The following is a 120,645-nucleotide window of genomic DNA, read 5'->3' as shown; positions in this document are numbered from 1 at the left end:
CAGAATAAGAATACGTTAACCTCAGTGATGCAATAGTAGGTGATGGCATGATATTGTAGGGTAAACACTGGAGTGACCATATTATGGAGAATGATGACATCATATAAAAGCTAAAAGTTCCAACTAGCTACGAAGGACCATTATTGACAATATTATGTGAAGAGTATGTTGTGAAGAGTATCTATCTATCTATCTATCTATCTATCTATCTATCTATCTATCTATCTATCTATCTATCTATCTATCTATCTATCTATCTATCTATCTATCTATCTATCTATCTATCTATCTATCTATCTATCTATCTATCTATCTATCTATCCTTCATATTAACAGTATTGGGCCCAATTTTCCAGACTTTTCCAGAGTGTACTAGAAAGCCATCATCAGGTCACTACAAGCATTAACTAACTGTGCTGAGAAATCCACTGAAACAGTTTATAAATAAACCATGCCAGGCTGCCCAAATGGAAACACAGACTGGAATCGCATTAATCTTTTAGTCTACTCTCTAGAAAGAAGCATAATGAAATTACAGTACAAGGGCCATCAAAGTGCACACACAAATGAAAAACACACACTATACCTCAGAACGACTTTGCTAGTCGCTGTACAAGCTTTGTGGACCCTTCACCTTGAAGCTCAGCTACCTGTGTTGAACAAGCCGCTCTCAGCCAAACATAATTTCCCACTGCAAATGTCTCTACATGCGTTTTGCAGAGTAAACAGCATGAACTAGGAGACTTCAGAAAGGACAACATCAGGCTGTTGTTTGTTCCGGAAAACAAAAGGGCCTTTTGCCGCTATCAAACTGCCATTAGATACGGGGAATTGAGCGCATGGCTCTCTCAGTGCTCCAAACGCTGGGGTGATAACACTCAGCAAAGGCAGGCCAGCCTGCTAATTGCACACCGAATATTTATAGACCAGACAATTAGCTACTGCCTTTTATATGCAAACAAACAGCAGCGGCATGGCAACAAGGATGGACGAGAGGAAGTAATTAAGATGCTGAAAACAGGACACGGACATGCTGTCTGTTGTACAGTGATTTGTGGCAAACAAACACAATAATTAGCCTGTCATTGTGGGATAATGAAATTGCTGGTGTCTTTCGCTCTCTGCCAAGTGCCATTCGGCACAAGGACGTTTTACTCGGAGTCCTCAGCCATATGGCGAGGAGAGGGAGCGTGAGGTTTTGTCTCTGAGAGTTCAAAGGTGACCATGTGTGGCGTGGCTCTCAGGAGCGGTGAGAGAGTCTGCTCAAATGAGGTGATTTTTCATGCCACCGTAGGAACGGAAATAGTTTTGAGCAGCTGCGTGTTGGCGTGTGAGTTGACTGTATTGTCCTCTGATAAAAACAGTCACGTGTCTCCACTCCTACCGCACTAGGAAACAAACAGTTGGTATCAAATACTGTATGACACATTCACAGAATGATAGATTTTTTTAATATATTTTTTTTTTTTTTGCTTAAGGAAAAAAAAGGAAATTCATCAAGAACGTTTATTCAATTTAGAATACTGCAGGCAAAGATTCCAAGCCAGTGCTCTGAAAACAGATTGGCTAAGGCAATCTTTGGCTAAGTTAAAAAGTAATGAGCATTTTTGTAAATGTATTTTTCTTTAATATATATATATTAAAGTATTTGCTAAACATTTAAGTGAATTGCAAGTAATGTTTTATATTTTTATTGTTATTTTATTTTATTATGTTGTTTTTTTATATAATCTATACATGGTTGTATAGATTTTTTTAAAGTCTCTTGTGCTCATCAAAGCTGCATTTATTTTATCAAAAATACATTAAAAGCAGAAATATTATGAAATATTATTAGTTTAAAATAACTGCTTTCTATTTTAAAAGCTGAATTTTCAGTATCATTACTCCAGTCTTCAGTGTCACATGATTCTTTAGAAATCAGTCTAATATACTAATTTGGTGCTCAAGTAACATTTATTATGACTATCATTGTTAAAAACCAATCTTTTTCAGGAAACCATCTTTTCTTTAGGATTCTTTGATAAATACAAAGTTCAAAGTAAGAATTTATAAAAAAAAAATATTTGTAACAATTTAAGTTTTAACTGTTTTTGATTAATTTAATGCATCTTTGATGAGTAAAATTATGAATTTCTTTTAAAAAATCATATCACTGTAACAAAATTTAGTGATTTAATCCTTTTATAAAAGGGTGGCAGTAGCATTATGACAAAATACATGAATGTTCATGTTGTGGGTAAAAGTAAATTCAGTTAAATGTTTAGCAAAAAAAAAAAAAGTAAATAAAATACAATAAAATAATAAAAGATACATTAAAGAAGGACATTTTAAAAATGTTCATTACTTTATAATTTAGCCAAAGATTGCCTTAATGTACAATCAGTTGTAGAGCACTGGCTTGCGTTCCTTGGCTGCAATATTCTGGTAAAACTGAAAAAACGTACTTAATAAATTTCGTTTTTTTCCCTTTGGCAAAAAAAATAAATAGATAAAATAAAATCATGTTCATGTTCAACATTTCTAAATGATAATAGTTATTATAAACCACTTTTCCACAAGATACTTCAATATCCTAGTGACAGTAGATGAAATTTAGATTTTAATGTATAATTTAGTTGATGTGCCTCACTGGTGTATGTACTGGCTATTTAATCAATTTTTTAAGTTTTATAATTTCAAATGTGGCCCATCCAATCATAGCCTGTTTCATAATGCCATTTCTATGCATAATTACGCAGCGTCTCCATAACATAAATATAGGAAATATTTCAAGTCTTCAGACCCCATCACCCGCTTATTCAGACAGGACTGTTCGCTCTCATTGAGTTTTTCTGACATCTCATTTTCTAGCATTCCATATCAGCTTTGCAGAATTCCTTTCATATTCACTGCATTGTGCTAAAAGACAGAGACACACTGCACTGCAATATGAAGAGGAATGAAACGAGAGACGTATCGCTGTTTGGGGAGAAAGAAACGTTCCCTTATCAGCATGTATTTGGATGTGTGTGTGTAAGTGCTTCCTTATCAGCCTGTATGTACTGCATGGAGGTGAGTGAGACTGGGGCCACAGGTTCAGCGAACCTCAGCTTCTGCTGGGCAGGATCATTCTGGGAGAGCTGATTTGATATTTGGCTCTGATAGGGCCCATAAGAGTGCCTTTGTTCCGCACTATTGTTGCAGGGCTTAAGCTCAAACCCTCTTCATCTTCCTGACTGGCTGGGTTAATAACACTGATAAAGCATCACTTTGATAGAATCATCTCTCTTTTCCTGCACATTCACTCGCCTGTCTGTCATATCTCTGTCTCTCTGTCATGAATACCGTCATCTCTTACCATATTCATCCTCTCGCCTCTTCCTCTGTTTTACTGGCATTCTTTCTCCAAAGCTAATACCTGTCAGTCAAGAGAGAAGAACCTAATGAGGGTGTTTATGTGGTGGTTTTTTTAGAAGATGCTTTTTCCAAAGGCAGCTGGATTGGGGTGCTTCATGTGTGCTTGTAGTACTTGTTTGTGAAACACATGCTAGGAAAATAAGTGTTTATAAAGCTCTTGGGAGAAGACAGTGTCATTTGCAAAGGGGACAGTTGAGAATCATGGAATACTTAGATTTAATGATTTTAAAATAATAAAAGTTGGCATAAAATGGAAATGCATTCAATCTATTTTCTAAATGCATGTTGTAGAACAAATGAGCTGTGCATATGTTTCTTATCTTCTTCTTTTTAAATTAAAATGTCATAACTGAAACATCTGGTGACATATGCAGGACATCTCTAATTTAGTCCACTTACATCGAACACCTGCAAGCTTGCATTCATCTTCCTCTATTTTTGAGCGCAATGCCTACATCTCAATATCCACTCAACAACCAATGCACTGAACCAAGTCTCTGCACTACATTTTTTACGAAAAGATCTTTCGCTGTCTTGAAAATATATGTTTTGTAACAGATCAGGTGCTTAGCTGGGGCAACTGGTGAATCTCTTCTACATAACCTGTGGACAAACAAACATCATTTGAGTAATATGGTTTTTAAATAATTTAATCTGAATCCTTATTTGATCATGGGCTGCTTTTGGTCCAATGGTCAAATGAAATCAACCCAGGCTTATTGGAAAAACACACTTGTGGCGATATTTGTGCAAAAAGATATTACGTTGCTTCTTGCACACTTTGCGACACTTCCAAAGTGAAATGTCCAGTGAGTTATGTCAAAATTATGCACTATGGTAAAAGTGTTTTTAGGCCATAACAATGTAGATGGGTCTTGTAAATTTACCTTTTACCTTTTTATGACAAGGCAACATCAGTTGAAGTTGTAAAAGGACATGTGGTGCAACTCCCTAAAAACCTTATTTTTTTAACCTTTTATTTTAAAAATACTACTACCACGACTACTAATAATAATTTTATTTCAGGTGATATTATATCAAATATAGGAATAGTATATCTGCCATCTGGATTATGATTTGTTTTAGTATTATATCATTTGAATTTGCTTCAAATTTTGTGTTGTAATTGTCATTTTTATAACGTACTTGGTGAGAAAAGGATAATATTCCATAACAGTGCTAGTCGATCAGGATGTACATTTTTCCTCATCTTGGGAAGAGACATTAGGAACGGTTCCAGACTGGTCTCAGGCACCATCAGTGACACCCTCTTAATGGGAAAGTGTGTGTGTTGGCTGTGCACTGGCTGTAGAGAAATGATGGTTGAATGAAGTTCACTCAGACAAGCTTACGTACAATCCTCAAATTCTCACCGTATACTTCATTCAGAAACCTTTTGCGTGATATAACAGTATGTTTGTTTGTGATCTTTGATCACAGGGACACTAATTTAAACACACGCACACATGTGCACACGGTTAACCTCCCAGCTATGGTCGGCCATTCATTTGATTTCATATCCTCTCTCTGTGTTGCCTTCTCTCACCCTCTCCCTTTCCCCCTTTACTAATCTCTGCAGGTATTTCTCTCCTCTGCATTATTAGAATGCAGCCAATGCTCTCTATTGATGCATGTCAGAGCTCATTCTTTCATCTCCAACATTTAATTTACCATCCTGTTGTGTGGCTAATCCCGTGTCGTGCCATTTCCTCCACTCCTCAGATTGCTCTCTCAAAGCCCCTTCTTTTGGCCAGATAAAGGGGAAGGTAATCGCCATTGTCAGCCAGAGATACACCGCCGTGGCCCTTCCCTCGCCGGTCCCCCCCACTCGGGCCCAAATGAAAGGGGCTGCGCTGGCCTTCCGCCCCACTAATAACTGGCCTGCCTCTCTGTAAGAGTGGAACCAGCGGCTAGTGCACTTTCATCGTAAGAGCGAGAGAGTGAGTAAGGAAGAAAGGAATTGAAACAGAGGGAGAGAGAGAGCAGTCTTTACAAAAAAAAAAAAAATCTACTGTGTACCAGGGTCCATAATTAACTTTTGGCCACACATTCAAGTAGCAGGTGAATCGGAAAAAATTCTTACAGACATATGTGTGTGTGTGTGTGTGTGTGTGTGTGTGTGTGTGTGTGTGTGTTGATTTATACATAAATACATACATTCTATATCTATACTGACATTCAAAAGTTCAGTAAGATTTTTAATGTTTTTAAAGACATTTCTTACACTCATCAAGGCTGCATTTAATTGATTAAAAATACAGAAGAAACAGTAATGTTGTGAAATTATTACAATTTAAAATAACAGTTTTCTATCTTAATATACCTTAAATATAATTTATTCCTGTGATGCAAGCTGAATTTTCATCACTCATTACTCTAGTCTTCAGTTCTTCAGAAATCCTTCTGATTTATTAACAATATGCTGACTTATTATCAATGTTGGAAACAGTCGTGCTGCTTAATATTGTTTTTAGGAACCTCTGATACTTTTTCAGTATTTGATGAATAGAAAGTTAAAAAGAACAGCATTTATTAATAATAGACAACATCAGCATATTATTAATAAGTCAGAATGATTTTGGAAGGATTGTGTGACACTGAAGACTGGAGTAATGATGCTGACAATTCAGCATTGCATCACAGGAATGAACTGAATTTAAAGTATATTAAAATAGTAAACCATTATTTTAAATTACAACAATATTTCACAATATTACTGTGTTTTTCTGTGTGAAGTGATTTCTTATGGATAGAAAGTTAAAAAGTGATGCATTTATTTTTAATGTAATTGATCAGAATATTTTTAATTTTAGCATTATTTGCAAAAGCTACTTTTTTTCTATTTTGTTATCTAAAGCATTTTAGAAGACATTCATACATTTTAAACGTCCATCGGTGTCCAAATAATTCTTATTCTGTGTTGAATAATTACAAAATTCATACATTTACATACTCCAAGCTACTTCAAAGAATACAACTGTACATGTTCAATTGATAATATTTTTGTAAAAAATGTTTTCCTAAATATTATTTTCAGCATCTCATTATTACATATTAAATATTGTTGGTTAAAAAGTCACTTGCATGAATTAACTAGCAGCTAATTTCTGCTCATTTACACTGAACATCATTATTCAGTGATTTTAAAAGTCTGCTTTATTACACAATTTTATCTTAAGAGTTTCTGCGCTGATAACTCGGCCCTCTATAAATTCAATTGGCTCTCAACTTCAAATGCACCCATAAACATCTGTTAACCCGAGGACACGAGTGGAAGTGGAAGGCCATGCTGAACGCAGGGCTATTCGCTTGTGTCGGACACTAAAACCAATCACCTCTCTCTGACATGTCTCATTACAGCGTCTGCCTGAGAGTGGGAAATCCTCTTTGACTCAAGTTAAGGGGCTGCTTAATATACAAGGCAAATTAATGGACAACATAGGCTGATGCTGCACTGGTACTTGGGGACGTTGGAGGGGGGTGATGGTGGTGGGGGAGATGATTGCCTGTGATGTGGCCCTAGCTTAAAGTTGTAATCCCTGGCCAACAGATTCTCTCTGTCTCTCTTCACCCGCATGGAGACCCTCGGCCAAGGATCGCTCCGAGCTTAATTAGAGAGAGAGAGAGAGAGCGAGAGACAGAGAAAGAGAGGGAGGGAGGAACGCAAGGAGTCTATGCAAGAGAGAAATCGGATGGAGGTGTAGCTAATTAAGATCATAGCTAGGGCTGAAATGCTCTAAATTGCAGCGCTGCAGGAGATGAGTCCCTGGGGAAAGAGATGGGAGGGAGGATCAAGGAGACTGGGAATATTCTTTTCCCATATAGTCCGAGATACGGGCCTGGGTCAGGGATTAGGTTCTGACTGGGAGTCAGCGGGTCGAGAGGATGAATTACTCCATCGTTTTGTTATCTTGCAGTCATACACTCAATAAAGAGGCATTGGTTGGATTACGCCAGGTTTCTTCATCTGTTTTTCATTGATACAGTTATTACTTGATATCAAGGCTGGGTAGTGGACAAGGTTAATGCCTTGCAGGCAGCGTGTGTAGATAGGAAAACCACAAAACCACACCAAATCGGAGGGAAAGGTGAGAGTCAACATCTCTTTGATGCACAGAAATGGACTTATGAAATGACAGTTCCATTTTTCTGCAAGAATAATTATATAAAATTCTCCCCTATAGTAATTAAAGGAACAAAAAAATCCTCACAGCTGCCATATTGGATGACTTATCAACTCTGACAAGGAGTTACACCAATTAAACACAGACAGTAATGTTTGAATATATGTAACGTTTTCTGGCGTTACTGTGGCTGTAATGAGTTACCTTCAAATGTCTGTAAACGTTTACAGTTTAACTAAATTTTACTTGCTCTGCAAGATTTTCTATAAACTGTCGCTTCCATAACAATACTTGTTGACCTGACAAAAGAAAAAGACCACCGAAGAAGAACTTTAAAGGGATAGTTCATCCAAAAATGAAAATTCTGCCATTAATTTCTCACCCTTTCCTTTCTAAACCCATATGACCTGCGTTCATCTTCAGAACACAAATTAAGATACTTTTGATGAAATCCGAGAGCTCTTTGACCCTCCCATAGACAGCAATGTAATTACCACGTTCGGGGTCCAGAAACATAGCAAGGAGATCGGTAAACCACACAGATATGTTGTTTTCATTCAAATCAAACCGTTAACAACATAGAAAACATATCCACGTGATGCAGCTGACAAAGAATAGCATACACTGTTTGCGTTCATTGGATACCCTCCAAAATGGTTGAGGAGATGAATTATTGAATAAAGTTGTTATTTTTACTTTCTTTGCGTATAAAAAGTATTCTCATAGCTTCGTAATGTTATGGTTGAACCGCTAATGTAACATGAAAAAACATTATTTTAATGATCTCCTTGCTATGTTTCTGGACCTCGATCGTGGTATTTACATTGCTGTCTGTGGAGGGTCAGAGAGCTCTCAGAATTAATCAAAAATATCTTAATTTGTGTTTCGAAGATGAACGGAGGTCTTACAGGTTTAGAACGACATGAGGGTGAGTAATTAATGACAGAATTGTAATTCTGATTTAAAATTTTAAAACTTAATCTTAAATTCAAGTTAAAATCCAGACTTCAAAATGTCCTAATTATTCTACAATAATTCCCCGTTTTGCCTCTGCTGTCTCCCTAAAATCCGTTCTTATAATGCACAAATGTCCAACACATATACTCCCTTTTAAAAGTTTGGGCTTGGTTTTTCAAATTTATTTAATAAAAAACACAGTAAAAACAGCAATATTGTGACGTATAATTAAAAACAGTTTTCTATTTGGATATATTTTTACAATGCAATTTATTCCTTTGATGCAAAGCTGTATTTTCAGCATCATTTCTCCAGTCTTCAGTGTCACATGATCCTTCAGAAATCATTGTAATATGCTGATTTGCTGCTCAAGAAACATTTATTATTATAACTATTATTAATAATGTTAAAAACAATTGTGCTGCTGAACATTTTTTTTGTGCAGACAGAATTTTTTTTTTCAGGATTATTTGATGAATAAAAAAGTTCACACCAACATTTTTTTTCTTTCTTTTATATATATAAATATTTTGTAACATTACGTCTTTACTGTCACTTTTGATCAGTTTAATGCATCCTTGATGAGAAAAAAAGTATTATTATTCTTATTTATTTATAATCTTACTATATGGTAGTATGTAAGACCAATGTGTGGTTCTATATAATTCAAGGCAAAAAAAATAAAAATAAAAAACTTTTTTTTTTTTGCCCATTTACACTTTATTATAACATTTTGTGGCATCCAGAAGCCCATTACACATTTCCAATGACACATTCAACCAGGTAAAAAATTATAATGCTATTAATAATATTCCCTATAATGCCACACAGAATACAGTTTATCCAACTAAGCTGCTATTGACACACTGAGTGTGTGAGAGGTGAAAGAGCCCACGGCTATGACAGCCCTGTGTAAGTGTGTGTGTTTCTCAGACGGGTTTTCCTCAGGCAATGTTGATCCTGACTCCCCCGCTATGTCATTACTTAATTGGCTCCTTTAACTAGACATGTACAGTTTTGATTGTTATATCCCCTCTGGCATTTTAGACAGGCTTCTAAACCCATAGTTGTATGCCTTGGATGTTACATTAATGTACCATGTTTTAGGGAACACCTTTGACAGATGTAAGGAATTGCTGGTTTAAAAATAAAAAAGGAAAAGAAAACTGGAAAAGAAAAAAAGTAAGCAGAATAACTATTAATAAGTGATTTTCTAACACAAATGGAGAAGCTGAAACTAGCACGCACTGACACATTGGGCTATAGTGCTCAGTCTGGAGAAATGAGTTTGAATCTGACTTGTGTCAGTCCTTGATCTTGTTATCCAATTTTCTCCCTATTGTTTACTGCCATCTTATTATTCTTAACAGAGAGAATATCAGAAGGTTGGAAATAAAACAACTACACAAAAACACCCATCCATTCTCCAGACTGCTTATCCTCTGTAGAATTGCGGGAAAAATTAACATACAAAATCAAAAACAAAACAACGACTAAAATAAAATAAAACAATTCAACCAAAAAGACCAAATAATGCCATAAAATAGCTATCCAAAAACAATTATGCAAAATTATAGTAATTCTTATAAATTATAATGATAATGAGTCAATAAAATAATACAACACCTTAAAAATCTCTTTCTGAAGTCAGAATATTTGACCATTATGTGTTTAGAAATAGCAATGCATACAGTGCTCTTGCATAGTGACTGGAATATTAAAAACTCTCTCAGTTAATAAAGAAGATATCTATTACTTTGAGGGTCAGCGCCGTGTCATCTTTTGGGTAAAAATCATTTAGCCAGTTAAACACATTCAGAATTTTTCTTCCCCGCTCAATTCCTCTCTCCTCAGAATCTTGACCTTTGCTTGAGGAGGGTTTTTTTATATTGGTGAACCCCTCCTCTTCCAGTTCAGTATCTGAATGTAGCAGGAGAGCTATTATAGTACATCCCCCCCCACCCCAGCACCTCTCACCTTTAAATCTGTCTTTTCATATTCCTCTCAAAGCCCCTTGTCTGGGAGAAAAAGACACACTAAACAGGATCTCTGGGCAAACAAGTGACAAGGGACAGAGAGGGCGAGAGTGGAGGGTGGGAGCTATAGTAGACATTGTGAAAGGATTCTTAGACGAAGAAGTAAAAAAGTGAAGAAATAACTGCTCTTTTTTTGTGTCGTATATACGTTCAGTGTTATTTTCTGATGTTTGAGAAGAAACCTAGAAGTAAAAGCCACTATACCGATTTGATGAGCAATGACTTACCAGTGGAAAAAAATGAAGCCAGTATCTCAAAACCATTCTGACACTCGTCACACTCATAAGGTGGTGTGTGCACATCCCCTAAAAAACCTGATTTGAGTTTTGAAGATGAAACATGCCAAAGGAAAAGAACAGTGGTGTTACAAAATGTCAAAGTTAAATGAGTATGTGGGTGAATAACGCACTGCCATATAGGACTGCAGTTGATGTATTTCAATTTGGAGATTAACAGCAACTCGCGACCAACAGGCAACATGGCGAGACAAATGAAATTGTTAATGAGGCTATATGAGGCAATCCAGCAGACTGGCCCGGCAGCCATAGCTGTGACTATGCCGTTTAAAGAAACAGTCAAACGGTAATCACGCAGCCGTGAATCATAAGCCTTAGGTAAGCTATGTAATGCTGGTAAGACGGTGAGCTGTGTTTTATTGGTGCAGAAAGAAATCCCTCACACCATTCAGAGAAAGAATCACAACAGTAATACCATTAACTTGCACCAGGGATCTCCAAATGCCATTTAATTGCCAATAACAGGCCTATTGTTTGGTGCGGGTAAATACAGACTTGGCGAGAGGGGGGTTCAAGTTGAAGGAGTGTCAGACTCTGGGCGTCTGGCGACCAGTGGCCCCTTCTCCCAGTCCCTGAAACACGAAGAGGGATTTATACACACACACACACACACTAGCGTAGCCCCCTCATCTCCACCTAAGCTCCAGAGTAACTAGCTTAACTAAAGTCTTCAGAGACGGTAAATTGGGGCAAAGTCTTCTCTTCCTCTTCTTAATACCAGATTTGTTCGACAATGTGATTTGAGGCTTGTCTATTCAAGGCCTTTTTGGGTTCTGAGCAAAGGGCTTGAGGCTCAAGGCCATTTTACCCCACTCATATTATAGGCCCATTTTCATTTGTGTGTACACATGGATTTGTGTGTCTGTGTGCTTGTTTTATGGAGGTGTTATGTTTATATTTGTGATTACTGCAGTTTTGATTTTGCTGTGCATTGCGGATGCGAGGCAGCACTGTAAGCAGGTGGCCATAATGTTGTTATTTAGCGAAGTTGTATCGGTTTCTCTTTTATAAATTTCTCTTTTATGTCGAACAATGGTTTTAGCGAAAGTGGTGAATGTTTATGCCTTTCTGTTTATGCGGTAAATACGTGTCTTTGGGGTTTTGTTCACTGTTCTCTGACAGGCTTGTTCTAAGAGAGCCGTGATTGGCTGCAAGCGCAATGCAGTATGTGTGTGCGCTGCGGCTCACAGCAAACTCTTTTGTCCACAACTAGAGTCTGGCCAATGAACAGCCATCAGCAGTCCTCACCGCTGATTGAGTTTGACAGCGCTTCAGGAGGAGGCAAGCAAAACGTTTTTTTTTTTGCCCTTTCATTTGAAAATAAAATGATTTTTTTTCAGAGGCCTTCTTTCTTTCTTACTTCACTCACCCCTCCTTTCCCAGCACCCTCTGTTCTTCTGTTCTTCTGTCTGACCGGGAGGTTAAATGATGGAGAGTGGGACTTAGAAAGAACACACTGTCCTACCTATGAAGAAATTCAAAATAGCCCAAGTCATTAACGGTTGTTGGAGTTCAAGATCTGTTTTAATCTTGTTTGTGTCCTTGTCAAGTGATGCCAGCCAGCTACAGCTGATTTACGTCTATTTATGATGTGTTTTTTTTCTAAGAACTCCAACCCTGTTGAAAAGACCCGCATAGCTGGTCACCAGCATATGTTGTGTTTTGTATGCTGGTCCATAGCATGCGATGCTGGTGTACCACTGGGCTTCCTAGTTAACTTAACCAGCATGTCTATTTTGTGTTAAAGAATGAACATTATGTCTATGCTGGCCCATCATTTAGACCAGCATCAAAACTAACAAGTACAAACCATCCTGGATCGGCATAGACATCTATGCTGGATAAATCTTTCAGTACGAAATTTAGTTAAGAAAGAAAGAGCAGTTAATATCCATTTTCATTGTGGTAAATAAAAGATTTTAGTACGTTTAGTAAGAAAATACTATTTCAGTCCTTCTACTTCAGCATTTAATGCTTATTTTGAATATTACTTGCAGTTTCTTTGTGATTTTTGTGAAATTTACCAACAATTCCTGAATTAAAGTAAATCCTAAACAATTATTTTTCAGTGTAAATGCAAAACTTGCCACATTTATTGCCATCAAAGATATGTTTGATGTTATGAAGGAAGAAAAATTTACATTTTTGAAAAATATTTAACAATTCAAACATTAAACAATATCTTAATTTCTATAGACAACTTTTAATGCACACAAAACTGAAATAATTGGTTAAAATAAATATATAAAATATATATTTCAAAAAAGCATTTTTATATGAACTAAGTCAATGAAACATAGCTAACTAGTTCTCTAGGGTCAAGTGAATACAATTGTTAGCTAAAGAGAAAGAAAAAAGGAATCTTCCTATTTTACGTGATACAGAACAGTTGATGAAACATGTTTGAATCACACGTGTGTTGACTATAACACACAGCAAATGAAACCCATAGTGCTGTGTGATTTCCGGCAGGCAGGCAAGGTCCCCAGTGCCCCATGCTCCTTATTTAATGCAAATGACTGTCATTTAGAATCCAGTGCATTTCTCATGGCAGCACATTGCCTAATCAATGTGAAGAGCCGTGTAAAAAAAAACATTGGATCTCTGTAATAGTTGTTTTTGACCGAGTCAAGTGTGGCTGCTAGAAGTAATCTTAACCTGAGATTCAATTATGAGTGCCTGACTAAGCAAAAGCAGAAGGAAGGCAGGATCGAAACGGAGAGATATGTATGTGTGGAAGTCATAGGTGCTGAAATACAAAAGGCAAATCTTTTTTATTTGGTCTTTGGAAATGTTGCAAGCCAAATTCAAACGCAAATCATCCATTTGAGCATCACAGCTCAGTGCGGCAGAACATGTGCACCATGGCCCAGATGCTTAAAATGTTTCTAATTACAGATCATCAACTCACCCATTTAGCATAAATCCTTTTAGAGCTTTGGGATTAAAAACAGTGTTTTAAGGAACTGCAACTAAATCAATGTATTTCTATTCAGTCAGTAGTTGAATATTAATTTGCTATGTTTCCTTTTCTGCAGTGGCAGCACAGGATGAGTCTGCTGGCATCAGGCCTCTGGTGGCAATTCACAGTCAGCTGGTGTCAGATGGCCTTGATCGTGCATGGGTTACAAAAGAGGCATGTGGCAAATTTTAGCTCAAAATCTCATTGTCACCTTTTTAATAACAAGCTCCCTGTCTTTTTTCCAAATGCAGTGTTTGGGGAAAATAAAATAGACCGGAAAGGGAGGGTGATTGCAGAACATCCATGACACCATTCTCACATGCTCCGGAAATTCATATTTATTGTGTTTGTCTGCTGATAGGGATGGTTAAGCAGAGACGGTACAGACCCATTAGGGAATCACTATATCCATGTCCTTTGTTATAAGTACAGATTTGTCGATCTAAAAAAATCTGCATAATGCATAGTGTCAATTAGGATCATCAACAATGCAACAAATGAGTATAGTTCTAATTTCATCACATCAGAAGAGGTTCAAACCCTTGAGACTAAATGACTTTGAGCCAATCTTTTCTAAAAAAGAGAGAGAGGAAAGGAGATGGGTTGCAGTAGAGGAGAGATTGGTCAAAGGACAGCATGAACTGAATAAACATGCTATGAAGTGGATCTTCTTGTTTTTCCCAAGGACATTCGGAGTGAGTTTCTCTCTCTCTCTACTTCCTCTTTTTCTCCTTTCTCATTCTTCCTAAAATACAACAGTGAGCTAATGACAGCAACATAAACACAAAAAAGGCAATTTAGCTTCTTCTTGTAAAACTTCTTTGAAAATAAAGGAATTTTAATTATGGTGCACAATGAAAAAGAAAAAAAGATGAGGGGGGAGGAGAGAAGAGAGAGAGAAAACACTCACGCACAGTAAACAAAGCTGAAACAATTATCTTCTGGTGACCAGTGTGTGTTTTTAGAATACTCATTTAATCTTTTATTTACTGCGGAGAGAGGAAGAGTGAGGGAGGGAGAAAACATGCATGTTTGAAAGTGGGAGTGAGAGAGAGGAACTGAGAGATAGGAGGGGAGGGGTGAGAGAGAGGCTACGGTGAAAAGAACAAGATAACATGCAAACATTTTGCATATTCTCGCCCTAATAAGTAAAAGATGCATTTTTATTAGGCAAATCATTCAGCTTGTATTGTGTGTGAAAGGTTGTCATTTGTTGTTGAAGGCCAATGTTCACCACCCCCAGCAAAACAACTCTAGGTTACCACTCATCAGTGCATGTTAATGGATTGACATTGAACAACTGGGATGGACTTGGAAACAACATGGTGCAAAGGGATACCCAAATCAATCGGTTTGCACCCCCAGTTGGCCCTCTGAGACTGAACTGTTAAAATGGCTTTAAATTGTGACAGATTAAAAATTTAAATTCTGTCATTAATTACTCACCCTAATGTCATTCCAAACCCGTAAGCCCTTTGTGTATCCTTGGAACACAAATTAACATATTTTTCAATGAAATCCAAGAGCTTTCTGGCCCTGCATAGACAGCAATGCAACTACCACGTTCAATGCCCAAAAGGTAGTAAGGACATCATTAAAATAGTCCATGTGACATCAGTGGTTCAACTGTAATTTTATGAAGCTACGAGAATACATTCTGTGTGTAATTTTTTTAGTAATTTTTTTATGAAACAAGTTCTTCTCTTCAGTGCCAGTTGAGGAACATTCATGAGAGTACCATGATGCATGCGTGTGGTGCTGCTGACACAGGAGCCGGCGTTCTGACGTAGAACCCAGATGGCTGAGCCTTGTTTGCAAGCAGAGTAATGCACACGCATGCGTCATGGTGTCATAAACGAGCGCAAAATGAAACGGATGATGAGAAAGAAGAGATTAGATGTTATATTATAGTAAGTTTTGTATTTTTAATGTAGTTTAAAAAGTGGGTAGCGGAGCAAATAATCACATATCTTAAAGGGTGGCTCACTGTTTTTTTTCTAGGCTTGATTGTGTTTATGGGGTGCAGTGTAACGTGTTAATGCTTCGTTTTTTAAAAAAACGCATTATTTTTCCACATAATTGAACTTTATTCCACACCGCTCTGTCCCTTCTCTGAGAAACACACTGGTCATTTCCTTATTTTAGCTAGCCCAGTGTTGTGATTGGCTAAACTGCCAGTGCGCGTCTAAACGTCCCGCCCCTCACCTCAGCGGCATGTATTGTAAACAATGGCATCATTAATATCGCTTATCAGTTTGAGCCTGATTGAGAAGCAGAGGATATTATTGAAGAGGATCGTGCAGAACCTGTGCAAGCATGGCTTTTAATGGTAGACCTATGTTTTTTTGTTTGTTGTCGTCTCATACTTTTAGATACGCTGTTATTTGTGAATGCTACTGCTTATGTTAGCTTTTAATATACGGTTTTATCCTGATGAAAGCTTCAATACAGTATGGCAACTGCACGTGCGTCCATGTTTAATGCTTCTCATAGCTATGTGAAAATAAGTGTTTAATTGGAATAGTTCATGGTTGGAGCGGAGCTGAATGAGAGAGAGAAAGAGAGAGAGATGCAGAGCATGTGCAGAGCAATGAACCACCTCTTTAATAATAGTGCCTTTTCCTTTCACCCTATGCAATATATAAAAAAAATATTCTACAGAAATGGCAAATTGTTTTATGTTGGAAAATATTAAAACTTTGATGGATAAAGGAGGTGTACTTGGTGCTGTATTCCTGGATTTTAAGAAAGCTTTTGAAACTGTAAATCATGGGATTTTACTTTCTCGGTTATTAAATGTAAATTTTTCAACAGAGGCTGTTATGTGAATTAAATCTTATTTAGAAAATAGAAAACAATGCGTAAGGGTTATAAATGTGACATCAGATTACTTGGATTACAATGGAGTTCCGCAAGGTTCTATTTTAGGCCCATTATTGTTTAGTATGTATGTAAATGATTTTGAAATTGACTGACACTATGAATCAGGTTGCACAATGGCTTATCAACTAATTTTTACATCTTAAATGTCAGAAAAACTGTTTGTACGTTTTTTACTAAAAGGCCAGATTATGATGTGAAAGCAGATGTATTTGTCCAGAACAAAACTTGAGGTAGTACATGAATTTAAATATTTAGGATTATTATTAAATTCTCAGCTTTCTTTTTAAAATATTTGAAGAATAGTACTAATACTAGTACTTAACTTTTCTTTTTCTTGTCTATCATATTCATTTAAAAAAAAAAAAAACCTGGCTTCGTGTTCTGTACTAGACTAACTGGGACTTGTCATAGCACTTGTATACCGTTGTTGTTCTCTTGTTGATCTGATTGTTTCTACTGTTCTCATTTGTAAGTCGCTTTGGATAAAAGCGTCTGCTAAATGATTAAATGTAATGTAAATGTAAAGCGGTTAATATAGTGAAATTTAATTTAGCGAATTTCAGATTTATCCAAAATAGTTTGACCAACGAAGCAGCAGTTCTATTCATGAATTCAATGATTATTCCTCATATCACATATTGTTATGACTACCTGTACTCAAACATGTAGGTCTTTTCTTAAACCAGTTGAAATTATTTTCAAACAAACTCTTTAGGTCTAGGATAAAAAATCAAACAGTTTTTACCATTGTAGCATATTAACTAAGTTTTCTAGTTTAAGTTGGGAACATTTGATTCAGTTTGCTGATTTGGTACTTATTTTTAAGATCTTAAATGGTTTTGCTCCACCTGTTTTTAAGGATTACATTGTTTAGATAACAGGACAGTATACACGTGCCAGTATTAAGATGCGTTTGTAATGTGCCATTAAGATTAACTACCTTTGGTCAATTATCTTTTGCTGTTAGAGGAACACATGAGTGGAATAGACTCCCAGTAGAACTGAAAGAATTAAAACATTTAACAGGACACTGTGGTTTCTCAAAAAAGCTGAAAATATGGTTATTGACCCATCAGAATTGTGATCATTTATAGTGATTTATGAATATGGTACGGTAGTCTGTAATTCTGTAATTTCTATTTATTTTTTCCTTCTGTTTTCATATTTTCTCCTTGTTCTTAATTTGGTGTATTAATATTCTTTGTTTATATTTTCTTCCTGTCCTTAACATCAATCTGCCAAAAGGGACTATGGATGAAAATTAGCCAGTGTTGGTTAATTCTGGCGCATATTGTAAGTACTGTTAATGTGCATTGTTCCTGATTAAATTAAGTAATATTAATGTGATTTGTTGATGTTTTTGAGTGATGTAATGATATTTTGTTTATTTGTAAAACAAGTTTTGTATTATCGTAGCTTCATAAAATTAAGGTTGAACCACTGATGTTACATTGACTACTTTAACAATGTTCTAACTACCTTTCTGGGTCTTGAACGTGGTAGTTCCTTTGCTATATATGCATGGTCAGAAAGCTCTCAGATTTCATCAAAAATATGTTAATTTATGTTCCAAGGATAAACGAAGGACTTACGGGTTTGGAACAACTTTGTAACTTTGACACAATTTTCATTTTTGGGTGAACTATACCTTTAAGTAACTAAAAGTTGTTTTGGATGCCTTCACAGTGCATCAGTCACGTTTGTCAGGAAACTGAGTGAGAACAAACACATACACACAATTCGACCAAATCATACACCACAAATAGCAGGTTCACTTATATGATTTAGGCTGATTGATTTCACGTTTGCGGTAAACCATACACATGAACCATACTTTAGACCACATTTTTAAGTGGACTCAAATATGGTTTGCAGGTACACACCAGAGTTTGAAAAACAGGATAAATTCAAATTAACCTGGGTGCACACTAATTGCTAGTGTGAAAGTACCCTTAGCATCAACAGGTCAGATTACCCAGCAGAAAATACAGCAGTAACAACATAGGATTATGGTATATAGGTGCCCTCACCACGTATCAAAACTAGCAAGACTTCCTTCGTCAAATAAGAAAGATTACTCTAGACACCAGCTCAATTTGCTGATGAAAAGCATAGCTACGACTAGCATGACCAGCAACTATTTCACCAGGCTTCATAACTTGCGAAACTCTGTCAACAAGTTGCACCAAAAAGAGCATGCTGGTTGACAAGAATTAGGTAGGAAACAGTAAAACTATGTTGGTCCACCAGCTGTGGTCGACAGTAGCAGGTTCCAGTGAAGTCTGATGCTCATTTTGAATGATGCACTAACGTCAAACCATTATTATCGTCAAAGCTGCTTTGTTTTTTTAGCCCCCCCTTTTCTGGATGTTGGTTTAAATTACCCTCATAGACTTGGAAAAAATAAATAATGTATTGTACCTGCAATACATGCTGCACTTCCTGTCCAGCACAAATACAGTGGGAACAAGCTGCAATGGTGTGGAAGTGATGTGAGAGGCACTCTAAAGGCTATTACGCGTGTAGGCCGCCTCTGAATGGCATATGGTGATTAAACTAAGTGGATGTCCAGCGGGAGACCGGTGTATAAGAAACTTAATTAAAGCTATCACTGTCAACTGCCAAACGAGCTTATTGACACCTCGGCCTGTGCTGCCACACCAGCTCACATAGATCTTTATTGGTCTTTACTCAAAGTGTTCCCGGCTGGCGTTTGCTGGTTTGTCTTTTAAGGTGTTAAACACAGAGCAAGGCGTCAGTGTTATCCTTCCTGTGGCCCTTTCACCAACTTATATGTGTGTATGTGTGTGTTCATTCATTGTGATTGGTGGGGAAAGATAGCAGAGAGGGGCCACAAAGCTCCATTTGCAATGAGCAGGAGAAGGAGAGGTGAGGGAGAAAATACCATAGGATTAATTTTCTCCAAGGCGCCCTCTCGCAGTCCCTAGCCACCCCCGACCATAACTTCAGCTGTGTTAAAAGGCCCAGAGGAATACCGTCTTTGTCATTCCGTCGATTTGGGGGGAAGAATAAGAGAAGTTTAATCCCCATTGTCCACGGGTCTGGTCGGGAGGGGGGTTGGCGGCTGTAAGATGATCCAACCGGCCTCGCTAATCCCCCATACCCAATGGAACCCCCCCCACACACACCTCAACAATGGCACAGTCCTAACTGGGAGTCAGACCCTAATGTGCACATTCAAAAGAGGAAAATGAAGTGAAGTAAAAAGTTGCCACAACAGAGAGAATGGAGTGCGGGATGGAAGGACAGAGGGCGGAGAAGGGTAAAGGAGGTGTGGGTGGCAGAATACCTTGTGTCCCTCGGAAAGCTGTTGTTGCTCTTTTGTGGGGTCCTTGGCAACAGGGTATGCCGCGGGACTCCCTCAAAACCTTAGTATTCATCTTCCAAATAAGAAACAAGGGCAAAGAGGGGGCCTTCCTCAGAAATCAAGAAACTCCATACATGATCAAAAAAAGCATGTCATCTTAGAGGTATCTAGGTCTTTACCTTCGTTAAAATTATAGGGGACCCTACAAGAGTTACTGCCATGATAACTAGTATTAAGTTAACATGTTCAGAATTGGAAGATCTCCTTCTAGGCAAAATTCTTGTTAACAGTGAACAAGAGAAGGTTAATATTCTTAGCATTAAGGTTATAACTAAAGATCCAAGATTGGGCTAGAACGAATGTTGTAATTTAATAATTGGTCATCCAAGAACCTATACTGGCAACTACAATTTAGACTTTTGGAGAGATGTGTTCTCTTCAATGTCTGTAGTGGCTCCAGTGGTTAAGTTCACATCAATGGTCTAGTAAATGTGAATAAATTTGAAGTTGTCAGACACCAACCAGATCAAATTTTCATATCAAAATATATAAGCAATTCATGGACTCATGGTGTTTAGTAGGCAGTAACTGAAAAAGGTTGGAAGATGAGAGTAGGCCAGAGAATAAATTAGATGATGGCATGATGGATAGATTGTATAGGGATACTCATTATTTAACAGGCAAAGCACTGAACATGGGAGATTTGAAACCAGGAGACAGACAAAGAGACTAGGAGGAACTTGGATGACTCAGTAGACCTTCAGGGTAAATGTGATGTTATTGGATGGTAGTGACTCCATCACTTGGAACATAGGGCATCCAAACTCTGATGAGGTACAGATCTGTTGAGGTACAGTTGAGAGAGAAAGCGGCACTGTGGGGGTAGGGTTAGCACGGGAGAGAGCGAAAGAGACAGAGAAAGGGAAAGAGCCAGGAGACAGCCATTTAAAATTCAGTTTCCTGGGAGTGAAGAGGCTAATCCTTCCTCCGTAATTCCCTGCAGCAGAAGCAAACCCCCATCCATCCCTCCCTCCCTCCCCATCATCATCACTTCTCTCCTCTCTCGCTGACTCTACCCTATCTCTTTATTCCTCCGTCTCTAACATTCTCTCTCGCTGTCTTTCGCACTGTCTCACTATTTCTCCGCTTAATCTCTCGCCGTCTCTTTCCCCCATCTCTCACTTTCTCCCTCTCCCTCTCTCTTTCTCTTTCTGAGTGACAGTACAATGCCCAGACCCTCACATGCTTATCTAACTCTAGCAGATGGTCGACTTGGATCAATGCACACATGCCACGATCAATGGCTGCGATAAAAAGCGGCAGGGATGGTACTTGTTCCCCCTCTCTTTCTCTCTCCCCATTTCCCTCCCTTCATGCCCATCGTGCTGCCCGGCCCGATTGTCTCTCCGTTTTCCACATCTGCATCTGGACCAGCACCCAGTGAGGGGAGGCCTGGGAGAACAGGGTGCTTCCAGTCCTTAGGGGCTGCCTGCTGCTACTGCCTGCTGACTTTTGCCCTCTAGAATATCTTTCCTGTCGTCTTCTAGGTCCTGACTGAGCCCAATCTTCCATTCGCTATCAGAGTTGGACTCATCATGAGATTGCTGTTCTACATCTTCGCTCCCATCTCTTGCACACCTGCCCACCTGCCATTGCAGCTGTATTTGTTTATAACACAAGTTGCAGGCATCCATGACATGTTCTCAGAAGTGTGTCGTACATTCTAGGTGATCATCGAGCTCCCCTACAAAACCTATTAACCTAACTTTACATACACTGCATGGCCCCGCCTTCTTTATCTCGTAAATCTTACCTGCTTCTCCACACATCCAGAACTTTACAGCTTTGAATGTTGATTGTAACATCATTGGACTACTAAACAATGTTAAGGATTATATTTCAGTAGGTGTTTATAGAACAAGCTGTAAATCTTATATTAAAAGACACCAAGAACTATTGACTTGCTGTTCTGTTTAATGCCTGCATCATCAACTACACATCAATCCCTGCCGGCATTCGAGACGTTTGTAACTACCATACATGGACAGCATAAAATCACAAACTATTCCTTCTAGAGTCAAAAGTGACCTTGGTTGTACTTATTTATAGTCTCAAGGGGCTCTAATAACATCAATCGTTTGAGCACACTCCCAACTTCACAGTCATAAGATGCCTTTACTTGCAACTTTTAAAGCACACTGTTCAAAGTTTACCAGCATAAGCTGCCTCCTCTCCTCTTATGGAGATTTTTAATTGGGCATTGGTGATGTAATGTGCCTCATAATAAGCCCATTAAGCCGTCTTTTTTCTCTGCATAGATAGAGAGCGTTGTGGCAGTGTGGACACCTCTGCTATTTATACTGCTCAAATCCTCATGAATATTTACACCGTACAGCGATGGCAAAGAGAGTAGGCAGACACCCTGACAAATAGCTCTCATGGGGAGGATTTCACTCTTCCAGGAGACACACTTGCTCTGGAACTTATTTTCTATCAGGACTGCACCTCTCCACATGGTTCGGATACTTGCAGGAAAAGCAATTAATTCTTCCATTACACTTTACTAACTAGGATGGGAAAAGCAATGCATTAGTTAACTAATTTTCCCCTTGAGGGAATCTATCTGTATATGCATCTATCTCATATGTGGACCCGAGTGAGACTCAAATCACAATTTTGATGACTTGACTTGGTAAATATTAGAATACTTGAGACTTCACTTTGATTTTGTTGCAATTACTTATTACTTGGACTTGAGCTGATGACTCAAGACAAGTAATTTTTCACAGAAAACATAAATCTTCAACCTCGATGCTCTTTTGATGGGCACATGCAACATCCCCCCCCCCTTGGTAAAGCATCAAATGTTTGTGCAGGAAAAAAAAAAACTTTTGGCCTGTGTCATTGAAAACTGTCTAGTGAGAAGATCCAGACTTTCAACCTTCTATCAAGAATTATTCAAAAATTAATTCAACCCTCCTTAAAACTATAGTTTCCAGCCTATCTATCTCTCATCAAACTTACAAAAATATCAATATTACAGTGAGTGAGCGAGTGAATGAATGAGTGAATGAACTTTCTAGACAACCAAATAACTTTAAATGTGTGGGAATTACCTCAGCATCGATGTATAACATCTACTAGGAGAAGTGAGGGCCGTCATGCCATTCACCATAAGCCTTGTTAAGGCTGTGTAAACTTATTTAATATGGATTAGAAGTTGACGCAAACACAAATGCGGTCTGTGTGTGTGCTACGGCAGCAGGGCAGTCATGAGGCCTGGCCATGGTGTCTAATCCTTGTTTAGGGTGTAGTGAGGCACAGCAGATTAGGTAGCCTGCTACTCTTGCCACCCACAGTTCCAAGCATCACATTCTCTCAGTTTGTATATCTCTTGTCCTCTATCGCTCTTTTTTGTCTCTTTAACACACACCAGAAAATTTTCAATTTCTTAACGGGGCTTATAGATCATAGAAAACACTGAAACAGAAAATATTTTACAAAGGAACACAAATCAACAGAAACTGAATTGATTTCTAGTGTTCCGGAACTTGACTGTTAATTAAAGTGGGAATAATTGAGCACACTTCAGTTGAAACAAGGGATTTCAGTGGTGTGTTATCAAATTTTAGTTGAAAAAAGCATTCTTGCGATGTTAAAATTGGTGTGCAATCAAATCAGACAATAACGACTAAACTAAACACTATTACACTCTAAAGTACTGAATGTAGCACTTTGATTAGAAATGTTATCACTGACTAGTTTTTGTTTGGTTTGTTTTAAACATACATCTAAACAAATTATGGAAGACATGTTGAAAATGAAGGTTAAAAAATTCTTCTAGTACTTATAAACTAAATCATCAAAATATTTTAAACTGGTAATTAGCTGATTTATAAATATTTATAGTGCATATTATTGTAATACCTTCAACATCCTAAGCCATTTTTGAAAAATGAGTTAAAAATTTTTGCTTAATAAATAATTGCTTTAATCTAAGGCAGGGGTAGGCAATGTCAGTCCTGGAGTGCCGATGTCCTGCAGAGTTTAGCCCCGACCCTGAAAAAAAACGTACTTTTCTGTAGCCTTAGTAATCCTGAAGACCTTGATTAGCTTGTTCAGGTGTGTTTGATTAGGGTTAGAGCTAAACTCTGCAGGACAGCGGCACTCCAGGACCGACATTCCCTATCCCTGATCTAAGGCATCATTAATGCTACATATTTAAAATGAGTAAATGCATATGGTATACAAATTCCCTGCAGCTGGTCACAGGGCTCATTCAGTAATCGTCACATGACCCAAAGCCTGAGGGATCCACGCTGAACTTCCATAAAGCAGCAAACCTCCTAACCCATTTAATCCTACTTAATTTTAGTGCAAGATTGCACAAGTGCCAAGAATTGTGTTTCCTGAGTACCCTGTCTCTATTTTGCCCATCTATAATAAAACACAGTCTACAGACACTAAGCTTTATTGATCTTACAATTTGATAAAGTGATTAAGAGAGCTCATGGGGTCCTTTTAAAACACACCCCACTTATAGATTACATGCTATGCTTCGCTACACCTGACTGGCACTCAAAGTGTGTTGCTGACTAAGCTGTACTGGCCCAGTGAGTAGATACCTGTTGGCCAGTTCTGGAGGTATTAAATGGTATATGTATGCACTCATGGGCATCATCTTGTGTGCCTGTGCCTCAGTACACATGACTGTTTACACTGGAGTGAGTTGAAACTCTCAAACCAACATGATGCTTGTGAAAAAGATGATTTGTTGGCAAACCACCTCCACTACAGTGACATCACACAGATCTTATGGAGGTAGCATAATGGGTTTAGACTGCTGAGGGCTACACAGATTCACACACACTCTTTTCCCCATCCAAATTTTCCACTCATTTACCAACACCTACGTTCTGTGGGTGGGCAAACATGGCTGAGAGACATAGCTGTGACCACCCGGAAGCTGTTCGAGTCATGTGACAGCTAAACACTTTTTGAGATGTTTATTTCATATGTAGTAAAAACCTGTCTGTCATTTTGCTCTGGAAATACTTTTTAAAGATTTCCTCTGGCAGGAACATATGCCAGAAAAATAAACATTTCAATTTGTATCCGTTTCTGATATACACATTCTTTTAATGTAGAAATGAAATCAAAACATCATTTAAGATACATTTTAAAATATAAAATTGAAATAGTAGATATATAAATATAAGATGTTTTTCAATTAATATATTAAGATATATTAATTGCATACATTTATGAGTGTATATAACAAGTTTAAGATTAAAGTTCCTGGCATAATGCCACTAAATCAATATTAGAAAACTGATCAACTTGAAACAAACCAGTTACTTATTGCACAGTTATATTGTTCTTTATCATCATGATAAGAAATTTTCTAAAGTAGCATGCGAGGAATAAATACATTTCCTTTTATGCACAGTATGTAAGGTAGCAGCAAAGTCACTGGAGAATAATTGAGTTGATATTGGCGTCACCTCACTCCAACAGTTCTGAAAATGCACTAAATATGAAGTACGACACGTGTGTGGCCACAGCAGTGATGAATGAAAGATGTGGAGGGGAGTGGTATTCTTAAAAGCCCTGGAGTGAGTCCAGAATAAGGCATTAAAACAGGCCTTGTACATAGTGCTGACTCACCTCACAGCCATGCTAATGCCAAATACAAATTAACCAAGACCTGATGGAAAACTTTGAGAAAAGATTTTGCAAATATTCTCAATTCATTGTGAAGACAGATTTGTAAATGTGACTCCAAAATGGGCAATGCAGGATCAAAAGAGAAAGACAAATACAACATACAACATTAACCATAGTGCAAATGCAGTATGAACAGTATACATACATTATACAAAATATATACTCAGGAAATTCAGACCATCTTATCCGTGGATTTCCCAATTTTTTTTTAATTTAACCAAATGTAACAAGGGTTGAAACAATTTCCTCTTACACCTGCAGGAAGGATCTCCTTGCAAAAGCAACTTCTATGTTTATTGTGACTCAATAACACTATTTTGTAATCAAAAATCTAATCTTACTAAATGGTATACTGTATGTATGCACTGAAGGGTACCACTACAAATGAAATAGTACATACAATATACAATTTTACAACATTAAAACTCGAAAAATCCTACTTTAAAAAGCTGACCTCAAAATAAAAAGAATCTGTTCATAAATATATATATATGTGTGTGTGTGTGTGTGTGTTTGTTTTGTTGATGAAACTTTTGCACTGTAGTGTATGCATATTAAATCAAATCAGTCCTAAACCTGAATTAATCATTAAAAACAAGCATAATGAATCAACTGAACAGATTCATTGAAAAGACCTGAAGAGATTTGTCCGAGTATTAAAGGGGTCATATGACGTTGCAAAAAAATAACATTATTTTGTGTAATGAAATGTGTTTATGTGGTTTAAGGTTAAAAAACACATTATTTTCCACGTACTGTACATTATTGTTTCTCCTCTATGCCCCGCCTTCTAAAACGCGTAGATTTTTACAAAGCTCATCAATCTGAAAAGCCAGGTGTATGCTGATTGGCCAGCTATCCAGTGGGTTGTGATTGGCTGAATACCTCAAGTGTTTGACGGAAATGTTACGCCCCTTACTATACTGTGATGCCGAGTCCCAGCGCGACGAGACAAAACCAATAAAACCCATTACAAACTAGGCATTTGTTGCATCCAGTGGGGACATAATTACTGATTATAATGAATTATACTGCGTTGCATCGCTTCGCGCCTTGTTAACATAAAACCATGTGTGCATTTTGATTCAGAGAAACGACAAACAACTAGCACTGCTCAAAACTCGCATTTGAATCATCAGTGGCAAATCCTTTAAATATGAGAATGTACTTACAGGCTGTGAGTCAGCATTATTTGTCAGAACATCGGCATTGTAGTCTTCTCTCCCAGTATCAGGAAACAGCCCTCTGTAAAATGGACTCCACACATCTGAATATTTGGCTTGAGCTGTTCTGGAACAGTGTTGTAAATACAACTTAACCACTGATTTCTAGTCATGTATTCTTTTGGAAGACCAAACACACAGAGTCTCCAGACATGGCAGCGGCAGCAACAATACTACAGCAAGAATAAAAGTTACACCTTCTTTCTTTGCGTGAACATTTCGGTGGCGTTATGCAAATCTTCCCATACAGTGACGTAGACCTGGGGGCATGTTTAAACGAGGCGTTTTAGGAGGGCATGGAAGAATCTTACATTTTATAAAGAATATCTCTTTGGATTTGAGACTTTAGTCTTTGCAACTTTAGGGATCTTATCTATTCATGAACAGCTTGTAACACTCCAAAGAGAAAGGAAAACATAAAATTGCATCAGAGGACCCCTTTAAACATAAAAATCCATAAATGCACCAAGAAGTGTGAATGTCTAGACTGTCAATAAAATTAGTCAAGGGCATGTTAATTACACAAATTTAGAGGACATGAAATATAGTGCACAACTTGTTAGCTAGGATATGTATATGATGCTTTTGTGCTTTTTGAAGTTTGAAAGCATTAATTGTAATTTCATGGAAAAGAGTGACCAGTATAGCATAAAAACAATCTTATTTTGTGCTTCACGGAAGAATGAAAGTCATACTGGTTCAAAAATAAATGAGGGTGAGTAAATAATGACAGAACTATCCCTTTAAAACACTGCAGACTAAAAGATTAAACATGGACTTAACATCTTAATAAATGCACATGTAGTCACAGCGGTGTGGGGTGAATGAACGCAAGACGTCCAAGATGCCTGACAGTGATTGATGTTTATATGGACTGCATCAATAAGTTTCTGAAGGGCTGCAGGTAGCACTGGTCTGAGCTGCTAGGGGTCTGTTTAATTGAAACCTGTCGGAGCTCGGCTGCTTTTTTTATTTCCCTGCATGCCTTGCCTCATTCAGCAACGCTCACTCTCTGCTCTCGCTCCCAGCATCTCCCTGCCTTTTGTTCCCCAGACCTACCACCAGCCTGTTTATTTTCCTTCTCAAATTAATTTAACAGAAAGTAATTAAATCTTTGCTTCAACAACCAGCTGTACATAAGTAAATGCAGCGTGATGAAAAGGTGTGTGGAGGGAGGCAGCCGAAAATAAAGAGAAACTGGTGCCAAATGACTGCTGGAGGTTAAATATAATACTAAAGGTTGGAGTCATAGGGGTTAGGGCTCCTTAATAAAAGAACTGCACATGATTGCGAAAAAAAAGTAAAAAACAGGTCACATTGTTGTAGGCACAGGTTGTGGTTTGGGGTTTGTGTGTGTTTGTGTGTGTGTGTGTATACAGTCAGCATTGTTTCAACCCATGGAGTCAAAAAGCATTTGGCATCTAGCGTGCACAAGCAATTAGTTTTTATTAAATAACAGCTGGTTGTAATAACAAAAAACAAAAATGTTGATTACAATATTGTTTGAAACAAAATATCTTGCGTTAAAAGTTTCCCCATATAAAAGCTCCTTGAAGTGATACTGACGCTTTAAGTGCACTTACATGCACTGTAAAAATTAGATTCAGTCACACTAAAGTAATACATACTTGTGCATTTTATTTCAATCAGATTAAAATGACTAACTTCTGATTTTTTGTGAAAGCTGTGGTCACATTTCTAAAACTAGTCATCTACGTTTTAACCTAAGAGCAGGTGCAGTCATTTTTAACTTAAATGTCAAAGGCTCCCAGAGCCGCTTCCAACTATTTTAGTTATACAAAAGAGTCTGTAATGCTGCTTGATGTTACAAAATGGTATTTATCAGCATATTTTTACATTATCGGAATCATAAACACACTGATTTGTATCTTAAATAGTTCTTCAGTTTACTGCACACTGCTATTTTTCAATATTGTTATTCAATAGTTATTTATATAACCTATAATAACCTATGACGATATGTGTGCTCAAACATACATGTAAACGTACGTCCTGAGATGACTTAAATGACAGCTAATTCTCAAGACTTATTCGCCAACCTGACTTAAGTGTTTTTTTGTCCATACAATGGAAATAAATGGTCACCAAAACTGTATGGTTACCAACATTCCTTTTTGTGTTCCACTGAAGAAAGAAACAAGTAGAGGTTTGGAAAAACATGATGGTAAGTAGAAGTTATTTCGGGGTGAATTTTTGTGTACTGCAAAAATGACTACGGTACAGTCATTAGTAGACATCTTGGCAGACGTCTAGAGGTCAGTTGAGAAGTTGTCTGGGGTGGGTCTGAGGCATGAGTTTAGAGGTCTCGCTTGAGTTCAACGAGTGTCTTTGAACTATGCTGTGGCGTTGATTCGGACAGCCACGGCAGGTATTTGCACAGCAAATATTTTAATCCCCAACTAATCACTTGGTTAGACCCCGTGTGTTAAGGGGGAGGGAACTCGAGGAGGGTGTTAGCATGTTAGCTGGTGGCCTGGCACATTCCTCCTGTCAATGACGCCTTTGTTCTAAGGGGATTGTAGGAAGAGTCAAACATGGTGACCCCCGGAGAGGCACCCTACAAATGCACCACCCTTCCCTCCTCCCACAACCACCCCTAAACACATGTCAGCATCCCGATGGACCTGTGCGTGTTTCTGTGTAAAGGCACCACTGGTCATGTGACATGTTGCTTTGCAGTGTTGAAAGGACGTACAATGCCACAATTTGTTTTAATGAACAAATTACTTTATAATACACAGGCCGTTGACAGCACCATTTATTTTCTCACATTTTCTTTCACATTAGAATCTGGTCCTTAGCACTATATATATATATATATATATATATATATATATATATATATATACGATGCAACAGTCCACTGCAACCTGCCAAACTTCACTGGGACTCAAGGCACCTAAATCATCTGTACGTATACCTGGCTATGCTTTAATTCTCATTCTATACATTCTAGATAGAAAACAGTTAATTGTTATCTGTGGAAACATCAGAAAAACAGTCTAATCCAACTGTGTAAAGATGGATAATAGACTTTAGTAAGGAAAGATACCATATCTCCATTACTTAGGCCGATGCAATATGAAAAAAAAGAAAGAAAAAAAAATATGCTATGCAATTCACCACAATTTTATGCAATTTTACTGATGCAAATATTTTGGAAACAATGCATCGTGACACAAATGCCAACTTCTATCCGATGCAGAATTGAATAGTATGTACTGTATACAATTTTCCAAAACTTTACAAAAACTGTTTTATTAATTTTTGTCTACTGAAAGTCCCACCCCACTATGGTCTATTATCAGCTTGTACAAATTTGCCACCCAATCCGTAGAAACTTTTTTTTCTCTCAACATTCTGTATGTACTCACACCAGCACATGTAAGCTAACATGTAATAGAAACTTTAACAAGAGTTTCCAAGTTCTCCAACACCAGACTTTCCAATTTGAATGGAATGCAGCATACATTAAAAAAAAAAGAACTTAGGAGATTTAAAGTAGAATGAGGACAGAAAACCAATAAAGTGACCAATCCCTGAAAGACAGATGAAAATCAAAGTTATATCCTCCAAGAGAAAACAATAAACAAATAGAGGTTGTCAGTAGAAATTAAACTGAAAATGTGTGAATTGAGTAATGATACAATGAAAACAATAATAAGGAGAGATAATAAGGCAAAAGTGTCTCCATCTGCACCTCACTGAGACCAGGAGGAATATGCCAGAGCAGTGTGCCAGCTCACAGCCCACTAACTGATGGAGAGGCCTGTGAAGACAGAGCTGTGGTAGAAGATATGCTTCTGAGAGAGGTTTAAAGAGTGGAACTGATTGTGCATGTCTCATTCGAGCTCTTCACAGCCCTCGCCCAGGGCACTTGGCTTTCAAAGCTGGGTGACGTGAGTGCACACACACACACACACACACACACACACACACACACACACACACACACACACACACACACACACACACACACACACTCCATTGACAAAGCTCCTTGCTCTCTTTCTCTCAAATATATAAGCACACAATTTATTTTGTAGAGGTAGTCCAAAAATGTGCTCATGATTGCCGCTTCCTCCATTGGTGCTTCCTGTTTCCTGTTCTACGTAAATGCTATTGTATGCTATGGACCAGTTTTTCTCGGCTGGCTTTGGTTCAGGTCCCAAAGGGTACATATTACATCAGGTGATGATACAACACAGTACCAAAATTGAAAATGAAACAGATATTTACTTAAAGTTGCAATGTAATGGAATTAGTGACAGATCTTCTAAATAGAGAAAATAAAGTTTAAGGTCTCATATGTGTTGTTAGGAATTTTTGATTTTATGTATTTATGGATGAAGATTTTGGTGTGGTTTTGCAGTCAAGAAAAAAAAGTCAAGAAGAAAGAGTTTACAGACAAAATGATAGAATTCATATGTCACCAGATATGACATTTTGATTAAAAATTACTATATATATATATATTTCCCTCAGTAGGATGCAGTTTAGGGCTCACTGGAAGTGATGAGTTTTCATTTGTTTGAAATATATTTATACATTATTCTGGATTAAGAATCTTTTTTTTTTTAATACAATGTGGCATATTTGGATCTAGCTCAGGGAACTTGAAAAAAACATCCAAATAAATATATGTGTCAGATTTTAATGCACAACAGCATTATCAATTGTACAAGAGAAGAGAGAATCAGAGAATTGGAGAGTGAGAGCGAGGCTCTGGATTGAGATCTCTGGCCCGTCTCCTGCTGACACTCATGCAGGCAGATCACAGGCTCATCATGTCGCCCGTATTTGCCCAGAGCCTCCTTCATCAAATGACACGTTTGCCACACGTTTATCTTTATCAGATCTGCAGAGAACCAGAGATGAGAGACGGCGAGGGGGAGCGGAGGACGAGAGCTATTGCCTCGCTTGCACTCCCTCTTTGTACCCGCCATCGCCTGGGGGCCAATTACCTTCTCCTCTGACAGGAGCCCCCCTCCCCTCCTCTCTACCGCTCTCCTGCGCTACAACACCAGAAACATCTGCCTCTGAATATGCAATCAGCTTGTCAATGAATCAAGGAAACATATACATACAAATGTAGCGGCAGGCGTAAAGCTAATATTTACTGACATCATATCTGTCCGTACTTATTCGCCTCTCGTCTAAAACTGGAGGAAGAGACCCAGGCACTGCCAGCTGATCCTGAACTCCACCAGGACGGCTACTCTGAACCATATTGGACCTTCTCTTGTTATCTATCCATGTATGGCTGTACTGTATTATTAAAACCAAGAAGCTTCACTGCTACTATTTCTCATACGTTTTGGTTAAGCATAATAGCCCTAAGTATTATGTACCCTACAAGTGGAGTCAGAAATATAATAATTATGAGTTATGAGAACATAAATGATAAAGTCGTACATAAGTAGGAAACTCAGAATTCTAGGGCGGGTTGATTTTAAATTTGCCAGAAAAAAAAAAAAAAAAAAAAATTTGAATGTTTTAATTGAAATGTTTACATGCTGCACTGGCACGATATATAGAACAGCTTATAAACAGTAAGCAAACAGTTAATCTCTTACTTTTCACAGTGTTGATTTTAATTATAAACAGTAGTTTACATGCTCACTTACTGTATTAGAACAGCTTATAAACAGTAAGCAAACAGTTAATCTCTTACTTTTCACAGTTTGCTTTATGAAAAGTAATTTTAGATACCATTGTTTTTCATCATTTTGAATTCAGACTACTTCAGTGTTATTTTCCTGCAGTGGAAGGGAGAATTATATCTCAAACTCTGCCACCTAAAAAATGAAATGAAATGAGCCTTGTGTTGATCTAACTCCTATTGAGAGACCAAAATATAACAAAACTAGCGCTGGGCTCTGGCAAGCAAACAATCACTTAGTATCCACTAAAAAACACCAAAGCAACCACCTGCATAGCAACACCCTGAACACTGGTTAAAGCCAGTTTCAAAAAATTGTAATATACTGTATAGGGTTCTTGAGTCGACTGTATTGTTATTTGGAGATTGAAAAAAGTTATTTTTGCATTAAGGGCTTTATCAGATATATCTTATTTATATTAAAGATGTATCACTATTTAACAAAAACTATATGAAAACTGTCTTAGCTGTGAAAACCTGCGCTCCCGAAACAGCATCATAATATTCAAGTTTTAGTTAATTGTTAAAGAGCATATTCACAATATGACTTACATATTCTGACTAACACTAAATTCAGTTGTGCATTTGTCATTTACCAGTATCAATTCAGCTCAATGCTGCTTATTATTGACTCTTTGGATTATTTGAAATTATTTTCTAGATGTTTAAAAAAAAAAAAAAAAAAAAAAAAATTGTACATTGTTTATGTGTCTGCATTTTTATTTTTTTTTGCATCACATCACCATCAGCACTATGTTTTAATTAAACTTGTTTGTGCACATTTTTCGTCTCATCTTTGTAATTGTTAATTTTAATGAAATCAAAAAATATTAATTTCAGTAAGTTCTTTGACAAGCCTAAGGCATTAGAGGAACATGTTCTTCTATGACATTGCAGAGAATTAAAAACTTTCATCACAAAGAACTAAAAAGATTCTCCAGTAAATGACATCATGACTACAGCATCAAGCTGTCAAACTTTTGGTTTGATTTTAAGTGTGTAGCACTGTTAAACCTACTCTGTTGAATGGCAAACTCTGAAAACCGGTCATTCCAGTGTTGATTTGGAAAACAAAAAGTTTCGTTAATACAGTATGTTATGTGAGCAGTGAGGAGCAACACAATGTGTTCGAGCTGAGAGCTTTTTCCAGCTGTCAGAGTGAAACTGAAGAGAGAAAGAAAAAAAAAGAGCGAAAAGGAAACAGACACAGACATAGATGCAGATTATCCTCTCTCTCATTTCACATCCAGAGATTGCAGGAGCATCAGCATCTCAGAGAAAGAGAGAGAGACAGAGACAGAGGGAGGGCTGGGATGACAGGAACAGGCCGTGTTTCTCTTTTATGGGACCCGTCACAATCTCATCCTGCTCTGAGATTAGAGAAACAGAGAGAGAAGGAGAGATGGGAAGAAACAGAGAATTCTGTTCTCGTAAAGTGTACGAAGTTCAGGGACAAGTGAAGAAAAGAGACACACAAGGACGTGCAGAATGATACACTGTCCCGTTCTACTCCTATGGCTTTCGTTCAGAGAGCAGAATGAAAAAATGAGAGACACAGAAGAGAGGGAGAGAGAAGATATAGAGAAGAGGCATTTGCATAATGTCCTCCACCACAGTCGGACCCCGAGGCTAGCCGCCCAGGATAACAGAGGGCCAATACTCTTAATTCAATCTCGTTATTTTTTCTAATACTTGAGAAATTAATAATTCTAGCTCCCGCCTCTGCAAACCACCATGAGCGCTGAGCATCACAGAGCTGCCTAAGTTTGTAACTTTAACCCAAGCAATTGATGTGGGGAGGCCCTTCAGGCAGACCTACTAATGAATGGATTGCATGTGAGAGAGGGAAGTTAAAAGATGGTCTTTTATAAAGTAATTTAAGAAAATCCTGTTAGCTGGATCAAGTACAAGAGTTTAATTTCTCAAAATGGGGGAATAAGTGAAGGGTTTTTTTCCCCATGTCTCCTTCAGACTCAGAGATATGCTGTATAAAGTGCACACACAACACAAGCACACAATGCAAACGCACACAGACATGGTTTTAGTAAATAACAAATTGGGTAAGTGTTAATGCGTGTGGATATGTGGATAGTCTACGTAGAATTGAAACCGCTTAGTCTAGTAAACACTGGATAAGTTACGGGAAGTCGAAGCTTAGACAGATAATAATCAGATTAGATTCATCATACTTGCTACAGCATCTGCAAGACACTCACCTGCTCTCTCTCTCTGACACAAACACACTCTATTTGTGTCCTATCTGTTTTTCCTTTATCAGGGCACACACTGATTCAGTATGTTGCCGTTCATTTTTTTTTAATTTCATTGTTATTTGACCATATATAAATATAAAATATTAATTATAAAGCAATATTAAAATGAATTAATATAACGCCATATTTATTATAACAATTATGTGCATTGCTGTTATTTAATAATTAGCAGATTTGGTTTTAATTCCATTGTTGTTTCACCAAAGATAATTAATAAATGAATAAATAAATGAATAAGCAATATTATTTATAATAATTATATCATTGTGTATTATTTAAGAAATATAATTATTCATATCACATCATGGCTACTATTACATTACAATTGGTTTTAATTCCATTATTGTTTGACCAAAAATCATCTTCAATAAACAAATAAATAAAAATACAGTATTAAATATAACAATTAGTTTATTTCATAATATCATATAATTATTTACATTGCCCATTATTACTTAATGATTACTGTATCATATTGGCTTTAATTCCATTGTTGTTTTACCAAATATCATGATTCATAAATCAACAAAAATAATACAAATTCAAATATTTATGTATATTAAAAAATATTATAACAACTTATTATAGACTATATTAAATTAGTTATTTAATAGTTTTTAATATTTTTTGCTTCTTATCTTTTCTTGGCCACAAAGACATTTAACTGATATCTCTGAATAACTGATTACTTAATGTTTTAAAATCCAAAGCTACATTTTATTATTCAAACCGCAGTGAACCTAAATTGATAAATCTGTCACAACAAAACGTTCCGTTTGAATGATTGACCTTTTGTTTGAATGTTTGGACTGTAAATGTTTGACCTTCTGTTTGAATGTTTGGACTGTAAATGTTTGACCTTCCCTTTGCACATAAATGATATCATACAAAATTACAAAAGTTTTCAATGTATGAAAACAAGACTTGGCATATGACATTTTTGCAATGCATTGGGGAAGGCAGTTGAAAACATATACACAGAAAATCAAGGTCAGATACTATTAGTTCTGCCTTTTATGATTTCATTTTCTTATATTTTGTGTATTCATTGGTGTGTTCAGATTTACTGCTTTTTTAAAAATATTTTGCGTGCTTCCTCCTTCCTAGCTATAAGGTATCCAAGTACAGATGGGTTCCAAAGGTTACAATTTTGTTTTAAATCACAATTTTTATTTGCAGGTGTCATATGACATTCTATGTTGTTATCACAAATGCCTCATTAATTAAGTCAATGCTAATTTAGCCTTTCTCCTTCTCGCTCTCGTCTGTGCGATGTGCCTTGGGACGGATCTTTAGAGCTGAAGGGCAATTGAGAGATACTGAAGTGGCTAGATGGCAAAGACTGACTTTGGTACACACACACACAGTCTCTCTCACACACACAGTTATCCTCACTCCTGGCAGACATACACAAACATTCCCAATTTCTAATCTCTCTCTTTCTCTAATCTAATTTTCATCATTCTCTCCCTTGCTCTTTCTCTCTCTCCTCAATGCCAGCCAACTCTCTTTTCTAAATTCTCTCTCCTCTCAGCTCTCTTTCTATCTCCTATTTCCCTTTTTGTTCTCTCTCTCTCCCTCTCTTTTCCTCTCCTCTCTCTCTGCATCTCTTACAAAGGCAGCAGGCAGTATGCCTCCCCTGAAAATGAGGCCACGCACGGCAAGTATGCAAATGAAAGCAGTGCTGCTGGATTAGAATGGGACACCATATACCCTAAATCATGATTGTCAATCATGGCGAGGGATTAAGGGATACGGGCTTATAGACCTAAAAAAGCAACACTCCCCCCCCACACCCCCCTGGGCGCACTTCCATTGTGAAAGAGGGAGTGTGGGAGAGAGGGCTTGTTGGGGGGCTGCTTTAGTGCACTACTGCCCTCTGCCTTTCCATCAAGTTTACTGCAGGCTCACAGCAGAAAGAGCAGCTCCAGTTGTATGCATTTCCGAGCAGCATTAGGGTTCAGTTTTTCAGGCAGGGCTTGGCTCAGTGGTTTCCTGCTCAGCGCCAAGAACCTTAAAATATTCCATGTATTGTTTTATTTCAAGATCAAAGAAACACATTATACGGAAAATGAAAAATGAAGTGGGTTTGCTTTTGGCATTGGACGTGGATTGATCATTTTAAAGTCACCTCAGGCAATAGTCACACATCATTATTAAATGATGGGAAAAAACTTAATATTATTTAATATACAAATATATTTTATATGGTATATTATGTAAAGTATATAATATAAATACATATGTTTAATGTATGAAAATTCTTAAAATATATGAACACTGGTTAATTGCATTGATGTGCATTTGATGATTTTGCATAAAAAAAAACATGTAAATACACTTATGAAAAAAATATATATTTCTGAATAAAAATATACGTCTTGTTGAGCCTCTGAAATGTCAACATTGTTGAACTCTAACTCTCTGTTTAAAACATGAAGACATTGTAATGTTCATAGCATTTCTGTTTTATTTTAATTAATATTTTTATTTTATGACAATATCATATGCACTGTTATATGTTGACATTTCAGTGGCTCAACAAGACGTATATTTTTACTCAGAAGTATTTTTTTTCATAAGTGTATTTACATATGTTTTTTATGCAAAATCATCAAATGCACATCAATGCAATTAACCAGTGTCCATATATTTTAAGAATTTTCATGCATGAAGACAAAATCGTAAAACATGTCAAATAAAATAACATCAGGAATAAATCCAAATTACACACCAACCTTACCCAAGATTCATACCTGTATTCTGCTGGATTTTTACATATCCATTGTGTCCCTCACATTGCTTTTTGGGACTTGGCATGGGATAAAGGGTGCAGAGGTGGGTAAAAACAGAGGGCAACATCTGCTTCACAACAGGAGACAGGGCTGCCACTACATCTGCACACACACACACAAAATACTCATGAACAAAAAAAGACAAAGACTGCAGAAAAAGTGCAACAGAATTGATACTGCAATCCAATCTTAGCTATTTTTTTTTAAATTCATATTAAATATTACGTTTCCTTACTGCATGAATTTTGGCACTTTAATCTCTCTTCAATTTCCAAAGCAACAATATTTAATTTTAAAAAACAAGTTGTAAATGTACTGTACAGTGCACCTTGAACTCAATAGTAATGCGTAAGAGCTTCACCTCAATACACCAACAAACAAACACTAATTGATACGAGTCTATCGACAGGTATAAGAGCAAAGGGCTAATCGTTCAGCATCATTAGGTGAAGATTTAGCTTAAAAGCTTTGAGCTGGCATTAAGCAAAGCTGCTGTTGACATGGATTGAGTGCTGTAATGCTGTATTGTCACTGCTCCAGGAGGCAGAGAGAGGGCGATTTGAGAGAGTGATGCGCTCAAGCTGGGATTTGTGGGCTGCCATAACACTGGAGGCAGCGTGGACCAAACGAACGGTTGTGGGAGCTCTAATAACACTGCAAACATGCTGGATTTACTATTTAATAACTAATTAAGTGTGTGGGTAGGCTCGTATAACCACAAGCTACAGTAAGAACATGACCGAGGAACACTTAAGATGGGTCTGATCATTTAGTTTTCAAATGGGGCTCAGAAAACTGACGTGAAAAGTTAACTCTGAGAAACAACAACATGAGGATGTGAGGTGTATGTCTGGTTAATACAAAGCTCTTAACCCCAAAAGCTCTCTAAATTGTCAATATGAACAAAATTTACTACATGCCTTCTGTCGTCTGATTGATAGTTTATACTTTGTATCAAGTAAAAGCTATTTTAGTATCATTCTAAAAATGTCCACCTTTTTTCTTTCTTTTTTTGTCTCTTTTTTTTTCTGTGAAATCTTTAATGATTTTTCTAAAGTAAATGCAGGTCCGCTTACTGGACTGTAACTTAGGTTCACGTGATTATCCATAAATAAATATATTTTTAATCATGCTAAAATGTGAGTATCGAATGATATCAATAGGCTTTTGACGAATGTTTATTTGTCTACCTCTCAATCACCATTGCATTGTATTGCTTTATCAGTTTTGCCCCCACAATAAAAAACTATACAGAGCTTTGATAGAGCATTTACATATAACCTATTATTGGAAGATATAGAGTGACAATTGATATTTAAATATATTTTATGAAAGTAGTCTGCTACATTGTTAAGATCACATTACAAGCTATTAGAACTTTTGGGCCTCTGTCTGAATTAAACTGATGTGTCTTTTTCTTCCACAAGTATGAACTCCATATTATCACCATCTCATATAATGACCTGATCCATAAAATACAACACAAAACATAAAACACATATGCAAAACTTTAAGACTTTCTTTTTTTCTAAAGTTTTAATAAACTAATAAAGATTTTTATGACAGTTCTTTTTTTTGTCCCTGTATATGACTGTATTTGACTCTAATAAATTGAGTGGTATATATATTTTTGCTACTATAATTTGTATTTTATAATTACTTAGTGTCTGGTAAATTACCCTTTTGTGAGTGTTCATATTAGAGTACGATTTTACTTTGCAAGACTGTGATACAATGTCCTTTGCAGGCAACATCAGTACAGTGCATGTTTTTACCTGACACTATAAGCGAAAAGGGTGAAAAATAAAATTCAAGTGAAATAAATTGATATTCCTTTGATACCTTACCCTTTGAAAAAAAATTCATTTCATTATGATTATTTATTATTTTTTATAAATATTAATATCCTCATGGTATTCATAACTATTGTTTCTCACATTTATACACAGTTCTTAATAATCTAAATCATTGCAAAAAATTTTCATAAGAAAGATGGGTTCATGTGTGTTTAATGCAAGTTGATATTTCTCTGCCAAAGATCTCAGACAAACAGTAATTTACATAAAATACATATTAAATAGAAGCACAACTAACTTATATGCACCCTAAAGTGTGTACAAAAATACAATAAGATAGGAAAGAGCTATTTCTTCCACTGAGTATTCCTCAGAGTGGTTTTATTCCTTAAAGTCAATTTCTGTTAAAAAAAAAATAATAAATAAAAAAAAAATAATAATATAATATATATATATATATATATATATATATATAGATATATATATATATATATATATATATATATATATATATATATATATATATATAAATAAAAAGTAACATTCAACAATATCAACCCATTGTTTTTGGATATTAAAAATAAATAAATAAAAACGACATAAATAAATAAAATAAAAATTGTACAATTAACATTTAAACCATATGTGACAACGTGTCCCAAACTGACATTCACAGATAATACTCTTGTCCATTGAAATCATTACATAGGTGACATCTGTCATAATTCATTGCCACTGTTATCAAACACTATAAAACTGTAAAGTAACAAATGTAAGAGGAAACCCAAATGCCAAAAAACATGTTGCATGGGTCTCAGAGGACTAAAATACTAATATCAAAAAAATTATAATTTAATGCTAATGGAGAATTGTCCTGCAAATTTTGTTAATTTAACTACATTATTCCAAAACGTGAAAAAAAGTAGACTTGGGCTTTTAACAACTTTTGGATACTGATCCACAACTGGGGAAAGATCACTATCCCACATGAGGATACGTCTGTGAGCGTCCCCCTTCCCCTAAACGAACCTTACCTCTTCAGATACATGTGTGAGAGTGAAATGGTAAAATGATGAGCTCTAATGAGCAGACCGAGGGAAGGGTGAGCAGAGGCTTTATCCAGCGCTCAGTGTTGACAGCACCGCTAATCCTCGCCACCTGCTCAAACACACAGACCTCCATAAACAACAGCAGCGGTCCCCGTTCACTCACACTCGCCCCGAGTCAGCCGTTCCCGCGGGAGCCTACCGCTGCTCCGCCGCTCCCCGCGCGCGCGCGCTCGCTCCCAGCAAACGCTAATCGCCATGCAAAACAAATAGTTCTCAAATGTTTGGAAAAGGCCGCGCTGTTTGCACCAGGGCCTAACAAAATAATTTTTACAAGCTATCCAGTTGTGATTAGGGCTGAGAGAATTGAATTTCCCTGGCAGTGATCATATTCATATTAGCCTAATTAATAGTGCTGTTTAACTTTGCCTGTTTGCTGTTGTAGGAACGGCACACTGTGGTGAAAACAGAGGCTCAGTTCAGCTCTGAACCGTTGCTATCTCTCTCGGCCTTTCCTGGCCGTGACGACCGCACACATCTTAAACACTGCTGGTTGGTTTAGCTGAGCAGTTTTCTCCCATTTTGTCTTTTAAGTCGCGGGAATAATTTTCCTCCTTTGGGAAGACATTATCCTAAACCTTCATGGCTAAGAATACACGATGAGTCCTTGAGAAGAGTCTATTTTTTAAAGACTTATCAAGTCTGTTCCAATATTCTATATATTCTCCTTCATGTAGGCTACTTTATTAATAATACATTTTCACTTAACACTATAGATTAATACAGACTGGAAAATGAACAATAATTCATATGAAATCTCCGAATGTGATGTTAGTCATTTTTGAAATCATGCTTTTATTCAAAATAGACTTAAAAGATTTATATATATATATATATAAATAAGTGATTACCAATTAAAATAATATTCTCAGAACACATGGCTGGGGGGAAAAAAATGCAAAAATGGCAACACCTGCTCAAACCAAAGTAGTGGAATTATTTGAAATTCACCCATATGTTCACGTTAATGTTTAATTATATTTTGGATTATGTTTTATCTAATTTATTAAGATATGATTTAGAAATTAAAATGTACTGCATGATAGTAGGCTAAAAACCCTCTGGCTTTGGAACCACCCTCAATAAAACGTCAGATTGTTTCACACATTTTATTTTTGGAAATAATTGATTATAATGAGCAGCTTGTACACATGAATCAGCTCATATAGCATCATTTTGACATAAATTCATTTTTGAAATCAGTACAGTGTAACGGAATCAAGAATCAGACCATCCAATCTTTCTAGCAGTCTGACACACCTCGGTCATTCCTAGAAGTCAAAGATCTTGACCCCTGCCTCTTCATCAGTGGTTAAGGGTTAAACTAGTCATATGACATTACTGCATTCAACACATCCCTGTCAGATGAAAGTGTCTTGGATTGAGACTGGTGGTAACACCCACATTTCTAATCACTGAGCTTCAGAATATCCTTACAGATATCAGAATTAAAAAAAAAGTCCTAATTGAGAATCAGATCATTAATCTGTAAGAAAAATAAAAACAAGCCCTTAGAAACCTCATACAACTATTTATGCTGCTTGCCTCGTGTATTGTTTATTAAGTATGTTAATGCTATATCTATATATGCAAATTTTACTTCAATTTTAGTAAACAGCAGGTTGTTAGCACAGATGCAATATTTTTCATTTACATCTCCATAATAACTGTAGTTCATGTATGAAGTTGAATTTTAGCATTGGAAAGGTCAGCTTTGCAGGTTGCAGGGCAGCATGGAAATGAAACCATTGATTCTATTGTTATTTTTTGACAGAATTACACATCTCTAAATTAATCTTCAAATTAATGCATTAATGTTTAAAACCACTGAAGATGGTATTCTAAGAATATGAAATGATTTTAGAACAAAATTACCCTTCAAAGCATGGCAACATTTGTATAACACCTGCATTGTTCAGCCCAGAACAGTAATTGTCTTCTCTTTGAAGCCCTATGTGTGCACAAGAGCCTGAGTGAAATGAGCTGGACAAACTCACTGATCCAGAGCAGCGTGCAGAACCACCCGTTTCCTCCAAGTACAGCCACAGAGGATGGATTGGACACAATCAAAATAAAAGCAAATAAGCAAAAAAGTCCAGTGGCAGATTCATTCGAATGGCCCACCTCAGTTCATCTATCTGAGATGATCATCCTCTCTCCATTAGAAGCTAAAGACACAGGGAAAATGTACAAAACAGCCCTCTACCTTCATTATATATCCTTTGAAAATTATATCATAAACAAAATATGAGCAAAACACTAAGCTCGCATTAAAACCTGCATATAGAACAAAATGCGCAACTTAAAATTGATCGACCTGGGAAGTGTTGGGCTTGGAAACAGTTGCACTTTTGTTCATTTAACACAGAGTTTAATTTCCACACTGAATTATAGACAAAGACAGTTCAAAAGCCTCTAAAGATTGGCCATTTGTGTTTCTCGCAGCTCTGAACGGATGGCAGTTCTGTCGGCAGCCCTGCCGGTCATTAGCTGAAATGCCGTGCCAGTCGGGCTGAGCGATAGTCTACTCTCAGTTGGACGAAAGCGTGGAGGAGGTTCCTGTCAAGGTTGGTCAGCTGCTCTCCAGAGCACACCTGTTTGAGGTTGTCCGGAGCAACAACCAGGAGGTTACACAGAGCATGAAGCGTGTCGAAGAGCTGGAGCACAAGAGGAACCTGGGGAGGATTTTCATGCAGCTGTTAGTTAACACTTTTGTACTTATATTTGGAAAAGTAAAAATGGTTGAAATTGTCCATTTATCAATGAAAATAATTCACAATGCTGTTCATTAACACCACACACATAAATACTGACTTTCCTGCAGAGGTTGACTATTTCCTAAGCAAGAAGTTTCATTGCTGGTTAGTTGCAGAGGAGAAACGGATAAAATTTCTCTCATTATTGGTAATTTTAATTCTCTTTAATTAAAAAAAAACAACAAAAAAAGATTTTTCAGATTCTTTGATGAATAGAACTTTTAAAAGAATAGCAATTATTTGAAAAAGAAATATTTTCCAACATTATATAAAGTCTTTATTGTCACTTCTAATCAAAGTAATGAATCCCTGCTAAATAAAATTATTTGTTTCTTGAATTAATTATTTTTTTTAAATCTAAAAGTATTAAATGAATGTTTGCGTAACCAATTTACAAAAAATATTAAGAAGCAAATAGGAATGAATAGTAATTAATTGCATATATTTTTGGCCAATAACCATTAACCAATAAACATTATAACCTCATTATAACATTATTGGTGCTTGAAAGTTTGTGAACCCTTTAGAATTTTCAATATTTCTGGATTAATATGACCCAAAACATCATCAGATTTTCACACAAGTCCTGAAAGTAGACAAAGAGAACCCAATCAAACAAATGAGAGAAAAAAATATACTTTTTCATTTATTAATTAAGAGAAATGATCCAGTGTTACATATCTGTGAGTGGCAAAAGTATGTGAATCTTTGCTTTCAGTATTTGGTGTGACCTCCTTTTCCAGCAATAACTGCAGCTAATCGTTTCTTGTAACTGCTGATCAGTCATTAAAGTGAAAAATGTAACGTGACATACAGCCAAGTATGGTGACCAATACTCAGAATTTGTGCTCTGCATTTAACCCATCCAAAGTGCACACACACAGCAATGAACACACACAGTGAACACACACCCGGAGCAGTGACTGAGTGAAATGAGCTGGACAAACAATTAACAATGGTTTGTAGGAATTTTACCCCATTCCTCAGTACAAAATCACTTAAACTCTGTGGTGGTGGTGGGTTTTCTCCTATAAACTGCTTGCTTCAGGTCCTTCCACAACATTTCATTTGGATTAAGGTCCAGACTTTGACTAGGCCATTCCAAATCATTAACTTTATTCTTTTTAACCATTCTTTGGTGGAATGACTTGTGTGCTTGTGGTCGTTGACTTGCTGCATGACCCACTTTCTCTTGAGATTCAGTTCATGAACAGATGTCCTGACATTTTCCTTTAGAATTTAGTGGTAGAATTTAGAAATCATTGTTCCAACAATGACGGCTAGCCATCCTGGCCCAGGAGCAGCAAAACCATGATACGACCACCACCATGTTTCACAGATGGTTTAAGATTCTTATGCTTGAATGCAGTCTGTTCTTTTCTCCAAACATAACATTTCTCCTTTAAACCAAAAAGTTCCACAAAACATTTCTCCAATAACCCTATGGCTTGTCCACATGACAGACAGACAGACAGCAATTTTCTTTTTGGAGAGGAGTGGCTTTCTCCTTGCAACTGCTGTCATGCACACAATGGTTGTTCAGTGTTCTGCTGATGGTGAACTCATAAACATTAACATCAGCCACTGTGAGAAAGACCTTTAGTTGCTTAGAAGTTACCCTGGGTTCCTTTGTAACCTCGTGGACTATTACAAGTCTTGCTTTTAGAGTGATCACTGTTGGTCAACCACTCCTGGGGAGGGTAACAATGGTCTTGAGTTTCCTTTATTTTAACACAATCTGTCTGTATGTGGATTGGTGGAGTCCAAACACTTTAGCGATGGCTTTGTAACCTTTTCTAGCATCATGAGCAACAACAACTCTTTTTCTGAGGTCCTCAGAGATCTCCTTTGTTTGTGCCATGATACACTTCCAAAAACATGATCAGACACTGATAGATCCCTGTTCTTAAAAAACAAAACAAAACAGAGCACACACTGACACTCATGTCACTGATTGAAACCAACTCTGAAAAACAGATGGACTCTAATTTCACTTTAACTGCTAATCCTAGAGATTCACATACTTTTGCCACTCACAGATCTGAAATATTGGATAATTTTCTGAATAAATAAATGACAAAGAACATTTTTTTTGTCTCATTTGTTTGATTGGGTTCTTGTCTACTTTTAAGGAAAATATGATTGTTTTGGGTCATATTTATGCAGAAATATAGAAAATTCTAAAGAAATCACAAACCTTCAAGCAGCACTGTGTGTATATATATATATATATATATATATATATATATATATATATATATATATATATATATATATATATATATATATATATATATATATATATATATATATATATATATATATGTGTATATATATATATATATATATATATATATATATGTGTGTATATATATATAAAAATTCAGATTTTCTCTCATAATCTATGCAGAAGACATGAAAAACCTTCCCAGATGGATCTGGTTATAATACAAAATCAAAGTTGTTTGTTCTTTTGTGCCACGCAATCGTGTTTGAGCTTCCATTAGAACCAATAAGGTTGGTGCATGGAACAACATTAGGATGTGTAATGCCATGAGGTTGCAAAAATAAGACCTTAGACCTCTCCTTACTCTGAAATCTTTGGCGGAGCGGCGGTATTCTGCCACATCACAGATGGCTAGCATACCACCCATGGAGCTGTAGCTGAACTGCTGCAGGTGCTCGTGGATCAGCCTATGGAACCGCACTCCCAGCTCGGTCAAAACCGTGTCCACATTTTTACCATCCATGGACCGCCGCACACGCTCCACTTGCTTGCTCACATAGGCACACACCTTTGAGCACGCTTGAAGAAAGATCAGACAGAATATGGCTACTAATACTAAATATACTTCTAAAGTATGTTAACGTTATTCAGAGAATCTTTTCATTGCGCTAATGTAAGATTCACAAGACAATTATTATAGAGTACAAGTTCTTACTGTAGTGTACTGTATCATGACATTGTTCTCGTCTTCTGGCTTGAAGTCTGTTTTCTTCTGCTCAGTCACCAGGATGTGCTTCATCTGGCCTATCATGCAATTTAGTGTCCTAAAAACAGGGAAATAGAAGAAAAGGTCACAGAAACTGCATTTAATGGCAAAAAGTCATCAAAGATACACTTTGATAAAGACGAAGTTCCATTAAACAGAGTTTTCGGAAGTTTTGAACCAACCGATCAATCCCGGTGTCCAGCTTCACCTCCATCTGTTCGATCACCTCTTTCTTCTTGTGCAGGCACTCCGTCAGCTTAGGAGAGGAGCTACAGGGGTTAGAGTTCAAACAAATGTAATGGTAAAGACACCAGCCAGCGGTTGCAGAAACAAAGAGACAAAGTCGGTCAAACTTACCTAATAAGAGGCATAAGATGATCGTTAAACTGCTTGTCAAAGAGGTGAAAGATTGTGTTGGCCTGCTGAACCACATCCAAAAAGTAAAGGTTGGCATTTTTGGCATCCGCAGATGGGATGGCTGTGCAAGTCAAAAGACAAAAAAGAAAGAACTGGCATGTGAAGTCCATTTCAGATTCATTCATTTGATTCGATGTGTTCATTTCATATATGATGTGATCATGTTTAACTCTTGAACAAAATCACAATGTTGCAGTGAGAAATTCAAAGAGAACTCTCATTACCTCTTTTACGTTTGATTTTTGTGAACGCAAAGCACTACGGTTCACTTACACATAATAATAGTTTAGTACATAAACCTAATGGTGCACAGCTACACCTGAACACACTCGGGGATGAAGGAATCTTCTTCCTGTGGTCGCCATGTATAGAACAACCTCAACATAAACCATGTGACCCGTGACTAGCTGACAGACTAAACTAAACCGCAAAAACCAACCACTCTGCAAAAAATAGATTTTTGTAGAATTACAAGAATGATAAAACGTGTAAATGAATTACACATCTAATGAGTTTCATTTGGTTTTCATTATGTTGCACTAAAAAGAAAACATTTTTTTAGATCATTGTGTCAATTTCACTTCAAACTCATTTAAACCAAGGCTGTAATAGCTTTACATTTTTAATGTTTTTCAGTACATTATAGTTTTTAATTTAGTTTTTTTATTAAGGGATAAAAGGAAACTGGGGAAAATATGCTTTTTGTGTAATAGACAGTCTCTGGACTCCCTTAATTTGTAAATAACAAATTTCTATGATTTCTCACGGGTTCATGGAGATCATTTAGTAATGTTTTTTTAAAACTTATTTTGATTCCTTTTCAGACTAATGCAATAATAAATCATTCAGACAAACTTGTCTGTTTGGAACCACCCAACAAATCAATTTGCTTACAAATCAAAAATCATTGTGATATTCAAGCAAGTTTAGCTCTACATAAGAGCAATATCTATCTGATTAAATACATTAGAACAGAGCATAACTAGAATAACCTACAGTAGAGTCACAAATTAAATTTCCATTATATGAATATTTTATTAATTCTCATGACTTTTCCAGACCTGAAAATTACCTGATTTTTAGTTTTTTTTTTTTTTTTCTCTAGATGAATGTTTTTAACAATTTTAGAAAGCCATGTTAAGTTAAAAGAAGTTCAATCTTTTAAAAATGTCTCATGCCTTACCTTTTTTCATTTAATTGCCCTGTGCATTTGGCTTTGCATCTTGTGTTTGGCTTTTCTTGATAATAGTAGTACTTCTTAATTTTTGCAATAATTTTCCAGTCATTTAATTTAATTTCAGTTAATGCATTTTTTAATGAAAAGTTTTTTCAAATTTCATTTTCAACCTTTTCAGTTTAGTTTACAATAATAACCTTGATTTGAACAAACTTGTAATCACATTATTATGCAACATTTTATTATGAACTGTTCTGTGTTGTAGATGGTGTTTACCATACCTGACAGCCCAATCTCAAGGGCGTAGTCTATATGGTCCACACACAGATACTCCACCAAAAGCAAGAAAATGGAGAATGCATTTTTTGGTAGATCTGCTGGGTCTGACAACTGCAACAATAACAGAAAGAGGGTCTATCATGCTAATGTTTACAGCCCACAACTTCCAACAGAAACAAAAGCCTAGAGATGTTTTTTGTACTAATGCAGTGCTTAAAATTAGTATACCTTGTTGCATCTCTCAAAGGCATGTCGGGTTTCCTGCAGCAGGTTGACTACAACCTCTTGTGAGAGGAAAGTCTCTCCATGTGTGTCAATGCTGGGTCCCAAAGGCAGGTTAGTGCGTTGTCTGATCCTCTCTTTTAGCTCCTGGATGCTGTCCAAATGTGTAGAAGAGATAGCAGTAATGGTAAGAAATCTATCAAAGACATGTATCTGACAAAACACCTCTAAGTTTTCAGAGTAACTTTGGAAAAAGAATGGGAAAACCAAACAAAGCAACAGTTCCTCACCTTCCAGTGCCTACAGATCGTTTATGGTGGTTCTTAGAGTCGTAAAAGCGCTGAAGAATCATGCCACTGCGGCTCTGCAGATATTGGCGCTCCATGTCTATGTAGCTCTCCAGGTAACAGGAGAATATATTCTTTATCAGCTTAGATAGAAACGTGTGCTTGTCTGAGCCCAAGTTAAAGTCTGAGAGTTTAGCAGCCAGTGCCGTCGTCCTAAAAACAAATGGGTTATGACAGTTCAAAGCTGGTGTTCAGTAAAGCACATTGATTTGACATTTGAACCATTTCAGACAAGACAAAAGCAGTGTTTGATGAGAGCAAAGTCAACAATTGTATTAATTAATAATAACGAAAACTCATTGATACCGTGTATAGAGGTCATAGAGGTTCTTGAGGTATTGCTCCACATCAGAGTTGCGGGTCTCATCTAGTCTTTCTTTGACATGAGCCTAAAATCATAAAACAGATGATCTGAGCCATTCCCACATGTATTTTTGGTTGAGCTTTTTAAGCACCGCAATGTTTCTATTTACAAAATGTTTTTGCAGCATTGATCATTGTAGCACTGATATTTGATAGTGTTTGCTACTGTGTTCTGGTTAGTTGTTTAATGGCACGTTTGTACTATAACCTGATTCCTAGATATAGCTTATCTCCCCCCCACACCTTTTTTCTTTAAATCACCCACCAGGCAAAATTTAATTTGTTCATGTCCCTTACATAAAGCACGAACAACAGCCTAACCAAACACAGTTATACCATTTGTTAATGTGTACATGTGTTACGTACCTGTATCTTATTCTCAAAGATGCTCTGAATGAGTTTAGCCATGACAGTCTCTGGACTGCAGAAAACCTCTCCAACTTGTTTATTAACCCGCTGACACAGAACTGCAATGTCTTCAAATACATCATTCCGCATATACGCCCCCTACAAACACCAAAAGACATTGGTAGAATAACAGTGCAAACACTGGGCCTACGATAAAGTTCACTCTTGGTAGATAAATAAAACAGAAACACTGAATAGTCTCAGTCTCAGATTCAGTCTGGTACCTCTTGGCATTGCTTGATGTAGACATCCACACAGTGGGCATAACCCTGTAACAAATAAGATAAGAAATAATAATTTCACATTATACAACAATGTCCAAAATAAAACTATTATGATCCTAAGGGCTCTTCACTGTATCTCCCAACAAACCTTAAAATGTAGCAGGACTGCTGCCACCTCACGCATGCGCCCAATCTCTCCCCTTCGCTGAGCTGCTGTGAACTCCTGGATCAGCTGACGCTCAAGGTCATGATATTTACCTTTCAAATAAACACAGGGCTTATGTTAACACTGCATATTTAGCCGATATGTAAATAACATTGTTGCCTTGTTTAGTCTACTGCTGCTTACTTGCTATCTTGGCCTTGACATCAGAAAATCTGAATAGGGACATAACAAGGAAAACAAGCATGGGAAAGAGAGAAGAACAGAGGTAATTTAAAACTTTTTTTCCCAGTCCAAAACACTACAGATGATCAGTGAGAGAATATCACAACAAAAATGTTTGAACTTTTGCTTAGATCTCAGACACAGTCAAAACAAAACATGTAAATAAAAAAAGTTTTGGCCAATGCATTAACACATTTGCTTGCTATGCATTTTGCCTGCTGTATTTTAAAATATAACAAAAGTTAAAATATTACAAAAGGCAGATGGGAGAAGTGTTTGGAAACCTGTTTGATGCAGAACTTGCACATTTCAGATTTATGCCCAAAGTATACTTTGATTTTTAGATGTACACTAGGGTTTACATACAGTGCACATGCATAAATTTGCATGTAGCCTGATTTTTCCAGGTCTCTCAGGTTGCACATGCAAATGTATTTTTTTTGTGCCATAATAATTTGTTTAGCAAGATGGCAAAATCGGCCCGGGCTGTTGTTTCACAGTCGAAATGGAAGAGACGGAAAAACAACAGATAAATAAATTAAATAAAAATAAAATTATTTTATAATACACATAAAAAATACAATGCTAACATTTACATTTTCATCATTTTTTACTTTGTTTTTTTGGTATGAATGATCATTTTCAAACCTAAAATCAGCAAGCTTTTTTTGGCGGGTTGCCGAGATGTAATATATGCGCTGCTGGTTTTAGTGCTGCAGAGTGAAAAGCATTTTTTATTTTGGTCATACCTGTGCACTTGCTCACCACTTATGTGCACCCTTGGGAATAACAATAGAGGTCAGTGATGAGAAGTGCTTGTGTGAGAAGGTCAAGAGATTCCTGCAACTTTAATTTACTCTAAAGTACTGAGACATTATTATTGGTTATAACTAGGGATGTCAACGATTAATCTAATGTGCTAATTATGCTATTAATGTGATCCAAACTTATATTAAGGCTATATTAAAATAGAAACAATACCAAGTTCTTCAAGATATAAAGCAATAGAAATTTAGTGACTGTCATGTTTAATTATAATTTGCCCAGATAATTTCATATTGGGCACTGCGCTTTGACAGGGCTGCAGGACACGAGCAGGACATATAAAACTAATTCCTACAACTTCTTAATTCATTCCTACGACTTATTAATTTGTGGCCACGGTCCATGTTTCATTCACTTGTTCCCTAGATAACCAATGATTTAACTACAATGAGGGAATGAATTAATAAGTCGTAGGAACGAATTCTTAATTCATGGCCACAAAATCTTTATTTCCTCCCTGCGTGTTTACTACAGTAAGAGATGTGAAAACAGTGATTAAAAGTGAATGACAAGAAAATAAACCTGCAGAATTAGAGGGTGAGACGGTAAGGATTTGGCAAAAGAAACAATAAATATAAGGCTATTAAATTTGTGACTAACTGGTAAAACAGAACACAAAGCTTTGTGTCATAATGCTCCCATAAAAATGTTGCATATGAGCGAGTGTGTTTTGCTGTATCACTGCCGGTGGTTGGAAGCGGGACACTGAGCGTGTGGCACAGCCCCACTCGCCATAGTTACGTTTGGGATTATTTTATTTTAAATGCCGATAATGTCAATTGCAAACATTGTAAATGTGTTTTAAATACAGTACAACAACAAACACCATTCAATGGTCTCCGTGACAGGATATGAAACATCTAACAAAGTATAATGATCCCAAAGGTAACTACATTGCACTTTCTTCATTTTATAAAATGATCATAATCACATCTATTCATTTTACAGTCCTGCTACTAGCCTTTTATTTAGACTAAAACCCCCTTTCATTTGGGTGAGGAAGCTGGCATTTTGAGTGGTTTTTGCACATCTTGTCATGTCTGTGACTATATGCCACTGCAACAGACGCATTTTGCATTATTAAGGTTAACGATTAATCATTAAATTGATCATTAATTTAAATGCCGATTGATCGTGTGAATGATCGAAAATTGACATCCATAGTTATAACGTCTGGAGAGAAGCAGCACAGATACTGAATAAAGATGAAACTTTCTACAGTGCATGTCCTGAACACCAGCATACTCTAGTACACTCCAGTACACTTTGAAAGGTTATGTGTTACACTAAACATACACATTAAAAACCGAAGTATACTTTTCAACATGTGATCAGTGCTGTTTATATGATCTCCTGTACAGCACAACATTATTACACCATTCCCCAAGCCTCCAATATGGCCTAGAATCCATCTGCAGGTCACTTACCTATCAAACGGCAGCTCCTGAGCGATCAGGTGCAACTTCTGAATGATGTCTGCAGCTTCTTTTATCTGTTTGGGATGAGAACAGATCATGGTGAGAGTGAGAATACGGTCACTACAGGACAGGCACCTCAACACACAAACAGAGGCCAGAGGCAGCACCCTTAAATCTGGGGATCGGCTTACGGTAAATCTGTCCCTCTCGTGTACGTCTCTCACTCTGCTGGTCCACCATGAGGATGATAAGAGTTAGCTCAGACCCACACACCTGAACCTCATCATCATCATCATCAGACCTTAACCCCCATCCGTCAGCCTCTGCCCAGCCAAAACTCCTCACGCTCACTCATGACTATTAAGAATGGACTACAGCTAATCCCTCGGTAAATCACCTCCCATAATCTGTCCCCATAGGCAGGTAGGAGGTCTAGGCAAAAACAGGACCCTGACAAGAACCCCCCACCTCTCCCTTCAAGCCCGATGGACGAGGAGAAGAAAAAGGCGATCCGAAAGACCCTGCCGTCCACATATCCTCTGTTCCCACTCTCCTTTTCCTGCCTGCCTCAGCTAACATCATTATTGTGCTCCCGTGAGGTGGATCCATCCCTTTTCCACTCTCCTCACCGAGGTTTTCTAAGTATCTGTCCCCCAGCTAAGATTAGCTAAATCCCATGTAAGTGATGTAGCCGTCTCCCAGCAGTAGGGGGTTTTACCGGCGCTTGTCTCCTCGCTGCCTGGGCCCGGCCCTCCCTTTCACAGGGATTAACCCAGCCTTCGTTCCTTCCATTTCCCTTCTCTCCTCCCCCCTCAGCTATTCACCGGCAGCTCCTCTCACTTCCCCTCTTTTCTCTTCTGGAGGCGTGTACGTCTTGAGAAATATTGAAAAGTCTGGCGGGTATATTCCCACATGGCTCTCTGGAAGCATGTTGGTGGCCTTATGCTAATAGCATCAGAAGATGTAAGACTTGCCACCCAGGGTTGGTCACATCATTACTGAGTGACTTGAGAGATTAATTTACAAAGTGTCATTTCCAATTAAGCTGGCGTACATCAACATCTAAGCAGGCCACATATATTAGACTCAGGCATCCATTATGGCAGTTGCGTACAAACAAAATTTTATCGGCTTTTGTTGCAACAGTTGCTTCGGTTACAACTTCAACACGGACCACTGTCTAGAAAGTCCAGTTGTCCCCAAAAATCTGATATCTATAGGCAACATGGATATACAGCCACAGTTACTCAACTAAATCTGGCCTGTCATGAGTAGAGTTGCACCAGCTGTTCATAAGTTGTTACTTAAATTGGAACATAAAGCCCATGCTAAGGGTTAAGTAACTACTAGCTAGTTTGCGACTATGTCTGTACTTAATTCTGTTACACCATTTAGTTCTTAAAGGGATAGGTTCAACCAGAAATTACAATTTTGTCATCATTTACTCACCCTTGTGTTGTTCCAAACTTCTGTGTTTCTTTCTTAAAGGTGCTATATGTAGGATTGACACCGAGTGGTTGAACTAGGTATTGCAGTCCAAATTCAAAATATTGGAGAGGGTTTTTTCACCCAGCCCCTCCTCCTTAGACTTGAGACACACACAGGTTGCCAGATTGATGACACCAACAGGAAGGAGCGCACAACTGGCAACCCGGGGTGCCGAAATACAATTGGGCTATCGTCTTCAACATAAGAAAGAAACTTATACAGGTTTGAAACAACATGAGGGTGAGTAAATGATGAACAAACTTTAATTTTTGGGTGAACTATTCTTTAAGGAAGAACGTACAGTTGCAAAGTCGCATAATAACATCATTTACCTTCAATGATCCAATAGCAGCCTTCAAATTGTGCATGAATCTCAGTTTATCCTGTTAAAGTTTATTTTAACTTCAATTTTTTCTTCGCGTAACTAACAGCAAAAATATGTTTCCATTGAAATATGATACTTGAGTTTTATATGTAAATAAATTCAAAAACTGCATATGTAAGGAGCAATAAATAAATACTGATATAAAGCATAACTGACATTTATTTACTAAAATTGATTTTATGTGAAATGCACAATGCACACATAGGTGTGTTGTTTAGATGAAGTCCATGTTGAAGAGTAACTAAGTCACCTAATGTTCTCTTAGGAAAAAATATGCGCTGATGAGGCTTGAAGTTTGGGCTCTGACCAATGGTTTTTGTTGCGTGCTTCTGGGGGTGATTACTGATACGAGGAGGTTTTGTTAAGCGCAGCGGTTGGATTCACGAGACCACGTGATTTGCCTGTCCAAAATAGTTTTTCTTGATTTTTGTATGTTCTAACATGGCTGGCTAAATGTTAATGTTTTGTCTGGTTTAATTATGTTTTTTCCACTCCTACAATTCCTGCAATTAAACTCCATACCACGTCCTTTTTTTAATTGTACATGTAAAAAGGATCTGTGGTGTCATATAATAATGTGAGGTTTTCAACTTTGATGAGGAACCTCTCGTCATCTATTTCTGGCCTCCTAGCATGAATATAGTAATGTGAAATATGATTGGGAGTCTGCACAGGGTGTTTATTGTGAAATGTACATGATTTTTTTTTACTTCTATTTTGTATTTGCTGTGCGGTTTGGATGCAACGTGCGTCAAAAATAGACAAGGCACCTATCTTTAGCGAAGCGGCGCAGCGTTTTTGAAAAGTGCCACGTCGCGTCTGGTATAAACACAAGCATTGACCAGAGTGGCCGCGATCAGCTCCGGTAGCCGCGTCAGAGACGTAAAGCAGTTGTGTGCAGTGGAAATCAGGGGTTAAAATGTAAACTAGTGTAAATATTAACATAATTATTTATGTGTAAGTGACTGAAATCAGTCAGGTTACACATGAACTTATGATGCAATTCCATCCCTGCATTTTTTCCAACCCTGATGTTTTCATAAATATTTACTTCATAAGCATAATTATGCTAATATAATATTGCATGGTGTTGGGGGTAACGCATTACAAGTAACACAAGTTACGTAATCAGATTTCTTTTTTTAAGTAACTACTAAAGTAAAGCATTAATTTTTAATTTACAAGAAAATATCAGAGTTACTTTTTCAAAAAAGTAACGGCAGTTACTTTGTTTTCCCATTTATTGACTGATAAGTCTCCAGTCCCCATATTGGGAGAAATCATAAGTACAGAGGCGTTGTGTGCTCTGTGTGAAAATGATGTTAATGTAGTTTTAGACTAAATGTGAATGTGCATCAATTCATCCCACTCACAAAAAAACAGATTTAATATTCATCAAAATGAATCAATACAGTGAAATGCAAACTCAGAATATCACGCAAACCTGCAATAATTAAATATGTTAAATAACACAAATGTATCCAATTCCATTTTATTAACTAATGTCTTTGCTGCTGACCTCTAATGATCCAGTTCAACCATACTAATAAGCAAAAATGACTTTAGATAAACTAACAATTGTGCGTCATTGTTTTTTTTTTTAAATCGCTGAAGAGTGTTGAACCTTCTTCTCCTGTGTTTGTACAGACGTGTAATCATTACACTTTTTGGTGTGAAAGGTCTTTTACATTTGCAATAAATAGAACTTCTTATATTCAAAACAATTAAGCCCTGCTCATATTTAAAAAGTAACACGAAAGTAACGCAAAAGTAACTTTTACTTTCCATAAAAAGTAAATAAGTAACATAATTAGTTACTTTTTTGGGGAGTAACGTAATATTGTAATGCATTACTTTTAAAAGTAACTTTCCCCAACACTGATGTAGTGACCCTACATGTTGCAACAAACTTTCCCACAGCTGGTGCAATCCGCCCCTCATTTATTTATTTTTGGCCTCTGACATGCCTAGTTATGAATAAATAAACAGCTCATCAGCTAAAATGGCATGATCTCCCACAAATGAAGATGAAAAAGAGAAGCTATACCATACAAACACAATTAACTGTAATCCTCAAAAGATGGCGCATTCATGTACAACACTGTATGTCTGATGCCACAAGACAACTGAATTTACTCAGATCATGCCCATGATTCTGAACAATGTAGCTATATTTGAAATGAATCTGTCTTTTTCCCCCAGAGAAAATCAATGAAAACATAGCCAAATATGTAATTGTAGCCCTTTGCATCATTTGTGGTTTGAATGTGGTCCTCTTGGCTTCTGAAGTTGAGTACTTAAGATCTAGTATCACTAGGCAGTCTCTCTAAATCTGACCTTTTCAGGATTGTTGAAGACATCACTGCGCAGTTCTCCATCCAGGAACTCGTTGAAGTATGTCATGAGTCTCTGAGCCTCCACTGCCCTCTGTCTTGGAGTATTAACACCTTCTAGCTGATCTCCCAGATGACATACCTTGGTGGCCACATAACTGATATGTTCATCCAACTCCTGGAAGTGCTGGAAGGCTACCTTTGAAACAAGCATAACAAGTAAGTGAAGGTTAAATGGGGTACATTTATAGGCACGTGTAATATAATTCATGGTGAAGTAACACATGGCTCCCCAAATGGTTAAAATTAATGCAAAATGTAAAAGCCACTGACTTGGTTGCTCCTCTGCAGGTCTTGGACCTTGTGGGCAAACTCCTTGGCTTCACGGTGACATTGCTGCTCCAACTTCTCCACCTTCCTTTGAATCCTTTCATCCAGCAGTTTTAGTTCCTCAATGTGGTTCACAAACTCTTCCAGCAACCTGGAACCAAAGACATGACATTAAAGAGCTGCAGGCAGCAAAGCACAATTTCAGTCTTGACAAGCCTTTTAAATACTTTAAACTCATTAAAGGGAATACAACACTACATGTTTGTAGCCTTTAATTTTTTTCACCCTGAAGTCCACTCAATGTCATTCTTGGTGTCTTTCAGCTAAAACCTAATTAGTTTCACAACACCTCTGTATTCTAAAACTAGTAAGTGTACAGTTCATGCAGTGCATGCATAGCCTACATAATTATGCAACATTACCACTATCATTTATTACTCCATAAGCCTTGCAAGTAGGCTTAAACATAACATTTAAGTTTGCCTAGTAATGGATAATAATAGATGCTTGGTGTCAACATTTTATTTCTGAGTATGCATGGACAGTACAGTACGCAAGCTGAAAAAGGTGGGCTGATAAATCTGGGCGGTCATATGTTGACAATTGTGATACATTCTGAATTACCTATTTTTGAAGCTTGTTTAAAGATTTGGGGTCAGTTCATTTTTTCTCTTTTTTAATTAAAACTTGCATAATGCATTCACTTGATTAAAAGTGCAAGTAAAGACATTTATTCCATTTCAAATTAATACTGTACTTTTGAACAGTAGTGTGTGTGTGTGTGTGTATTGAAGACTTATTTTAAAAGAGCAAGGAAAGTACTGTTTTCCATGTTACATCCTTTCTGGGTGTATATGGTCTCAATATTAATTCAATTCAATTCAATTCAAGTTTATTTGTATAGCGCTTTTTACGATAAAAATCATTGCAAAGCAACTTTACAGAAAGTTAAGTTTCTACAATATTTAGCAGTAGCTTATATGTGGTGACTGTCAGTTCATGTGCATACGTTAGAAATGTTCAGAAAAATCAATAAAAGACGTAAACAAACAGACGATTAACACTATTAACAGCAATTATGCAATCAAACTTACAGCAAAATGTGGTAGTTCTGTTTGTTGTCTCAATATTAAAGGAAAGGATGAGCTTTAAATGTTATTAATAGGGCTGTCAGTCGATAAAAAATTTTAATCTAATTAATTATATGTCATTTAATTAATCTAAAATTAAATTTGACTGCAACAATACCCAGATAAATTACAGCCATTATTGTGTTAAATGAGGAAGTATCAAGTAGACATTATAAATTGTGTCTGTAGAAAGAAATATTTTATTTGATTCAACATAAAATTTATTACACATAAGAATTTAGGCTACACTGGCACATAAAAGAAGATCATTTGAGAAACATCTCAGTATTTTTTGTTCATACAATGAAAGTCCCTGCAAAGCAAAACTGTCTTTAAAATGCCTTCTTTTATGTTCTACAAAAGAAAAAGTTAGAAAGGACACGTGCGGGGCATGAGTAAATTCTAACAATTTAATTTTTTTGGGTGAATTATCCTTTTAATGTTTTTTTTTTTTTTTTTTATGAACTGATACTCTAAATAAGAAATTAAATCTGCCAGCAGGTGGCGGTAAATGTCTTTATGAGTCATTAATACATTCCATTCGTTCAAAAGGCTGATTCATTCAGGAATGAAGTAAACGGCTCACTTTCATGAATAGGCTACTGAATCACGGTTTCACACGATTCGTTCAAAACGTGGATTCATTCAGAAAATAAACACTGCAGTGTTGCTCAGAGATGCACAACAATTCTGTTTAGCACTCCTGTTATTTTTTATTTGCTGCTCGTGTGATATCGCTTATCCTATGACACAAATATTAGACAACCAACTCATAAAGGGGCATTTTTGCACCACTACCTAGAATTTTATGGCATAACTGCATTTATGGAGTTTTTACCCTTCATCATATTTGTGACCCTGGACCACAAAACCAGTCATAAGTAGCACAGGTCTATTTTTAGCAATAGCCAAAAAACATTGCATGGGTCAAAATTATAGATTTTTCTTTTATGCCAAAAATCATTAGGATATTTAGTAAAGATCATGTTCCACGAAGATATTTTGTAAATTTCCTACCGTAAATATATCAAAACATAATCTTTGATTAGTAATATGCATTGCTAAGGACTTCATTTGGATAACTTTAAAGACGATTTTCTCAATATTTTGATTTTTTTGTACTCTCAGATTGCAGATTTTCAAATAGTTGTATCTCGACAAAATATTGTTATATCCTATCCTGTTATAACTATATATCAATGGAAAGCTTAATTATTCAGCTTTCAAATGATGTACAAATCTCAATTTTGAAAAATTGACACTTAAGACTGTTTTTGTGGTCCGGGGTCACATTTGTCAACTGTATGAAATGTAAGATGATGTACAGGTCAGGGGACGGGGCCAACATGCTAACTGCGATAAATTATTTTGTTATTTTTTCATAACTAATTAAGTTAACGCGTTAAACTGACAGCCCTAGTTATTAATCATTATATTTTACTGATTTACTTATGTAAACCATACAGTAAAAAGTCTGAGACCAGCCTGAAAATCTTGATTATTATTATTATTTTTTCCCTTTAATTCATTTAAACAGTTTTTACATTTTGGAAATTTTGATGAAAAAAAAATATTATTAACTATTATGTACTACATCTAGGTCACTAACCAAATAAGCAAATTTGAGACAATAAACAAGTCAATACATTTAAACACATGGTCTTGCTTTCATAAAAATGCTGTTCTTAACATACTCGAATTATGCTGGATAACATAATCATCAGATTTTATAGATATGGGCTGCCAACTGCTCAGAAAATTTGTGTTCACTTTTAAATTAAACTGCAAACTAGTTGTTATGCAGACAATATAATTTATCATTTTCCCAAGTGGCCACTGCATGCTGAAATTTGTTCGTATGGCCTACGTGGATACTAGTCACTTGCTAAGTTGCCAAAAGAAGGAGACTCGCTGACAAGCAGAACTCAGGAGTCATTTTCATACATGAAAAGTACAGTAGAGCGGAGGCTTCGGTGAGCGTTCCAAAGAACACTCTTTGTGTTCACGGAACACTGAAAAACGGCCCATTTCACAGTCTGATTTGCGCAATGTAGGCTTATGTCCCAAATTAAGTTAGCTTGGCTAGCATGTAATCTGTGAGGAAATGTTATATAAAACCTGACCAATCATATGAAAATGCCTGAAGCTCTGTTCCCAGATCCTGAAACCAGCTCAACGGCAGGGATCAGTATATGCTGGGCTGAGATTCATTTATCTTTCATGAATGCTCCTCCAAATAGACGCTGAAAAAATCTCAGAGACTGATCTCAAACTGTGAAGCGAAAAAGCATCCAGGGAGAGCATCTTATTTGTCAAGATCACATAAGCACTTACCTCGGCAGCAAATAAGCTAATGGCCTGTTACCATAAATTGTGGTTCTTCATAAAAAGCGTCTCTCTGCGCTGTGCGTGTGCGCGTATATTTAGGAAACCTCACGCATACAACCAAAAGCTTCGTCAGCTGCATTTCAAAGAACTTGTAGGACAGCAAAGTCAAAAGCTCCAACTCAGCAAGTTTGGATTCTCGGGGTGGTAGCAAAACATTCTGAAGTGATGAGTATATAATCTCATATCACCGTAATTCCCTAAACGCCGCTGGCAGCTTAAGTTCTTTTTCCTCTCAAATTTGTTCTCTTCCATCATTTGTAAGTCAATGGTTTGCCCAGCTCACAACAGCCTCTTCATGGTCGGTTATTTGAGAGCTTGGTGTAAAATTTGGGGCGATGTTTCTGCTCTGGCAGTCAAAAGCACTTTTGCTGTGTCTGTGTGTGTGTTAAAGTAAACTTCATGTCTTTTTATGCTTTTGTCTCTGACAGTGAAAAGACTGTCAAACTAGTCAAACTTCAACAAAACGATACGTTGTGATTACATCCACATTATACATTTATTAGAAAAGGAAAGTTTTCGGACACTTTTGAATTTCACTGCATTAGAAAGCTAAATATCTGTATCAAAACAAGTGGCATTTGAAATAATAAATGAATGATTTTATGAATTTTCTCCCAAATAACTTTACTAACTACGCTTTTCTAGTTGCTTTTAACCAACTGATGTCAAGGTGATTTTCAGCAGAGGTTTGAAGTCAGTTAAGTTCACACAGGTGGAGTTCATCATGTCCAGCATTTGACGATCGCAAAGTGTCCAAACTATTTGTCTTCATCTAAAAAAAATAAATATATTGTTTTATCAATTTAAACTTCTTTTATTTTACCTCATTTGTGCAATGTTTTGCTCAAAAGGGGTTTCGTGCTATAGGCAATTTCTTTAAAATCATCTTTTTATAAGGCAACAACAGGTTTAAGTGTGGTTTAGGCTTCTAGATATTTTCTTGGGCCAATTTATGTATAACTAGACCAAGCTTTACTTTAGAGCAAATATGTCAAATGAATTTAAATAAAATGTGCTAAATAGAGCTATTAAGACTATTAGGATCTTGCCGGTATCTAAAAGCATGAAATTTTCCTTAGTATTTTTAATAAATGAAAAGAAAAAATAATGCAATGAATGTGTAGCACTTTGAGAATGATGGATGGTCAGCGTTTAATGTGTTTTATAAGGTAAAAATTAAGATTTGTATAATGCATATGCAGGACGAACGCACTTCACATATATAAACTGCATACAGACTTCTTAGAAATTTAAATAATGCAATATTTGCAGAGCTGTAAATTAATACAATCCAAAAACTGCACTACCAAACAAAAGCATATGCGCAATTACTAATACTCTATTAATATTTTTTCCATATTTTAGAATAGCAAAGCACAATCAAAACTACGAGATCCCATCGCACTCACCTCTCTCTCTCTCAGCGTACAACAAGGTCTATCAAAATGTGTTTATAACGTGAAATAAAAATGTTGATTCGATCTTATATTTCAGCTTCAACATTACAACCCTGCACACTCTGAGCTTCTCATTGCCAATTTCATGAGGTGCATCCTAAGAATCTTTCTGTGCATTACTGAAGCATTGCCATCTACACTAACACCTTGTTTTCAATTACGAACCCATTCAATTGAACAATTTCAAGAAGAAAATCCTGTTTGTTTGTCTACAAAACTCATTTCAAATATTTAAGCTTTAGATCAAAGGGTATTTAATATCGATGACGCTAAACATACATTTAAAGTCAAACGACTTGTTGTGTATGCTTATGACAATTATAAATATATGGAGACTCACTTTTTGGGGTCAAATGCCTCTGCACCTCCTTTGGAGCCTCCTCCAGGTGTTCTCCAAGCCAGTCTCTCAATATACTCATCAGCATCAAACGGTTCCTGTTAAGATCACAAAAACAACAATGGATAAGAAGCAAAATGTAGTTGCCAATAATGACATACACGGCTAAATGAGCTTTAATAAATTAGGATGACCATCTGGACTGTTTATACAAAGGTGGTCTTTAGAATCGGAAGAGTTTGAATTCATAATTTTAAATGATAACTGTACAGATCGTCTGACAACACAAACCAGAAGAGCTGAGCAGGTTATTTATGCCACAATGTGTTGTTTAGATTCTCATTAGTGCTAATCTAACGTCACTGTCTGCATGCGGCAAAGCTAAACAATGTAACGTAAATACTGCAATGTAAATAACGCACATATATGAGCATTGAAAACAGCTTGAGCTGTGGCGCAGACCTTGACAGCCTTCGTGACATCTTTAGAAAAAAAACACACCCTTACCTCGAATAACTGAGCTGTCGTAACGTTAGCCATATTTCACAAGTCCGTAAATACTCCCTGAAACGACGTAGTTTAGAGACTATATTCTGTTCCTTGTTGTTTATGTCTATTCTGAAAACAATTGCTTCCTGCATCCAGCTGCCATGACCGGGCCGGAAATAGAAAGAAAGGAAACGGGGTGAGGATGAGAAGGCTATGCCCTTAAGAGCAGGTCTGAGGTCAGTTTTGATATTCTACTACAGTGTAGTTAAAAACAGCGCAGTTTTTTACGGCTGATCCTACGTCAGCTCCGTCGCTGCGACCGGACCACGCCCCAAGATGCCACGTGATCGCCGGCATACTGGAAGAACAAGCTGTCACGTGGGAATAATATGACAGAGGCGAGCTCCTTTATTTTAGCTTTCATTTCTGTAAACATGTTATGTTAAGATCTTAATTTTATATCGGTCACGCACTATCGAACTGTGAAAAATAAATACTAAATAAAAATCTTTCGTCGTACCGAGTGAGCTAATAATTGCATACTTCACTACACATGTTTGGCATTTCAGTCCCGCTCATCCATAGGGACAGGAACAGCAGCATGAGTATACGAGCATTATGGGTTGTCTCACAGGAGAAGGGTGAACCTGGAAAAGTGCGGTTTTCCAGGTAAATACATTTTCTGTGAACGAATATTAGCCATAATATTAGCATACTGTGAAGTATGTACTGCGTACTGTATTTAAAGTAGCCTTCTAGAATAGCAAACTAACATACTGCTATTACCTTTTCTGCATTTGTACTGTATATGTGACCCTGGACCACAAAACCAGTCATAAGGGTCACTTTTGGATTTTAGAAAGATGAATAAATAAGCTTTCCATTGATGTATGGTTTGTTAGGATAGGACGATATTTGACCGAAATACAACTATTTGAAAATCTGCAATCTGAGGATGCAAAAAAAAAAAAATCTAAATATTGAGAAATTCGCCTTTAAAGTTGTCGAAATGAAGTTCTTAGCAATGCATATTACTGAACAAAAAAGTACCTTTTAATATACAGGATTTACAGTAGGAAATTTACAAAATATCTTCAGGGAACATGATCTTTACTTAATATCCTAATGATTTTTTGGCATAAAAGAAAAATCTATAATTGTTTAATAAAAGTGTTTTTAGCTACTGCTACAAATATACCCTTGCTACTAACTGGTTTTGTGGTCCAGAGTCATATTTAGTAGTTGTACCTATTACAGCATGCAAACAAATTTTAGTTAGAGTAGGACGCTATTATGAATTCAGCCATAGCTGCATAATGCGTACTGTTTATAAAGTACAATGTATATCAGTTTACTAGTATGTAAGTACTCCACTCCGAACATAGCTGATAAAACAGCTTGCAGTATGCAGCAATAAACATTGCGGTTGTATTTTACTCTGTTGTCATATTATGACCCTGGTCCTGTCCTAATACCCACACTCCGGTCTTTGCAATTATCTACTTACGTGACATATTTCCAGTGTTTGGCCCAAGTGTTTAGGTGTGCATAAAGACCACAAGTGTGTTTAAAACTTTTAATGACATGATAGGAAACACTTACACACTTAAGGATGATAAATATAAAGTTGTAATTATTGTTCAAATTCTTTGAGAATAGGGAAATCCACACCATATCTATAACAATGACCACTGATACAAATTATATCATTAGAATAGTTTTCAGAACAGTTTTTTCCCCATCTGATCAATGCTAAAAAACACTGACAGCTAGAATCCACCCGACTTTACAGACTGCAAGCATTTAAAGCAGCAGATGACGTAACTGTGTGGCACATGCTTATTATAAACGCAATATTATTGTGCATTGTTTTGTTTGCAAATATATTTATCGTTATAGTTATCATTATAGTTATTGTTCAGTATTGGCATACAAATGACCCTTCAGCAGTAATTTTTGCACTGATATAATATTGGTTAAAGTGGTATTAGTTATGGAATTATTTGTGAGCTTGGCATTTTTCCTGAGACAGTTTTGCACGCTACTTCCTGTCGCATGCACACACACGGCCAAGACCGGCCCAAACCTTACGTAGAAGTACGGGACGACTACGCCCGTCAGCACCGCTCACCTGCTGTGGAGCTCCGTCTGGACGGCCCGGGTGGGAGAACCCTCTGGCCCTTGCTCACGGTCACTCAGGGTGCGTTAATCCTAGCCTGCCTTCCTCTAGTGGAAGCACCTCCCGAGCCTCGGCCACCTCTCCCCAGCCTGGCCTCAGTCTCTCAGGGCTTAGCTCTTTTGTCAGGCCTGCAGGATTTCCTTTGTGGCCCTGGAGGTAAACCAGAGCCTGATGTGCTGGCCTCCCGTTTGGCTGCTCTTCCCTCGGTGCTCCTGCAGGTTTGCCCTTTGGGGAGGCCACTAGACACCCCTCCTCCTGCTGGATCGGTGCCTGCTGCTGTGGCTCCAAGCCCAGGGGGGGCTCAAAAGCAGCCAGCCTGGAAGGCAGGGGTCCATCGAGGCAGGGCGGTGGTAAGCGTGGCCCTTACCGAGAAGGTGAGGTCCATGCAGTACGGCAAGAGCAGTCAACAAGATATCTGGGATGTGTACGGCATGGTCATGTGCAAAGTCAGTCCCCACTGAAGGTATAGTTTGATTAGTGTTATAAACTTGTATCACATTTATGACTTCATGTTTTTCAGTGTGAGGTTGAAGGTGTTCTGCCCAATGTGACCGTCACCCTCACACTCCCACCCAATGGTTCGCCCCTGCAGGACATTCTTGTCCATCCCTGTGTGACGTCTCTGGATGCAAGTATTCTTACCGCCTGCAGTGTGGACGAGAACGACTGTTCCGCCTTTTCAGGGCCATACAAGTTCCCCTTTTCACCACCTCTGGAGCTTTTCAGACTCTGTAGCTACACCTCACAGGTAAAGCTTATTCTGGCAATAGTTTGTCTTATGTTTTGTCTAGAGATACACCGATCGACCGGCCAGGGACCGGAATTAGTCAGTTTTCTGCATGATGGATTTTAGCCTGCTGGTTCCAAGCCGATCTGTTTTGACATCACACTTAACGCGACTGATAATGTATTTCATGTCAGATGAGGTTTGCACAGCCAAAGTGAGTGTGTGAGAAAGTTATAGATGCATACTGCGGTAGTAAAAAAAGTAGTTTATAATATATGATTTAGGTACACAACATTGCACAACCAAAATGTTCAACACGAATGCAGTGTGATTTTATACAATAGTAGTTCTAGTTCAATAAACAAAAAGTTACATTTAAGTGACTTACATTTTAGACACAATATTGACTGTTTTTGCTCAATTTTGCTGATGAAAATAGTTCCAATCAAAGCCACAGCAGAACTGTTTTGTGTCTCTGAGCAACACAGCGGTGTTTCGTTATTAAATGAATCCACGTTTTTTAAATGAATCAGTTGTGTCAATGATTGGGTAAACAATTCATAAAGACAGTAGTCACTTGCCTCTTTTCTGAATGAATCAGCCATTTGAAGGAATCTGTTGAATAAAGGACTAAATGACTCACTCATTCAAACAGTCATTTGCCGCCACCTACTGGTTTGTTTTCATATTTAAAACTCATTTCATATTCAAAATCATTTAATTTTTTCCCAAAATTTTTTATTTGTATGTTTAAAAAATATTTAAAACATTAATCTTACAAAATTCTTTATGCATTCAAAATTTTGCAGTGTAAATGCATTTTTGGCACCTCAGCTTCATCAAACTGTCTGTGTAAATACATCTAATGCCACTTCAGATGCCGCTTCTGTGTTTCCTGCAGTGGAAAGATGGAGTTTTTTGATACTGATTTCATTTGAATGGTAACAGCTCTACAGTTTCTTATTGTTCTAACTAAATTAATTGAAACAAAATTTACATGAAAAAATGACAATTTAAAAAGCATAGTGGGAAATGACATCTGTTTTGTTATATAGCCTACAGCAACTCTTTCTCAGTTAATTGTTATTTCTACCTCTTTCTAGTCAGCGCACTTTATTTTGAGAGTTGTTCAAGTGAGAGAACATCTGTAACTTTGTCCAGATTGGGGAAATTCTAATGTCTAATAATGTTTTATTATGTAAATTATTATTATTATTATTTGCATTAAAAAAGTATAGATTTTTGTTTGTATGTGCTGTCAATTATAGTTTTTAAAAAGAAAACCAGAATCGGCAAAATCGGCAGGTCACACTTACAAAGAATCGGAAATCGGAATCAGCCAAGAAAATTGCAATTATTGTGCCTCTAGTTTTGTCTCAAAAATTTAACATTCAGAAGTTCAGTGTCACATGATCCTTCAGAAATCATTCTAATATGCTGATTTGGTGCATTTTATTTAAATCATAAACTTAGATTTTTTTTCCATTTCTCTGATGAAAGGAAGGTTCAAAAGAGCAGCATTTATTTAATTATTCATAAATTGACTATCACTTCTAATCAGTTTAATGCATCCTTGCTGTATAAAACTATTCATTTCAAAATAAAATTTCAATATTAAAACAATATTTCAAAAACAAAAACTGACACCAAACACCTGAACAACAGTGTGTGTATTTTACTTTAATTCTCTCTCATTATGGTACACACACACTAAAGCTGTAGTATCTTTAACTGACTTGGCCTTATACATTTTTTGAGGTACCTATGCCACCAATTCTTGGCTCCTACCAGCTGAAGGCAGAGGAGAATCATCTGAAGGCTAATGTTGTCTTGAAGCTCCATGAAAGCGTCAAAAACAGCTTTGAGTACTGTGAGGCACACATTCCATTTTTCAACCAGTAAGTTACACAAATTTGTAGTAAAGAGCTTAATTCTGTATTGCAAATGTGTTGGATAGGGTGTAGGCATTAACACTGTCAGATATGTATAATGGCTCTTTATGTAGTGGTCTGTCTTTAGCTGGTTCTGTATTGTTGTGGTTATAAATAGTACACTGGCCGTATTCTGCCTCTTCTCAGGAATCTAATGGGAAGTGTGGAGGTCAAAGTGAGCTCAGGACAGCTTGAGGTGTCTAAAGAGAAGAGCCTACTGGTTTGGGTCCTTGGTATGTTTGTTAATGACATTTCATATTGATATTTCAATTTATAAGTATTATTTATAATTATATTACTGACATTTGTCTTTTTACCTCCTCAGGTCAGAAGTTTCCAAAGTCCCATGAAGCAGCACTGGAGGGGACTGTTCATTTTTCAGGAACTGTTGCTGGACCAACAGACCCTCTGTGCACAGGACTCACTGCATATATAAAAGTGAGGGTGAATTCAGCATCAACTGATTTGTTGTTTATATAAAAAGACTTTAAGACGTTTATCACTGTATTCTTTCTAGCTTTATTTCCGTGTGGCAGATTTTACTCTGTCTGGTTGCTGTGTGGACCAACACTCAGTGCAGGTTTACTCATCTGCCAAGCCGCGCATTGTCACAAGTGAGTCTTGTTATTAGTAACCAAAACTAAAACTATTAAAATTAGTTTTGTTAACTGAAATAAAATAAAATATAAATATTAGATGAAAAACATTAATAAAATAAGCTTAAATTAAAGAACTAAAATTACTAAAACTAAAACTGAAATAAAAAAATAGAAATATATTAATGCTATCAAATGATTAATCGCATCCGAAAATAAAAGTTTTTGTTTACATAATACATGTATGTGTACTGTGTTTATTTATTATGTGTACATAAATACACATAAGTATTTATATACATTTATATTCTGTATTATATATAAATATATTTAATATATAAACAACATATTTTTCATATATTATGTAAACAAAAACTTTTATTTAGGATGTGATTAATCGCGATTAATCGTTTGACAGCGCTAAAATATATATAAAAAGCTAATACAAAATATTAAATACTTTAATAGTGTATATATAAAAATCTAAAATAACACTGATGATTGCATGTTGAAATAAGTACACAAAGGCTTATCGACATGAAAAAAATAAATGTTGAGTATATCAACTATGAAAATTAACCTATATACCTTTTTTTCCCCTCTAGCACGAGAGCTGGTCTCCTCAGAATATTACATTTGGAACTCCACAGGTGACGCCCCGGTGTCCTCTGGTGCTGTGACGGCATCTCATTAATGCACATCGGCCTTAATAAATCATTGTAGATATTAAACAAGGATCAGGCACATATGGAAATGCTGCTGTCACACAGTGTTAACTTACATTTACAGTCTGCCTTTCACATATCAGTGTGTTTTTTCTGTCAAAATATGAAATCCTCAGTGTCTCAGAATGTGTCCCAGAATTCCTTTATTTAGATGAAAATGGACTGATATATAATGAATGACTGGTCGGAGAACCTGATAAACATTTAATATATAATATAATTATTATTTTCTAGTCATAAATATATTTAGCAATTAACTAGCTTTTATACAACATAATAAGAAAAGTTTTTATTCAAATGTTCTTTCATTTTCACTAATAAGAAGTAATGAAGAATTAAAATTCAATTAACAGTTCTTTCAGTTTGCTTCAGAATGGGCCCCGAGTGTTTACTGGTGTTCAGACTTTGGTTTTCCCTATTAGCTGTTCAGCTGGTTTATATAGAGGCCCCTTGAGCTCACTCACAAGAGGACTTTGGCCCTGTGCTTGTTTGGTGAGGCTGAAAAGAGTGTATTTTGATGGGAGAGAAGGCAGTTGTTGAGGAGAAATACCAGACTGGTATCCAAAGAGGTTCTTAATTAGTTTCCAAAGTGACCCATAGAGGTCCCACTTAAGCTTGTCTCGGTCTCTCTTCTGCCCAACAAAAACAGTTAATGGAGACTTAAAAATACCAGTCATCCAACTTGCAACTAAAGGACCCTTTAATTCTGGTCTTTTATTGTTTCAATAGGAAATAAATTATGCAGCCCATGATGTTATAGAATGTATCTGCTTAGCTAAATGTTATAAACCTAACCAGGTGCATAAATTGTGTGTCACCTTATACATTGTGTGGTTCTGGGCAGAAAGCCATTTCTGCATAGGTATTAATAGCAGCTGAGCTGCATTTGGCTGTCAATTATGGCTGAGAATTCCCATGGAGCAAGATGATGATGATGGTTCAGCTGGAGCCACGTAAGAGCTCTCCACTGAAGCAAACCATTGTCTGAGAGATGAATTGTCTGCCACGTCTACTGATTGCATTGCTGCGTCTCTGTAAGAACAAGGCAGGGCTGCATTCTCAGAAGGATTTCTTCCTTAGAACACTGAGCGTGATCAGTCTTACGGCTGAAGCAAGTCTCCAATCAGGTCCTCTTCATTTGCTCTGTGCGTCTGTATTCAAAGAGCTTCTCAGAGAATTCCACACGTCCTCTTAGTCTGACTGGCTCCTGACCTGGAGTCAACTGGGCCATTCCCCGTCATACAGCAATTCTAAAGGAATGTGTTTCGGATTCTTACTGGAATTTCTACAATAATAAGGAATCATAATTTGAAAAAAAAAAAAGATGGTTGATTATTTTATTTAAATCTTACATCCTATTGGATATTATGTGGTCTTTATTGTATAAAAAAAAATGTCTTCCGACACAGTTGAAGAAATAGCTGTAATATTTTTTATTGTAATAATTAAATTACAAATTTTGATGTAAATATATAGCTGAGAGATTGAGAACATTGTGATCTAATAGATTTTTGTCATGTTGGAATTAGTGTTATTAGGATTGACTAAAACTAAGACCAAAAAGAAAAAGAAAAAAAGGAGAATAAATGTAAACAAAAACAAAAAATATATTATATATACTATATTATACTAAATAATAACATTTACATCTGAAAATATTGGCTGCCATTAAAATCTTTTTCTTCTTCTTCTTGAGGATTTTTGAACAGGGTAATTAAAAACAAAACAGGTAGACTAAATCTTTACAATTTTTATTCAAAGTTAATTTTATCTACTGAACTATTCTACTGAAAAGACAACACTACTGCTTCAACATGCTAGTTATTAAAGAGTATTATTTCACAAAGACCATTTTTCTGTAGCATATAAAGTAATTTCAAAGAGAGGATCCTTAAAACACACGCTACATTAATGAACACCCACGATGTGCCCTGGGGCAGTCCCGCATAATTTGATGTATAGGTCCATCTAGTGGCTCTTCTTAGAAATAGATTTAATACATCCCAACTTTCTTTCTTTCTTTTTTCTTTGAAATGTAAATGTAGACATACTATAAAAAAACAAACAAAAAGATACATAAATAAACAAACAAATAAATAAATAAAAAGTGCGCCTTTAATTCGTGTGAAAAGTGATCCAGGAAGTATAACTGATGCGTATCAATTTAAAACTCAATTTCCCAGCATCCTCTACTGCAACGCGCCGACCATAGTGTCGTAAATCATCCGCTCTGCTTTACGGCAGATAATAGGCCAGTGTGGAGTGAATTGAGTAATGGCAGGAACAGACACGAGATAGTCCGCGAACTTCCCGTTATTTTTACATTTATCGGGTACCAGCAGCCGGACGCACGTCTGTGTTTGTCGTCGTTCGCTGTGAGAGGCTGATTCCGACCCCGTTTTTCTGTCATCATAGTAACTGTATGCAGTGGAATGGCTGAAGTGCCGCCTGGGCCTAATGCACTGCCTTCATCCCCGAGCGAGATCTCACCACTGCCCGCGGACGGGTGCACCTTACTGGGCACCGATGAGGGACGGGACATCATCATCAGCCCCGGCCCGGGACACCAGCACGCCAGCGACCACAAGGCGATAATCAAATCCAACCAGAACAACGTGCATCCTAACGCATCAGCCGCCCAGTTCCACACAGCCCAGCTGAACGGGGTCCAGTGCAACCACACTCACCTCCAGAACCACGTCCAACAACACCGGCCGTCCGACAATCAAAACGCCGCTTCCGATCACCGCTTGGGCGGCACCGGCGACACACTGAGCGACCACACGGAAAACAACAATTTCACGAGAAATAAACGATGCGGTGATCTATCGCAGAGCCAGTCGCCACCGAACAACGGGATAAACTGCACTGACAGCATGGCGATAACGGAGAGCAGCTCGTGTCGACTGGAGAACGATGTAAGTAGCAGGACTGGTTCGGGGGATCGGGCTCGAGCGGCTGCGGCAGCGGCAGCGCTGATGGACGGGGCTGAGTCAGGCCCAGGCCCGCAGCGCGCTCGAGTAGAACACGCTGCGGCTGACAGCGCTCCGGCGGCGGGGATGTCCAGGCTAACGCTGGAGGAGCACGACGACTCCATCCGATACGTGAGATACGAGTCTGAGCTCCAGATGCCCGATATTATCCGACTCATCACTAAAGACTTATCCGAGCCCTACTCCATATACACCTATAGGTACTTCATTCACAACTGGCCTCAGCTCTGCTTTCTGGTATGTATCCTGTCATTCCTGATTGTGTTGAAGAGATCAGTATCAAATCCTTCAATGTCATCTCTGATATAACAAAATAGCTAACATTCATGTGCAAAAGATGTATAAAATATTGCTAATTGATAAGCATTTTCCTGTATCGTGTGAATCCGAGAATAGTACGGTATGACCATTGTTTTTTTTGGACACATGCCATGTTACCTTGACTAAAATAAACATGTTACTATAGTAAGTGTCCCCAAAAAAAGAAGTCAAAATGTTTTTTTTTTTTTTTTTTACCATGGTATGTCTCAAAAACATGACCATTATATAATCATATTCAAGAACATTACACTGATTATTTTTTACGTTGGGAATGTATTTTTAAATGTTTGTCAATTTTTCCCCCCCAATGTCTAATTGATTTTAGTGCTGGCCTGCCTTTACTCCTTGTCCTATTTAACCACACTAAACACTTCTGAAAATGTACCATTTTACTGTAGAATTATGGTTCATACTAAACTATTATGAGAAAGTATAGTATAACTTACTGACAAGCACCAAAAGTCATTCATAAACCTGTCATTCTGTTATGTTTCATCAATATTAGAGCCTCCAGCATAATCTCTGTTAACATGGCCATGGTACAGTGATGTTATATCATGGTCTAGTGATGCATAAAATTTTACTGATTAATGGTATATCTCATATTTAAATGATATTCCAATGTACATCATGATATTACCATGGTATGTGTCCAAAACATGGCATGATCATGTTACCGCAACTGTAATAAACAGTCATGGTAACTGTATAAATATACATTTTGTTGCATGCAGTGGCTCAAAAACATGTCTTGAATAACCGTGTCAAAAACAAAACACATTATACTGTTTGTTCATTGTATTTGATATGTATTTTTAAATGTTTCTCCATTCTTTTTTTCAAATGTCATATTGTTTAAAATGATGGATTTAGTTCGTGTTAAATGTAACCACATCATTAGACACTTTCAAATATTTGCTAGGATTCTACTGTAGTAACACTAAATATTATTTTATTGTATCTCTTGCAAAAATGTGTCATTAAATCTGTTGGGGGTGAGGAAGTATACTTTGGAAACAGATGACTACCGACAAGTGTCATGTACTCCTGTGTTGTTGTTTTAAGTGTACCATGCATTTTGGACCAATACTGTGGTAGGTTAAACATTCAGTGCTATAGTATTTCTGCAATTTATTTCAAGTAATTTTTTTATTACATTGACAGAAGTCATTGTAGTTTAACAAAAATGTTGTTGTTTCACTGTTTCAATGGTTACATAGTTATATAAATGTTAATGTGGTGATGGGCATATCATGGTTTTACCCGTGGTTACTATGGCCTTATTTAAAAAATACCACAGTTAAACTATAGTGACTATGCCAAAACTATGATACTTTCAAGGGTGTCTAAGACTATTTATATCTTTATGAACACAACAAGGTCAGGGTGGTGTAATTATCACAAATTGAGGCTAATAATAGAGATATTTGTCATTGTTTTGCTCATAGTTCACAGCCCACGAGAGTAACTGCAGTGTCTTGACTGTCTTTCTGTGATGTGTCACAGGCGATGGTTGAGAAGGACTGTGTCGGTGCCATTGTGTGTAAGCTAGACATGCATAAGAAGATGTTCCGTCGCGGATACATCGCCATGCTCGCTGTGGACTCCAAATTTCGCAGGAAAGGCATCGGTAAGAGCCGTGTTAGCGGTGTAGCCCTCAGAATGGCAACAGAAACAGATCTTTTTATAGGACACACATCTGCTTCAGTGTCAGCTCATGGATGTATTTAGTGTCTTTGAACTGCTTTGAATCAAGGGTTTGCCATTCTGTGTCGAAGGAGCATAATCATTCCGTGTGTTCTTGTATTATTTACCATGTTCAACAGGTATTTATAATACTTGGAATGTGTTATGAATTATTGTACTTATTCTTTGTTAGGCACCAACCTTGTGAAAAAGGCCATTTATGCCATGGTGGAGGGGGATTGTGATGAGGTAAGAGATTCATCTTGTCAAGATTTCACACTATGGGTGTGTTTGGAACGGAACTACTACATACTTCATACTAGACTTAGACTTAGAAGCATGGATTTTTCATGGATTATGTGACACTTAAGACTGGAGTAATGATGCTGAAAATTCAGCTTTGTCATCACTGGAATGAATAAAATTTTAAAATCTTTCAAAAACATAAAAAGAAAATAGTGTAAAGAAAATTTGCATGCTATGTACCAACTGAGAGTATGTGGTAGTGTGGCATTCCAAATATGCCACAACTTCTGTCTTCCCTCACTTATGTTTTACTTGTAAACCTATACTATGCCCATTATGTCTACATGCTTTGTTCTTATCCTTAGGTGGTGCTAGAGACGGAAATCACCAACAAATCAGCCCTGAAACTCTATGAGAACCTGGGCTTTGTCAGGGACAAGCGGCTGTTTAGATATTATTTAAACGGAGTGGACGCACTTCGGCTCAAACTCTGGCTTCGCTAAATCAAACTACGGGGTCCCTCAACTCTTTCTCCATCCCTCTGGCCTACACTTCCTCTGCCCCAGTCCTCCAGCTCAGATCACATGACTTCCCATCAATAGAAAGACACTCGACCTCTGCCGAGCCACAAAGGGCAAACTCTGAGGGAAAATTCAACCAATCATAATAAAGTGTTTTAAGAAGTTTTTGTGCGAAAGAAAGAGAGGTTATTGCAAAGAAAAAAAAAAAAAATTGTTGGGTACTAATATGACACTGACACCGAAAAGGAAAAGGTGGTGGCCTCTATGCTCAGGTGTCAATAGCGTGACTCAAGAGCTCCGTGTATTTGTGTCAGGTGTTGGAGATGAGCTGGGCCGAACACGGTGACTGCATCGACGAAATATATCATGCCGAAAGCAAACAGTGCGCCACACCTCTGTTTTTTTTGTTTTTTTTTTTTACGAGCAATCACAAACTGAAGGATGGAAATGTGTTTAAGCCGACTCAACTACTCAAATTTTTGTTTTACCATTTTTTTTTTTCTTAAAAGAGGGTGCACGGGAGCATTGCAGGTTGCAATTGTTTTGTAGCCTGCTGCTTTTGCGTTTTTTTTTATTTTTTATTTTTATTTTTTTCTCGTACGGGGGTCTGTGGTTTATTTTATGTGTTTCATTTTATGTTTTGGAAAACACTGATTTAGAGCTTTGTCCACTTAAGAAGTTTGAACTATAACAAACTAACATACACAGATTCAGAAACACTTGAACCTGATTGCTGCGAAGCAGTGCAGATGGCACCTCTGCTCTTTTAAGTTGGTCTTATTAGCTCACATTATGCCATATTGGTTTATGTGACTTGTGATTCTGACACAAATGTCGTTATCTTGATGCTTCTTCATGAGTGTTTTGTACAACTAAATTAGTTACTAAATGGGCATAAAAGAAGAGTATTCCCTGTTTTTTTCCCCCAGAGTCATCATCATAGATTCTCCCTTTCCATGTCTGAGACAGTGTTTGGATATTCAGATGTGCTGACCTAGACAAATGAACCTCAAATGGACGCACTTCTCATTTTTGCACTGATTAGATGGGGTGTAATCCCCTTGTCCGCTACTGTGTTAGTGGACCAGTAGGGGGCAGAATACAGATCTCACCAGCTCAGTTGCGCCAATGGACTCATGCAAATAGTTGCTTTAAAGTCATGAAACAGATTGATTAATATGCAAGATGACATTGTTTAGAGGTGTTTTAAAATTTAACGGAGGAAGTTTCCGGAGGTTAGCGATTTTATGGGTTTGTGTTTAACAACCATGTTTTATGTAAATGTTTCTATGTCATTGCCAATAGACCCCCATTTTGCTTTGCTGCTGGCTCACGAGTTGTTCTTGGAAGAAAACCTTTTTTTGTTTTTTCGAGTTTGGAGTGGGAAACAAGTTTTTTGATTTGCTAAATGTACATATGGAAGTTTGATTTGTCGTTTTTGATCGTCATTGGAAAAGTTCCCCATAGAGCTGCTGCTCTCAGTTGTTGAGAATATGGATGGGTTGCTTTATAAATTTGCGCTTAAAAACAGATATTTGCCGATGGATTTATGGGAAGAGGAATTTATGCATCTTTTTTCAGTTTGGTTTTTTAGGCCCAAATGGTAGTACATCTCCCAGAAATGTAATGTCCCATCAATCCCCTTTGACACATCAGACTGTGTGCTGTCTGTCAGTAAGGCTCAGGTGTTTGGTTTGTGTTCAAGTCTCCTTTCACTTGTCAGGGGCTCCTTTCAAGGTCCCAGTGGTTATTAACAGCCAACTTGTCTTTGTAAGGACTTTATTCCTTTTGATTTGTGGACAGTCGATGTAAAAATGGAAATTTGAAAGCCTTCGAGTAGTTTTCATCTGAACAGACCATCTACACAGTCAGTCTTTAGATTGCAGATGTAAATTTAGTCTGAAATCAAGGGATAGTTTAGATTCACATCATTTACTCACCCTCATATTGTTCCAAACCTGTGCATTTTTGTTTTCTGTAGAAGATATTTTGATGAATCAGGTTTTTTCTGTCCGTAGAGTTGAGTCGCTTGGGTTCTAAACAACATTTGATCCCACTGACTTTTATTGTATGGACAAAAGCAGTTGAAATGTCCTTCAAAATAGGTTCTTTAATGTTCTGCTAAAAGAATAAAGTCATACAGGTTCAGAACTACATTAGGGTGAGTAAATTATGGCAGTTTTCTTTTTTGGTGAACTATCCTGTTAATAAAATTCAAAACCTTTCACAAGGTGCCAACCTTGACAGACAATAATGCATTTCTGGCTGTCGATCCTCACCATTCAATGCTTGGATGAATAATTATTGTTTAAAATTGTGGTTGGCACGATGATGTTTTTTTGCACTGCCAATATCGGACTTTTATTGATTATATTACTGTAAGCTGTCCATCAAATGTTATGGCCATTTAACAGCTTTAGACCGAACAGCTGGCAGGTTCTAGCTGGGTAAGATCTCCTATTTAGATGATGTGGACACTAATCTGACTGGCTTCTGGCTCCACAAACATGGATCCATTTTGTTTGGGAAAGAGCGACTGTTTGCATGTTGATTAAAATTTTCTCCACCCTTCTTTCTCCCACTTTCACCCTTGACAAAATGTCTTGCAAAGGTTTCTTTGTTTTCAAGTGGATAACAGACCTGGTTTAAAAATTATAAATAAATTATTTGATTTTTAAGCAAATGTTGTATCTTGTTCTTTCTGAAAGGAGGAATGGGGATTTTGTTTTATTAATATTGTTTTTTTTTTTTTTTGTGTATGATTTAAGGTTACGTGTGTAATGTATGTGGCAATCAAGCAGAACCACATGTTTGGCTGTACAATAGTAGCCAGGGAATTGTTTGGAACTTGTTTGCAACATCATTTTTTTAATTATTTTTGATGCTGCTGGTAGTGCAGCAATTATGAACTTGACCTTTAAACCTTGCTTACTCCAGTAAAAAAGAAAGTTCTTTGCAGCAAAAGTGACAAAGTTTGACATTAGCTGTACTCAGATGTAGTAGCTTTAGTAATTTATAGCATCAGAGGTACTTTATTATCCATGGATGTTAATTTGTATGTATAAGTACACTAATTTAAATCCGTTAAAATTAATTTTTGTTGTCAAGAGGAGGCAGCTGTACTCAGAACCACCACTGTGTTTATTTTAACATCATAATTGCATAAGACCAATTCACATAACAAGATTTTTATAAGTGCTCAGACTACATCTACTACTGTTTTACAGTCCAATTGCAAATGTAGCATAATGATTTACATGTTCTGACTTTAAGGTCTTTAGACACCATTTGTTTTGCATAATCATAATACCACATAATGTGTAACATTTGTTTTATGCCAGTGTAAAGTTTATTTATATTACTTTTTCATAAATTGTTTGATGGTTAACCACTTCAACCTTTTCCTGATGGTTTTATTAAAAAAAAAAAAAAAAAAAAACTTCCTGTTTTTAGGCTGGGGGAATAAAGTATTGTGGAATGACTTTAACATATCTGTCTGGATAGTTCACCCAAAAATAAAAAATTGCATAAGATTTACTTAGGCTGAGGATCCATTGGTGGGCAAGAGATGTACATTTTTTTTCTAGAACTGTTTTGATAAAGAAACTTGAAATCTTGTTTGGGCTGAGTAAATTTTAAACAAATTAAAATTTTTGGGTGGGCTATTCCTTTATCTCAAACATTTTGCCTAGTTGAAAAAGACCAATGCCTACAGGATAGAAAATCATCGTAAACATTACATGGAACACCTTTTTATATTGGACAAAATAATGGGAGGAAATGGGTTACATAATTTGGTTGCATGGGGAGTATGATCTAATGGCTTAAACATCTGAGATTCTGGTTCTTGGGATTGTTGTACTGCCTTCTCACAACTAGAAGGTCCCCAAGTTCGAGACTCTTGAGTCAGCAGGACATTCTGTGTCGAGTTTTTTCTTGGTGTTGGTTTCCTCCAGGTGCTCCAGATTCCTCTACAATCCAAATACATGTGAGACAGGTGAATTGAAATCAATAAACTGCCGCTCATGTGGGAGTGTTTGTTAGACTTGCGATGGACTGGCTGTGCATCCAAGGTGTTTCCCTGCAGTCTGAGATGCTCAAATAGGCCCAAGCATCATAGGACAAGCAAATTTGTAAAATCGGGATTGAACTTGCAACCTTTGCTTCAGCAGCCCTGGTTACACTCTCAATCCTGTTAAAGAACTATTCCAGATTAAATTCCTCCAATATACACCTGGCTAGAAATGTAACGATCAAAGTGTATCTGTAAAGCACTGTTGACTTGCACTTGAATTCTAAACAGGTATGGCCTGCTTGCTTGCTAGAAGTGTACGACTGTAATCACATTTCCCTATCATTTATAAACCGAAGGATGAGTTAATGTTGTCTGAGTAATAGACAACATACCACAGATGCATTACAAATTAGATTGAAAAATTCCTTCATGTAATCTCAGACTAACTGTGCTTTTCGGAGTCTGGCTGTAAAGGCCTCTTGGTAATTTCCCATTCTTCCTGTAGATCTATTTTCATGAAGGAACCAGAGTTATGTCTATACTCGTTTTCACTATGCCAAAGTAACATGTTTGCATTGCAATTCCTTTGCAAAGTTCCTGTCACACCTTTGTCCAGATTTGTTCTGCTCCTTGGAGAATTCAGGGAATTCTTATGACAACATTCCTTCCCCAGACCTCTACATTTCTGGTCTTTTAATTCCATTTTTCATTAGTGGTTTGCCACTCATTGTATCTTCCATGTTTGGGTCTGTCACCTGTGGACTTGGCTGCAACAGCTCCCTTACATCCAGAATCTGTCCTTCAGACTCATCACAGAAGATGTTTTGTTGCATTGGCCTGGACACAAGACAAACCCTCTGTCCTCCTTCCACTGTTACATAAGACAAGACTTCAATGAGGTTAAGTACTCAAACAAAATGGAAAGGTCCATTTGGGCAATTCAACAATTGGTAAAACAATTGATCTAAGGAACTCACGATAAGAGGTGTACACCCTCTTCTGTTCCCCTCGACTTTTCCTAAAGCACCTCTGCTGAGCTTGCCGCTTCTTGGTTGCTTGGCGACTGAGCATCATCTGTGCCCGCAGGAGACCTTTCATGTGTCCCTGCGAAGGTCAAGAATGCTTGAGTTATCCACCTAAGGATAGCCTCAATGTGTTAATGTAATTCCAAGTGGCATTTGTAAGTAGTTGCTTAAATCTTGTCATGACACTTCAAGCATTTATGAAAACCTCGGTAGAAAGTGTCAAACCTTTGGTTTAGAGATTTAGAGACTGAGACATGGCTTCAGTGACACAAATATACAATTAAAATCAACTGGAAAGGGTAGTTGTGAATGAGAATAAGTTGGTTGATGGTGCAAGATCTCTCCCAGTGCCTGGGGTTTCCAGAGTGTGGAGAAGGGATCTACTCCTGGTCCCCTGTACCATGATGATGGATCCCAGAGTTGAAGGTAACACGGCTGCACCCCACCATACTTTCCACTCCAACAACACAGTAATCAGATCTAGTGGGACCACAGGGCAGGGCTCATTGCTCACCAGCTGTCAGTCTTCTCCCTCTTTGTCTACATATTTTAGGCTTGAAACACCATCACAAACTCAGTTCCTGAGTTGTCAGAGACCCACTCTTTATGTGACTGCACCACTATTTGCATGTTTTTCTATACAAAATGCAAGATAAAGATCAGTGTTTCAATTACACCAGTGGTCTTCAATGTGCTTCAGTATTTTGAGAATATTCTGCATAGGGGTCCTGATTTGTTTTGCTATATTAATCAGCTGGCTGTACATCAGAGGTTCTGAACTCTCTGAGAGCTCACGAGGTCCACTTTCCTGCAGAGTTTAGTTCCAATCCTAATCAAACACCTGAACAAGCCAATCATAGTCTTCAGGACTGCTTGAAAGTTACAGGTAGGTGAGTTTGATCAAGTTTGGAGCTAAACACTGCATTAAAGTGGATCTTGAGGGCCAGAGTTGAGATATTCCTTGAGATACGTATATATTCAAACTATACAACAATATCCCGTCAATAAATTGAGCTGTAACTTTGAGAAGGTTCAAGCAAGAAGTTTTCTTTGAATGTGTTTGGTTTCTTGAATGTTTAATATTTTTTAAACCTGTACCTGTAGTGTTTTGATGGTGCCACAGTGCCCTCCCAGGCTGGGAGTGGAACAGCAGCGGACAGGCCCATCTCTCCATTCCCTGTCCTGACAAGAACGAAATGTATGATGTTCATTAAAAGGAGAGGTATTAGCTATTCTCGGATTTACCCTCTTTAAAATCGACTTTAAAATGATCAAACAATTTAGTGAAAATGAAAGAACATATTGAAAGACTCAGTTTGACAGACTCAGTTTTGTATGTCTTTCATGCATGTTTGGCAGGATTCACATCAGCCCCTATAGCAAGGGTCATTGGTTGCCATCCCTGTGAGTTGAATGCTCGTAATTAGAATCAAAATTAAAATGAATGAATGACTTGAAAGCAAATATACAGTATGTTCTGACCTGTGCTGGTTGTGGTGGATGAGACTTAATAATGTTGTGATCAGTTTTATCACAGACACTCAGACACAGAGATCCTGTTGGTGACACGACATAAACTCACAACACAAGCATGAATAAAATAATAAAAATCAAGGCCCATGATCATGCTATGTTGTTGTTAAAAAAATATTATAGTAAAAACAAAAAGTTGAAGTGTATAATGTCTTCTCCATTATAGCACCAAAATGAACTGCATGGTAAAAATGTAACTTTTAAACAGGTTTCCCGAAAGATTCTCTCATCTGCTATTGGTCAAACAAAATGATAGTCCCACCCTAAACCCACGTCATTGGCTGAGCCAATGTTGCTATGTCAGGCCTGTTAAAATGGCTTACCCAGGATGAATTCAGAATTGCATATAGCCATTATTCTTACTCGTAAGTTAAAACAATATACTAGCATGCTATCCTGAATTAAGCTTTATAAGTAGACTTGATCGGTGCTCTATTTTGCTGAAATTCAGAAGTCAAAATTGGTTTAAACTGATCTTAAAAGTCTTAAACATGAACTGTGGTGTTGTGCAGCAAAATGCACGGCCATATAATAATATTGTTCACAATAAGTGCCAAATGTAAATGATTACAGCACTTACCTGGTTCTAAATGAACAGAATTAGGTATTTTGTGCCTTCCTGTTGAAGGAGGCAGATGGTTGTTCTTCCTCTGTCCCACAATCCTTTTCTCTTGCATCTCTGTACCTTTATCAGCAGTAATCATCCATGGTGAGGTTGGAAACAGTGAAGGCTTATCCTCCATTGGTTGACTATGAGATGGTGCAACTTGGCAAATCTTTGGCCTAGAGTTGCTGTTCCCCATGTTGCATTTATTTTTCAAGCCAAGGTAAGTTATATATAAAAAAAGGTTCCTCAAGGAACTGCATTAAACTCCATTTCTTGTCCTGCTTTCCAGGGTATAATCCAGGCCTAAATCCTCACTCCATCTGAATGTTGTATCCAGGTGTCCATACATATGGTTAAATATGTAATACTGAAGATGAGGGTATGTATTCTTCAAAAATGTCCACTTGCATCCGATCCGGTTAAATTGTTCGGTTATGTTTTGACTTAGCCTAAACAAAGAGTATTCCCCCTTAGTTCTGCTTAACTGTACAAAATGAAACTCCTGCAAAGTTGTGTTGTAAAATGGCAGGTGCGTGCCCCCCTCTCCTGCTTTATATTTCTCGGTTTTGGCGTAATGAGGTAAGTTTCCATGGTGACTGTCCCCACAGGTTACTTTATAACTGTGTGTTAATGCTTGGACGGCGGTGAGAAGCCCGTCTCTCCACTGATTGCTCAGGCATGCGACTGCTCAGGGAGCCAAGCTTGATGATTGACAGAATTAGTGACAGTCTTCTGTTTGTCTGATTACAGCAGGTATAACTTGATATTAGAGAAAACGAACCTAGCTGGGTTGCAATTATTACACAGCAATGTAATTATGCTCATTCATAGTATTTTTTCCTTTAAATAAACAAAAACTGCTTGCTACAACCTCGGAGTGTATGAATGATGAAAAGAAGAAAGCTTTTTTAGAAAGCTTTGTATACCCCTGTTAGATTACATTTTGTTTTATGTTATACCCTTCTCAGTATATACAGTATATATACCAAAAAAGTCCATTGTGTATATATATATATATATATATATATATATATATATATATATTAAAATGCACAATAATTATTTAAATTTGTAGTAACATTTCACCATATTATTGTTTTTACACTATTTTGTCCATATAAACACAGCCTTTGTGAAAACATTAAAAAAAATCTTACTGACCCCAAACTTTTGAATAGGTCATACAAAAAGAATTACTGTAAATCTTTCTGTTGCTGCGTCAGCATTGCCACCTCCCAGGGTGAAGGAACTGGACCCCATAATGTGGATTTAAAGACTTTCTCTGTGCTCTTTATACCTCCTCTTCTGTTACCCCTCACTTCCTTTTCTGTGCTTCATTTGGTTTAATGGACTTCTCCAGAGGTCTGAAGATGTTCAGCCTGTCCACTCAGCTAATATCTCATTATATTTCCAAGAAAGCAAGGTAGTTATATGCATTCACACAGAGCGGCTGTCACGGGACTGTGAAGGTGTCCTATTGTGTTTATTGCAGGGAGAAATGAGGGAATGAAGGGTTTGTCTTATTCATTCAGCATGTCTGTTTCATTTTTTTTGGTGTGTATCATGGTCACAGCTGTGGCACAGTGGGCAGAACACATTCTCACAAAGCCTGCAGAGCATTTATGCTCACGGAGTGCAGGTTCAAATGTCATTTACACATTCTGTGTCATTTACAGATGCCATTACTCCTCCACTTTATTGTCTTTTTCAATTTTCTTGTGATATAAAATGTGATAAAAAAAAACTGTTGATATCACTCATATGATAAACTGACGCTTCAGTCTATAGCACTCAGATTAGGAAACTAGATTTATGATATAAAATAAAACTACTGACATATATAGTCATTGTTTTTAAGTGTAAATATATATATATATATATATATATATATATATAAAGGTTAGGGTCGGTTCTGAACTTTTGTATGCTGACCAAGGTTGTATTTATTAAAATGCATTAAACCTGTTTTCCATACTATGGAAGCCCATTTCCGCCACTGAATAAAAAATAAAACAAGGTAATTGCAACTTCTTATTTCACAATTCTGACATTTTTTTCTAATAATTGTGAGTTTTTTTAAAGAAGTCTCTTTTGTGAGATAAGTCTGACTTTGCTTCTCAGAATTGCAAAATAAGTCTGACTTTGCTTCTCAAAATTGCAAAACTAGACAGGAGAGTAAATTAAAGGGTTAGTTCACCCAAAAATGAAAATTAAACTGTGTTTTACTTAACCCTCGAAGCATCCTAAGTGTATATGACTTTGTTCTTTCAGACGAACCCAGTCGGAGTTAAATTAAAACTTGTCCTGCTATTCCAAGCTCTCTCATTGCAGTCAGCGGGTGTTGTAGTTGAACAGTCCACAAGTCGTCAAATAAAGTTCACGCATCCATAATAAAATGTGCCTCACATGGCTCTGGGGGATGAATAAAGGCCTCCTGTAGTGAATGCATGCGTTTTTGTAAGAAAAATATCCATATTTCAAACGTAATAAACACTTTTCTCTCACTTCCGGTATCTGTCATACGCGGAAGCCATTCTGGCGGAAGAAGCAGTACAATACAGAACACATCTGAGATATGCTAGTCTTGTGTGTTTGTTTATAAGAGCAAAGGAAGCAAAGTTTCTTTACTTTAGCAAAGGAAAACCACTCTCCTCTTGGTTTATATTGAAATCCTCCGACATTTTTCTTTGCAAATCCTCAGTTTGTGCTTCTAATTCGTGACCGGAGTTTTGTTTTGTTCTCTCTCCGTGTTTGTCACTAATCACGCAACACCAACTTGCTACGACATTCGCCGGAACAGCTTCCGCGTATGACAGATATTCTGAAACTCATAGATTCGCTACAGGGGGCCTTTATTTACCCCCCGGAGCTGTCTGCGGCACATTTTATTATGAATGCGCACGCTTTATTTGACAACTTGTGGACTGTTCAACTACAACACCCGCTGACTGCAATGTGTGAAAAAATTGTGGAATGTTAGTTTATGTCTCACAATTCTGACTTTTATCTCAAAATTGCGTGATATAAACTTTCAGTAACCTCACTTATTTTTTTAAAGTCTGAATTGTGAGATAAAAAAGTCACAATTATTATTACTATTATTATTATTTTTTAATTCAGTGGCAGAAACAGCTTCCATCGTTTTCTATCTTAATATATTTTTAAAATGTAGTTTATTTTTGTGATGCAAAGTTGAATTTTCAGCAGCCATTACTCCAGTCTTCAGTGTTTATTTTATCTTAGTAACAGTGTGAAAGTCTTTACTGTAGCTTTAAATCATTTTAATCCATCCTTGCGGAATTGTTTTTAAAATTTATTGTAAAATATACAGACATATACATATATGTTGTTTGAAAGTATAGAAGAGTATAGAGTATCATGGCATGTGTTCCCATTTTTGTCTCCAATCTTGGTCAATATCTTCAGGATTGTGGCTCTTTACCAAGAATCTGACTATTAAACACCAGCGGCGTTTTCAAAAATATATAAGATCACTTAAGAATCTCAAAGCTCATGTTAGGTCTCTCTTGAATAACGAAAAAATAATATACTGTATATATTTTGTTTCTTCCAGAACATGATTGTTGCACTACACTTCAAGTTCTGAACAATTAAATAACAAGCGCTTTTCAAAGCAGATCTTTATTTTTGTCTTTTATTATAAAAAGAAAAGAAAGGCTTATTCATTAAAGCATAATATATTTCTCCTACATACTACTACGTACAATGCAAATAATCATATACATACATATCCAATCTCTGAATGCATTCATGTGTACAGTGAGCCGAACTGGCCCTGACAGAGTCTATATTCACAGAATACATTCCATGGGAAGGGGCTAGCGGAGGGGTTCAGGGGTGCAGGGTTTGTCGTGCAGCGGGAGACCAAAGTCTGAAATTCCATTTCTATGGAATGGATGCGTATCTTCCCATAGAGATTGCAGGGAAGAGAATGCTAGATCCCTTCTGTAAAATTAAAAAAAATACTGTCAGTAAATATCCCTGTTTTAATGGGACGCTCTTCTCAGAACACTCTATTAAAGAGCAGGACGGCATGTTCTTATCTTTCGGTGACTTTCTGTGTTATGATTGATTGATGTTGTGATTATTATTAAAGAAAAAACCATCCTTCCTCTTCGCTTTGCTTATTCTCTTTTGTCTTTCTAAAATACTAATACAATCAAACTGCCACATACACACAGGGAGGATCAGTGTTGATCGCTGGCTGTTCATTCACAGGTCAAAGGTCATGCCATGGGGATGGATACGGCTCCGTTGGCTCTGCTCCGGCTGCGTGTGTGGACGCTGGATTCTGAGAGCTCCTCGCCGTGCTCCTCCGTCTTCTTGTCGGCCAGGGTGGTGAGGAAGCGCAGGGTGACCGTATCCCACTCCTCAGGGAGCAGCAGCAGCAGGAAGCCCAGGCAGATGATGCAGGTGGCAGCCAGACGCACCACGCTGAAGATGACCTCATGCTTCAGCACATCGATAGCTGGAGAAAGAAACAGATCTCTTTCTAATTCAAAACTTTTAAAAATTATTATTATTTAAAATGTATTACTTCATAAATATCACTGTGTTTTGGAACTTCCATATAGTGCATCAACGAATAAGCAGTAAAACCAATTTTATTTTTTAAGAAATACTAATAAAATTATTCCAAACTATCCGGTCAGGTTTCCCATCAGGAGTATTATAGTTAACTAAAACTAAAACAAAATGTAGCTTGAAATAAAATTAATGTAAACTAAATGAACTATTTTATAAACTAAACTTTTATATACATAATTATAAAACGGTAAGTTCCGGTCCTTGATTCTGATTGGTTGAGCCCAAGTGTGCCGCGCTAGTCCTCAAAAGTGAAGCCATCACGTTTCGTTCGCTCCCAGGTGGCTGTTCCCAGTATAGGTCATAAACCCCGCCCTCTCAATGTAATGTAATGGGATGTGAGATTAACTAAAAAATTTAATTTAACTTTAAATAATTTGTTTTCAAACATGGTTTATGTCATTTGATGTAGATTTTATCACACTGATGTAAGTTAGGGTGTTCGTTTTTTTAAATAAGTTTGATTTTAGTTAGTTATGTGATGCTTTTGATTTTTGAAAGATCTAAATTTTTATTCAGAAATCAAAAAACATGCTCATCATAATTGTATCACTGAATAAACTAACTAAGGCAGGTGAGTTTCATGTCATTGACACTTGTTTTCATGGTAGACTAAAAAAATCATCAATCAAGGTGTTCTGAGTAGTTTTTAGTATGTTGCTATGTGGTTGCTAGGGTGTTCTGGGTGGTTACTAGGGAATTGGTGGTGCTTGCTTGTTCATTCAAAAGTGCCCACAATATTCTGGTCCCTAGAGACAGTAAACTTCAGATTTTTATGCCCATTTTATCATCTTTCAGGCTGAAGCTTAGAAAACTAACAGAAGTCAATGCAAACTATAAAAATAATTAGGCATAAATGAGAAATTAACCAGGCTTGGGTGAAAACCGTATTACTTATTTAAAGTAATTAACAGGTTTTCTTCTTTTGACAGTACAGTGTTTTGTTAGAAACTCTTATAAATTTTTTAACCATACACAAGAGTGAGTTTTTATCATTTAAATATGACCTTATGCCCATACTGTCAAAATCTCAGTGGGAGAGAATTACTGACCCTGGCAAAGCAACCAATTAACTCCAGTCAAATAAATTTCATTAATAAGGAAATGTTCAGCATTAGTTACTGTTATTTAAGAGGGAGAACTCTTTAGATGAATAGTAATTGCAATCCTGTGGCTGTTTGTTGACTTCAAAATAAATACGAATTTTAAGTATGAACATTGGTGCTCATAAAGACAAAAATCAAATCAAGTTAATAGCTTTGGTTCCTCATTACTGGCTATGGAAATGTATAATGGTTTATAATAATAACAATTACCTATAAATTTACATTCACACTCCTTTAAAATGCAGTACACAGGCAAACGTTAGGAATGTAGCATTAATCACAAATGAATCATACTGTTTGTTGCAAGCAAATCATAGGAGCTTTTCTGAAAAGCCACACGTAATTTAACAAACTGACCTTGAAAGACTGTTTTTAAAGACAAGCACCCTCCTAAGGCATTTACTGTCACCTTGGCAACTTCACCACCCCTTTGTCATGGTGCGGCTGTTTGCTTTGAGTGAAGAAACTCACTTAGGTAGAGGTTTTTTTTCATTTTATTTATTTAATTAATTATTTATTTGAAGGCTGAGAGATCTGCTCTGTCGTACTTTCAGGATTGTTCTCACAAAGCCTGTCATAAACATGTCAGGGACAAGGAAAACTGATAATAAATTGTTTTTTGTATACGAATTTAATGATCATCAATTATTATATAAAAATAATATAATAAATACAAAAATATATATAACATAATAAAATTATTATTATGATGAAAATGACAACAAAAAACCCTCAAAAGACCAAATTATGCTAATGAGAATTAGATGATAGATAGATAGATAGATGATAGATAGATAGATAGATAGATAAAGGTAAAACACACACACACACACACACGTATGTACACATATGTATATATAAAGTAGATCTCTTACATATTTAAACTTACAAAAAATATTAAAATGTATACAAAAACAAATGAGAAGATTAATCATAGTAAAGTATGTTACAATAAAGAAGTATTAATATATATTTAATTTATACAGTGAAGTGTTGTTTTACATTTGTTTACTTTATTTCTGTACCTGAAAACTGTTAAACCTACCTCAAAAGCACTGTTTATTTAATACGTATCTTTGTTCTGTTGTATTTATGTAGGCCTGCTGAATGTTAAATGGATTCAATCCATGTTCAGTAGAAATTATTTGACGATGCAGCAATAAAACTGCTAGTATAATTTAATGCAGGTGTTTTTGAACTTTGCTGATTTAAAACATGATCCAAATACTATTTTGATGCCAATATTTCAAATAAGAGAGGAAGTGACAAATATCGGTATCGGTATCAGCAAATAAGTTTGTTAATATATATATATATATATATATATATATATGTGTGTGTGTGTGTGTGTGTGTGTGTGTGTTTTTTATATATATAGTGTGTGTATGTGTGTGTGTGTGTGTGTGACTCTGGACCACAAAAACAGTCATAAGAGTAAATTTATGGATAAATAAACTTTCCATTGATGTATGGTTTGTTTGGATAGGACGATATTTGGCCGAGATACAACTATTTGAAAATCTGAAGTCCTTAGCAATCCATATTACTAATCAAAAATTAAGTTTTGATATATTTACAGTAGGAAAATTACAAAATATCTTCATGGAACATTGTTGGCTATTGCTACAAATTTACCCGTGCTACTTAAGACTATTACACACACACACACACACACACACACACACACACACACACACACACACACACACACACACACACACACACACACACACACACACACACACACACACACACACACACATATATACAAAATATAATTATATTTCAAATAGTAATAGTAATTTTCAAGTACTAATGACGTACAACATGGACTCACACACCTGCATTCCCTGGAACACTGAGTAACGTCCCAATGGATATGAGAATAGGATACGTGAGCACCACTCCTACATTGACCAGGATGTTAAATACTATGAGAGAGAGAGAGAGTCAAAAACATGAACTTTATGTTATAGTTTGGCCATATAGCATCTTTTGTCATTCAATCCTCTCTAAGTGGTCAAATACACAGAGAACGTCACATGATTTGGATGAGTGACAAAAGTTAATGGATATCATATTATCCTTAAAACACTCTAGAGATACAGAGCTCCACTTCAGCTCAAATATACAGTAAATATAAGTGGATCTGTTACTATTATGCTGTACATAGACTGATGCAGCACATATTGGATATCTAAGAAATGCTACCTTGAGGTGTAAACTGATTCTAACCTGATTTCTCTCACTTACTAAGCACTTAAAGCACTCTTGGAAGTGTACTTAAGGGTTGTATTTGATCCACTACAACACTAACTCACATCTGAACCAGCAGTGATCAAGTGGTAAACCGTCAGCATGATTTAACGCCAGTACTTGTGTACAAACTAAAGGTTTTATTTATTTAGTGTTTTTCCCCAGCTGGTAAGCATTTGCCATTTAGTACTGTAGATGGCACAACATTACGGTGCCAAAAACATCTTTTTCTATTGTTTTTTAAACAAGTAACAGTAACACTTTAGTACAGGGACCAATTCTCACTCTTAACTAGCTGTTTATTAACATATTAATGTGTTGGCTGTTTATTAGTACTTATAAAGCACATATTATGCATGACCATATTCTACATCCCCAACCATACCTAAACTAAACAACTACCTTACTAAGTATTAATAAGCAGCAAATTAAGAGTTTATTGAGACAAAGTTCATAGTTAATGGTTTGTTAATAGCGAGAATTGAACCTTAAAATAAAGTGCGACCCAAGCAACATATAGACCATTGTTCAAAAATGATTTTTTAGTTTTTAAAACGTCTCTTGTACTCCAGAAAGTTGCATTTATTTGATCAAAGATACAGTAAAAATTTAATATTGTGATGTATCCTTACAGTTTAAAATAACTACTGTATTTTTATTTATGTATTTTAAAATATAATGATCATATAAAATGATCATATAAAGCCATTATTCTAGTCTTCAGTGTCACATGATCCTTCAGAAATCATTCTAATATGCTAAGATGCTCAAGAAACATTTATTATTATTATTATTATTATTATTATTATTATCATTCTTGAAAACAATTTCGCTGCTTTATAATTTAAGCAGCACGTTTGATGAATAGAAAGCTCAAAAGAACCAGATTTATTTTACAATTAAAAAACCTGAAAAATTATAAATGTCTTGCATGCCACTACTGACCAATTCAATGCATCCTTTCTGAATAATAGTATTAAACATAAAAAAATTCATTCGATTATTGTAGATTTTATATATTATTTAAATATAATATATATATTTAAAGTAGATCTGAAGAATCGGTTTCTATAATTTCACATTACCTAGCCAAAGGCCGGCCACCCCGCAGAGGTAACCCCAGGGCAAAGAGGAGAGGGAACCCCAATGCTCCACTCTGGTGAAGTACAGGATGAGGGGAACGCAGGAGATAAAGATGAGATTGAAAAAGCCCATGGTGGAGAAGAAATGAGCAGCCTCGCCCAGATTAGCACTGCCGAGGAACATCTTAAACAGCACCTGAGTGGTTTTGCAGGAAAAGCATATCAATACTGAAGGAGTCTTAATGGTCATCAAGGATCTACTGGGAATTGTTATTTTCAGCTGCACTCACCTTGTAGAGAGCAGAAGTGGAGGCGGAGCCGACTGCTAAAGCCACACCCATAAAGGAATCCCCATGAAAACCATCAGCATAAGCCATCATCACAATGCCTGTGATAGCCATAATGGCAGCCACAATCTAAGAGGAAAGATTACAAAGACATTATTAATCAATAAGGTCTAATAAGGATTAAGTTTTATACCACAATAAATATCAGTGCGCATCATTTGCATCATTTCATTTTTGAGGTGGATAGCTGAAAATAAAAACACGTTTTCAAGGAGTAATAAGCAGATACTAAAAAAGTCATGCATCCAGATCTGAGACATCAAGTGCAATGAAAGTCAAAAGAGTTCTGATGTAAGCATAATAAGAGCTTCTGGCAAAGCAAAGCTTTTTTACACTTGAACAAGAACAAATTCTCAATGACTCTCCGTTTGTATCTGTTGTGTGTTAGAAAACTGAGTGCCACATCACTCGTTTCTTCTCCATAATAATGTACAACAGCAAGCAATTTTTGGGGTGTTGGGGAGTTAATGAAAGTACATACACAAAGTACAAACGATGATCTAAATGACACGTTAAAAAAGTAAGTTTTAGGCACCAATTCCCACAATTAACTAATTGCTTATAATATAATATTTCTCATATTACTAGCATATTTTTTAATACTTATAAAGCATATATTTATGTCTTATTCTGCATGACCATATAATAGATCCCTTAATCCGACCAATACCTAAACCTAACAACTACCTTACTAAAATTTAATAAGCAGAATTTTTTTTTTCAAGTTTGAGGCAAAAGTCATAGTAAATAGTTACTAGTGAGAATTGGTTCCCAAACTAAAATGTGATTTCGAAGATTTCAAAAAAGAATATAAAAAAAAAATTAAAGAGGAATGCAACACAAACTTGAGGATTATAAGGCAATAATTTAGAGTTTATCCTATAAAGATATAAATATAAATGTAAATATTATAGTACCCGCTATAGTCAATTTGCATACATTTTGGTATACAATTTCACTTGTATACAAAATTTCCAATTAAAAAAAGGCTTTTTGATCAGCTGGTAGCACCCATTTGTATTGATTCAGTAAGAATCTTTAAGCAAATATAATTTGTACCAAAGAAACTGTTTGCCATGATTCTGATACCTGAATCCCTAATAAATAAATGGACGTGAAATACTGCAACTAGTTGAGCAATAGGGTTATACGTATTCCACCTACCCGCACACCCATGAAGCGATCCTTAAGGACAATCCATGATAAGAGGAAGACAAAGGCCTTGTGGCAGCAGTAGAGCGCTGAGACGTCTGTAGCGGTTAGTTTTCTCAGTGCTAACAGGTACAGGTAGTTAGTAAGCGTCCACAATATGGAGAAAGGCGCTGTTCTCTTCAGAAACACCTTCAGAGACATTCCGTTCTCCCCAAACATCCGACTACATTCCCTACACAGTGAAATTAGAAAAAAACAAAGGTTTTTGTTGTTTGCTTACTTTGATAATGCAGCACTGTAGCCTACCAGTGGCTTGACCTAAAAAATGAAGGTTTAGATAACTCATACTGAATTATCACTTGTCACTCTTTTACATACAGACTGAAATCTCCTTTAAAAAAAGGATACAGAAAGACAAATTAATAATAATTAATAATAATAATCATTCTGACTTTACCTGAATTTCTGAATGGGTGTCCGTTTTTCTCTGGTGGTGGCCACATGCCCAGAATAGTAGAGGGGGAAGAAGAGAATGTTCCAGTTGGTGCTGAACCATGTGATGAAAAAGGGACAGGAAAAGGATTTGAACGTGAGCTGGACCACCTGTGTGATGCCCACCCAGGACGAGGAGACACACAGCACCACCAGCAACCCCCCCAGCACCTTGAGCACTGTGTTGGCGCAGGTCTGGTATGCAGTGCCTTTTCCACTTGTTTCACTGACTGGAGTCTCTGCATGTGATTCTGAGCCCTCCTCTCCTGCAACACACAGATCAGTATTGCACCATCACAGCACACATTATACTTCCTTGCCTCATTACATTCCAGGTAATAAAATTGGTTTATGAAATCCCTTGCATTTATTTTTATTCTTCTTCTGCACACTGTTCTGAAGCTCCAACTGTGTTTAGCGTACATAATCTATTCATCAGATGATAAAACTTTGTCTAAATACATGTTTGTATTCACATTTAAATGTTAACATGTTAGCTAAATACATCACCTTAAAATGCATTATTATGAAAATGTATGCTAATGATGGAGCATCAAGCACAGTTGTCATTTTTCTAGGAGGGATTTGAACCTGTGTCATTTTGCAAACACACACGGGAATAGACATAATTGATTTTATACAGAACAAACTGTATTTTCTATCCTATTTATGTTAAGCCTACCCTCACAGAAAACTCTCTGCTATTTTATATTTTCAAAAAACCTTAAATTTTTCCCCATAAGATGAAAAATTATTATACTTGAGGGGACATTTAGTCACTTTGGTACTTTTCATTACCCGACAGGACACACTTGTAGTGTTATAAAAAAAATGCAAGTGCTTACAGAGCTTTGTTTAGATTTTTTAATACTTTGCATTTAAAATAAACTTCTATATGTATGTTCAGTAGTCTCTATAACATATTACACAGTTTAGTAATTGTTTTGCTTCTAATTAAGTGATCAAAAAAACTATTGAAATTGTTGTACAATATACACATACTCATCTTTGCATCAATAAAATGTGTAACACTTTATGTTTAACTACCCAATTAAAATGTAATATTTATAATATTTAATATACTAATATTTCATCAGTGCTGCCATGATGGATTCTAACTTCCGTTAGTATGCTGTCCTGTTCTGGGGTGTGTTTCCCAAAAGCATTGATCGCTAGTTCCATTGTTACCAATAGAGTTCAATGGAATTAACAACCATAGTTAGCTAACGATGGTTTTGGGAAACACACGCCTGGTCTCTTTAGAAACCCATGTTAAAATGGAGTAAAAAGAAGTGAATTAATTAAACAGAAACTTTTGTAATATTACTGAAAATAAAAATGAGCACAGGGTTAAGCTGTGCTGTCGTTGGCTGCCACAACAACAGTTACAAACTGAAGAAATTCCTGGATTCCTGAATTCCTTCACTTCACTTAACAGTCTACATCATATTAAGCATGACTTCAGTGTAAAACTGCAAAAACAAACCTTACTTGCACATCCTTAAAGTCTGAAAATCTCCCATCGGGCTAACCGAGTATTCAAACTCAAAAACAACTGACAACCGCATTTAATGAATTGTGAATGGTCTCTTCTTTCTTTCTAACCTAGTCCTCCTTCTACATTTGTTTTTACTTTGTTTCTAATTTACCCTTATTTCTTTTTAAAGCTGTTCCTTAATTGCTTTCTAAACACTAGCATTTACAGCAGGACATGCAAATACACTTAAACTCTGCTGTACTTACTTTCTGTTCCCACCTGCGGTATAACAAATATGTTCTGTTCCTGTCTTTTATTTGGTCAAACATTGGAACACGCATTGCAGACTATTTTTAGACAGGGTTAAGAAATGCTAATCATGTGCTTTGTTGATGTGTTTTATTCATGAGAAATTCAGCAACACTTCCTCGTGCGGCTGCCCCTGATGTTTCTCTGTGGTACTGTACGTACGGATGTATCGATCAGTAGCTGCGAGTGTCAGTTACCTGCAGCTGAAGCACTAAAGCCGGACAGTGTTTGAAATCTGCCTACCTCGCACAGACAACACTCTGTCAAAAATAGCTCCACAGGGTCATGGAGAAGCACAGAGACCATTCAGATATAGTGGTATATATATAGAACCTCAACACCACAGGGCTCCCACCAAAAAATTAGCCAATCAGAATATATCCTGTCCTTCGTTGAAGCTGTACTGACAACATTACACCTCAGTATGCTGAAGATAGATAGATAGATAGATAGATAGATAGATAGATAGATAGATAGATAGATAGATAGATAGATAGATAGATAGGATTGGTGGATGGGAGATGATGGGAGATTGAACAGAGGGGAAGTGCGCTAGTATCACAAAGTCAAGATCCATTATGCTGTAGACTCAGAGTGATCAATTTACACCAGGCCAGGAATAAAAGATGACATGCGCTGGCCCATGGTCACTAGCATAGTGTGCTGGGTCAGCAAGCACGTCTACACATACGCACACACACACTCACTCACGCTCACAATGCCATTTTGTTGTTGTGATCCTGCTATCAAGCCATGGATCTCACCCTGACTGAAATACAGGGAACTAGACTTTATAATATGACTGTTACTTGAAGTTTCTTTATATTTATTTTTAAGTGTTTATGGATAATGTGTTTAGGTCAATGGTATAATGTGTTCACAAATAAATTCAAAAATGTGATTCATACATAAAATGATTTGATGTCCTGGTATCGTAATGTAGAAAAAAAATTAAAAGAATTAAATTCTTAAAAATAAAAGTTTTGCCGATTTATTTGTTTCAGAAAAAAGTAGTTGAACAAAACTGTATTTGATTTGTTTTGTAATATTTCTAAATGTTCATCCACCAAACCAAGATCATGTGGTTCAACATGCAGAGGCCTGCAAAATGTAAAACAGGAAATGATATCATAGAGAGCAGCTCTGAAGACCCTCTTGATTGTTTGTCAAGCCAAGTCTCTTAAAGTATATTATTTGTTGTTTTTATAACAATGCAAGGTGAGGGGGTTTTTACACGACACTGTTTTTAACCAAAAAATTGTTTGTTTTTTCACGTTTGGTCTTTCATTTACATGACAAAGGCATTTTGGGGCCAAACTGTAAATTCAAACTTTTAAAAACAGGTTTCAAAGTGCATGTAAATTAACCCTTGTGTTGGTCCTCATTTGGGATTCACACTCATGGTCTTTGCGTTCAAAAGTGACCGAACACCTGAAATTTAACTTTTTTTTTTTTTGTTCATTAAAATCAATCTAAGATATTTTTATTCAATAAAATTTTTTCTTTTTTCTTTTGTATTTTGAAAGAATTTCATGGTACTAATTAATAATTATGCAATAATTATTATAATCTTTTCCTATTGAAAATAGTACAAAAAAATGTGTTTTTCTAATTTTTAAAAAAATTATTTTTCAATTAATGCAGTATTTCAGATTAAAATAGAGACTAGGCCTTTAAAAGAAAATTTTTGAAGGCAGAATAGCGCCTCCTGGTGAGAACAAAAAAAGAAAAACCTATAATTTCATGGCGTAACCACTAGATTCCTGTATAGGACTCTATAGTGAGGCTTATAAGTTGTTATTATACATAGTTGTTTATTTTTATTAGGTTGCGGATTTAAATGTATATTAAGGCATTCTCAAAGACTACTTTTTGTCAAGGTTTATTTATTTTTTTATTTTTTTAAATGTTGATTTGAAGTGTAGGTTTTTGCATTATTATTATTCCATTCAAACCTGAACACAGAAAGCAGTTTCTTACTCAAATCATTAAAATTCTATAAAAATGTGACAAAAATTAACAGGAATGATTTATCAGAGCTTAATCCTTTTGGGTCTGATTTGATTTTTAACCTCTTATTTCAGTCTTCTGACTCATTTTGGCTATATGGTTATAGCCATACCAATTCATTTGAGTATGTGTGTGTCTGGGAGTGTGTGTAAGTAAGAGGGTGTGAGTGGATGTATCCATTTTACACTTGATGTTTTACAGTTACTTGCTGTCAACTTTTTTACTGCATTGTAGTTTAATTATTGATTTTATTTTACATAGTTGCAGTGTTACTGTTACACCAGTTCGCAGATGTGTGTGTGTGTGTGTACAAGTGTGTGTTCATGCGAGTTGGTGTGTTGATTTTGCAATCTAGATGTTTTAGAGTTTCACCTCTTCATTGCTGTGCAATTTTTTTTCTGCATTGTGGGGGATTTGTAGATCGTACATATACAAATTTTCTGTATTTTAGATTTTTTTTCCCCATTTCCCATTCATTTCCTATGGTCGGTCATTTTTGACTGAAGGCCACGAGTGTGATTTTTTTTACGACCACTTAGCTTTTTCGAATCATGCCCTCAATTTTGTGTGTGTATGTGTGTTTACATAGCAAGTACCATAAAAGTCACCAAGTTTCGTACCATTCTGGTGAAGCTACGATCTTTAAAAATTAAAAAGAAATGACCAAAGACAGAAGAACAAGGCCATGATTACTAATGTTTCAAGGTAAACCACAGACAGCACATCACTAAGCATCACATGCAACACTGCTTCCATCACAAACTACTATAAAACCAAGGTAATTTTGCCACCAGCACAAACTGTATAACTTTTTAATGTCTTGGGATGTTTTTTTGTTTTTAATCCCAGACAAGCCCCCATAAAACGATACCATTATAAAAAATTTTGAAAGTACAAAAAGGTGAAAACAGTGATGTCATGTGCATATGTTCAGTCTATAGGTATGTGTTTCTTCTGTTTTTAGAACATCATTGTTGTGTAAACACCCTTGGTTGTAATAATAATAATTGATGATATTTGCAAACAAAAAATACCTTAATAAAAAAAAAATTGATTATAAAATTATTGGACACTCACACATTCAGGAAGCTTTAATTGAGGAAGTATTAAGAGTCATCAAAATCAGTATAAAACTTTTAATACACATAGATTACATAAAGACTAATATACATAAATAACTTTTATTTATCGTAGTCATTGACCTCTTTATATTCAACATTGCGCTAATGTCTGATTTGATTCTAACTTTATAAAGGCTGGACATATTGGAAATGATGGTATGGTGTTCTTGTACTTTCCATGTGTTTGTCTTGTTGGCTTTTGAAAATCTAAGCATTTTAATCAACAGCACTAGGAAAGGCCTGCACTAACCAAAGTCCTTGGATACTTCAATGAACAGTACACAAGACCCTGACCTCACTTTGCATTATTGATTGTTGCTTCATATGACTTTCACCTTTCAAACAAAAAGGTATGTAAATCCAATGCTGTCAAAAGAGCAATATTCTGCACAGGAGAAGCCACAAAACTGCATTAATATAATAAATATAATTTCAACTCAACACTTTATTAAATAACTTCTAATCCACAAAGCTACCTAACCTTCAAATACTACAAGCCAGTGTTCACACTAAACAAACATGAGCATGGCCACAGGTACCCTCAATAGGACTTTTATTAAGGACAAAGTACAGCTAAAGAACTGTATGTATGTATATATATATATATATATATATATATATATATATATATTTTATATATACAAATATGAAATTGGGGTGGGCTATTTACTAAAATCTTATTACACATAATGATATGAATGCAATTATCTAATCAACCAATCACATGGCAGTTGCTTCAATGCATTTAGGGGTGTGGTCCTGGTCAAGACAATCTCCTGAACTCCAAACTGAATGTCAGAATGGGAAGGAAAGGTGATTTAAGCAATTTTGAGCGTGGCATGGTTGTTGGTGCCAGACGGGCCGGTCTGAGTATTTCACAATCTGCTCAGTTTCTGGGATTTTCACGTACAACCATTTCTAGGGTTTACAAAGAATTGTGTGAAAAGGGAAAAACATCCAGTATGCGGCAGTCTTGTGGGCGAAAATGCCTTGTTGATGCTAGAGGTCAGAGGTGAATGGGCCAACTGATTCAAGCTGATAGAAGAGCAACTTTGACTGAAATAACCACTCGTTACAACCGAGGTTTGCAGCAAAGCATTTGTGAAGCCACAACACACACAACCTTGAGGCGGATGGGCTACAACAGCAGAAGACCCCACCAGGTACCACTCATCTCCACTACAAATAGGAAAAAGAGGCTACAATTTGCACGAGCTCACCAAAATTGGACAGTTGAAGACTGGAAAAAATGTTGCCTGGTCTGATGAGTCTCGATTTCTGTTGAGACATTTCAGATGGTAGAGTCAGAATTTGGCGTAAACAGAATGAGAGCATGGATCCATCATGCCTTGTTACCACTGTGCAGGCTGGTGGTGGTGGTGTAATGGTGTGGGGGATGTTTTTCTTGGCACACTTTAGGCCCCTTAGTGCCAATTGGGCATCGTTTAAATGCCTCGGCCTACCTGAGCATTGTTTCTGACCATGTCCATCCCTTTATGACCACCATGTACCCATCCTCTGATGGCTACTTCTAGCAGGATAATGCACCATGTCACAAAGCTCGAATCATTTCAAATTGGTTTCTTGAACATGACAATGAGTTCACTGTACTAAAATGGCCCCCACAGTCACCAGATCTCAACCTAATAGAGCATCTTTGGGATGTGGTGGAACGGGAGCTTCGTGCCCTGGATGTGCATCCCACAAAATCTCCATCAACTGCAAGATGCTATCCTATCAATATGGGCCAACATTTCTAAAGAACACTTTCAGCACCTTGTTGAATCAATGCCACGTAGAATTAAGGCAGTTCTGAAGGCGAAAGGGGGTCAAACACAGTTTTAGTATGGTCTTCCTAATAATCCTTTAGGTGAGTGTATATAAATATAATATATAATACATTTCAAATACAAATAGTCTCTCTATAGATATAAAGTTATAAACTGCTTGAACTATATAATAATTCTATTAGAATCAGTTAAAATAAAGATACTGCAGTCTGACTCAAACTTGCATTGTAAAAATGCACAGTCCTTCAACATAACATCAAGTTATAAGAAAAAGTTATGATTTTGTGACTCTAAGAAGTACGTCAGATATGAACACCTTTGTCCTGTCTGATGCCGAGCAATTCAAGAATTATTATTTTTTGACAGAGTTGCAGCTAAACCACAACTCGACTCACATGATGTCATTTTTAAAGTGAAAAAAATAAATAAATAAATTCCTGACAACTTTTTAGGCATATTTTATACTGAAAAAGGGCACCCACAGTGTGCACCCACACTGACAGACTTTTTATATCCTGCGAATTGGCTGGATAGCTTAACAACCTGCAGAAACCAACAATACCAGGGAGCCGCAGGTCCAAGATGTGGAGGCACAGAAATGTCACATCAATGGTAAATCCCTGGTTTACCGCCCCTACATATTTTCACTGCGCTGCACAGAATGCTATTGTTATTTTACAGCAGTGAGATTCATAAGCATCATTTTACAAGAAGGCTTTTGGAACAGGAATTGGTAATATACACTGAATTATGATGAGTATTTGGGTTGCTGACATATGTCAGGCAGTGCTGCTAAAACAATTTTTCTTATTATTTCTTATTTTATCAGTTTCTATGACCTCGTTATATTTGTACTTTTTACTGTCAAAAAGCAAATTCAGCAAGACTCACCCCAGGTCAGTCCAAAAACAAACAAACAAAAAATTCATATGGGTGATGGCATTTATAATGGTTTAATGGTGTTTTGCATCCTTTTTATGCTTGAAAGTCTCAGAAAAGAAAAACCTTTGATATGGGTTTAAACTGAGGTAACAGCACCTAAAATTTACACTCTCCCGAACATACAGTTTATTTTAACTTAAAGTCTTGATGTAGAAAACCCCCCCGTAAAAACTGAAAGTTGATATCTGTATATTCTTGTCAAACTAAGTCATGTCATTCTATTTTTCATTTTAATCAGAACCTGTAGAAGTAGTTTATTAGACAGCACCTTTCATTTATATGTATTTGTGAATAAATCAAACAAAAATAAATTAGTGATTTATTATAGCAATTAGAATGTTTGAGAAGAGCAACGCATGTATCAAAATTCAAATCAGATAATCAATGTAATCAATTTAAATCAATGTTTGTTTTAAAAACTGTGATCAGAAACATCACACAATCCCATAATGCAACTGTGCTGTAAGCTACCTGCTACTACAACCAGAGTCAGCACCAAAACACTAGTGAAAAATAATGGTAAAGTCACCAGTATCCCTGATGACTGAACTGTTCTTTTAAAACCAAACACAAGCACACGGGAAGAAAGTATGATTAACACAATCTTAAATACAAAAGCAATGATTTTAAGAAATATAGCACAAATAAATAGATTAATAATGAAAATAAACACTGAAAACAAACCTTTGTACTGTACATACAGGTATTTATGAAGGGGTACCACTTTTCTAAAATGTTTAGAAAGCAACCATGAAACCGGCATTGTACTTAAATAAACAGTATCATCATTAAATAAAATGTAATTTAATATTGAGAGTATGATATAAACTGCTGAGGGGAGATTACAGCTCCTTTTCTGCTTGGTTGCACACATAAACACACACTCAACACATTTCAAACCATACTAACTTACACACTTAATTGTACATATCTCTATTTTTCAGTTACTTACATCATCTTTCTTACATCTCTGCTCAAACACAGACTACTTTAGCTATCTAAATGAGCAAACAAACTTCTATCATTTGCATAAAAAAGTTACTAGGCTAATTATAATACTAGTCTATATCTAGACTAGACTGACTCAAGAACTTCAAAAGTACATTTTCTCAGATTAGCAAATTTCTAGGGATAAATTTGTACTTTACATGTAATCAAAACCACAAAAACATTGCGTTTTACCTTCAGAGATGGGGCAGGTGAGCACCTGGGCACTATAGGAGCTGAGAGGGGTCACTCGGGCCGAGTGTTTCTTCATCCTCTCCTCCTTCCTTGGGAATCCTGAGCTTTTGGAAATGTGTGTGTGTGTGTGTTTGTGTATGAGCGGCACGGCTCACCTCCTCCGACAAACCCACTTCATCCCCACGCGCATCTCTCCTGTCACTCCCACAGTCTCTTTCTGGTTTCTCTTGATATCTTTTACTTTGCTCTTCTCCTGCTGTTACTTCTCTCTTTCTGCTAAGTGACAAACTTACTTCTTTCTTTCTGGCTCACACACACTCTCAGCGTGGCACATATAATCGTACAGTCGTACTCTAGTGTAGATGTTGCACTGTCATACTGCTATCGTGCGTCTCCTAGGGAGACTGAGCTTCAAGTGTGTGTGGAATGTAATCATCCCCTTCATATCTCTCTCTCTCTTTCTCTCTCCCTGTCCCCGCCCCTTCTCCTGCTCAGAGTATCCTTTGCTGTGTTTGAAAGGTAACCAAGCAGCTCGGGCTAATTATGCTGCATAGGCCTCTCTCCCCCTTTTCTCTTTCTCCTGATCGTTTTTTGCTTTTCCAATCTGCCATTTTTCTAGTCAGTTCCATCTCTGCCACATGAGATTGATAAGTCAGTATGATAAAGATGAGTTATTTAGCAGAGTAAGAAAGTAGCTTTTTTCTTTTTCTTGCTCTCTCTCCTTGCCCAATCATGCTCTTTCCTTCTTTCATCAGCACTTGTGCTCCACTTGAAGGCCCTTCACTGCTCGCTTTAGCAGAGGTCTTGTCTTGCTGTCTGAGTCTCTGTAGCATTATGCTAATAAAACCCAGTACAGAGCCTTGGGGGACTCCATAAAAACTCTTGTCTCTGAAAATGCTGTGCATTCCTGGATGAAATGATACAATATCTCCTGTTAATAACTCAAAGTGTCAGGAAGTGGGAGTCTTTGAACTGTACTTTTGTTTAAGTGGGAATAGCTTTTAGGATCTTGACAGTTGATGTTTAGCAACACATTTGGACAAAATGAAAATTCTGTAATCTTTTACTTGCCCTATTTGGTCTGTCTTCCTGCGTAACACAAAAGAACACTATACTTCTCCATATTATTATAGACACAGTGACCATAATCGCTATTTTTCGGTGGAATACAAAAGAAGAAATTCTGCAGAATGTCAGAGCTGCTCTTTTTCCATATACAACAAAAACTGATCTGGGTTAATCAGAACTAAAACTAAAGGTGCGTCTCAATTTGTGTACTTATACAGTATTCCATACTATTAAATAGTGCAAGTAAAAGTGCAACAAATAGTGCACTTCAAATACCAGGATGATGCACTTATTTAACTGAAAAAACAAAGTATCTTGTACACTTCATGCAGCACGTAGTCCATATATTATAAGTGCAAAGTGTATAGTTCATCATTTGGGACACAACATAAACATTTTTGAAAAAAAAAAAAATAATAATAATAAAAACTAGCATAGTTTTATTTAGCATAGTAAAATTTGAGAATTCACCAAAAAATGTTCTGCTTTTGTCAACTGTTTTTTTCGCATTGGTCTAAACAAATTAATCATATGCAAAAATCAGACCAAAACATTCATTATTATTACTTTTAATCTTATAATTATGATTAATGAGACAAAATAACAATGCAACACATTTGTGTTGGTGTGAACAGCCATCTCGGTAGATTTAAAACTTTAGCTTGTTTTTCACACAAGCTATGGAATGGTTTTGTGGACACTATATGCTTTTGCTTAAGGAAAGGAGCAGCTTCAACATTTAACAAAGTATCTCCTTTTATGTTCCTTAAAAAGGTTTGAAATGTCATAAATGATGCTGGTGAGAATTTATTTTTATGTTTTGGTGAACTATTCCATAAAAGTTGCTTTATTGTGTGAGCTGTGCTGTGCTGGGATTTTATTGGACTAAAGGGAGTCTTTAAATCACAGACCAATTCAAGTATCGAGTACCCCTTTAGTAGGCCTGCCTGGTCAGAGCAGGATGCATTACACCCCGTCTGCGGTTTTCATGGCCTTGCATTTAATATGTCTCAATGATGCTTGTTCCAGTGGTCCCAGCCATGCATTCGATTAGCGAAACACCCCCACACACCTACATCTGTTTCCTCCCATTTCACACAACCTTACACAAAATAAAGCTGTCTGCCTCTCATTCATTTATGTTGGCTTGATTTTACACCACACACACAAACACGTACTGCATTGTGGTCCACCGCATACCCCTGAACTCAAATGAAGCTTGTTTGCTTAGCCAGCACTTAATATACTGGCAAATTTGTAGCAGGTTTTTATGAAGAGTCAGATTTCTAGGATGAGCTCAGCACTTCTGGTTGTACTATGCCAGGAAATGTATCTCACTGCCACTGTGTTTATTTCCTCCTTGAACAAACATGTTTGATTTTCAATCCTCAACTCCTTATCTTAATGTTACAGAAAGCTTCCTTCATTTTTGATAAATTAATGTTTATATATATTATTAAATCTGTGTGTGTGTGTATCCCCCCCCCCTCTGCATCATAATTCCAGAAATCATTCTAATATGCTGATTTGGTGCTCAAAACTATTTCTTCTTATTATTGTGGAAACCATGATACATATTATGTATAAAGATTCTTTGACGAATAGAAAAGAACAGCATTTATTCATAATAGATTACATTTTTATCTGTGTAAAAGTCTTACAGACAAACTTACAGTGGAACTTGGTTATCAGTGACATTCAAAAATTTTTTATTTCTATCATAATGGTCCAAATAGTTTTTAGATCCACTGTAATATAATTTAACATAAATGTTTTATTGGACCATGAGTTGTTTCTTTACACATACCCAGAAAGTGCATCTACAACCCTTCCCCTCAAGTCAATTGAGTTTGCATTCAATCACGTATATCAATATCTTTCCCGTGTGCACATATATACAGCTCTTCACAACCATAAAATATAAACCGCAGCCATGCAAAGAAAGACATAAATATTGAAAGACAGATGAATATTTCCGCAGTTGAAATATAAGCTTATATTACATATTCACACACACTAGATGATGGATTTTGTGTCAAGACTCCATATATTTTGTGATGCCAAAAAGAAAATTAAACCACCACCTTTTTAATAACTTAACTTTTCTCTTGCTGATATATTATTAAAATATTGCAGACACTAAACTATAATTAACACCTCCTGTACGGAAAATAAAAAAAGCACAAATATGGACCTATACTGAGTAGTGGTTTTATTTTCAACCTCTTTTTCAAATGGACACCTGCCATTCAAGATGCCTGTTGTATCACCGTGTCCCCCTCCTCTTGCGTCCTACCATAGCAACGCCTAGCCCTTGTGTTCTACCTTCGACGCTGCCATCGCGGCCCCATTCAGAACCTTTGTCATTTAGATCAGTGCCATGTTCCTCCACCATTGTCCACAGACCTGCTGCGTCCTTTTTGTGCGTCTATTAGCTGCGTTCTACAAGATGAGAGCGAGACAAGAGGAGAATAGTGCACCCACATGATATGAGTGTTACACACACTTCATAACCAATTTGTCAAAACCCCATAAAAGACTTACAAGAGTGGAGGAGCTGTGTGATTTGCATAAATATGAACTTTGTTGTCTTTATCGCTTTCGTATCATGATTACCGTTTTGAAAATAAATTCTAAAGGTACGGCTATACGGGGGACTGGACACAACCTGGTCTTTTCTGTTAACAAATACGGAAGCCCATTTCTGCTGCATAAGAAAGAAAGTCATGCTTTGGTGAATCAAATTATGACATAGAAAGTCATGAAAGTCAAAAGGAAATATGAGATACTAAGTCATAATGAGATAAAGAGACAAAAAGTCAAAATGATGAGATACTAAGTCAATTATGTGATAAAATGTCAGAAATTATGACAAAAGTCAAAATTATAAGATGTTAAGTCATACTTTTGACATAACTGTATGCAATAATTTTGACTTTTATCTCATAATTATGATGCAGTTCTCATAATTACACAAAACAAAAATAATGACTTTATTCAACGATTCCTTTGTCAACAGTCTCCTCTGTGTCTCTCCATATCACCTTATGCTGTGTATGCTTTTTCTGTATCATCCGGACCATAAGAATGCGCTTCTTTATTTACTTGGCAGTCTATGGGACAGTCATAGGCCTCCCGGTTTTTATCCAAAATATCTTAAATTGTTTTTCTGAAGAAGAACTAAGCTTTCATGGGTTTGGAATGACATGAGGGGTAAGTGATTAATGACAAAATTTTCATTTTGGGGTGGAGTATCCCTTTAAGTCATGACAACATGTTTTACATTAAATAATTAAATTAAAGTAATTTTTACTTTTTACATTTTTTAAAAAAAAAATAAGTTCTGCAAGATTCAACTTATGTTTTTAAGTAATTAATGAAATGACTTATAAAGCTAAATTAATTGTACTTAAAAATGTAAGGCAGCAACTTTTTAAGATGTATTTATTATTTATATATATATATATATATATATATATATATATATATACATTCAATGTAATTTTTTTTTTTTAAACAATTTCTTATGTGGCAGAAATAGGCTTCCATAAACACATATGAACATCAACTAATTCATTGATCAAGTTTTCAGATAATTAGTTATTAAAACATCTTGTGGTTTGAAGCAGCGAATTGGATGTGGAGGTCAGTGTTCCTCTGGTTCGTTTTAGCACTTAAGCTCTGGTAGATGCTTTAAAATGTTTTAGCAAATAAGTACCAAAGCAAAGATGGCCATGTCCAAGTTGTTACTTTTAGGGCTGCACATATTGGAATGCTAACAGTTAGCTTTCCTGTATAATAGAGCGCTTTAGAACTACTGTAAAATGAGAAGAGTGACACCTTTTGGCCAGGCAAAGGGGTTGCAGCTCATCTATGAAAAACCTTATGATTTTTTGTTGCCAGATAGTCATTCCCCAGCCCTAATGCTAACCATTTATGAACCTTGGAAGCAGCAAATGTGCACACGATCAATATTTACCCCGTAAATGTGTGTGGGTGTGTGTGTGTGTGTATGTGTGTGAGAGAGAGAGATTCGGCATTCTGAGTAAGTGGGATTATGAATATATCAACATGAATCAATGAGAGAGTGCAGAGATATATGTCAAATGACCAGATGAGGGCAGCACAGGAGTGCACAGAAAGTATTAAAGTATCATATATTCTGGAAATTTTGTGCTGATGCAGCATATAAACATGTTTTCTCCAATTACAAAAAAAGTCACAAATACTGACAAGAGATTTACTAAGGCTGAAAGGTTTTGTGATCGTTATTAATATCATAATCCCAACAATTATAACACCAATAAACCCTGTGGGAAATGTCTGAAAACATCAATGACTGTAAGAGAAGTCCAAAAGTTTGAAAACACCCCAGGCAAAGTGGGGTTTGGACAACATCAGCAGAAATTATTTTGTGATGACTTTGCATTAATAAGGGACAACACGAATTATGCAAACATTTTATTAAATAAAAAATGAATTCACAACATTGAATATACTAGAGCTGCATATAATGAATCTCTAAACTGTGCTCTGATTGGTCTGTTGTGTTCTAACATTAATTGGCAATCAATCAGCAAAAGCTATAAAGGTGTGTTTGACCCAATAATCTAGAGAAAAGACCCCTTGGCCAATGTTATTTTAGTTTAATCTTTCTCTCTCTCTCTCTTTCCTGGTTGTAAAACATTGAGGCTATATCTGTGGCTGCTTTACTTTTGATTTTATTTTATTTCATAAATTCACTATAAATCACATAAAAAGTATTTGAAAAAGTTTTCTGTTAAGCTCTAACATAATTAGTTTTTAGATGTAACTTACCTATTGTAATACTTACAAACTATTGTAACAACATTCAGACAAGTTATTATAGTTAACTAAACCTAAAACCAAAACCATAAAAAATGCTCCTTGAAATGGAACAACAACTGAAATAAAAAAAATTAAATAACTACAATAACTAAAAATATAAAAATTAACAAAAACTGTATAGACTTATTTAAAAAATAAAGCTAATAAAAAAGAAAAAAAGAAAATCTCTAATACTTTAATTAAAATGGAAATGAAAATGTAATAGAAAAATATCGGTAAACTATAATAGCATCTCAATGATACTAAAAACAATGCTGACTTGAACATTATTTTTTATTTGGGTTAATGATTCAGGAACGATTACTTACGTCAGCTGTCTGTTCTGAAGTCTGTAAAGCTCCCAAGTGGGACTACAGTTAACAGCGTCTCTCTGGCTAAGTAGATGAGAAGAGTCCCATTAGGCCTACAGCTAAATATAGCTCTCTAGACGAGATGGTCTGGGAAGTGGTGTAGGGGGGCATGCATGCGCTGCAGTCAGAGCACCCGCTGCAGATAGGTTTAGATGATTGGGTCACATTGACTTCTCTGTGTAAGAGAGCTCAGAAGACAACAGAAGACACCAGCAGATTGTTTCTGTCAAAGGCTTTGCTGGATGATTCTTTCTTGGTCTTATTTAAGACGGGTTTTGATGGCTTTTTCAGCTAATTAGCAAACAGTTGCAAAAGTTTCCAGAGTGTAAGCTTTTTGTAGGACTTGTGCAAGACAGCATATGCATGTTGTAAAGCTGCAGCAGATATTTCATCCAGTCTGATCTGATGCAATTACATCCAGCTGGTATGAAAGTACCATCATGGGTTGGTTAGGAGCTGCTGGGGCTCAGTAGCTTCAAGTTTTAATGTACATTCGGACATAAACTAATCTCCCCTTACATTTTACTTTTACAATAGTCATGATGAACAGAAAATGTAAGAATCAAACCTTTGGTCTAAGAGCTTATTTTGTACAATAAACCAAAAGCCAATGGGAAATTCTTCTGGGTTTTGTTGAGGGAGCCAAAGTGATGCTGATGCGCATTGGTCTAAAAAACAGATCATTTATTATTTGAAGGTGCTGTATGTAATATTTTGACTCTACTCAAGCATAAAAATATCATTATATGTTTGCAGATATTTAAGAAACAAGTTAAGTTAACATACTTGTTTATTTGAAAAACAATGCTACAGTCAGTTATTCTCCTTTGAAAATATGCGTTCTGGGCCGGAATGTCAGTCTCTGTTTTGGTTTGTGAAACCCGCCCACTGCCAGTTTACCCAATTGTATTTCAGCACCCCGGGTTGCCATTTGGTGGTATTACATTTCAATCATGGTCAAGTGTGCTCATTCCTGTTTGTGTGTCAATCTGACAATTTGTATCTTTTTCCTAATTATTTATTTGTGGTATTACTTGTAATTTGTTCATTTGTTCTTATTTACTGACTGTTCACTTTTATAATGTTTGAAATTTGTTAGGCTAGTTATTTTTGCTGTGGTATTGAAATTTTAATCAAGAATTGCGAAATTTAACTGGTGTCTAAAATGCTGATGTCATATAAGCTTATTTATTAGCATAAAAGATAACAAGGGTCAAAAACAATGATAACTTTTTTTTTAACTAAAAGGATCATTGGATGCAAAATTCACTTTTACATGTTTGAACATAAATGTGTGTTGGCAGTGCGTGTACACAACCCCTTATAATGATAAAAATCCACCCAGTGGTTTTTATTTAATCTTTAAAAATGATATCCCCTTTTTCAAATCAAGCCGGTCTCAGCCTTTTGTCTGTGTGACATCACACGGATGAAGGCCGCTTCCACGATTGTTGATTGACATTGCCGTCTTACCTTAGACCTGCCCTGAGAGAGCTGTAACAGTCTGACCCACATTGTTTCACTGCTGGAGCAGATGTAGACAAGAATGACTCCTAAGCGATTGAGGTGTTGTGTTGTTGGATGTAATAATGAACAAAGCAGTCGTCATTTACTCCCGACATCTGAGCTGCTGAAGATGCAGAGGTTTAACGTTAATTTAGTTTTTGAAGGGAATGCGCCTCCCGATCTGCCTAAATGCATCTACGTTCATGCGAATTATTCGTGATCAAGCCTCACCTACAGATGACGTGAGTATAAGGGTTTTTATGAATCTTTGCAAATCGCCTTTCCTAATAATGTGCTAGTTAGGAAGTTCCGCAGCTAAATGCGGCTAAAGTAAACAGTACTGCTCTCACCCAACAGAAGAGAGGGGCGGGGTGAGCAGAGCTCATTAGCATTTAAAGGGAAATGCAACAAAACCGGTTGCTATGAAAATAGCTGATTTTAACAAGTTAAAAAATGTGTTTTTTTACACCACCATTGAGAAATTTTAACCAAAATATGTTATAGACTTTTCATTAAGACCCTAAAGAATCATATCAACTTCTGGAAAATGGTCATCCAAGACCCCCTTTAAAAAACATTTTCATGTCTTGAAATAAAAGTTACTTGAAATAAAATATTTCAGTGTTATATGAAATATAATTGTTAACTTATAAATAATTTCAATTTCTTTTTCAGTTTCTTTCAATTTCTTACTAAGTGTCATAAGAAAAAACATAGAAAAAGAAAACAAATCTGGAAGAAGTGGGGCCTTGCATACCCCCTTAAAACTCTTCATGGCGCCCCTGCATCCAGCTTAGTTAAAAGTGAGGAGAAAAAAGTTAAATATAGATGAAAAATCACAGAGGTAGTGCCTCCATAGCACTATGATTGCTTGTTACCCTGTCAGTGGGGTAATATATGGTTTCTTTTCTCTAGATTATTGGGTCATACACCTTTATAGCTTTACTGATTGATTGCCAATTAATGTTACTTAGAGCACAACAGACCAAGCAGAACAAAGTTTAGAGATGATTTATCAATAGCTATTTTTCCATGCTGTGAAATCATTGTTTATGTAATATAGTGTTTGCATATTTTGTGTTTTCCCTTATTAATGCAGTCATCACAAAATGAAAAGTATTTATGATGATGTTGTCCAAAACCCCTCTTTGCCTGGGGCGTTTCAAAACTTTTGGACAGCAGTGTAGATATGCACATATATTACACTATGAGTGTCACCCACACAATACAGTGGCCAAGAAGAGCAAAACAGATTACAATTCTTAAAACAAAATAACAAATTACAAACGCAAATGCAAATCTAAACTTGACTTGTTATTTTGTTTTTGAATTTGTCTTTGTGTTTTCTAACTTGTTATAATGTTTTCTGAATTGTTGTTGTGTTTTCTGTATTGTTATTTTGTTTTTTAGATTTGCGTTTGCGTTTGTAATTTGTTATTTTGTTTTCAGAATTGTAATCTGTTTTGCACTTCTTGTCCACCGTAAATTTGCCAGTCCAATACACAGCATTTTATATTTTAAAAATTAAAATAATAATATATATTATAAACATACAAAAACATAGTATATGTTAATTTTTGAAATTGAGCAAACATTAAATGAGACTGGAATTTGAATGTATACTGGAAAAGAAAAGGTCCAGCAAACACTAATGGTTGAGATGCTCTTGAGGATGACCTTCACCTTCCATGTCCCAGTCAGAAAGCATCCCCAAAAATCTGTTTTAGGTTCAAATTTACAGTAGGTCTGTCAATGGCCACTTTTCACAATCCAGTCAATCCCGCTCAACATTTTTTTTTTTTTTGTTTAATACCATATTTCATTTAGTAAACCTTTGCCAATAAAGAGGTCAAATGGGTTGCACACACTCTTTCATCTTGACTTTAACAAATTAAACAGTTGCATTCATTAATCATGAAAAGACTTGCCATTGTCCATTTCCTCGGGATTAAATATACAATTGACTATATGGATTAGAGCGAAACCAACACTTAACTAGTTTTACAAAGCATCAATTTTGGGCTTTGACATCAATTACAGTCCAGACGGAGTTCTTTGGGATGGATGGTGATTACAACTAGTTCTGTTAAATAATAGTGCTTTCACATTGTTCTTCTTGCCTGTCTATGACTGACACTTTAATTCACTACATATACTGCTGAGTCAGGTCTTAAAACAGCATTGAGCATTGCATAGTCTCCGAGGAAACATTTCAATGTGACACTGTTGCATTAAAAAAATCTTCTAAAAACCTTTTTGGACTTTTAAAGAGATTTTTGGTTGAGAACAGTAAAAAGCACTCGTAAAGAGAACAAAAATGTTTTAGAAAATTGCCTTCTTCATTTGAAAAGCCATTTGAATAGATTGTCCCCATTGTTTTTTGCTTTAATTGGCATACAGTATCTGACACAGACCATCATGTGTGATGTGCTTATGTAACAAAACGAGTGGCAAAGATGAATGCAGCGCTGAGTTAACGTTACCATCTACCGTCCTCAGGGACTTCGAGTCGTCACACACAAATGCATGCACACATACACTACACAATGATATTCATTAGACATGATTCATGTACTTACACACTGCACCAGTGTAATAATGGCACACCAGAGACACAGGCTACAACAACACTCCTGCACTGGCCATTGTGTGAAATGTGCACTTACACTTGGCCACAATAATAATAATAATCATTAAAATCCTGCATGCTTACAACATCTGTCCCGTGCCAAGACTCTTTCGATTGCATAAAAATAGACTGAGGTATTGAAATTCAGGAATGGCACTCAGACTATAATTAGGATCCAATCATCACTCTACTCCATTTACACTGTTATTTTAATAAGTGTTCAACAAATAAGTGTCTTTTAACCTGCGTGCATTTTGTCTGACCACACATCTTGCAATGTGTATTGCTTGTGATTTACATGTAATTACAATCATTGAATTTATGAGTGTGCTGTGCAGTATGATTTAGTTTTTTATATATATATATATATATATATATATATATATATATATATATATATATATATATATATATATATATATATATATAAAAAAGTCTGTTTCATAAAACATAAGCCAATAAAAGGTAATAAAAGCCATATGTATTTAGCTCCCCACACAGTTGTCTTCACGACATTTCCAATATAGGCTTGTTGACACTAAATTACTTCACTAATGGATCTAAACTGTTTATAAAGGGGCATTTTATTATTATTTAATCTATTATCATATTTGTAACATTTTGAATAGTTTAAATCTAATTAATTCTTAATTTTCAATTCTTTATTTTTATTTCTTAAATCTACTTCTATCCTGTTCACGTTATCCTGTCATATTTTACATTATATTCTATAGGCTACTGTTCAAAACTTTTGACAGAAAGTTCTGCCGACTGAATTCATGTGTTGTTCAGATTTATGCAGTAAGCACATAACTAATGAACAAAGCAGCCTACAGACAAAATGAGACCGTCCACACAGCATGTGTTTCCTTTACAATCATATTCATCGATTCATCGTTCAAGGCCAACACAGCGTGCAGACAACCGTGACTTGATCTCGACACCATTAGTATTGCGTTAGTTATTGCGTGTTTTTTTAAAACACTTACTTCTGTGGCTGGAGTATCCGGGCTTATAGCCGTAATAACCGGTGATTCGTAAAATCCGATCCTCGATGTCATGGACCCCGTTGGCCGTCACTTCAGGCGCATCCCAGCGGCTGTTTACCTGCGGAGACGCCTTGCCCGCTAGGTGCGGACTCTTGCCCGGTAGCTGCTCCAGGCGAAAGCAGGGCTCCTCTCCCAAATTCTGGATCTCCGTGCTGCTCATTTTACCACCGCACGGGCAAAACGGCAGCTTTTAGGTCACACGCGAAAACCATACGAAACCCGCTGTTGACAGCATCACCCGAGTCAAATTCCTGCACACATTGCTTTGAGGAGTCGCTCAGGGTTGTGTGAAACTTGCCCAGCGCATTTCCTGCATCAGACAGCAGGGGGCGTCACGCTGCTCCGAACAGATGGCAGCTAGCACTGGGAGGTCCGATTCATTTTGACGAATCGGTTCGTTCGGACGGTTCATTTCGGTGAACCGTTTCATAAAACGATTCACTGATTCGTTTCAGTTGTCGTTTTATTTTTGTGGTAAAATAAATTTTTCCATATTGTATTTTTACTTTAGCCATGTGATTTGATTGTGTGATTTTACAAAATGCGGTTTTGGTTTTGGGATATATAACCCACTTCACACTCAGTTTTAGCCTACTCCTGATTTACAAACGCGAATCGGTTCGAATGAATCAATAAAATAATCCGTTGATTAGGAAGATTGGTTCGATATTGGTTTGTATATGTAGGTTGGGTGGAGTGGGGTTGATTTCTTTATTTATTACAAAAGAGGAGACACGAGTGCATCGTGGTGGTGCCGTTATCATGTTATTATTGGGCTCCTCCCTGAAATATTTTAGCATGCAATGCTGCAATGTGCCTTTCAAGGCATTGCAGTGACAAGGCATGTGAGCTTAAGCATGTCTACTGCATGCCAAATCTTAAAGACTTTGGTCTAAAGGAGTCACTGAAATATTCAACACAGAAAAGGTGGACATAAATAAGTGGATATGACAGTGACCAGGGTGTTATATATTTTCTGGAAAACGCTTTGGAAAAGGTTTATAGCCTAAAACTGAGATAAAGATATAGACCCAGATAGCACATGTACGTCTGCAAGATGTCTGTTAAAGATCGTTTGATATAGAAAGCGTCTGCCAAGTACAAACATCTGACAGATGCCTGTAAGTTGTCAGTTTTACATACATTATACATCATAAACATCACAAAAACATCTAATAGACGTCTATTGTAAACATCCTATATATTACAGATGAGCAAACACTCTAAAAAGTATGTCTTCCAGATGTAAATGCAGACGTTAAATAGACGTCTCCCTGATGTATGTGTGCTATCAGGGGATAGATAGATAGATAGATAGATAGATAGATAGATAGATAGATAGATAGATAGATAGATAGATAGATAGATAGATAGATAGAAAGAAATGTGAAGACAGTGTTTGTCCATTCTGTGCTTGAATTGCTTTCTCTATATTTAAGTGCACATATGTTACACTTTAATACTTAAGTGGCCTGCGGCTGTGTCTCTATTTATTGTTTTTGGTCAAATATTTATGAGGCTTTGAGGTAGTAGCTCTGAGATGGTGCCACAAGGCTATTTTGCCTGACAAAATTAGATTCAGCTAGCTTCACAGATATGCTTTCAGGGATATTTTCTTCACTCCTGATTGTTAATGTGAGTGATATAATAATGACTAATTCATGCTTTAGCTATAATCACAGAGGCACAGTTCTCGTAAAAGTGTTATTGCGTCCATTTAGCCACACAGTTTGGACCTCTCCCATGTCAGTAAGTAAGAACACACTTTCAGATCTAGAGCAAAGCACTATAAAATGCCTCTGAATGCAGGTTTTGAGATGCTGGTCTCAGCTTAGAGCACCTCTGCTCAAAACCAATGCTTCCTGCACAAAACATCCAGTAAAAGTGCTGAGGTCTAGGCCAAACCCAGTCCAATATCACAAGCCAAGTCTATTTCAGTGACTCCTCTATGGTTCTGCGGCAAATCCTTAGCACTTTGTGTGAAATTGATCTCCTGCATAGAAAGGAGAATTTTCTCACGGTGCTCTCGGATTTTCTGTGAGAGAAGGACACATGCTGAGTTTCATATGTGGCCCAATTACAGCGCCAGACTCTATAAGCTTTCCTTCCCTCACTCTTGGCTAAACCAATCTGCTCTATGCGTTGTTTTGTTTCCATTTGTTCTCCTTCCAGCCTGCTATGCCATTTCTGTCTCTTACCATTCTTCACACTTCTTATGGTTGTTTGGTGGCCAGAACAGTAACTTATGACACAGAAACCCCGAACTTTCCAGCTCAGCTTGGTTTTTGTAGAGCCAAAGAAATACAAAGTAATTTTCAGCAACATTTAATTTTTTACAGTGGCCTTGTTATCACATGTTACAATAATGTGTTGTAATAACAGTAAATTATTCAGAATTACAAGCAACCAAATGGCTCACACCCCTATCTTGATCCACTTTCAACAGTGTTTCTCAGAAATTGCTTACTGCACCTTTAATTGATATTACTCTGTACTTAATTGTATTCAATGGACACCCTAAAATACAGCTTAACCAAATTTTGGTAAAACAGAAAACATACAATGCATTAACATTCATTTTAACATTTGTAATTTAAATCATTGTATTAGGGCCCCATCTGGATTCATGTTGGTTTAGAAAACCTTTTAATCCATGTTTTAAAAAAGATTTTAAGTTTTTCTAAAAACGTCTTGTGGATAAACCTTTGGGCAAAAAGAACATATTTTCCTTATTCCTTGAAACATATCAAATCGTCATTTTCAAAATAGTTTTTAAATATAATTTTCAAGGTAGATTTTTGGGCTCACAAATATCATGAAATATTAAATATATAAATATCACCAGGTTTTTGAAGAGTTGCACCACATGACATTTGGCATTCTGTACTAACCTTGCCTTGTCATAAAAAAAGACCTCTCTATGTTTTTTTTCTGCATTGTTTATGCTTATTGGTCAAATCACATAAATTTGATTAGACAAAAGTTTTAATAAATTAATAAGTATTTCAAATATTATTAAAAAGCAGTGAAGCAGTATTGTTGTGTTGGGGAATCTTGCTTTTCATTATTTCTGCAATACATTTGGAGCTAGTGGAAATGACACACTTTACCTTTGAGAATGTTTTTCAAGACCTTTCGAACACATTCTGGGTTTTGACAATAAAAGAAGAGTTCAGATGCCAAAGCCTCTAAGTGCCATCTGAATTTTTTTTCTAAAGTGAGCATTTTCTTCAGGCTCCTATGTTTAGGTTTAGTAATTTTACTTTAATTGCATATGAAAATGCTCATTTTAGAAGAAAATTTTAGATGGCACTTAGAGGCTTTTGCATCTGGACTCTTCAAATGTTACTTAATATTCACAGACTGTAAGCACATGTTTAAAGTAACAACAGTAAAATGAGTGAAGTAACAGCAGTAATCAGAAATAGTGGTTGTCTGGTCACTCTGACTGTCAGACAGACTGCTTCAGTGTCAAGCTCTTCAGCATGATAATAAGGGTTAGATGTAAATGACTGTCCTCTTCCTTCTCCATGGATTCTCTGCCCAGAGAAGAGACATGGTTCACTCGATAAATCACTAGACGGCCAATGCCCCGTGAATGTATGGGTGCAGATATATGTATTTTTTTTAAGGCAATAGAGTGTGTCTGTTCTTTTGTATCTTTTTTCTTTTTCTTATGACTTTTTTTTTCTTTTTTTTCATTTGCCCTCTGAGGGAAGGACAAACAAAATTCATCATCAGAAACAGACCAGACAGACATTCAATGCGTGACTGGAGCCTGAGATGTCTCTCCGACTGCCGCAGGAAGGATATTCAGTCAGAGAAAGAGAGAGAGACTATTGTAATGAGATACGGAAGTGACATTACATTGATTCCAACTAAATTAGTGAGAGAGACTAATTACAGAGGTCTGAGATTACGCTTACATTTTCAATTTGATTGTGCTTGTCGGCATTCTTTTTCTTAGTCCATCAGATCGTAAGTAAATAGCTTCGCTAAGGCAAGCATCTCTACTACTGTTGCTCATATGGTTAGGAATTTGTTCTAAGGCCCTCACACACTCTCAAAAAAGTGCAAAATGGGGTACAACAGCATGTCACTGGGGCAGTGTACCTCAAAGGAACACCTTACTTTCTTTACCCCCTAAAGGGTGCATATTAGTACCATAGGAGTACATCTTTCTACTCTAAGGTACTAATGTGCACCCTTTAGGGGTAAAAAAGGTACAAAGGTGTCCCTTTGAGGGTACTGTTTTACCCCTAAAGTTACAGTTTTTGCACATTTCTTCTGACAGTGCACTGGTAGTAACACAACTCTGATGTGTAACCATGCATTGTGCTAAAACATGACTGATACCTCAAATTAAACATCTTATCGAGGTGAGTGTATGCTTTTACTTTTATAAACAAACATGATTTTTACCTGACAGATGATTAAAAGAGCAACACTTAGAAACTACCTCAGCAGCACTGTAGTGGGCGCACTTTGTCATAGGGCAAACAATATCTTTGGAAAAATGTGCCATTTGTGCAAAACCTCTTAAAACATACCTATACATAAAATTTCCTGCAGTTTCCAGCTGAAATTAAAACTATACAGGCAGTAAAACACTAACAACATTCATTCCACTTCACAGAAATGTATTATTTTACAGAGCAGATTATTAATTAATAAAGACTAAGTTCATGATTTCATGAAGATCTTTGCGCAGTGCTATGATATGACCTTAAAAACTTATGCCATAGTGCATGATTTGTAAACAAATACATTTTGATGTTTGCATCACATAACCAATGCTATATACAGCTCTGACATACAGTAAATAAACTTGCTCAGTTGCTAACCTGATACCGAATAAAAGAGCTCAACGACTTGTATAGGGAAGCTAAAATGGCATGGTTGCTTCAGCTCACACGCTTTTACCTCACATTTGCTTTTATTATTTTAATCGATTAGGTTTATTGCAGGTGGTATGTTATTTTCAAATGTGATATTGCATTAACCTTTTAGTGCCATTCACCAGACATTTCATTTCCAAACTGCTGTGATACATACAACCAACATAATAAAACGTTCACGTTTATCTAGCACCACCAATATTTTAATTTGAACATGTTGTGAAACATGCAAGAAATATTGTAATATCAGAAACAATGTAATATGCAGAAATGTCACCACAGGCACGTTTTTCCAATCAGATTTGGTTGGGGGTGAGTTTTTGTTTTTAGCTTTTGTTGTTTGCGATGACCTTGGAGTTTGGTTTTTGTATTTTAATTTGCTGATATGATACAATACAGTCTGCAGCATAATCTATAAATCATATCAGCCAAGATTTTGCAACTTTATACACCATTGGCACTCAAATGGATAACCATTGGCAGCTAAACCACAAATTTGAGTCCCAACATTGCCACTCATCAAATCACAAACAAAATGAAAAAAATTATTTTATATATAGATATACCTATCATTATTACCATTATTTTTTTTTCAATTGTTATAGCAGAAAAAGGCATAAAGCAGTTAAAAGTCACAGTGATTGTTTTTAAAATATTTCTGACCCTTCTGTTCTGTAAGTCACAGCATTAGATCACGACTCTGCTCAAATGATCAGCTCCATCAGCTCTAAATTTGCCCTTCTTTTGCACTTGACTGAAACGCTAATGTGAGGAGATTAAAATTCAACTTTTATTGATTGCAGGAGCCAAAAGCATGTTCCTCGGTCAGGGCTATCATGGTTAATGAGGCAGGTGGCTGTTAAGCCTCTATATTTAGAACTGTCAGGGCCATTGTATTGGATAAGCAATCTTTTTAGCCAAAGCAATCAGGCAGACCTTTCTAATCAGTAAGACTTCACATGATTTATGTGGAAAATATACATGTTCAAATAATTCATGAATGTAGTGTCGTGCTTTTGATTGTATTTAAATATTCCATACGCATATGCATGCATAACATAGCATGAAGAGCTCTGACGTCATGTGTATCGACTGTGAGGTTTGATATCCGTTATACAGTATGGCAGTATCAGAGATTTCACGTACAGGGACATTTGAAGGAGAGCTGAAACCTGAAGTCTCCTCTCTGCTTCTCAGACCTGATGGGTCACCTTCATGATCAGTATCTTCACAAACACCTCCAGCTTTGAATAAATATTCCATGTGCCTTAAAGGTAACACTGTTATAGAGAGAATGGCTTTAATGTGTGGCTACTTGCATACACACATTGTTGCAACGTATGGCTTTAATCAAATACAGCATGGTGTGATTGTAAAGAGCCATTGAGATAATGCCTCCAGGTGTGCCAGAGAACAGACAGTGGTATTTTGGGGTGTATTGATCCACTCAGACAAGAGTTATGCATGGCTGATAAAGGGCAGTGAAACAAGAGGAATAAATGCCAAATCCTGATCAGCAGCTGGTGATAATGCTCATTGCTTTTTTAAAGTCAACTCAACACTGACCCAATTTATCTTGATGCTAGTGTTGTCAGTTTAATTTTAAAACAGTTAATTATATATATATAAAATGTTTAAAAGTTAACAAATGTAATCGCACCCCTTGACTTACACATTCCATAAAAAGAAAACGTGATACACACATAGACTAACAATGTCACTATAACGCAATGCATTCAATGTCATTTACAAAATGAATTGCTGTGGACTGTATGTTTAATTTTTTATATATATATATATGTGTGTGTGTGTGTGTGTGTGTGTGTGTGTGTGTGTGTGTGTGTGTGTGTGTGTGTGTGTGTGTGTGTGTGTGTGTGTGTTATGTGTGTGTGTGTATACAGTGCCTTGCGGAAGTATTCATACCCATTCATTTATTTCACGTTTTGTTATGTTGCAGCCTTATGTTAAACTGCTTTAAATTACTTTTCCCCCACATAAATCTGCACTCCATACACCATAATGACAAAGCAAAAACAGAACTGTCACAACTTTGTAAATTTTTACAAAATTAAAAACTGAAATAAGTAGATTGCATAAGTATTCAAACCCTTAACTCATTACTTAGCACCTTAACATTCTCAAGTCTTTTTAGGTATTTAATGCGACAAGCTTTGCACATTAGCATTTGGCAATTATCTGTCATTCTTCTCCTCGCCTCTTCACCTCTCAAGCTCTATCAGGTTGGATGAGGGCAGATGCACATTTTCAGGTTCCTCCAGAAATATTTGATTGGGTTCAAGGCCAGGCTGTGGCTGGACATTCACAGAGTTGTCTATAAGCCACTCTTGCTGTGTGTTTAGGGTCATTGTCCTGTTGGAAGGTAGACCTTCAGTCTAGTCTGAGGTTCTGAATGCGCTGGACTGGGTTTTCATTAAGGCTATCTCAATACTTTGGTGCACTGTGTTTTTCTTCTACTCTGACGAGTCCCTCAGTCCCTGCCGCTGAAAAAACAGCCCCACAGCATGAGGCTGCTACCAGCACACTTTACTTTTGGGATG

At 36.5% G+C, this 120,645-nt stretch overlaps 4 protein-coding genes across 6 annotated transcripts; 2 read left to right on the top strand and 2 right to left on the bottom strand.

The window, feature by feature from the left end:
* Nucleotides 1-41,683: 41,683 nt before the first annotated feature.
* On the bottom strand, nucleotides 41,684-62,947 carry LOC109064938 (exocyst complex component 5). The gene is made up of 18 exons (XM_042742763.1): nucleotides 62,761-62,947; nucleotides 62,257-62,351; nucleotides 56,945-57,092; nucleotides 56,616-56,810; nucleotides 52,415-52,479; nucleotides 50,124-50,152; nucleotides 49,923-50,032; nucleotides 49,775-49,819; nucleotides 49,509-49,649; nucleotides 49,086-49,168; nucleotides 48,723-48,932; nucleotides 48,439-48,586; nucleotides 48,213-48,321; nucleotides 46,695-46,815; nucleotides 46,520-46,606; nucleotides 46,287-46,395; nucleotides 45,936-46,151; nucleotides 41,684-43,263 (listed from the first exon to the last, which is right to left on the bottom strand). Exons 1-18 carry the CDS (start codon nucleotides 62,791-62,793, stop codon nucleotides 43,075-43,077), a joined length of 2,133 nt encoding a protein of 710 aa, XP_042598697.1. The 5' UTR covers nucleotides 62,794-62,947; the 3' UTR covers nucleotides 41,684-43,074.
* A 936-nt stretch (nucleotides 62,948-63,883) lies between these two features.
* On the top strand, nucleotides 63,884-70,299 carry LOC109064925 (AP-5 complex subunit mu-1-like). The gene is made up of 7 exons (XM_042742764.1): nucleotides 63,884-65,367; nucleotides 65,442-65,669; nucleotides 67,407-67,546; nucleotides 67,727-67,812; nucleotides 67,905-68,017; nucleotides 68,097-68,193; nucleotides 68,781-70,299. The coding sequence occupies exons 1-7, from the start codon at nucleotides 64,798-64,800 to the stop codon at nucleotides 68,867-68,869; spliced, it is 1,323 nt and encodes a 440-aa protein (XP_042598698.1). The 5' UTR covers nucleotides 63,884-64,797; the 3' UTR covers nucleotides 68,870-70,299.
* Nucleotides 70,300-71,119: 820 nt separating this feature from the next.
* LOC109107206 (N-alpha-acetyltransferase 30-like) lies at nucleotides 71,120-77,350 on the top strand. Its single transcript, XM_019120485.2, has 4 exons — nucleotides 71,120-72,130; nucleotides 73,721-73,844; nucleotides 74,094-74,149; nucleotides 74,512-77,350. Exons 1-4 carry the CDS (start codon nucleotides 71,333-71,335, stop codon nucleotides 74,647-74,649), a joined length of 1,116 nt encoding a protein of 371 aa, XP_018976030.1. The 5' UTR covers nucleotides 71,120-71,332; the 3' UTR covers nucleotides 74,650-77,350.
* Nucleotides 77,351-85,215: 7,865 nt separating this feature from the next.
* On the bottom strand, nucleotides 85,216-113,498 carry slc35f4 (solute carrier family 35 member F4). 3 transcript variants are annotated; one of them, XR_006156876.1, is made up of 8 exons: nucleotides 101,719-102,144; nucleotides 92,853-93,153; nucleotides 92,408-92,627; nucleotides 91,187-91,312; nucleotides 90,900-91,092; nucleotides 89,400-89,489; nucleotides 86,044-86,336; nucleotides 85,216-85,813 (listed from the first exon to the last, which is right to left on the bottom strand). XR_006156876.1 is itself a non-coding variant. In XM_042742762.1 (7 exons), exons 1-7 carry the CDS (start codon nucleotides 113,347-113,349, stop codon nucleotides 86,095-86,097), a joined length of 1,392 nt encoding a protein of 463 aa, XP_042598696.1. In that variant the 5' UTR covers nucleotides 113,350-113,498; the 3' UTR covers nucleotides 85,216-86,094. The 3 variants fall into 3 exon arrangements, 1 of the variants encoding a protein (XP_042598696.1); XR_006156875.1 differs by lacking the exon at nucleotides 101,719-102,144 and adding an exon at nucleotides 113,130-113,498 and having other exon boundaries at nucleotides 85,219-85,813; XM_042742762.1 differs by lacking the exon at nucleotides 101,719-102,144 and adding an exon at nucleotides 113,130-113,498 and having other exon boundaries at nucleotides 85,216-86,336.
* Nucleotides 113,499-120,645: the final 7,147 nt, after the last annotated feature.

Source organism: Cyprinus carpio, chromosome B17 (assembly GCF_018340385.1).
Source record: "Cyprinus carpio isolate SPL01 chromosome B17, ASM1834038v1, whole genome shotgun sequence".
Taxonomy (NCBI): Eukaryota; Metazoa; Chordata; class Actinopteri; order Cypriniformes; family Cyprinidae; genus Cyprinus; species Cyprinus carpio.
The sequence above is the reverse complement of the archived record's forward strand: the minus strand, read 5'-3'. Positions and strand labels throughout refer to the sequence as shown.

Bases quoted from the DNA above. Each gene is read 5' to 3' on its own strand.
- LOC109064938 (XM_042742763.1), bottom strand. From the start codon at position 62,793: ATGGCTAACGTTACGACAGCTCAGTTATTCGAG. The intron at 49,650-49,774 runs GTACCAGACTGA...TGGTGTTTGTAG, and splicing joins ACATCAAGCAATGCCAAGAG to GGGGCGTATATGCGGAATGA. The intron at 48,322-48,438 runs GTATACTAATTT...TTATTGTTGCAG, and splicing joins CCTTTGAGAGATGCAACAAG to TTGTCAGACCCAGCAGATCT.
- LOC109064925 (XM_042742764.1), top strand. From the start codon at position 64,798: ATGCACACACACGGCCAAGACCGGCCCAAACCTTACGTAGAAGTACGG. The intron at 67,547-67,726 runs GTAAGTTACACA...GCCTCTTCTCAG, and splicing joins CACATTCCATTTTTCAACCA to GAATCTAATGGGAAGTGTGG. The intron at 67,813-67,904 runs GTATGTTTGTTA...TTACCTCCTCAG, and splicing joins CCTACTGGTTTGGGTCCTTG to GTCAGAAGTTTCCAAAGTCC.
- LOC109107206 (XM_019120485.2), top strand. From the start codon at position 71,333: ATGGCTGAAGTGCCGCCTGGGCCTAATGCACTGCCTTCATCCCCGAGC. The intron at 73,845-74,093 runs GTAAGAGCCGTG...ATTCTTTGTTAG, and splicing joins ATTTCGCAGGAAAGGCATCG to GCACCAACCTTGTGAAAAAG. The intron at 74,150-74,511 runs GTAAGAGATTCA...TCTTATCCTTAG, and splicing joins TGGAGGGGGATTGTGATGAG to GTGGTGCTAGAGACGGAAAT.
- slc35f4 (XM_042742762.1), bottom strand. From the start codon at position 113,349: ATGAGCAGCACGGAGATCCAGAATTTGGGAGAGGAGCCCTGCTTTCGC. The intron at 91,313-92,407 runs GTAGGTGGAATA...CTTTCCTCTTAG, and splicing joins ATCGCTTCATGGGTGTGCGG to ATTGTGGCTGCCATTATGGC. The intron at 86,337-89,399 runs GTGTGTGAGTCC...TTCTTTCTCCAG, and splicing joins CAGTGTTCCAGGGAATGCAG to CTATCGATGTGCTGAAGCAT.